At 43.3% G+C, this 111,490-nt stretch overlaps 5 protein-coding genes, 1 long non-coding RNA gene and 1 pseudogene across 7 annotated transcripts; 1 reads left to right on the top strand and 6 right to left on the bottom strand.

Moving 5' to 3' along the window:
- Nucleotides 1–9,237: 9,237 nt before the first annotated feature.
- On the bottom strand, nucleotides 9,238–23,763 carry LOC132363199 (zinc finger protein 77-like). Its single transcript, XM_059918778.1, is given in 5 exon segments — nucleotides 9,238–9,428; nucleotides 9,430–10,530; nucleotides 10,947–11,127; nucleotides 13,161–13,287; nucleotides 23,612–23,763. Coding segments are annotated over 5 exon segments (1,455 nt in total). The 5' UTR covers nucleotides 23,615–23,763; the 3' UTR covers nucleotides 9,238–9,385.
- A 1,288-nt stretch (nucleotides 23,764–25,051) lies between these two features.
- On the bottom strand, nucleotides 25,052–28,405 carry LOC132363203 (heterogeneous nuclear ribonucleoproteins A2/B1-like; annotated as a pseudogene).
- LOC132363202 (cytochrome c oxidase subunit 7B, mitochondrial) lies at nucleotides 27,412–27,866 on the bottom strand. Its single transcript, XM_059918780.1, has one exon. It carries the CDS (start codon nucleotides 27,790–27,792, stop codon nucleotides 27,550–27,552), a length of 243 nt encoding a protein of 80 aa, XP_059774763.1. The 5' UTR covers nucleotides 27,793–27,866; the 3' UTR covers nucleotides 27,412–27,549.
- A 91-nt stretch (nucleotides 28,406–28,496) lies between the features above and the next one.
- LOC132363198 (zinc finger protein 77-like) lies at nucleotides 28,497–69,767 on the bottom strand. 2 transcript variants are annotated; one of them, XR_009502568.1, is made up of 5 exons: nucleotides 69,654–69,767; nucleotides 40,026–40,152; nucleotides 38,803–38,980; nucleotides 37,025–38,397; nucleotides 28,497–29,119 (listed from the first exon to the last, which is right to left on the bottom strand). XR_009502568.1 is itself a non-coding variant. In XM_059918777.1 (4 exons), exons 1-4 carry the CDS (start codon nucleotides 69,654–69,656, stop codon nucleotides 37,206–37,208), a joined length of 1,500 nt encoding a protein of 499 aa, XP_059774760.1. In that variant the 5' UTR covers nucleotides 69,657–69,767; the 3' UTR covers nucleotides 30,415–37,205. The 2 variants fall into 2 exon arrangements, 1 of the variants encoding a protein (XP_059774760.1); XM_059918777.1 differs by lacking the exon at nucleotides 28,497–29,119 and having other exon boundaries at nucleotides 30,415–38,397.
- A 4,211-nt stretch (nucleotides 69,768–73,978) lies between these two features.
- Nucleotides 73,979–75,479, bottom strand: LOC132363205 (uncharacterized). The gene is made up of 2 exons (XR_009502570.1): nucleotides 75,078–75,479; nucleotides 73,979–74,199 (listed from the first exon to the last, which is right to left on the bottom strand). It is a non-coding gene; the product is annotated as an uncharacterized LOC132363205 (long non-coding RNA).
- Nucleotides 75,480–75,605: 126 nt separating this feature from the next.
- On the top strand, nucleotides 75,606–82,922 carry LOC132363200 (zinc finger protein 555-like). Its single transcript, XM_059918779.1, has 4 exons — nucleotides 75,606–75,768; nucleotides 80,361–80,487; nucleotides 81,346–81,406; nucleotides 81,797–82,922. The coding sequence occupies exons 1-4, from the start codon at nucleotides 75,766–75,768 to the stop codon at nucleotides 82,836–82,838; spliced, it is 1,233 nt and encodes a 410-aa protein (XP_059774762.1). The 5' UTR covers nucleotides 75,606–75,765; the 3' UTR covers nucleotides 82,839–82,922.
- A 9,406-nt stretch (nucleotides 82,923–92,328) lies between these two features.
- On the bottom strand, nucleotides 92,329–108,170 carry LOC132363197 (zinc finger protein 555). The gene is made up of 4 exons (XM_059918775.1): nucleotides 108,064–108,170; nucleotides 97,623–97,749; nucleotides 97,005–97,188; nucleotides 92,329–96,244 (listed from the first exon to the last, which is right to left on the bottom strand). Exons 1-4 carry the CDS (start codon nucleotides 108,064–108,066, stop codon nucleotides 94,678–94,680), a joined length of 1,881 nt encoding a protein of 626 aa, XP_059774758.1. The 5' UTR covers nucleotides 108,067–108,170; the 3' UTR covers nucleotides 92,329–94,677.
- Nucleotides 108,171–111,490: the final 3,320 nt, after the last annotated feature.

Genomic DNA, 111,490 nt, shown 5'->3' with positions numbered 1-111,490 from the left:
TGTGAAATATTGACATCGTGGTGACATGGCTCTCTCCTTTCCTAGAACCTTTTCCATCATTCCATTTATTTTAGTCTGCTTTGATGTCATTCAATATAATTAAAAATGTTTTGCATATGGTTCTCTCTATATGTTTCATTAATTAGACTTATTTTGATAATTGAATAATTTCATTTTTACCTTTGGACATGTCACTTTTTAAGTTATACACTCAGCTTCTTTTTGGTAATGATTAGAAAGGTATTGATGTTTATTTTTACATTGTTTGCATTCTGAAAACCTGTTAATCACTTTAGTTTTTATGGTTACCCTCATGTGGTTTTGAGGTTCTATATGCACAACTGTTTCAGCAACAAGATACTTTTTTTCTTCCCTTATAATTCAAATACCTATTTCTCCTGGCACCAGCTAGGCTATCTAGGAGACTGCTAAAGGGGTGATGAGTATGTAATTTTATTGAATAACTGACCTTTGACTACTTATATATAATTTCTATCATGAAAAAATTTTTTGAAGATGCCTTTCAAAAGATTATGAAAGTTCTCATCTATTCTTAAATTAGTAAGAAATTTGTCATGGATGTTAAATTGTATAAAACACTTTTTATCCATGCATTGAGATTATTTGAGATAGCTTTTTAAAAATGTGGGATTATGGTGAGTTATATTGATGATATCACAGCATTTTATATTTGAAAACACAATGCAGAAAAATGCATAAAATGTACACTCGACAGAAATATGACAAAATAAACATCATGACATCACAAACTGGACAAGAAAGAGAGGCTGCGGCTACACCTCACATCCCAGTGGTTATGATGACCTGTCAGGAGAGCCACCTGCCCGCTCACAGTCACCAATATCCTAAACTTTTAAAAGGTCATTTCCTTTTTCCCTCTAGTTTCATCAGCTAAGTATACAATAATTTTCCCTGTTTTATATTGCATGTAAATAGAATCAAAGAGTATGTATCATTTTATATCAAATATCTCTTGTTCAAAAATATTTACAATCTTCCTGCGCTTAGCCCTTCATTCACTTTACTAATCTATTATTATCCTTCTAGGACTATACCATTTTCATGTATTGATTCAACTGCCAGCAACTATTTTGGTGTTAACAAACCAATTTGTAAAAAAAAAAAAAAATTAAAAAAAACCCCAGTATCTGCAATGGGCTTAAAGCGATGTGCACTTTGGGCGCGGGGGTGGGAGGGGGAAAAAAAAAAAGCGACGTGCACTAAAAGGACGTCAGCCTATACCAAGTTGCAAAAGAAAAAACCCCCAAAACAAAACCGACTTATCATCCCTCGCGCCAAAAGACACTGTAATGGAAATGAGACGAGTTTTATATAACTACAATTATTTAAAGACCTAGATAACAAAATATATGCAGTACGGATGAAGGGGACATAGCGGGATAGTTAATGCCCAGTTTTTTTACGTTTTTAATGACATTTATTGTTTTCTTTCTAATTTTACAAGTAATCCATGTTCACTGCAGACAACTAGAAAAAAATAAATAAAATAAATTTAAAAAAATAAAATAAAATAAAGCTCTTAAATGAATAGAGTGCACCAGAAAGATGATGATGATTATGATGATTGTTATTATTATAAGCAGGAAAATGCCCAATGTTCGGAGTGCACTTCAGAGCCATGTTCCCCAAGATCCAAACCAATCAAAATCAAGTAAGTCAAAGAAAGACCCCACCGAAAGAGTCACCTCTTTCAGCCAAGGGGCTTGCTCAGTGAGCTCATGTAACTGAGTTTCAACTTTCCCAGGTGTTAATCCAGGTAGCAGGTGGTGTTGGCCACAGCACAGACACCTCCTTGCTCAGCTGTAAGATAACCGAGGCCTGTCCTATTATCAGGAAAAACTCTGGCTAGAGTGTCTAAGGTTCTTTGTTGGGCAGCTGTGGATTCTGTCATACTTTCAAAAGTTACGGGTCAGTTCCTGATCAAGCGTCATTCACCTTTATTCCTCACCAGGAAGTAGGGTCCTGCCAAAGGAAGCAAATCCTGAGTCATCGACGCCTCCTGGAAAATCCTTTCTAAATTAACAATGTAAATTTAGGGGAGTTGAGCAATAAGGTGTCTCAGTAAGTTTGTAAACAGGTGGCAGCACAGCTAGATAATGTGAGAGGCACTGCCCGCTATGCGGTAGCCATTCAAGCATTCATAGGCCCAAGGAGAACTGTTACCGAAACGCAAGTCCGTGTGCACAACTTGGCACAGTGAGGCTAAACAATACCAAAACATTGGAGTTTGGAACAAAGAAAGGTTTATTGCAGGGCCATGCAAGGAGATGAGTGGCTCATGCCTGAAAAACCCCAAACTCCCCGAAAGCTTTCAGCAAAGCCCTTTTATAGGAAAAGTGAGGGAGGGGTGTGGTTAGTTGTTAAAAACTTCTTGGTGTCTGATCCTTTGTTCTTGAGGTCAGGTCACGATATTCCTGTAAACCTCCACCAAACAAATGTTACTCTCTGTTCTGACAAGAAAAGGCAAGGTCCCAAGACACAACTTTCACCCTCCGAGGTCCAGGCTGGCTAAGAGGAGGCAGATCTCGGTTGGTGGCTCCCTCAGGGCCAGGTCCCCAGACCCTGCCCAGCTGTCATCGCTGAGGGAGCCAGGCACCCAGGACCCAACTGGCCCTCAGGCTCCTCAGGCCACCCAAACGGTGAGGGCCAGGTCCCACAGACGGTGTCCCACGCAGACTACCGTTGCCATGAGGTCGCAGAGGCGGGGATGGGGGAGAGGTTCACCGCCCCCTCAGGGCCTGGGCCCGGCCAGTGGGCGGTCCTGGTGAGGGCTCTGGAGCCCTGCAGGACACACCCCCAGCCTGTTCCCTGGGTCCGCCAGCTCACCCGCCAACCCAAGGCCAGGTGAGCTGGAGGGCCCCGGGGAGAAGGCCAGGATCTGCCTCTTACCCAACTCTCCACCTGAAGACCACCACTCCGGCGACCCTTGGCTCGATGCCCCTCCACCGGTTGCTCATTGACAGCTGCTCGCTTGGGGCGGGGCCCGCTGCAGCACCGACAAATGGCTGAATGGGCCCTCTAACGTTCGCCCATTGACAGCTGCTAGCTTGGGGCGGGGCCCACTGTGCCGACCAATGGCTGAGCATGACCTCTAACGAGGCTCTAACCTTCCCGCGTTAATGGTCTCCCGGTAACAGTTGCCTGGTAACAGCGTGCGGGGGTGGGGGGGGGGTAACTGCTCATAGCAACGGCCAAGCGCTAAGGGCTGCGCACTGCAGCGCTCTATTACAGTTCGGAGCAAACTTAGTTATTTAAATGAAGTCCCAGTTTTACGTAAGTACACTATCGATATTAAAGCTAACTTTAAAAATTCTTATATTTATTTATTGATCACACACAAAAATTTTCCCCGATTCCATTCTTACAAACTTTCTGTAATTTTCTATGTCCATTTTAGTTTATCCCTTGTTCTCTTTCTCTTGGAAATAACCAGCTTTACTTTAGGAGAAAATCACTTTCTCTTTTTTTTTAAATTGTTTTTCTCTTTTTTTTTGGCCGTGCCACACGGCATGCAGGATCTTAGTTCGCCCACCACGGATGGAACTCATGCCCCCTGCAGTGGAAGCAGGGAGTCTTAACCACTGGACCGCCAATGAAGTCCCCTAGGACAAAATCACTTTCATTTCCCTCATACCTCATACTGTTTCTAAACAAAAAACATATCTTACTTTCCTCGAAAATAGAATTATTCCCCTAATTATTTTCAGTAGTTTTAATTACATGTATTGAATTACATGTATTATTATGTATTAATTAGAATTCTTAACAATTAGAACTAAGAAGTAAGCAACTGTCTTTAGCATTTGGAGAATCGTCAGACTTACAAGAACTTTTTATACTTTCTAGAAACGTGCTGTTTCATAGAAAATTTCTCATTTTTACCAATGGAATATCGTTAATTCCTCCACAGAAGGAAGCAAAAAGTGGATAAACCTATGCTCAGTAACTAATGTTTCAATATTTTTTCTTATTTGGAAATGATCTGGATATTCCATGTATTTAACTTAAATCATCATTTAACTTAGGAAAACTTTAAGATTCTAGGTTACCAAAAGACTTGGGGAGTCTTTTGGAAAATTCACCTAAAACCTTTTTCTCTTGCAATTTATTTATTTGTTTTCAACTATTATGTTTCGATTAGTTTTGAAAATTTAATTAAATCAATTTATTTTTTTTCCTGACAAATTTTGTAAGAGATAAAGTGAAGTTATTTGACTTTCGGTAAACTTAAGTAAAAAAAAATTTTTTAACATCTTTATTGGAGTATAATTGCATTACGTTGTTGTGTTAGTTGCTGTTGTATAACAAAGTCAATCAGCTTACGTATACATTTATCCCCATATCCCCTCCCTCTTGCGTCTAAGTAAAATTTTTATATTTAATGCAGATAACTCTAAAGACATGCCTATTTTAATTAAACCAACAAATGCAAATTAGCTTCACTAGCGAATATTCTCCCAGATGACGTGAACCTGAAAAGCATTTTGGTTAGTTTCCACTACACTTCTGGGAATTTAATTTATATAAGTGCTTATTTTCTTTAAGGCAATTAAATAGAGCTCCTTTTAGAATATAAATTGATTTTGTCAATACCATCCAGAGGTAAAAAAACACCGTATCTTTAATGTACATTCAAAGACATACACAAACACACAGATCCAGAGACCTTAGAAGACACTTTAAGGGTTTCTTGTTTTTCTAAGTTGAAAATAACCTTTCCCCCTTTCCTTTTACTTCTCATTACAAATACATCCCTGAAGTTTGTACTTTAAACATATGGCCTAGATTAGGAGTTAACATTTTTTATCTCAAAGGCACAGGGAAAGGATATAAATTCCTCTAAGAAGGACTTTGGCTTCCTAAGACCAATAACTTAAAAGCTTTTTGAGATAAATAGGGAAGGTTTTAGGATTGGTAAAAAGAAATAGATATTGGATTGCCTCTACAGCTGTGTTTTTTTTTTTTTTTTTTTGTAAAGTAAGTACAGTTGCTCTCAGTTCCTCAAAGAATTGGGTTGTAGTGTAAATGATATCATGCGTTGCTCCACCTCTCCACCTTTGCTGGGATGTTCTTCTTTCCCTATGGGTACATTTAACTTAAGGTAAAAGGCCTAACGAAATTTTTTTCTTTCAGGCACTGCATATCAGCTTCTAATCTGGCCAAATTTCTGGTTTAAAGTTATTAAGCCCTATCAAATGTCGTGTTAGGTTTCAGCCAGGAGAAGCAGTGAATATTTCTGGCAATATGAACAACGTCTTGGATTCAAGAAGTGTCCCCAAGGAGGTACAAAATATATTATCCTCACGATATCTAGAGTCACTCACAAAAGAGCCAAAGAAAGCGCCATCAACTTGCATGTCCCAGGAAAGCAGAAAGCCCAGCCAAGTTCTTTTCCTTTTTCCTATTTGTTTACTTTTGGCTGCATTGGGTTTTCATTGCTGTGCGTGGGCTTTCTCTAGTTGTGGTGAGCAGGGGCCACTCTTCGTTGCAGTGCGTGGGCTTCTCATTATGGTGGCTTCTCTTGCTGTGGAGCACGGGCCCTAAGCACTTGGGCTTCAGTAGCTGTGGCATGTGGGCTCAGTAGTTGTGGCTCGTGGGCTCTAGAGCGCAGACTCAGTAGTTGTGGCGCACGGGCTTAGTTGCTTCGCGACATGTGGGGTCTTCCCGGACCAGGGCTTGAACCGTGTCCCCTTCATTGGCAGGCGGATTCTTAACCACTGTGCCACCAAGGGAAGTCCCAGCCAAGTTCCTAAGACATGCAAGGAAGCAAATCTATCCCTGGGAGAAAAAGGACCAATAACCAGTTGGTATGGATTTTAGAAAGGAACAGCCGTGAAGTGTTATTTCCCTCTCTTGACTGGGCAGTACAGACAGAGATTTGGGAGTGCTGACTATGATAAGAATTTTCACCCTTAGCCAATTTTGCCAGTTTTTCCAGGATCGCATCTGCAGGTTCTGAGTGGGGTAGAAAGTGGAGAGCGTAGCTCTGATTTTTACTAGAACTTGTCTAGGGTTTTAAATCAATTTTAATTTTAGTTTCCCCTAGGCTGTTAAAGAGAATAATGCAGCAGTTTACCAGAAAATCTCTGAGTCTCATCAACTCTGGGAGGGATCCTCCTTTCAAGGTAGGTATGAGGGTGTATATGAGGCTGTTAACTTGTTGGACTTTATGTTGCCTTTTATATCATTAATTTTTCATTACCTTTTTGCAAGGAAACTTTTAATGAAGGTATTTTTGGAATTTTGAAGTCTTTTGGGAGCTTCTGGGTGCCAATTAAAGTAAGTATCCCATTCTGTTTGTTTCATTTGGGAACTCTTGAGTGCACCTCTGAAATGATCTTATCCAATTAGAGAGGTTCTTCTAATGGGCATTGCAATTCCCCTGGGGGTTGACAGCAGTTATGTAGGACCCTAGTCTGTTAGGTTAGGTGCAACCCACATTTCAGTCTGGCCATATTTTGGGGCCCCCAACATGACAGTTACCAAGCCAAGTTCTCAGGAAACAAAACAAGCTTAGCAAGATTTTGCCATTATTACAAATACCTACAGCTTCTGGGACCACAGTTCTTAGATATTAAAAAAAAGCAAGGGTGCCAGAAGTGGATACACTTGACTCTTTAGCTTTTAAGGATCCCATTGTATTACTGTTTTTATATTTTTAGCTAAGCTTTTGGGTCTCTCGAGACAATCTGATACCTAAAAGGGACATAATGCTGGGTTGGAAGTTGTGTGATGTATTACGCTGTACCTCATTGCATGAAAATTAATCTTCTTGAGGTTTGAGGGTGACCCAGCATCAATCTAACCCATTTTGTAACCAACTTAACCTAACATGGGTGTCTGAGTTAGGTGGCAAGTGCTTTAACAGCATTGAAATTTGCATCCCTTGCCCAACTTTTGTGGCTATGGCTTCTGAAATTCCCATGTAGCAAATAGTCTTTATCTCATGTGCACATTAACAGCATCCAATGGTAACCAAGGAAATGGAGCTGTGGACACCAGTAGCAACCAAAGAACTAGAGACAGGGACAGAATTAAACCAGCAGACCTCACAGATGGGCACTGTGGACTCATTCCTAACAAATGGAGAACTGCAGTTGCCATCAGCAGGTCCCAATGTGGACTCTGGGGGAAAATTCCAATACATAGGGAACTATACACTAAACCACCAGCAGATCCCAGTAAGGAAACTGGGAACAGAACCAAGGGCTGGGGCTTAGAAATTACTGCAGACTTCCCAAGAAAAGGCCCTGCGTGCACCACCAGCAATTTCTGTGTAAACTTGGACTAGGGAAAGGGCTGACCCAGCAGACCTCAACAAATGGGGACTGTGGACTCAGGGCTCCACATGGTTGGGGAACTGCAAGCTGCCACTAACAGTCCCCATGTGGATCCCGGGACAGAAAAAAAGTTGGGATTTTCCAAACACCTGGAAATTACAAACTGAGAAGCCAAGTAGAGTGGGAAGCTCAATGTGAAGAGAGTGGAGATCTGAACCAGGAGGAACTTACCCATGGCCCTCAGAGACAATGAGAAATATATTGAACTCAAAAGCGTTCCCTCGTACCGTACCTGTGTTTCTCATTGTCCCCAAATGCCAAACATGTGTCTCGTTGGGGGCTGTTCCACATGGGCAGAGCCAGAAGTCAGAAAATGGTGCTGGAACTCAGGCCTACCAGGTTGCCATGCATCTCCATCTCCTAATGGTACAGAAGACGCGAGAATCATGGCTTCCTCACTTCTGCTTTCTGAACTTCACACATCTTTTTTATTTATTTATTTATTTTTGTTTGCGTTGGGTCTTCGTTGCTGCACGCGGACTTTCTCTAGTTGCGGCGAGTGGGGGCTACTCTTCCTTGCGGCGCGCGGGCTTCTCATTGCAGTGGCTTCTCTTGTTGCAGAGCACGGGCTCTAGGTGCGTGGGTTTCAGTAGGTGTGACACACAGGGTCAGTAGTTGTGGCTCATGGGCTCTAGAGCGCAGGCTCAGTAGTTGTGGCACACGGGCTTAGTTGCTCCACGGCATGTGGGTTCTTCCTGGACCAGGGCTTGAACCCGTGTTCCCTGCATTGGCAGGCGGATTCTTAACCACTGCACCACCAGGGAAGCCCTGGACCTCACGCATCTTTTTCTTCCCTACACTTTAACTCAGAACCACTAACAAAAGGACTCTGGGATATATCGCTTCCCACCTTGCCCAAGCTGACAACAAAATTCAGTAGAACCATCTGGATAGTAGCTTTCAACTTCACACCAACAAGTCGCTCTTCTTAACTCAATGTTTCATGTGCAATTTCCACCCAAGATCATGGACAATGAAGAGAGGCCAAATTAATAAACATAATCAGATAAGACAGAAGGTCTTCCAAGACCTTCCACAATTACTAATTTCTGTGAGGAACACAGATATGGTATCCACTAGCAACAAACATGGAAGACACACCTTTCAGTAATATAAACTAAGGGGAGCATAAATACTGAATCAGAAAATTCCAGTATCGTTCAGGAACCAGAAAAGACATTTCAACGACACAGGTCTCACATCATGATCACATATTAGGAACATAAAGCAAAGTAAGAATCAAAAATATTTTCATCTAGGGGCTTCCCTGGTGGCATAGTGCTTAAGAATTCTCTTGCCAATGCAGGGGACACAGGCTCGAGCCCTGGTCAGGGAAGATCCTACATGCCGTGGAGCAACTAAGCCTGTGTACCACAACTACTGAGCCTGCACTCTAGAGCCCATGAGCCACAACTACTGAAGCCCGTGCACCTAGAGCCTGTGCTGCGCAATAAGAGAAGCCACCGCAACGAGAAGCCCGCGCGCTGCAACGAAGAGTAGCCCCCACTTGCCGCAACTAGAGAAAGCCTGCGCGCAGCAATGAAGACCCAACACAGCCAAAAATATATAAAATAAATAAGTTCATTAAAAAAATGTTTTTTTCGTCTAAACTCATACCATGTTGCACATGAAAAAAACCACAAACCAAAAAGACTTTCACTCTGGGTTCAAAAGACACTGTAATGGAATTGAGACAAGTATTATATGACTGTATAACTATTTAAAGTCCAAGATAACAAAACATAAGTAGTAAAGATGATGGGAACATAGAGGCATGGTTATTATCTTAAGTGTTCAGATCAGTTAACATGAGCTAGAAATTAATACACTGGGATTCCTATTCAGGATGAGGCACTTAAAAGGAAAAATCATATTTATTTCCATTAAAAAAATTTCTCTCTACTCTGAGTTTTCAAGTATAAAATAAGTGAAGTGCTGAAGGTTTCCCCACATTCTTTCCGTTCATAATGTTTCTCTCCTGTGACTGCTCCATTTATAAGATTTTAAGGGAGAATGAAGGCTTTCCCATAGTTTTTATATTCAGAATTTTTCGCCAGTGTGTGTCTTCATGTGTCTTTGCAGGGATATGAGACACCTATAGGCTTTTTCACACTGCTGACATTCATATGGCTTCCCTTCACTGTGGGTTAGCATGTGTCCTTGCAGGGATCTGGGATACCTGAAGGCTTTCCCACACTGCTGACACTGATAGGGCTTCTCTTCACTGTGTGTTTTCATATGTTCTCGAAGGGATGAGGAAGTAATGAATGCTTTCCCACATTCTGTACATTCATAAGGTTTTACTCCACTGTGTGTTTTCACATGTTTTCTAAAGTATTTGGGACAACTGTAAGATTTCCCACATTCCTTACACACGTAAGGTTTCTCTCCAGTGTGGATCCTCACATGTCCTTGCAGGGATTTGAGATAGGGGAAGGCTTTGCCGCACTGCTTGCATTCATAGGGTTTTTCTCCACTGTGTGTTCTCATGTGTTCTCGAAGGTAAGTGCACCAACTGAAAGCTTTGCCACACTGCTTACATTCATAGGGTTTCTCTCCAGTGTGCATTCTCACATGTTCTCGGAAGTGTGAGATGCGAGTGAAAGCCTTCCCACATTCTTTACATTCATAGGGTTTCTCTCCAGTGTGAGTTCTCACATGCCGTGCAAGTTGGCAATAATAACTGAAGGATTTCCCACATACTTCACACATGTGGATTTTCTGTCCATAGTGACCTCTCTCATGTTCCTGAAAAGATGAGGGACAAGTGAGAGCTTTTCCAGACTTCTTACACTCTAAAGACTGTTTACTATTGTCACTCTTCACGCATCTCTTAGATGCTCTCCCAGCATCCTGATGTTTTTCGGGTTTCTCTACAATGTCTGTTTCCCTGGGAGGGCTTAGGCACGAGATACAGCTGCAGGCTTGCCCACATTCTTCACATGGATAATGTTTGTGTCCAGGGTGAGATCTTTGCTGATTCTTCTGGAAATAATGATCCCTGAAGGCTTTTCCACACTTAATGCATTGATGGGGCTGAATTCCAGTCCGGTAACTCTTATGCACAGTAAGATCTATAATCTGGTTCTGGGTTTCTAGACATTGATGACCTTCTTTACCTTCACAGAGACTCTCCACCAAATTATTTCTGTTCAAAATAGGAAGCACAGTATTACGGATTAATGATTATAAGTGATTTATTAATTAGTGATTTGTTGATGGTTATTCATTATTATTTTGACTACACATTTGCCATTTTCAATGAATGGGCATGTTTTCAGCCACTCTCTGCATTGTGACAAAGTGCAACAAGTTTAATGCTCCGGCTGACGGCTCAAGCAGAGCCGTAACTTTCAGTGTTTTTTACATACGAGGTTTCCTGACCAGTGTTTCCTACTGAATTAAGTTTTAGGTGCTCCGTATCTACATCACATTTATAAAAGTAGTTTTGTAAGAATTCTGTGAATAGACAATTGTTTAGCTAAGTTTACACTTTTTCTTTAATTTCAAGTGAGTCTAATACTCTGCCGAGATTCCCCTTCCCCTTGTGGGAGTGCCACTCACCTCAAATGCCTCTCCTGAGTTAGATGCTGATCTTGCATGTTATGAAATGCCCAGTTTTCTCCCAAAAAAGACCTGGAATCATTTCTTGTGACTCTTACTACTTTCTCTTCACTGCATAGTCCAGTCTCCAAAATATCCCAATGAGCACTTGATCTACTCGTTTTAACTTGAGAGCAAGAACCTGCAATAATTGGTAACATAATTAAATCCATGGGAAAGAAATGGTGGGATAAAGGAAAGAAAAGAGACCACATGTAGATTTCTTTCCATAGACTAATTCAAAAATGTAAAATAATTTTATAAAGGAAGGAAGAAGATGTGTGATATTGTGATTTATCAGAAATATATGTGTGTGTGTGTGTGTGTGTATATATATATATATATTTGGTCATTCAGATGACCAACATATATTTCTCAGATAAATCGGGTCCTTATCCACAGTTTCCTGCTCGGGGATCCTAAAACCCTTGGAATTTCCTGAGCAGTAAAAGCAATGGAATAATATGTGGTCTCTTGTGCTCATTTCCAGAAAACGCTTCAGGATCAGAAAGGTGAAATAGGTGTCTTGTTATTCATAAAAAGCCCTTTCCATCCCAATTGGGTTTATATTAATGAAAGAAATTGTTGGAAAGAACTGAAGTATGCGGGCTGGTTGCCAATGGAGACACCATGTGATTAAAGGGTTGAAACTTTCAGTCCCACCCACACCCCCAGACACCCCAACACCTCTGGGGATGGGGGAGGGGCTAGAGATCAAATCCACTGCCAATGGCCAATGATTTCATCAACCATGCCTATGTAATGAAGGCATGAAAAAAAAGTTCAGAGAGCTTCTGGGTTGATGAACACGTGGAGATGTGGGGAGACTGGCACCTGGAGAGGCACAGAAACTCCTTTTCAAAATCTTACCCTATGCATCTCTTACATCTGGTTGTTCCTGAATTATATCCTTTTAAAATGAACCTGTGATCTAGTAAGTAGTATGTTTCTCTGAGTTCTGTAAGCTACACTAATAAACTAGTTGAACCCAAGGAGAGGGTCATGGGAACCTCTGATTTATAGCCAGTTGGTCAGGAGGACAGGTAAAAGCCTGGACTTGAGATTGGCATCTGAAGTGGGGGAATATGGAGTAAGTCTTGAAGGACTGAACCCTTAAGCTGTGGAATCTGTGGCTATCACTGGGTAGACGGTGTCAGGATTGAGTTGAATTCTATGATGTGCTGCTGGTCCAATAATTGTTTGTTGGTGTGAGGTGCCTTAACACACGTGCACGCGCGCACACACACACATTGGAATTGGGTCCAAACCAAAATTAACACACACACAAAGAAAAACTCTGAGGACCTCAGCTATTTGGAACTTTAGCCATCATAGGGAAAATGAGTCACAATGGCAGACTGTTCACTAAGAAATACTTCAGAAGAGATACTTCACAGAAGCAAAGTAGGCAGGAACCGGGCAAAATGCACACTCCCAAATGCTCCCTTCGTAAGAGGAGCTACAAAAAGACTTCCCAAGTGGGCAAAGATGGATGAAAAGTCCAACAGGGAAGCCAGGTTAATGACAAACAAACATCACTTTCTCAAAGACCGAGTCATGTTTCTAACAGTTATGTCCAAATATCTCTCCCTGATCCAGAACCTGCTCCTCCCGAGAGGTGTGCCCTCCTGGTGATCGCAGGCACAGAGGCCCTAGAGGAAGCCTATCTCCACTGACCCAGCTGCCACTGGGAGATCGGATGGTGCCTGGCTGCTGTTCTGCTCGTGGAGAAAAGCTCCTCATGGGGAGGATGGAGGACAACAAGCCCTCCAGGAGATAGGCCGATTCTCTGGTCCTCATGTCATTGAGGATGGGTGAGTTTGGGTTTAACTGCAGCAAGATTATCAGGTCAAATGTGTACTGATCACAGTGTAACTTTCACAGGGTGAAAACCATAACGCCGCTCTCACTGCCCCAAAGTGACACTGGAGACCACGCTCACATTTATACAGTTAGGGAGCCTCAGGATTCTGATCAAGAGTAATAAAAATCAATTCAATATAGAAATATTTATGGTCATGGAAAAGCTATTTGACTCTAGGTAGGTTCTATAAAGGTGGGGACCACGTCTGCCTGTTTTTCAACATATTCCTATTCCTTGGTTCCAGTAAGAAAGAACATTGTAAGAAATATTTCTTCCCTAAAGACTAAGTGCAGGGAGGAAGCCATCCTCACCCACAGAGGCCAGGTTCCTGAAGGTCTCCAGCATCACGTCTCTGTAGAGCTTCCTCTGAGGCGGGTCCAGCAAAGCCCACTCCTCTGCGGTGAAGTTCACAGCCACGTCCTCAAAGACCACCGAGCCCTGAAACAGCCACAGGTTCCATGTCAGCAAGGCTCCCTTTTCACCCCCGTGTGTGGGAGGATGGGGAGGCCAACAGTCAGGAACCGGACTCAATTCCTAGGACTCCTGAGCTTACACTCTTGTGGAAAATGAACACACACAAGCCAGTCAAATGCATTTTACTCAGTGATGGTAAGTGCTGGAAACTGAAGCAACGTGTAACAGCAATACCTGATAAACACTCATGCACACATAATGAAAAAAAACGGTTTTTACTGAGATAGAGCAGACTGTGAGGTATGACACATATTGAAAATGAAATCATCATTCAGATGACATGGAAATGGACACTTGGCCTGCTCATAAGTTATTTCCTTGAACCTCCTAGAACCAGAGCAGACTGTCAGGAGGTCTTGAACACTGATTTTCCAGGGATGCTGAATCTGAACAACTCTCGCCTGGACTGAACAGCATGTAAAAGCCTGGGCCAGTCCCGTCATATCCGACAGAGGTAGAGATACGAACCCCCTGCCAGGATGAGGTGGACACCGAGGGCACAGACGCAGGCCAGGGCCCAGGGCCTGGGACACCTGTGGGGTAAAAGGAGGCCTGGTTCCGGAGGAATCTGTCAAGCCAGCAAGGCCTCTCAGATAAATAAGCAAGAAATCAAGAATAATGCCCCACGAAGAAGAGTCACAGAAGGATCTGATGGCATTAGAGCCAAAGATGACTTTAACACAGAGAAAAATCACCGAGTTAATGTTTTTAGGACAATATGGTATGACTCTACACCCTTGAAATATAAAGCAAACTATCTTTATCAATTAGAATTTTAATTAAAAATATATTCCGAAAATTGAAATGATAAAATATTCCAACTACATCAGCTACAAAGAAGGCAAGGCTACCTCACCCGGGGCTGCAACTGGGGTTTGCTAATCACACACCTGAAAATATGAGACATTAGTCATCAGGGAAATGCAATGAAAACTACAAGCAGATACCTCTTCCTACCCACTAGGAAGGCTATAAGACAGACAAGCAGATGCTGGCGAGGATGTGGGAAAGTTGGAACCTTACACACTGCTGGTGGGAAGGTAAAATGAAGCCACTTTGGAAGACAGTCCAGCAGATCCTCAAAATGATAAACACAGTGTCACCATATAACACAGCAATTCCACCCTAGGTATCTATCTACCCAAGAGAGGCGAAAGCAAACACCAACACAAAAACTAATACACAGGGACTTCCCTGGTGGTCCAGTGGTTAAGAATACGCCTTCCAATGCAGGGGACGCAGGCTCGATCCCTGGTCGGGGAACTAAGATCCCACACACCGTGGGGCAACTAAGTCCGTGCGCTGCAACGAAGAAGAGCCCACGTGCTGCAACTAAGACCTGATGCAGCCAAATAAATAAATAAATATTTTAAAAACCCCAAAAACTAATACACAGATGTTTACAGCAGCATGATTCATGACAGCCAAAAAATGGAAACAACTCAAAAGGTCATCAACTGATTTGGATAAGCAAACACAGTAATCTCAAAACGGAATATTATTTGCAACAAGAGGAATGAAGTACTAATCCACGGCACAAAATCAATGAACTTTAAAAACATTAACAGGATTCACAAAAGCCCACAGGCAGTATCATATCATTTATGTGAAATGTACAGAATGAACAAATCTATAGAGACAGAAATTAGATTAATAACCTGCCTAGACCAAGGGCGGGCGGAGGCTTGGAATGAGTGGTGACTGCCAGCAGGTACAAGTTCTTCTGGGTGATAAAAATATCTAAAATTAGAATATGAGGATGGTTGCACAATCCAGTAAACATTCTAACACTTTTGAATTTTACAGTTTAAACCAGGAAACCTCACGGTTCATAAATTATACCTCAATTAAAACTGTTTAAAAAATAGATTCAGACTAGCTAAAAACATGTTCTTCTTAATCTAATGGCAGTTTTACTCAAACGCACCAGAACTTCGGCAAATAAAAGAATATGAATTGCCTAAGGAACAAAATTACAAACGTTTCAGAGATCCAGCAGGTTGAGGAGATATCACAAACCAATTGTCAAGGATGCAACACGTGCCCAGAGATGGAACTTGACGCATGATGTTCTATTTCTACAGGAGACGAAAATTCAGTCTGGTTTTCTTTCAAGACTACAGGCTGAAAACGGTGATTCCCCAAACTGCCTTAACAGAGATTTCCTGGAGAGAAGTAACGTCGCACACTCCACCATGTGTGAGCTGAAAGCAGAGTGGGCCAGTCACGTTCAACTTGGAACCGCCGTCACCTACAGACTGTTTCCACCCACCAAGGAGAGCTCCTGGAGAAGAGTCCTCCCAATACCCTGCACCATCCATAAGCCTGATCATCCTTGTTGAAACTCCTAAAACGGCCCCATCAAGAAAGAAAAAACACAAAAAATAACCACTTTCAAAAGCCCAGAATGAAGAGCTGGCAGATAACACGGCTCGGCAAGAAGCAGCTCCTGAGGATGGGCTGAGTGGATGTGAAGCCTTTAAACATGACTGGCCCTAAAGGTGATGAATGATGCTCAGTCTTGGAGATGAGGAAAGACTGTCTTTTCAAAAAGGAACCGGGCTCAAAATCTTTCATAGTCTTTCCTAGTATGGAGGGAGGTTCCCATAAAGCACAATTTTTGATACCTTTCTTGAGGGGGAAATGTTGCAAGCTGACAGTTCATAAAAGATGTAGTTCTAGTACACTATTTCCACGCACCTGCCTTAACAACAAGTGAACAGGTCACTCTTCAGTATACTTTATGGAGCCTGTTGAGCTTTGAAAATGGACAAATATGGGAAATAATAAATAATTAGTATTAAGTTAAATGATCTTACTCTAGTAAACGTGATTTTTTTTAAGGCGTATGAAGTGCTTTTCAAACTCTTATCCCAATGGAGCAAAATACCGATGAACAATTATTCCCCCACAGGATCCATAATAATGGAATCTCATCTTTAGTTAAGTCTTCATCTCGTCTATCTCCTTATCACCGAAGCATAAATTTCTTGAGAGCAACTAATGTACCAGTCTTGGGACTTTATACATTACCCTCTTCTAATTCCTTCCTACTGTTCAACGGGGAACTGCTCCTCTCTAGTAAATAGATATCTGTGTACACCGTTGGGCTGCTATGGGTCAAGAAGTGCTTCATCATGAGAGCTTTCAGGGTGTATGGAATGGGGGAATATAAAAAACAAATCTGCCCAATGCATTTGAGCAGAAGTGCTGGTTCCCATTTAAAGCCTGTCTCTCTGCTGCATATACCAGGATGGGAGCAAAAGATGCCTTAATATGTCACGTGGCACGTGTCACGTGCTGGAGACAATGGCACATGCTTAGGGCCTGTTTATCTTCTGTTCTGTGTTTTTAGTATTGGATGACTGAGGTCTTCTGAATGGTTTATCATAAAACCACTTTTCAACTCTTGTTTCTGCTCAGAGAGTCTTTTCAAATATCCAAATATATTTCTCACCCTCATCTCTTGGTAATAATAGACATAGAAATCTCTCTAATGCTGACCTGCAGTACATGCTTGAGTTTTAAAATCATTAATAGAGAAAACTAATGGCGTCGTTTTACCAGGAAAAAAATACATGCAGGCCTTGGCAACACTGTGGGTTTAATTCCAGAGCACCACAATAAAGGAAATATTGCAATAAAGTGAATTACACAAATTTTTTGGCTTCCCTGTACAGGTAAAAGTCACATAGTCTTTTAAGTGTTCAATAGACTTATATCTAAAAAACCTTGTACATACATTAAAAAACACTATTGCTAAAAAATGCTGACCATCAGTGAGCAAACACTCTGAAAATGGCACCCACAGACTTGCTCAGATGCAGGGTTGCACAACACTTTCAATTTGCAAACAACGCAGTATCTCCTAAGTGCAACAAAAACTGAAATGCAAGGGACTTCACTGGTGGTCCAGTGGTAAAGAATCCGGCTTCCAATGCAGGGGACGCGGGTTGGATCCCTGGTGGGGGAACTAAGATCCCACATGCCGCAGGGCAAATAAGCCTGCGCGCCACAAGGAAGAGCCCACGCGCTGCAACGAAGATCCGTGTACCACAACTAAGACCCGACGCAGCCAAATAATAATAAAACAAACAAAAAATGACAATCAACAGACACCAACACCAAAATCACACATGGAATTATCTGACAAGGATTTTAAAGCCACTGAAAAATACTTAAGGGAGTAATTACAAACACACCTGAAACAAATAAAAAATTGAAAGTCTCAGCAAAGAAAGAAAAGATATAAAGAAGAAACAAATGGATATTTTAGAACTGAAAAATATAACAACTGAACTAAAAAACTGGATGGTTTCAATACAGAATGAATAAGACAGAGGAAAGAATCAGTCAACTTGAAGGTAGAACATCAGAATTTACCCAATCTGAACAACAGAGAGAAAACAGACCAAAAAAAAAGTGAAAGAGCCTTAGTGACCTGTGGGACAAACACAAAAGATAAAACATTAGTATCACTGGAGTCCCAGAAAGAGTTGAAAAAAGTATGCAATAGAAAATTACTAGAAGAGGGACTTCCCTGGTGGTGCAGTGGATAGGACTCCGTGCTCCCAATGCAGGGGGCCCGGGTTCAATCCCTGGTCAGGGAACTAGATCCCACATGCATGCTGCAAGTAAGAGTTTGCATGCCACAACTAAGGAGCCTGCCTGCTGCAACTAAGACCCAGTGCAACCAAATAAATATTTAAAAAATTACTAGAAGAATTATAGAAATGAAGAACAGATAAGTGGTTGTCAGAAGTTAGGGGTGAGGGGGAGAACGAAGTGGGGTTTGTGTGACTATAAAGGGATAGCAGGAACTATCTTTATAGTGATAGAATAGTGCTGTATCTTGATTGTGGTGATGGCTATACACATGTACACATGATAAAACTGTACACACACATACACATACATATAAAATTGGTGAAATCTATAAAAACCAAACAACCCTACACTTTCAAGTAATGGAACAAAAAAGTCTTACATGCTTGCACACTGAGTCACAGGGCAGAACACTGTATCAAGGAGGAAACGAAAGGGAAGAGCAGTCAAGTGTGAGCCACTCAGATCAGCAGCGTGCTGCCCACGGTGCACAAGGAAACCCCAAGTCAGAAGGTCAAAGCCATCCAAGCTGGATGGGTACCCGCAGGGCAGGGGGAAGGACTGAGCTCCACCTCAGTGTAGAAATGCCCCCTCCTCTGGGCCTCAATTCTCACCCAGGAGGAAACGTTCAAGTTGAAGTTCTGACCCAGAGAAACTCTCTAATTCATCGACCCTCTGAACAGCAGTTGAGCCCAAGGAGCCTTCCCCACATCTGACCTTCACAGACTCACTCAGGGTGCACACATCACACTCAATCCACCAACTCACTGAATGAGGCCAAAAGCAAAGGTCAAGAGACAGCCGAGGGCAGCACAACCTCAGAGGACAAACCGTCCCCAGCACTTCTGGAGCTGGATGCCCTGCCCCATGCTCGTGCCATCAACAGCTCCTTCTGTGGTGGTTCTACGGTCTGGAGGCCACCTGCAATGGGGGGGGGGGGTGGGGAGGAGGCGGGGCGGGGCAAGACCCCAGGGCACCTTCCTTCACCTCCCTCACAGGCTCAGCTTGTCCCCGCCCCAGATGATGCACCTGCTTCAAGCACCGTGGGTCATTTACAGGACACAAAGACCCCTGTCTCAGTGTGTAAATGAGAACCTGCAGGATCACTGCTTCCTCCTGTGTTCATGGATAACGTAGGAGAGGGAAATTCTAGGGCACTTTTATGGTTTGAGCAACTGGTTACTGCTCATCCCTTTCAGAAGACAGGCATCAGTTCACTAATAACCTCATGATGACAAGCTGTAACTCGTCTAATCAGAAGTAAGCAAGTCTCAATAGCCCTGGTCACATTGCACAGAATTTCCATTCATCTCTGTTGTCCAGGTAGTAACAGTTAGTGGACCAGATTCAGACAGTGTCAGAACTCTGCACCCTGCATGGAAGAGTCATTACAATTTCTCTGAATCTTTTAAATCCATCTCTCCACCCATTTCACATGAAGGGGTGGGACTGCCTGCATTTCCTGAAATTCTAATGGAAGAGAAAACATTTTCTTTACTGAGACACTTCTCCCCAGAGGCATCTCTGGTTAAGGCCCAAAGGCCCAGAATAATACAAGTCAGCAGGAAAGGGCAAAGACCTGAGATGCTTACTATCCTCACTAAGGAGAAGAAACCAGGCAGAAAGAATGCAGAATTTTACACTTGCTGAAACCGGAAGCTGGATTAGGGGAAGCTATTAGTGCCGAGCTGGACCCAGAGGAGGCAGCTCACAGGTGTCAGGGGACAATGCTGAACCCTCCCTGAGCCCTGTGCTCCTGGAAACTTCGATGGAAGCTGAAAGGACCCCCCACCCTTTGGTCTTCTGGAAAACGGCAGGCTGCAAGAAACCGCCCCTGTGCCCCACCTGACTCAGATAAGACTCACACGGAGGCCCCTTGTTTACCCAGGACAAGGCCAGACACAGTCCCCCGAAAGCCCCATCTCCACCTCATCAGTGATTAGCGGAACTGTTCCCCCCACTGACCAAGCAGAACAAATGCTTGTTGGCCAAACTTTGGTTCAGCTCCTCTCCTTCCCCCTGACCTGGCCTCACCGCAGCCAGCCGACAGACCCCTAAGGACAGGCTGGCCTCAGGGATCTGCTATCTGAGCATCACACCTGGTCCCTACTGGTGTTGTTTACTCCTCTGTATAAGAGAAAAACTCTCTTTGCCCAACTCTTGAGACACTTGCAGATCTTAGGTTCACATGTCTCCCTTCCTGCAGAGCCCCCTGTGCCTGGTGCAACAGACCCTTCTCCCCCTGCAGGAACTCATTTGAATAAAGGTCTCTTGTTGGAAAGTTTGTAATTTTTTTAATGCCACAGGGTTGACCTAGTGTTCTCAACGGCCCATGTGAAAATTTAAAAAGAGAAAACGCACTAAAAAGAAGTGTGGGTGGGTGCAGAAGGAAGCGCCTCACCCAGTACCACTTGACATCAATTACAGGAAGAAATGTCAATTACAGTCCCCAACAGAAAAATTGAAAACACAAAAGAATCAACAATTACGGGCCTCAACAGAAAAAGATGTACATACATTGCATCTTCTCAAGAAACTGGCTACCCCAGCAACTAGCCAATGAGAAACCAGCATCAACCTGAATTCTCCATGTCTCCACGGACTTTACATCAATACAACCCCTCCCAACTCCCTCCTTTTTCTCCAATAAATAAGTCTGTTGGACTTGCCTATGGCTTTTGCTATACCTTGTCTGTCCCGAATTGCAATTTTTTTCTGTTCCCAAATAAATCCATTTTTCCTAGTAAATAACTTATTTTTAAGCTCAACATCCATTTTTTACCTAAACTTTACTCAGGCTTCTCTTCCCAAATGCCCCTGACTCTGGGTCACTCCCCGCTACACCTCCCAAACTGAGCATCACTGAGCTGCAGAGCAAATCCCCTCTCACCTGGGCCGAGGACGCCCTGACCACAGGACCTCTGGTTCTGTCAATCCGCCTTCCTCTCACCCTCCTCTCACAGAAGAGAAAAGCCCTTTGCTGTGTGGTTGGAGACGCTGGCACATCCCTGAGATCCGAGCTTCGGCCCTATCGCAACATTAATTGCAAAACACTCTCCCTGACCAACCCTGGACTTGACATTATCTGTCAGGTCCAGGGCGGGACCCCAGCGCCTGACCGCCCGCTCCAGGGGCTCGCCCCGTCCTCGCTCAAACACCCACCGGGACAGGGACTGGGTCGGAACTCACGGGATCCCACGTTGCGGTCGAGGGCAGACACCCGAGTTGGGATCCGAGACCCCACTCGAGGACTGGACAGGACCCTGGGACCGCACGACGCGGTCGAGGGTGGAAACTAGGGTCCGGACCGGGGTCACGGAGTCCTATCCTGCTGCAGCTTCCGGCCAATTCGAACCAGCCCCAGACGGTCTCGGCGCCAGCCCCACGCACTCACCATTTCAGCCCCTCTCCGCGCATTCAGGTCGTCCTCCCCGCGGCCCTGCAGCTCAACAGCTCCGGCAGGTTAGAGCGACAGCGACGGGACACCTGAGGCCCCCTGAAGTAGTTGCGACAGAACACCAGGTCGGCTAAGAGCGACGTCACCACGTACACCAATGCGCCCGCCCCCTTCTCTGATTGGATGAGGCTCCAAGACTTCGCACCTTAATTGGACGGGTCTCTGGGCACACCCCCTTTTTGGGCCCTGATTGACAACGGGTGCAGGCCTGGATTCTGAGAGAAGGGCGGGCTGTAGGCCACGTGACGGAGCAGGGCGGAAGTGCGGGTGGGTGGCTTCAGCCGTTTACTGCCTGGCTTTCTATGGGGCGCCAGACCTGGCTGCCCTGGTGGACTCTAAGCCGAATATACTCCTGGTCAGACAGATACAGCATCAGCCCACAGCTTGCAGTCCCCTTCTCCTGAACAGAAAAGTGCCACTCAGTTCCCCTCAGTGCCCCCTGTCCAGGGCTGCCCCCCTAAGTCCGGGAGCCAGGACAGCAGGGGACAGGTGTGAAGGGAAAATCAAAATGGAGTCAGTATTGCTAAGAGAGCGCTCTAAAATGGAGCCAGGAGGCCACTGAGGAAGTGGAACTTATGCAGGTCTCAGCCCAGATGGAATCTGAACTTTTGACCACTTACTGCCTTAACGCAGGCATCCAGAACATCTGCCCAATGACCCAGAAAGTCAAGATACTTATTGGACCCTTCCCCTAAATAACTCGTGACAGCCTATTCCTTAAGGACAAATATTTCATTCCCTGTGTCAGTCTATCATAACTCATGCCAGGCAACTTTAACCACCCTGTGGCTTTTCCTTTAATAAGTCTGTTACTCTTTCTCCTCCCTACAACACTTTCAGTGTTACGCTGTTGATGAAAAATTAATGAATAGTCGATCTAAAAGAGAAAATAGAAAATTTTGTTTAAGCCTATGTGAGGATTATAACCCAGGAGACAGTCTCTCATAAAACTCAGAGGGCTGTTCCACTTACTAGAAGGCTAAGGCCATCATATACATTTTTGAGACAAAGGAGCATATATCAAAATGACACAATGACATCTCACATAAGGTTCACCAAAAATACATAGTCTAGATCTGCAGCAGATCAGCATGACCCCTGACAGGATTAGGAAAGGTATGTTATCTTGGAGTTACATTGCTGGTGGCAGAACGAGGAAAAAAATTTGATCTTTCCGGTGGAGCAGACATTCCTACCTTTGAGAAGGTCTGGTTAATGTATAATGCAGATGCACAATGCACATTAGGGAGGGCCCAATAAGGGCAGAGAGTAATGTTATGCTTAAATTTTCTTTCTTATGCCTCAAAACCATAAATTGTATTCCATCAACTCAAACCTGGGTCCCCCAAGTTGCAATTCCTAAGACCCCAAATAAAGCTCAATACTGATTACTGTTCCACATGAGAAAGGAGGGCCTGCGGACCTCCTGAGTCAGGGGTTGGCCTCGGGGCAAGGTCACTGTGAATCTGTTCCCAGAGTACAAAGACACTCTGTGATGCTCCCTGCATGTATTCAGGGGCCAGCCCCACTTTGACATTTTATCTTTGACACGAGGAGATCCGGCCCTCCTGCCCACACATTTGGGCTTGACCAAGTTCTCTGTGTCCTGTTTCTTAACCCACATCGTCAGCCTTCTCCCTGGACGGGGTGTCGCCCCCATGTCTGAGCAACACTGAGGTTCCGAACAAGCCCCTGGTCAGCTTCTCCAGACAACAGGTGACCGAGGGAGCCCTGTCCAGTCCAGCCACGCTGGCCCCGCACTCCGCGCACCGCTCTCACTCGCCCAACTTCCCTCCCGCTCGCCCTCCTCACACAGAAAAGCCCTTTGCTGTGCAGTTGGAGACGCTGGCACATCTCTGAGATCCGAGCCTCGGCGCTATCGCAACAGTATTTGCAATACAGTCTCCTTGACAAGTCCAGGCTTGACTTTATCTGTCAGGTCCAGGGCGGGTCCCCCACGCCCCAGCGCCTAACGGCCCGCGTCGAGAGTAGTCCTGTCCTCCCTCCGACCCCCACGGGGCCAAAGATTCGGTCCGGACGCCCCGGACCCCGAGCAGTGACGGAGCAACACGGCAGGTCCTCAGCCCGCGGCCAAGGGGGAGACTCGGGTCGGGACTCCGGGGTGGGTGGGACACGGGGAGACCCTGGCCCGTCCGTCGCTTTCGGCAAGTTCCGTACCGTTCGAACCAGCCTTTTCCCTGTTAGGGCCCTGAGCGGTGCACTCACCATCTCTGCCTCTTTCCGGGTTCTCCGAAGCGTCCTCGGGGCGACCCTCCGACCTGGGCAGGTGAGACCGACGGGGACGCGACACCTGAAGCCGCGCAGGACAAGTTCGCACAAGCGCAGAAAAACTTCCGCGGGCTGGGAACGCGCGCGCCGCCCGCCCTCTCCGGGGCCCGGGCTCTGATTGGACAGTAATCCTTGCCCCGCCCCTGCCCTGATGGACAGTCCTCCTAGTCCCCCTCTATCCTGATTGCTGTTTGTCCGGACCCCAGTCGCCGCTGATTGGACAGTTCAACCAGACCTCGCCCCTGCCTCCGAATGACAGGCCACAGGGACACGCGTGGCTGATCCGCCCGCCTGGGAATTGGGCTCCGTGCAGAACGAGCTCTGGGCGCGGCACACCCCTGTGGCATCTGGTCGGTGGCTCCCCTGTGTCCTCCTCCTGCACCTGGAAGTCCAGACTCAGTTTCCCCGGGGATCGCTCCATATCCGGAATGAGGATGAGAAAATACGGGTCATAGGGCCTTGTTGATGGAAATAAAAAATAAACGATCTATAATAGGAACAGAAAAGTCTTTTGAGCCAAACTGAAGACTAGAGCCCTTAAGACGGCCTCTCAGATAACTCAGAGGACCTGCTCAGGAGAAGCATGGTTTTTAGCACCGTTTTCTATCTTGTCAGAACTCTTAACAGCAAACAAGGCAGGGAAACATTCCTTCAAGTTTCCAAAAACGAACAGATCAGGGACTTCCCCGGTGGTCCACTGGTTAACACTTCGTGCTCCCAGTGCAGGGGGCGTGGGTTCAACCCTTGGTCAGGGAACTAGATCCCACACGCTGCAACTAAAGACCCCGCATGCCACAACGAAGATCTCGCGTGCTGCAACTAAGACCCGGTGCGGCCAAATAAGTAAATATTTTTTTAAAAAACGGCAAAAAACAAACAGATCAGCACATAGGCTGCAGCAAGAGGCAACGCGTAGCTATGGCCTTGGCACCTGGGAAGGGAGTCATCATCGAAGGAGGACCAGCATTGGTGTCCCAGGAAGGGAGACATCTAGTCTTTATTTTTAACACGGACATCTTTTGTTCTGGTCAATGCGCCCTTTAATAATTAAAGCAGGGCTTCCCTGGTGGCGCAGTGGTTAGGAATCTGCCTGCCAATGCAGGGGACACGGGTTAGAGCACTGGTCTGGGAGGATCCCACATGCCGCGGAGCAACTAAGCCCGTGAGCCACAACTACTGAGCCTGCGCGTCTGGAGCCTGTGCTCCGCAACGGGAGAGGCCGCGACAGTGAGAGGCCCGCGCTCCGCGATGAAGAGTGGCCCCCGCTCGCCGCAACTGGAGAAAGCCCTCGCACAGAAACGAAGACCCAACACAGCCAAAAATAAATAAATAAATTAATTAATTAAAAAACAACAACAACAAATAATTAAAGCAGACAATGTGTTTGATAGGCCACAAACAGGCCATTTTAGTTAGCATAAGATTCGAGTTAAATCATGTATAAGCCCGAATAACTTCCCCATACCTCAATAGGTGAAAATTTCTTTCATCAGCTTGGTCATCTACAGTGTCAAGGCGTGGCCCAGGGCAAGGTCATTGTGGAAACATGCCCTTTAAGAACAAAGACTCAAAGACACCACCATGTGCTACGCAGGGTCAGGCTTGGTCCATGTGTGACCTTTAACAGCAGGAGGCTCTGCCCTTAGTCCAAGCTCCCACCTTTGGGGCTTGAGGTCAGCTACCCAAGGCCCAGGGAGCTTTACCCCATGGGAAGTCAGACCCTGAGGTCCCAGTCTCCCTGCAGAACTGGTCTCAGCACAGCCACTGAGATGTCACAGTTCTCAGGTGTGCATTTTATACTGCAGGGAAATTTATGTCAGATCAGCTTTTAGTCAGTCTCTGTGAATTTTGAAATGTAAAAGTTATATTTCCTTTTTCACACTGTATAGTGATGGTTGGACAGCTGTGCAATGTACAAAAAGCCACTGAGTTTTACACTTAAAAGTGTGAACGTTATGGTATGTGAACTGTACACTCGTTTAAAAACAAATTATAAGGCCATTATAGCCATGATAACCCTACCTCTTGGTCACCACTAAAATACTTTCTGTCTGGGAATTCCCTGGCAGTCCAGTGGTTAGGACTCTGCAGTTTCACTGCTGAGGGCCTGGGTTCAATCCCTGGTGGGGGAACTAAGATCCCACAAGCTGCGAGGCATGGCCAAAAAAATTCTTAAAAAAAAATTTTTTTTTCTGTGTTTGGATTTACCTAGTCTGGACATTGTATATACCTAAATGAAATCATCCAATATTGGTCTTTTGTGTCTGGCTTTTTTCCTCAGCATATTTTCAAGGTTTCATTCATGTTGCAGCATGTGTCAGAGCTTTCCTTACTTTTTATGACTATTATTCTCATCCTATGTACAGGTTACACTTTGTTTATCCATTCAGCCACTGATGGACATTCGGGACATTTCCATCAGCCACTGATGGACATTCAGGACATTTCCACCTTTTGGCTATTGTGAATAGTGCTGCAACCAGCATTCACGTACACGTATTTGAGCATCTGTTTCAGTATAGGCAGGAGTGGAAATGTTGGCTCACAGGGTTAATTTCATGTTTAACTTTTTGAGGAACCACCAAGCTCTTACCCACAGTGCCTGCACCATTTTACATTCCCACCAGCAGTGTACAGGGTTCTAATTTCTCCATATCCTTGACAACATTTCTTTTTTTTTTCCTTTAGAATTATTTTATTAAATCATAAATGTACAACAGCTTCTTAACTCTACAGACGCACTTGAATTTTTTTAAAGGAAAAATGTTATGTCTTATTACACCATGATCCTGCCTAATAGCTTTTCAAAACTTTGAGAAAAATCTTAAAAAAGGTTTTACATGTCACCTGAAACTTACAAATTTAACATTATCAAACAAGGAATGCTTCTACACTTACAAAGACCGCTAGAAAGAAACAATAATTAAAAAGCTAAGAAACTGTCTCAAAGGCACATTTTTTTTTTTTTTACAATCCTTCCTCCACAGTAATGTTATTAAATAATCCAATCCATTCACAAAATGGCTCTCTGCATCTGCTCTGGTGTCTTCTGCCATATTACTGCATACTTATGCATGACTGAGATAAGAGTTTCCTTAACATCGTTATTTCAATCACCTGAAGCTGTTCTGTTACCTCTGGGCTCTCATCCTCTTGTATTTATACAGTGAAGCCCACGGTAAATAGGAAGAAGATCAATATCGGCTTCTCCCTCCATAACCCCCATTTCCTTCACTGCTTCCTGGACCATAGTTTCTTCCACCATATGGTCCCCCCATGTTCCTGCTACCACCAAAGTTTCCACTCTTCATTGGACCGTAGTTAGAAGGTTGCTGGTTATAATTTCCAAAATCATTGCCATTTCCACTTCCACAATTTCTTCCTCCATAGATACCACACCCACCCCAGGAGCTCCCACCCTGGTTGCCAGATCCAGAACCTCTACCACCATACTCTCCTCCTCCTCCTCCATAACCTGGGCCACCTCCAAAATTGCCACCTCCAGGTCTTCCTCCATACCCAGGATACCCATCCCTAAATCCAGGACCACTTCCATATCCATCAGGTCCTCCTCTTAAGTTACTTCCTGGTCCAAAATTGCCACCAGCACCGCGAGAATCTCCAAAACCAAAGTGGCCTCCACTTCCACTTCTAGGACTTTGGACTTCCTGCATTTCTTGTCTAGACAAAGCCTTTCTTACTTCTGCATTGCGACCATTGATGGTATGGTATTTCTGCAACACAGTCTTTTTTTTTTTTTTTTGAGGTTTTCAAATGTACTTTATTTCTTCAATCACGCCATATTTTAATGCTTTTACTTGGCATCAATTATGAGTTGATTTTGAAACAATTCAGTATTAAACCAGCTGGGATGATCATTGTTCTCTCCATTCCTTTGGGGTGACTCTGCCAACAGGGGACAGGTTCCATTCTATTCCAATTTGTGTTGCTGTATATGCCCATACAGCAACACAGAAAGTGGCTCCACTAGCTAATACAGCATTACCATATTTGTCATGGAAATTAGGTGCCCGCTTCTGGTGGCTCTGCCTTGCCATTGTTTGCGGAATGCTTCGAACTCGGAGATGACTTAGTGCGTTTTTGGCCAAGGGAAACATCGTGAAGCTGAAGACAGAACGGCGGCAACTGCAGTTGCTGACTTCTTTGCAACACAGTCTTACCCACAGGATCATACTTATCAAAAGTAACAAACCCAAAGCCTCTTTTCTTTCCAGACTGCCTATCAGTAATTATCTCAATGGTATCAATTTGTCCATATGCCTCCAAGTAATCTCTAAGATGATGTTCCTCAGTATCTTCTTTAATTCCACCTACAAACAGCTTCTTCACAGTGACATGAGCCTCTGGCTTTCCAGATTCCCCTCTTGCAAACAGCACGTTTTGGCTCAACCGCTCTCCCATCAGTTGAATGAGGTCTGGCAGTCATGGCAGCATCAGTCTCAGCCATGGACGAAAAAGTTACAAAACCAAATCCTCTTGATCTTTTGCTTGCAGGATCCCTCATTACCACACAATCTGTAAGTTTTCCCCATTGTTCGCAGTAGTTCTTCAAACTTTCTTCTGTAGTTTCAAAGCTCAGGCCACCAATAAAGTTTACGGATTTGTTCCTTTTCTCTCTCCATCGCGGACTCAGTCGCTTCAGCCCAATTTCCCGCGCCCGAGCGAGATGAGAGAGATCTCCGCGGACGAACACGAACCGGACTCGTCCCGGCGCTGTAGTCAGAACTGCCGCTGCTCTAGGAGCACCTCCACTCTCTGGACCCGGCGCTACTGCTACTGTCACTAGAGCCGCCGCCGCTGCTTTTCTCCTTGACAACACTTCTGGCCATGATTCTAGCCATCCTAGCAGGTGCAAAGTGGTTATCTCATGTGGTTTTGACGTGCATTTCCCTGATGATTAGCGATGTGGAGAAAATTTTCATCTGTTTATTGGCCATTTGTATATCACTCTTGGACAAAAGTCTATTCAACTTCTTTCCCATTTTTTAACTGGGTTGTTTGCATTTTTATTATTGATATGCATGGCTGTTTAATGTGTTCTGGATAATAAAACCTTATCACATATATGATTCCCAATATGTTCTCCCATTCTGTGGAGTGTCTTTTAACTCTCTTGATAGTGTCCTTGGATGCACAAAAGATTTTACTTTTGATAAGGTCCAGTTTATCTATTTGTTTCTTGTGTTGCTAGTGACTGTATTCCTGTCTTACTTGTTGTTTGGCCTGAGGCGTTCAGCACTGGAGTTTGCAGGCAGTTGGATACAGCCAGGTGTTGGTGCTAAGATGAGGACCTCCGGGAGGCCTCACTCCGATTAATATTGCCTGGGGTCTGAGGTTCTCTGTTAGTCCAGCGGTTTGGACTCGGAGCTCCCACCACAGGAGCTCGGGCCCGACCTCCGGCCTGGGGACCAAGGTCCCCGCAAACTGCGTGGTGTGGCAAAAAGAAAAAAAGAAAAAAGAAAAAAAAAGGGAGCGGTACAATAACAAAAAATAAAATTAGAAAGATAAAAAATATATTAGGAGAAATAAAAATATAATTGAAACAACCAGTCACTGGGGGTTCCTCCCATCCCCTTAGGTGTCTGTGGTCCCCCACTGGTGCCTGGTAGGTGCCCTAGTTGTGCGGAGACGCGAATTCCGCGTCCTCCTAGTCCACCATCTTCCCTATGTGAAGTTTTAAGTGATAATTGTTTTATGCTAGATCTATTTAGAATAGCTTACCAATTTTGAGGGGGTAATTTACACCCTTAGAGTTTGCTACGTTAAATTGAATGATGGGCATTCATTGAATGTCTATGTCATTTCTGAGTAAGATAAAATACTGAAACATTAGTTATTCAATACTAAACAAGTCTAAGTTTACCTACTTTTGCCTTATTATAGAAAACAAAAGATATTTGGATCTATTAGTAAGATACTTTTTACTGCATTGGAAAAGAAATATTGGTATAACAAACAGTTCACGATTGCTTACTTCTTAGTTTCACTATAAATTAAGGTTTCTAAAACTACTAAGATTAATAAGGAAGACATCCTTGTATGCAAAAAAATTAAAAGAGGGACTTCCCTGGTGGCGCAGTGGTTGAGAATCCGCCTGCCAGTGCCGGGGACATGGGTTTGAGCCCTGGTCCGGGAAGATCCCACATAACGTGAAGCAACTAAGCCCGTGCGCCACAACTACTGAAGCCTGCGCGCCTAGAGCCAGTGGTCTGCAACAAGAGAAGCCACCGCAATGAGAAGCCCGTGCACCACAACAAAGAGCAGCCCATGCTCGCCGCAACTAGAGTAAGCCCACGCACAGCAACGAAGACCCAACGCAGCCAATAAATAAATAAACAAATTTATAAAATAAAAAAAAAAGAAAATTAAAAGAAAAATGTATAAGGAATGGAAATGCATTTTGTTAAGGGAAAACGAAGTGACTTTGTCCTAAAGCCAGTTATTTCTAAATGGGAAAGAAAACAAAGGACAAGTAAAATGGACATAGAAAGTTGTAAAAGTTTTGTGAAAAAAAGGAATCTTTAGAAAGGATTATTTTGTGTCGTCAGGACTGGCTAAAATTGGAATAAATTTAGGTGAACAAGTTTTAATATGACAAGTTAGTGCAAAAGTAAAAATTGGTTTTTCTGTTAAAAGAACGAATATTTTTTCTAGTGGTCTGCTCGTGATAATAAGAGATTCTAAAAGGTAGACATTATGTTTTGTCAAAATAACCACTATGTTCAATGTTGTCTTTATGAGTTTTGTTTTAGGTACCTCTTATAGCTTTAATTTTCTATTAGCCTTTTGTAATGAATTTTTAAGAAATTTTTTTGACTTTTGGAGGCCCCTACATGCCAATTAAAATAGGTATCCCATTCTGTTTGTTTCACATGGAAGCCCTCACTTTTAAGTGCACTTTCTTTTTAATTCTTAAAAATTTTTATTATTTTAAAATTTTTTATTAAGTGCACTTCTTAAATGATCTTATCTAATTGGAATGTTCCTTATAACAGCCATTGTAACGCTAGGTTTTAATTTCCCTGAGGAATGGCAGCAGTTTGGTAGGACCCTAGCTGCAAATGGAGATTAATATACATTTCGGTTTGGCCATATTTTGGGGCTCCCAAGCCATGTTCTCAGGACACAAAATTTGTAGGTCGTTGTCAGTAAGATTTTGCCATTTTTACAGATATTTATAGCTTCTGGGACCACAGTTCCTAACAGGTGTACTGGAAGGCGGCATGCTTATTAACCATGTGGATTTAAGGATCTCATGTATGTATGTATGTATGTATGTATGTATGTATGTATGTATCTTTCCTCCCTCCCTCCCTCCTTCTACTTCTTTCTTATACTTTCGGTCACTTGGAGTCAAACTAATACCTAAAAGGGACAGGCCACTCAGTTGGAAACTGTGGTAGTTTACAATGTACCACACTGCATAGAAATTTTCTTGAGTTTGGCAAGGGACCTTGTACCATTCCAACCCGTTCTGTGACCAACTTCTCCCAACATGGGAGTCTTTGAGTTAGGTGGCAAGTGTTCTAACAGCTCTTAAATTCTTGATCTGTGACCACCAATTTTTGTGGCTTTTTGGTTTCTGAGATCCATGTTAGCAGTAGCCTTTATCTACACAAAACAAGATAAACATATTCACCAAAACAAACCAACAGCAACCAAGATACACTACTGCAGAAGTCTGTGTACACCACCAGCAATTCCCAGCATGGGGGACATCCCTGGCAGTCCAATGGTTAGGACTCTGCACTTTCACTGCAGGGGGCACAGGTCCAATCCCTGGTCGGGAACTAGGATCCAGCATGCCTCAGGGCATGGCCAAATTAAAAAAATCCCAGCATGGACTAAATAAGGAGATTCCAGCAAATGGGGTCAATAGACTGGAACTGGGGAAGGGACTGTATCAGCAACCCCAGTAAAGGGGAAATGCAGGGTGCAACTTGCGAAAGGGATTCCAAGCAAGCAGGAGAGTGCAGACTGAACTAAGGACTAGGGTTCTGGATGGAACCATCTTCCAGCTCAAGCTGACCCACTAACCCCGTGACTGGAAAGTCAATTCGATTGGGAGTACAGCAGAGAGCAGAGCTCAGAAAGGAGAGGAACTTATCCACAGCCCTCAGAAACGGTGAGAAAGACAGTGAACTCGAAAAAAGGTTTGCTGACAATTACTATTACCGTTAACCATTAACTATTACCGTTAAGACCCACTTTGAACTGAGAGAGTGTTAGTTCTATTTTCTCCTAGGAGTGGTGCTCTCTAGAAGATGAGAGCTACATCCATCCTCACCTCCTCTTTGGCTCTGGATCAAGGAGGACATCTGAGTTTGATACAAATGTTCCACAGTCTTTCTTTCCAGATGCAGCTCTAAAGGGTCCCCCCAAATTCTGAAGGGGATTAGCTGTGGATCAGTTTAGCTGTCACTAGAGGGCTCAGAATGGACCCTGACTGCCAGGAGCTGGTCTCTGGATGTGATGCCAAGAGATATACAAGCTAATGGGTAGCAGAAAGACCTAGAGGCTGTCTGATGACATGGGAGGCCCTAAAATATGATAGGGAACAGCTAGGAGAGAGCACTGAGAGAAGCTGGGGTCAGAGAGAGACTGTCTGGGGGATATTCTGTTGGTGTTAAGGAATCCTTCCTCACAACATTGGAGGGCGTTAGGCTCTTCGTAGAACTAACTGGGGATTAGGACTGGAGATCTATAAACTCCCAATACACACAGTTTCTCCTAAGCACATGGATTCAACCTTCCTAAAGAGGGTTTTAATTCTAGGGTAGGACACTTCTCCATGCTTCTGTATCCTTAGCCACGCCCCCCTCCCCCCACTTCACTTTCATTCACGTTTAAATTACTACCAGCTAGTGGAGCCAAAGATCCACATACAAATCCTTGAAGGAAAATGACATTTTTTCTTCTCAAGCTAGGACAGATAATGAGGACTAAGGTCATAGAGGATTTTTGCATGTGAACGTGCAGATTTTGTTTAACTCTGTATCTATTTAATACAAAGAATATGTTATACCTGAAAGAAGCATTGTGGTCTATTGTTATGTAATAAACTAACCTGTCAATTTTGATCTTTAAAAAATAAACTTTGATGGCAAAAAAAAAAGAAAAAAAAAAGAAAAAAGGTTTGCTGGTACCACGCCTGTGTGTGTGTGTATTTTTTTAATTAATTATTTTTTGGCCACGCCACATGGCACACGGCATGTGGGATCTCAGTTCCCTAACCAGGGATGAACCTTCGCCCCCTGCGGTGGAAGCGCAGAGTCTTAACCACTGGACCGCCAGGGAAGTCCCCCATGCCTCTGTTTCTGGTCATCTCTGAATACTGTTGGAAAGTCCTTTGATCCCACTGCTGCCACCAAATCTGTTAAATAGCAAAAATTCTCTGAGTAAATTTAAAGATCAAATTGGCTTTATTGAACAGTTGATGAACTGGGCAGGGTCCCATCTGGCAAGTAGAAAGGCGCATCATTGAGCTTTAGAAGAGGAAAGGTTTTCAAAAGTGGAAAGGAAATTATTAGCAAAGAATGCATGGTTTCAGGCAATGCCGCCCTCCTAAGGGGGATGGAGGGGGCCTATCAAGGGGATTACCTCCCTAGTGCTGAGCAGGAAAACCCAGATTGACTGGTTAAAGGTCACACTCCTGGGAAAGATTGAAAGTGCAATTTGGCTAGGTAGTAAGTTTTGGCTTGCTGACATGGGATTCAGCACAAGTGACTACATTTTGGGCCTGATGTCTCCTTTTTTTAAACATATGATGTCACAATCCATACAAGACAGGGAGGCTGCTGTCACACCCCCCACATCCCACTTGGGTTTATGCCCCATCAGAAGCCCCATCCCGCCCTCTCACAGTTACCAATACCCCAAACTTTTAAAAATCATTTCCTTTCATTTACTTTTAGTTTCATCAATAATTTTTCCTATTTTATATTGTATGTAAATAGAATCAAATGGTATGTATCATTTTATATCATGTTTTTTTTAAAATTAGCTTTAACAGTCCACTTTTTAAATTTTATTTATTTTTTATTTTAGCTGCGCTGGGTCTTCGTTACGGCGCGTGGGCTTCTCTAGTTGTGGCACTCGGGCTTAGCTGCCCCTCAGCATGTGGGATTAGTTCCCCAACCAGGGATCGAACCCGCGTCCCCTGCATTGGAAGGTGGATTCTTAACCACTGGACCACCAAGGAAGTCCCTATCAAGTGTCTTTTATTCAAAAATGTTTTGCTGTCCACAGCTTGGTAATTTATGCACTTTTATTAATGTATTTTTATGCTTGTACGACTATACCATTTTCTTGTACCGATTCAACTGTTAGCAGCTTTTTTTCCCACATTTTTGCCATTGGGACCAATGTTTGTAATAACATTCTCTTACAATATGTTTTTATTTTTTTAAATTTGTTTTTATTTTTATTTTTTGGTCACACCACGGGGCATGTGGGATCTTAGTTCCCAGACCAGGGATCGAACCTGCACACCCTGAAGTGGAAGCTCAGAATCTTAAGCACTGGACCGCCAGGGAAGTCCCTAAAATATTTTTTAAATTGTAATAAAATCTAATAAAATTCTCATATGTTTATCTTCTGCCTTAGTATGCCCTTATCTCATCTTCATCTCAGCACACTCCAAGTTCAACTGCTTACACTCCACCAATATTCTCCATTGCTCATGAGCTACATGTCAGTTGATGGCAATACCATCATGCCAGTTTTTCCTGCACAAAATAATAGAGCCACTCTTGACTCTTCCTCTCACCCCACCTTCAAGCCATCAAGAAATTCTGATGGCTCTAACTTCAAATTACATCCGGGCTCCAACCTGGCACATCATTGCCACTGCTACCAACCCCATCTGATCCACTACCTTAAGTGACAACATCCTAGAGTCTATTCTCAAGGTAACACAGGGACTTTGTAAAGCTGCCTCATCTGGCCACTTTTAGGCTCTATGTCACTCATGGCCAATGTCAGTGCACCACGGCAGGTCAGTGCATCAGGACATGATGTGCCTACCCACCGCCATTGCTCTCCTCTCACCTCTGCTGTTCTGGCCACCAGCTCATTCTGCTCCAGAAACACTGGTCTCTGGCTGTCCTTCAAATATCCAAGGCCCACTCCCTCTTTAGGAACTACATTAGTCTGCTTGGGCTGTCCTAACAAAGCACTGGAGACATGGTGGCTTAAACAACAGAAACTTACTTTCTCATGGTTTAGGAGGCTGGCTGTACGAAATGAAGTGGTCAGCAGGGCTGGCTACTTTTGGAGGCTCTGAGGAGGAACCTGTTCTAGGCATATCTTCTAGCTTCTGGAGGTTGCCAACAATCCTTTGCATGTCTTGGCTTGTACAGAGATCACACCAATCTCTGTTCTGTCTTTACATGGTGAAGACGTGTCTGTCTCCTGTGAAGGTCTCTGTGCCCAAATTTCCCTCTTTTTATAAGGATACACATCATTGGATTAGGACCTACACCAATCCAATATGACCACATCCTGATTACATCTGCAAAGACCTTATTCCAAATCAGGTTGTGTCAGTGATGCCAGGTGGACATGAAATCGGTGGTGGGGCAGGGGAGGACACACTACTGAAGTCAGTATATACGTATGTATTTTTTGGGGGGGGCTGCGCCATGTGGCATGCAGGATCTTAGTTCCCTGACCAGGGATCGAGCCCGTGGTCCTTGCATTGGGAGCGTGGAGTCTTAACCACTGGACCAGCAGGGTTAAGGGTTTGTATATATTTTAATAATACATTTAGGTATCAACTTCCAGTGTTATCTGAAATAGTTTACTCTTCTGCTATAATATTCCCTGGAATGAATGAATGAATGAATGAATGAAACTTCCATCTCCATATCCCTCTCATCCCCACTGTGCTACATTTCTTGGTACTACTGTGAAAAGTCAATGAAATCTAAAGGTAGATATGTTTCTGCTGAATTGTTGTTTCACTGAGGGTAAGGCCGGGAGGTATGTTTCCCAGGATCCCCGTCTTTATGATTCCAGGCTACAATTCACCAACAGCTTAACTCGTATGAGATCTGGAAGGCACAGTGAAGAAATCATTCCTCCCAGGGTTTGGTACCACCATATACAGACAGACCAGTGCACAGGGGCTTGTTGGGCAACCAGGTAGGAGCTCGTGATCACCAGCCAGGTCAGTCAAGTAAGTTATCAAACCAGACGCCAACATTTTCTCTTCCATTTTCTAGGGGTCCTGGCTTCCACACGTAACCTCTATAAACTCCCCTCATGGATCAGATTCTGTAATCAGAAATCCACAGGGTTGGGTTCATCAAACGTGTCTGATTGGGACTGTTTCACATGCGCAGAGCCAGAAGTCAGAAAACGGTGCTGGAACTCAGGCTCACCAGGTTGCCATGCATCTCTGTCTCCTGATGGTACAGAAGACCTGAGAATCATGGTTTCCACACTTCTGCTTTCCAGACCTCATGTTTCTTCCTAATCCTAAGAACTTTAACTCAGAACCACTAACAGAAGGACTCTGGATATACAGTTTCTCACCTTACCCAAGCTGACAACACAATTCAGTAGAACCGTCTGGACAGGAGCTTTCATCTTCATGCCAGAAAGTTGCTCTTCTTAACTCAATTATCATGTCCGATTTCCAGCCAAGATCATGGACATGAACAGAGGCCAAATTACAAACATAATCAGATGAGAATGTTATTTCCCAAGACCTTCCACAATTACTAATTTCTGTGAGAAACACAAATATGGTATCTGCTAGCAACAAACAACTTGGAAGACACACCTTTCAGTAATGAAGGTGCAAGGGGAGGGTAAATATTGAGTCAGATAATTCCAGTATCTGTAACAGTGGACCAGGAAAGACATTTCAACAATACAGACCTCATATCACGATCACATACTAGGAAGATAATGCAAAGTAAGAATCAAAAACTTTTCACCTAAAAATTATACCAAGTTACACATGAAAAAACCCAAAAACTGAAAAGCACTTATCACCCCTGGGTTCAAAAGACATCATAATGGGAATTCCCTGGCAGTCCAGTGGTTAGGACTCTGTGCTTCTACTACAGGGGGCATGGGTTCGATCCCTGGTCAGGGAACTAAGATCCCGCAAGCCGAGCAGGGCAGCCAAAAAAAAAGACACTGTAATGGAAATGAGGCAAGCTTTATATGACTGTATGATTATTTAAAGTTGGAGAAAAAAAATATAAGTAGTACAGATGAAGTAAACATAGAGGGATAGTTATTATCTTAAGTATTCAGATCAGCAACATGAGCTAGAAATTAATACACTGGGATCCCTATTCAGGATGAGGCACTTACCAAGGCAAAACCATATTTATCTCTGTTAAAAGATTTCTGTTGTGCTCTGAGTTTTCATGTACAAAATAAGTGAAGTGCTGAAGGTTTTCCCACATTTTCCCTTTCATAAGTTTCCTCTACAGTGTGCTGCTCACATTACAAGTTTGAAGAGAGAATGAAGTCTCTCCCACGGTCCCTGGATTCAGAGTTTCTCCCCAGCGTGTATCCTCATGTGTCCTCGCAGGTTTGCGGGGTACCAGAAGGCTTTCCCACATTGCTGACATCCGTAGGGCTTCTCCTCACTGTGCATTCTTACGTGCTTTCGTAACGACGAGGGCCAACAGAAAGCTTTCCCACACTGTGTACATCTGTAGGCTCTCTCCCCACTGTGCGTTCTCATGTGTCCTCGAAGGGAGGCGTGGCGAGTGAAGGCTTTCCCGCAGTGCTGGCATTCGAAGGGCCTCTCCCCAGTGTGCGTTCTCTCGTGTTCCCGGAGGGATGTGGAACAACTGTAGGCTTTCCCGCATTCCATACATTCATAGGGTTTCACTCCGCTGTGCATTCTCACATGCTTTTTAAAATATCGCTGATGCCTGAAGGCTTTCCCACAGTGCTGACATTCATAGGGTTTCTCTTCGCTGTGTGTTCGTGTGTGTTCTCGAAGGGATGAAGAGCAACTGTAGGCTTTGCCGCATTCCGTACATTCATAGGGTTTCATGCCACTGTGTGTTTTCACGTGTCTTCTGAAGTATTTGGGACAACTGAAGGTTTTCCCGCATTCCTTACACATGTAAGGTTTCTCTCCAGTGTGTATCGTCACATGTCCTCCCAGGGATGCAGGATATCGGAAGGTTTTCTCACATTCCTTACATTCATAGGGCTTCTCTCCAGTGTGAGTTCTCACATGCCGTGCAAGGTAGGAATAATACATAAAGGATTTCCCACATACTTTACACACATGGATTTTCTGTCCATGGTGACCTCTCTCACGTCCCTTAAAGGATGAGGGACAAGTGAGAGCTTTTCCAGATTTCTTACACTCTGAAAACTGTTTACTACTGCCACTCTTCACATATCTCTTAGATGCTCTCCCAGCATCCTGATGTTTTTCGGGTTTCTCTACAATGTCTGTTTCCCCAGGAGGATTTAGGCACGAGACACAGCTGCAGGCTTCCCCACATTCTTCACATGTATAATGTTTGTGTCCAGGGTGAGATCTTTGATGATTCTTCTGGAAAGAACGATCCCTGAAGGCTTTTCCACACTTAGTGCATTTATAGGGCTGAATTCTAGTCGGAAAACCCTTATGCACAGTAAGATGTGTAATCTGGTTCAGGGTTTCTCCACATTGATGACCTTCATTACCTTTGCAGAGATTCTCCACCAAACCATTTCTGTTCAAAATGGGAAGAACAGTATTAGGGATTAATGATTATAACTGATTTCTTCATTAATGATTTATTGATGGTTTTTCATTATTATTTTCACTATGTATTTGCCATTTTCAAGGAATGGGTATGTTGTAGGCACTATTTGCATTGTGACAACATGTAACAAGCTTAATGCTCTGGCTGAGGGCTCAGATAGAGGCATAACGTTCTGTGTTTCTTACATACAGGGTTTCCTGGTCGTTGTTTCCAACTGAATTATGTTTCAGATACCTCACATTTATGAAAGTATTCTCTTGTGAAAATTTTCTAAGTACAAAATTGTTTAGCTAGGTTTATACCTTTTCTTTAGTTTCAAGTTAGTCTAACAGTCTGCAGAAATCCGTCTTCCCCTGTAGCTGTGCCACTCACCTGAAATCCCTCTCCTGGGTTTGGTGACCTCGGATGTTATGAAATATCCAGTTTTCTCCAAAAACAGAACAGGAATCATTTCTTGTGCATCTTACTATTTTCTTTTCACTGCATAGTTCATTCTCCAAAATATCCCATTGAGGACTTGATCCACTGGTTTTAACTTGAGGGCAAGAACCTGCAACAGTTGGTAGCATAACTAAATCTTCAGGAACGAAATGGTGGAATAAAGGAAAGAAAAGAGACCATATGCAGATTTCTTTCCATATACTGACCCAAAAATGTAAACAAATTTTATAAGGAAAAATGGACATGGGAACAAAGAAAAACTCTGAGGACCCTGGCTATTTGGAACTTTGGCCATCGTACGAAAAATGAGTCAAAGTGGCAGCTTGTTCACTAAGAGATACTTCAAAAAGAATGGAGACTGATGTCGAGATCAATATTTTCAGAGAAGTAAAGTAGGACAGAACTGGGTAAAATGCACATTCCCAAATGCTCCCTTTGTAAGAGGAGCTACAGAAAGACTTCCCAAGTGGGCAAAGATGGATGAAAAGTCCAACAGGGAAGCCAGGTTAATGACAAAAGTCACCTCAAAGACAGAGTCATGTTTCTAACAGGTATGTCCAAATATCACCCCTTATCCAGAACCTGCTCCTCCTGAGAGGTGTGCCCTCCTGGTGATCACAGGCACAGAGGCCCTAGACGAAGCCTATCTCCACTGATCCAGCTGCCACTGGGAGATCGGATGGTGTGTGGCTGCTTTCCTGCTTGTGGAGAAAAGCTCCTCATGGGGAGGATGGAGGACAACAAACCATCCATGAGATGGGCCAATTCTCTGGTCCTCAAGTCACTGACAATGGGTAAGTGTGGGTTTAATTGCAGCAAAATTATCACGTCAAATGTATACTGATCACGGTGTAACTTTCACAGGGTGAAAACCATAATGCTGCTCCCACTGCCCTAGGTGACACTGCAGACTACACTCACATTTATAAAATTCGGGACCCTCAGGATTCTGATCAAGAGTAACAAAAAGTCAATCAATACAGTAAACTTTGTTTTCATGGAAAAGCTACCTGACCCTAGGTAGGTTTCATGAAAGGTTGGACTGTGTCTGTCTTTTTTCCAACATGTTCCCATCCTTGTCCCTAATAAGAAAGGACAATTGTAAGAAATATTTGTTCCCTAAAGACTAAGTGCAAGGAGGAAGCCATCCTCACCCACGGAGGCCAGGTTCCTGAAGGTCTCCAGCATCACGTCTCTGTAGAGCTTCCTCTGAGCCGGGTCCAGCAAAGCCCACTCCTCCATGGTGAAGTTCACAGCCACGTCCTCAAAGACCACTGAGTCCTGAAACAGCCACAGGTTCTATGTCAGCAAGGCTCCCTCTTCACCTCCGTGTGTGGAAGGATGGGGAGGCTGACAGTCGGGAACTGGACTCAATTCCTAGGACTCCTGAGCTTACACTCTTGTGGGAAATGAATACACACAAGCCAATCAAATGCATTTTACTCAGTGATGGTAAGTGCTGGAAACTGAAGCAAAGTGTAACAGCAATACTTGATAAATACACACACATAATTAGAAAGAATTGTTTTTACTGAAAGAGTATATCCTAAGATATGGTAAAGACTGAAAAATGAAATCATCATTCAGATAACATGGAAATGGATACCTGGCTTGGTCAAAAGTTATTACTACCTTGTCACCTCCAAGAACCAGAAACAGAACGTCAGTGCTGCTGGATCTGAATAACGCTTAACTTGAAGGCAACAGCAGCAGGGAGTCTGGTATAGCCCCCTCATATCCGACAGAGGCAGAGATACAACCCCCTACCAGGATAAGATGGACACTAGGGGTATACAGGCAGTCCAGGGCCCAGGGCCTGGCACATCCACTCGGTAAGAAAAGGCCTGGTTCCTCAGGAATCTGTCAAGCCAGCAAGGCCTCTCAAATAAATAACACAGTGCTCAGAATTCAAGGAAGAGGCCCCCCAAAACAAGAGCTGTTGAAGGATCTGATGGTAATGGAGTCAAGTTGACTTTAACAGGGAGAAAAAAGAACCTAATTATTATTTTTGGAGAAATACTGGGGACTTCCCAGGTGGCGCAGTGGTTAAGAATCTAAGTGTCAATGCAGGGCACACGGGTTTGAGCCCTGGTCCTGGAAGATCCCACATGCTGTGGAGCAACTAAGCCCATGCATCACAACTACTGCGCCACAACTACTGAGCCCACATGCCTCAGCTGCTGAAGCCTGAGTGCTCCAGGGCCCATGTGCCGCAACTAACCCTAACCTTATTTATGAGCCTACATGTTACAACCACTGAAGCCCACCTAGAGCCCATGCTCTGCAATGAGAAGCCACCACAATAAGAAGTCCACACACCTCAAAAAAGAGTAGCCCCTGCTCACCACGACTAGAGAAAGCCCGCCTGCAGCAACAAAGACCCAACACAGCCAAAAATAAATAAAATTTAAAAAAAAAAGAAATATGGGACCACACTGTGCTGATGATATAAAGAGACAATTACAAAATTAAAAATGAGAGATTTTTTAAAACAAAAAATATCGTCTCAAAATCTGAAGGAAAAAAAAATCCCCACAACATCAGCTACAGAGAAAGCAAGGTTACTTCAACTAGGGTTGCAACTGGGTTTGCTAATCACACACCTGATGAGAGGCTTGTATCAGAAATATATTTTAAGAACTCATATGACAACAATAAAAAAAAGATAAGAATATAAAAGACAAATAATACAGTTAAATAATGGGGCAATAAATGTGAATAGACAATTCTCCAAAGAAGATATACAAATGGCCAGTAACCATATGAAAAGATGCTCAATAGCATGAGTAATTGGTGATCCATATACAAAATTGAATTGTGGAGAGACATTTCCCAACCCCTTCTATGAGGCTTGTATTATCCTGATACCAAAACAAGAAAAAGACATCACATGTAAAGAAATCTACAGAGCAGTATTCCATATAAATATAGACAAAAACATTCCTCAACAAAATATCCACAATCCAAATCTAGAGGAATATAAAAAGTATTCAACACCATCACCAAGAGGGATTTATCACAGGAATAAAAAGTTTGGTTCAAAGAAACAAAGCATTGGTATCATATACCTTATTAATAAAGAACAAAAACCATATGATCACCTCAATAGACTCAGGAAAAGTATCTGTCAGAACATCACCTTTTCGTGATGTTCTCCTCTAAGTGGAAAAGACCACAACTAGAAATATAAAAACCAGAAAGGAAAAGTTTCACTGGTAAAGTCAAAGATAAAGTAAAGGTAGTAGATCAACCACTTACAAACCTAGTAGGAAAGTTAAAAGACAAAAGTAGTAAACTTATCTATATCCACAATAAGTAGTTAAGGGAAACAGAAAACAACATATGTAAAATATGATACAAAAAATATTAAAGGACTTCCATGGGGGCTCAGTGGTTAAGAATCCGCCTGCCAATGCAGGGGACACGGGTTCGTGCCCTGGTACCGGAAGATCCCACATGCTACGGAGCAACTAAGCCCGTGCACCACAACTATTGAGCCTGTGCTCTAGAGCCCGCGAGTGACAACTACTGAAGCCTGCGCACCTAGAGCCTGTGCTCTGAAACAAGAGAAACCATCTCAGTGAGAAGCCTGTGCACTGCAACAAAGACCCAACGCAGCCAAAAATAAATAAATAATTAATTAATTTTAAAAAATTAAACACAAGGGGGAAGACTAAAAATGCAGGGCTGTTAGAAATTAAGGTAATCATGTATATAGAGAGGTTGCTATGTATAAACCTCATGGTAACCACAAACTAAAAATCTATAATAGATACACACAAAAGAGAAAGTAATCCAGACATAACAGTAAAGATAGTCATAAAATCACAAGAGAGCAAAAGAAGAATAAAGGACAAAAATAAAAGCTATAAAAACAACCAGAAAGCAATTAACAAAATGGCAATAAGTACATACCTATCCATAATCACTTTAAAGTAAATGGACTAAATGCTCCAATCAAAAGACATAGAGTGGATCCACCACAGGGCAGACAGCAGAAGCAAGAAGAACTATAATCCTACAGTCTTTGGAGTGAAAACCACATTCACAGAAAGAATGGCAAAATTAAAAGGCTCAGGACTATGTACCAGATGAAGGAACAAGATAAAAGCCCAGGAAAACAACTAAATGAAGTGGAAATAGGCAACCTTCCAGAAAAAGAATTCAGAATGATAGTGAAGATGATCCAGGACCTCGGAAAAAGAATGGAGGCAAAGATCAAGAAGATGCAAGAAATGTTTAACAAAGACCTAGAAGAATTAAAGAACAAACAAACAGAGGTGAACAATACAATAACTGAAATGAAAAATACACTAGAACGAATCAATAGCAGAATAACCAAGGCAGAAGAATGGATAAGTGACCTGGAAGACAGAATGGTGGAATCACTACTGAGGAACAAATTAAAGAAAAGAGAAATGAAGCCAGAGACCTCTAGGACAACATTAAATGCACCAACATTTGCATTAAAGGGGTCCCAGGAGGAAAAGAGAGAGAGAAAGGACCCAAGAAAATATCTGAAGAGATTATAGTCAAGAACTTCCCTAACATGGGAAAGGAAATAGCCACCCACATCCAGGAAGCACAGAGAGTCCCAGGCAGGATAAACCCAAGGAGAAACACGATGAGACACATAGTAATCAAACTGACAAAAATTAAGGACAAAGAAAAATTATTAAAAGCAACAAGGGAAAAAGGACAAACAGCATACAAGGGAACTCCTGTAAGGTTAACAGCTGATTTCTCAGCAGAAACTCTACAAGCCAGAAGGGAGTGGCATGACATATTTAAAGTGATGAAAGGGAATAACCTACAACCAAGATTACTCTACCCGGCAAGGATCTCATTCAGATTTGACAGAGAAATCAAAAGCTTTACAGACAAGCAAAAGCTAATAGAATTCAGCACCACCAAACCAGCTCTACAACAAATGCTAAAGGAACTTCTCTAAGTGGGAAACACAAGAGAAGAAAAGGACCTACAAAACAAACCCAAAATAATTAAGAAAATGGTAATAGGAACATACATATCGATAAGTACCTTAAATGTGAATAGATTAAATGCTCCAACCAAAAGACACAGACTAGCTGAACAGATACAAAAACAACACCCATATATATGCTGCCTATAAGAGACACACTTCAGACCTAGGGACACATACAGACTGAGAGTGAGGGGATGGAAAAAGATATTCCATGCAAATGGAAATCAAAAGAAAGCTGGAGTAGCAATACTCATAGCAGATAATATAGACTTTAAAATAAACACTGTTACAAGAGACAAGGAAGGACACTACATAATGATCAAGGGATCAATCCAAGAAGATATAACAATTATAAACATATATGCACCCAACATAGGAGCACCTCAGTACATAAGGCAAATGCTAACAGCTATAAAAGAGGAAATCGACAGTAACATAAAAATAGTGGGGGACGTTAACACCTCACTTACACCAATGGACAAATCATGCAGACAGAAAATTAATAAGGAAACACAAGCTTTAAATGACACAACAGACCAGATAGATTTCATTGATATTATAGGACATTCCATCTGAAAACAGCAGATTACACTTTCTTCTCAAGTGCACACGGAATATTCTCCAGGATAGATCACATCTTGGGCCACAAATCACGCCTTGGTAAATTTAAGAAAACTGAAGTCGTTATCAAGCATCATTTCCGACGACGATGCTATGAGATTAGAAATAAATTACAGGAAAAAAAATGTAGAAAAACACAAACACATGGAAGCTAAACAATACACTACTAAATAACCAAGAGATCACTGAAGAAATCAAAGAGGAAGTCAAAAAATAGGTAGAGTCAAATGACAATGAAAAAACGATAATCCAAAACCTATGGGATGCAGCAAAAGCAATTCTAAGAAGGAAGTTTACAGCAATACAATCCTACCTCAAGAAACAAGAAAAATCTCAAATAAACAATCTAACCTTACACCTAAAGGAACTAGAGAAAGAAGAACAAACAAAACACAAAGTGAATACAAGGAAAGAAATCATAAAGATCAGAGCAGAAATAAATGAAGTAGAAACAAAGAAAACAATAGCAAAGATCAACAGAACTAAAAGCTGGTTCTTTGAGAAGATAAACAAAATTGATAAACCTTTAGCCAGACTCATGAAGAAAAAGAGGGAGAGGACTCATATCAATAAAATTAGAAATGAAAAACAAGTTACAACAGACACTGCAGAAACACAAAGCATCAAAATAGACTACTACAAGCAATTCTATGCCAATAAAATGGACAACCTGGAAGAAATGGACAAATTCTTAGAAAGAGGGGCTTCCTTAGTGGTGCAGTGGTTGAGAATCCACCTGCCAATGCACGGGACACGGGTTTGAGCCCCGGTCCAGGAAGATCCCACATGCCGCAGAGCAACTAAGCCCATGCACCACAACTACTGAGCCTGTGCTCTAGAGCCCGTGAGCCACAACTACTGAGCCCGCATGCCACAACTACTGAAGCCCGCGGGCCTAGAGCCTGTGCTCCACGAGAGAAGCCACTGCAATGACAAGTCCGCGCACCACAACGAAGAGTAGTCCCTGCTCGCTCCAACTAGAGAAAGGCCACGCGCAGCAACGAAGCCCCAACACAGCCAAAAAAAAAGCAAAAAATTCTTAGAAAGATATAACCTTCCAAGACTGAACCAGGAAGAAGTAGAAAATATAAACAGACCAATCAGAAGTAATGAAATTGAAACTGTGATTAAATATCTTCCAACAAACAAAAGTCCAGCACCATCGTTCTCAAAATCTTCCAAAAAACTGCAGAGGAAGGAACACTCCCAAATTCATTCTACAAGGCCACCATCACCCTGATACCAAAATCAGGCAGAGATACTACAAAAAAAGAAAATTACAGACCAACATCACTGATGAATACAGATGCAAAAATCCTCAACAAAATACTAGCAAACAGAGTCCAACAACACATTAAAAGAATCACACACCATGATCAAGTGGGATTTATCCCAGGGATGCAAGGATTCTTCAATATATGCAAATCAATCAATGTGATACACTATATTAACAAATTTTTTTTATATTAACAAATTGAAGAAGAAAAACCATATGATCATCTCAATAAATGCAGAAAAAGCTTCTGACAAAATTCAACACCCATTTATGATAAGAACTCTCCAGAAAATGGGCATAGAGGGAACCTATCTCAACAAAATAAAGCCCATATATGACAAACCCACAGCAAACATCATCCTCAATGGTGAAAAACTGAAAGCATTTCCTCTAAGATCAGGAACAAGACAAGTTTGCCCACTCTCACCACTATTATTCAACACAGTTTTGGAAGTCCTAGCCATGGCAATGAGAGAAGAAAAAGGAATAAAAGGAATACAAATTGGAAAAGAAGAAGTACAAGTGTCACGGTTCACAGATCACATGATACTATACATAGAAAATCCTAAAGATGCCTCCAGCAAACTACCAGAGCTAATCAGTGAATTTGGTAAAGTTGCAGGAAAATTAATGCACAGAAATCTTTTGCTTTTCTATATGCTAACAACGAAAGATCAGAAAGAGAAGTTAAGGAAACAATCCCATTCACCACTGCAACAAAAAGAAAAAATAACTAGAAATAAACCTACCTAAGAAGGTAAAAGACCTGTACTCAGAAAACTATAAAACACTGATGAAAGAAATCAAAGATGACACAAACAGATGGAGAGATATACCATGTTCTTGGATTGGGAGAATCAATATTGTGAAAATGACTATACGACTCAAAGCAATCTACAGATTCAATGTAATCCCTATCAAATTACCAATGGCATATTTTACAGAACCGGAACAAAAAATCTTAAGATTTGTATGCAGACACAAAAGACCCCGAATAGACAAAGCAAACTTGAAGGGAAAAAACGGAGCTGGAGGAATCAGACTCCCTGACTTCAGACTATACTACAAAGCTACAGTAATCAAGACAATATGGTATTGGCACAAAAACAGAAATACAAATCAATGGAACAGGATAGAAAGCCCAGAGATAAACCCATGCACATATGGTAACCTTATCTTTGATAAAGAAGGCACAAATATACAATGGAAAAAAGACAGCCTCTTCAATAAGTGGTGCTGGCAAAACTGAACAGCTACACGTAAAAGAATGAAATTAGAACACTCCCTAACTCCAAACACAAAAATAAACTCAAAATGGGATTAGAGACCTAAATGTAAGGCCAGACACCGTAAAACTCCTAGAGGAAAACATAGGAAGAACACTCTATGACATAAATCACAGCAAGATCCTTTTTGACCCACCTCCTAGAGAAATGGAAATAAAAACAAAAATAAACAAATGGGACCTAATGAAACTTAAAAGCTTTTGCACAGCAAAGGAAACCATAAACAAGACGAAAAGACAACCCTCAGAATGGGAGAAAATATTTGTAAATGAAGCAACTGACAAAGGATTAATCTCCAAAATATACAAGCAGATCATGCAGCTCAATATCAAAAGAACAAACAACCCAATCCAAAAATGGGTAGAAGACCTAAATAGACATTTCTCCAAAGAAGATATACAGATTGCCAACAAACACATGAAAGGATGCTCAACATCACTAATCATTAGAGAAATGCAAATCAAAACTACAATGAGGTATCACCTCACACCGGTTAGTATGGACATCATCAGAAAATCTACAAACAACAAATGCTGGAGAGAGTGTGGAGAAAAGGGAACCTTCTTGCACTGTTGGTGGGATACAGCCACTATGGAGAACAGTATGGAGGTTCCTTAAAAAACTGAAAAAAACTGAAAAAAGAATTACCATATGACACAGCAATCCCACTACTGGGCATATACATGCACCACAATGTCCATTGCAGCACTATTTACAATAGCCAGGTCATGGAAGCACCTTAAATGCCCACTGACAGACGAATGAATAAAGAAGATATGGTACATATATACAGTGGAATATTATTCAGCCATAAAAAGGAACGAAATTGAGTCATCTGTGGAGACGTGGATAGACCTAGAGACTGTCATACAGAGTGAAGTAAGTCAGAAAGAGAAAAACAAATAGTGTATATTAACACATATATGTCGAATCTAGAAAAATGGTACAGATGAACCCGTTTGCAAGGCAGAAATAGAGACACAGATGTAGGGAACAAACGTATGGACACCAAGGGGGGAAAGTGGTGGGGGGGGATGGTGGGATGAACTGGGAGATTGGGATTGACATATATACACTGATTTGTATAAAATAGATAACTAATAAGAACCTGCTGTATAAAAAATAAAATTTAAAAAAATTAACAAAATGAACAAAAAAGAATGACTCACATTCTGGTGAGATTTTTAAAAATTTTTTTAAATGAAGAAATATCAGTTAGAGAGAAAAAAATCATTAAAAAAAGAAAAGACATAGAGTGGCTGAATGGATACAAAACCAAGACCCATATATATGCTGCCCATAGGGACTCACTTCAGATCTAAAGATACACAGATTAAAAGTGAGGAGATGGAAAAAGGGATTCCACACAAATGGAAACAAAAAGAAAGCTGGAATAGCAATAATTAGACAAAACAAACTTTAAAACAAAGATTGTAACAAGAGACAAAGAAGGACATTATTTAATGATAAAAGTATTCATCCAACAAGAAGATATAACATTTGTAAATATATATGCACCCAACATAGGACCACCTAAATATATGATGCAAATATTAACAAACATAAAGAATGAAATTGACAGTAACACAATAGCAGGGGACTTCAACACCCCACATACATCAATGGACAGATCATCCAGACAGAAAATCAGTACTGAAACACCAGCTTTAAACAACACATTAGGTCAGATGGACTTTAAATTATACACACACACACACACACACACACACTATAGTTTTTATATATAAAACATTCCATCCAAGAGCAGCAGAATACACATTCTTTTCAAGTATACATGGTACATTCTCCAGGATGCATCACATGCTAGACCACAAGTCTCAATATATTTAAGAAGAATGAAATCATATCAAGCATCTTTCTCAACCACAACAGTATGAGAAATATATTCTTATATATATACATATAAGAAAAGAACAGCAAAAACCCCACAAAAACGTGGAGGCTAAACAACATGCTATTAAACAACTAATGGTTTATTGAAAAAATCAAAGAGGAAGTAAAAAGATACCTGGAGATAAGTGAAAATAGAAACACAATGTTCCAAAAATCTATGGGATGCAGCAAAAGCAGTTCTAAGAGAGAAGTTCATGGTGATACATCCTATCTCAGGAAACAAGAAAAACCTCAAATAAACAATCTAACCTTACACCTAAAGAAACTAGAAAAAGAATAACAAGCAAAACCCAAAGTTAGTAAAAGGAAAGATGTAATAAAGATCAGGGCAGAAATAAATGAAATAGAAACTAAAAAAAACAATGAAAAAGATCAATGAAATGAAGAGCTGCTTCTTTTAAAAGATAAACAAAATTGATGAACCTTTGGCCCACTCATTAAGAAAAAAAAAAGAGAGCCCAAATAAATAAAATCGAAAAAGAAAGAGGAAAAGTTATAACCAAAACTACAGCAATACTAAGGATCATAAGAGATTATGACAAACAATTACACACTAATAAAAAAAATGGATAAATTCCTAGATGTGCAATCTCTCAAGACTGAATCAGAAAGAAATATAAGAGGGACTTCCGATTTAACCAAGATGGCGGAGTAGAAGGACGTGCTGTCACTCCCTCTTGCGAGAGCACCAGAATCACAACTGACTGCTGGACCATCATTGACAGGAAGACCCTGGACTTCACCAAGGAGGATACCCCACGTCCAAGGACAGAGGAGAAGCCACAGTGAGACGGTAGGAGGGGCGCAAGCAGAGTAAAATCAAACCCCGTAACTGCTGGGTGGGTGACTCACAGACTGGCGAACACTTATACCACAGAAGTCCACCCACTGGAGTAAAGGTTCTGAGCCCCACGTCAGGCTTCCCAACCTGGGGGTCAGGCAACGGGAGGAGGAATTCCTAGAGAATCAGACTTTGAAGCCTAGTGGGAATTGGATTGCAGGACTTTGACGGGACTGGGGGAAACAGAGACCCCACTCTTGGAGGGCACACACAAAGTAATGTGTGCATCAGGACCCAGGGGAAGGAGCAGTGAGCCAGGGGGAGACTGAACCAGACCTACCTGCTGGTGTTGGGGGGTCTCCTGCAGAGGCGAGTGGTGGCTCTGTTTCACCGTGGGGATAAGGACACTGGCAGCAGAGGTTCTGGGAAGTTCTCCTTGGCGTGAGCCCTCCCAGAGTCTGCCATTAACCCCACCAAAGAGCACGGGTAGGCTCCAGTGTTGGGTTGCCTCAGGCGAAACAGCCAACAGGGAGGGAACCCAGCCCCACCCATCAACAGTCAAGTGGATTAAGGTTTTACTGAGCTCTGACCACCACAGCAACAGTCAGCTCTACCCACCACCAGAGCCTCCCATCAAGCCTCTTAGATAGCCTCAACCACCAGAGGGCAGACAACAGAAGCAAGAAAAACTATAATCCTGCAGCCTGTGGACCAAAAACCACAGTTACAGAAAGATAGAGAAGATGAAAAGGCAGAGGGCTATGTACCAGATGAAGGAACAAGAAAAAACCCCAGAAAAACAACTAAATGAAGTGGAGATAGGCAACCTTCCAGAAAAAGAATTCAGAATAATGATAGTGAAGATGATCCAGGACCTTGGAATAAGAATGGAGGCAAAGATTGAGAAGATGCAAGAAATGATTAACAAAGACCTAGAAGAATTAAAGAACAAACAAACAGAGATGACCAATACAATAACTGAAATGAAAACTACACTAGAAGGAATCAATAGCAGAATAACTGAGGCAGAAGAACGGATAAGTGACCTGGAAGACAGAATGATGGAATTCACTGCTGCGGAACAGACTAAAGAAAAAAGAATGAAAAGAAATGAAGACAGCCTAAGAGACCTCTGGGACAACATTAAACGCAACAACATTCGCATTATAGGGGTCCCAGAAGGAGAAGAGAGAGAGAAAGGACCAGAGAAAATATTTGAAGAGATTATAGTCGAAAACTTCCCTAACATGGGAAAGGAAATAGCCACCCAAGTCCAGGAAGCGCAGAGAGTCCCATACAGGATAAACCCAAGGAGAAACACGCCGAGACACATAGTAATCAAAGTGGCAAAAATTAAAGACAAAGAAAAATTATTGAAAGCAGCAAGGGAAAAACGACAAATAACATACAAGGGAACTCCCATAAGGTTAACAGCTGATTTCTCAGCAGAAACTCTGCAAGCCAGAAGGGAGTGGCATGATATACTTAAAGTGATGAAAGGGAAGAACCTACAACCAAGATTACTCTACCCGGCAAGGATCTCATTTAGATTTGATGGAGAAATCAAAAGCTTTACAGACAAGCAAAAGCTAAGAGAATTCAGCACCACCAAACCAGCTCTACAACAAATGCTAAAGGAACTTCTCTAAGTGGGAAACACAAGAGAAGAAAAGGACCTACAAAAACAAACCCAAAACAATTAAGAAAATGGTCATAGGAACATACATATCGATAATTACCTTAAACGTGAATGGATTAAATGCCCCAACCAAAAGACATAGACTGGCTGAATGGATACAAAAACAAGACCCATATATATGCTGTCTACAAGAGACCCACTTTAGACCTAGGGACACATACAGACTGAAAGTGATGGGATGGAAAAAGATATTCCATGCAAATGGAAATCAAAAGAAAGCTGGAGTAGCTATACTCATATCAGATAAAATAGACTTTAAATTAAAGAATGTTACAAGAGACAAGGAAGGACACTACATAATGATCCAGGGATCAATCCAAGAAGAAGATATAACAATTATAAATATATATGCACCCAACATAGGAGCACCTCAATACATAAGGCAACTGCTAACAGCTATAAAAGAGGAAATCGACAGTAACACAGTAATAGTGGGGGACTTTAACACCTCACTTACACCAATGGACAGATCATCCAAAATGAAAATAAATAAGGAAACAGAAGCTTTAAATGACACAATAGACCAGATAGATTTAATTGATATATATCGGACATTCCATCCAAAAACAGCAGATTACACGTTCTTCTCAAGTGCGCACGGAACATTCTCCAAGATAGATCACATCTTGGATCACAAATCAAGCCTCAGTAAATTTAAGAAAATTGAAATCATATCAAGCATCTTTTCTGACCACAACGCTATGAGATTAGAAATGAATTACAGGGAAAAAAACGTAAAAAGGACAAACACATGGAGGCTAAACAATACGTTACTAAATAACCAAGAGATCACTGAAGAAATCAAAGAGGAAATCAAAAAATACCTAGAGACAAATGACAATGAAAACACGACGACCCAAAACCTATGGGATGCAGCAAAAGCAGTTCTAAGAGGGAAGTTTATAGCTATACAAGCCTACCTAAAGAAACAAGAAAAAGCTCAAGTAAACAATCTAACCTTACACTTAAAGAAACTAGAGAAAGAAGAACAAACAAAACCCAAAGTTAGCAGAAGGAAAGAAATCATAAAGATCAGAGCAGAAATAAATGAAATAGAAACAAAGAAAACAATAGCAAAGATCAATAAAACTAAAAGTTGGTTCTTTGAGAAGATAAACAAAATTGATAAGCCATTAGCCAGACTCATCAAGAAAAAGAGGGAGAGGACTCAAATCAATAAAATCAGAAATGAAAAAGGAGAAGTTACAAGAGACACTGCAGAAATACAAAGCATCCTAAGAGACTACTACAAGCAACTTTATGCCAATAAAATGGACAACCTGGAAGAAATGGACAAATTCTTAGAAAGGTATAACCTTCCAAGACTGAACCAGGAAGAAATAGAAAATATGAACAGACCAATCACAAGTAATGAAATTGAAACTGTGATTAAAAATCTTCCAACAAACAAAAGTCCAGGACCAGATGGCTTCACAGGTGAATTCTATCAAACATTTAGAGAAGAGCTAACACCCATCCTTCTCAAACTCTTCCAAAAAATTGCAGAGGAAGGAACACTCCCAAACTCATTCTATGAGGCCACCATCACCCTGATACCAAAACCAGACAAAGACACTACAAAAAAAGAAAATTACAGACCAATATCACTGATGAATATAGATGCAAAAATCCTCAACAAAATACTAGCAAACAGAATCCAACAACACATTAAAAGGATCATACACCACGATCAAGTGGGATTTATCCCAGGGATGCAAGGATTCTTCAATATACGCAAATCAATCAATGTGATACACCATATTAACAAATTGAGGAATAAAAACCATATGATCATCTCAATAGATGCAGAAAAAGCTTTTGACAAAATTCAACACCCATTTCTGATAAAAACTCTCCAGAAAGTGGGCATAGAGGGAACCTACCTCAACATAATAAAGGCCATATATGACAAACCCACAGCAAACATCATTCTCAATGGTGAAAAACTGAAAGCATTTCCTCTAAGATCAGGAACGAGACAAGGATGTCCACTCTCACCACTATTATTCAACATAGTTTTGGAAGTCCTAGCCACGGCAATCAGAGAAGAAAAAGAAATAAAAGGAATACAAATTGGAAAAGAAGAAGTAAAACTGTCACTGTTTGCGGATGACATGATACTATACATAGAGAATCCTAAAACTGCCACCAGAAAACTGCTAGAGCTAATTAATGAATATGGTAAAGTTGCAGGATACAAAATTAATGCACAGAAATCTCTTGCATTCCTATACACTAATGATGAAAAATCTGAAAGAGAAATTATGGAAACACTCCCATTTACCATTGCAACAAAAAGAATAAAATACCTAGGAATAAACCTACCTAGGGAGACAAAAGACCTGTATGCAGAAAACTATAAGACACTGATGAAAGAAATTAAAGATGATACCAACAGATGGAGAGATATACCATGTTCTTGGATTGGAAGAATCAACATTGTGAAAATGAGTATACTACCCAAAGCAATCTACAGATTCAATGCAATCCCTATCAAATTACCAATGGCATTTTTTACGGAGCTAGAACAAATCATCTTAAAATTTGTATGGAGACACAAAAGACCCCGAATAGCCAAAGCAGTCTTGAGGCAAAAAAATGGAGCTGGAGGAATCAGACTCCCTGACTTCAGACTATACTACAAAGCTACAGTAATCAAGACAATATGGTACTGGCACAAAAACAGAAACATACATCAATGGAACAAGATAGAAAGCCCAGAGATTAACCCACGCACCTATGGTCAACTAATCTATGACAAAGGAGGCAAAGATATACAATGGAGAAAAGACAGTCTCTTCAATAAGTGGTGCTGGGAAAACTGGACAGCTACATGTAAAAGAATGAAATTAGAATACTCCCTAACACCATACACAAAAATAAACTCAAAATGGATTAGAGACCTAAATATAAGACTGGACACTATAAAACTCTTAGAGGAAAACATAGGAAGAACACTCTTTGACATAAATCACAGCAAGATCTTTTTTGATCCGCCTCCTAGAGTAATGGAAATAAAAACAAAAATAAACAAATGGGACCTAATGAAACTTCAAAGCTTTTGCACAGCAAAGGAAACCATAAACAAGACGAAAAGACAACCCTCAGAATGGGAGAAAATATTTGCAAATGAATCAACGGACAAAGGATTAATCTCCAAAATATATAAACAGCTCATTCAGCTCAATATCAAAGAAACAAACACCCCAATCCAAAAATGGGCAGAAGACCTAAATAGACATTTCTCCAAAGAAGACATACAGATGGCCACGAAGCACATGAAAAGATGCTCAACATCACTAATTATTAGAGAAATGCAAATCAAAACTACAATGAGGTATCACCTCACTCCTGTTAGAATGGGCATCATCAGAAAATCTACAAACAACAAATGCTGGAGGGCTTCCCTGGTGGCGCAGTGGTTGAGAATCTGCCTGCTAATGCAGGGGACACGGGTTCGAGCCCTGGTCTGGGAAGATCCCACATGCCACGGAGCAGCTGGACCCGTGAGCCACAACTACTGAGCCTGCGCGTCTGGAGCCTGTGCCCCGCAACGGGAGGGGCCGCGATAGTGAAAAGGCCCGCGCACCGCAATGAAGAGCGGTCCCCGCACCGCGATGAAGAGTGGCCCCCGCTTGCCGCAACTAGAGAAAGCCCTCGCACGAACCGAAGACCCAAACACAAACAAAAATAAATAAATAAATAATAAAGTAGCTATTAAAAAAAAAAAAAAAATCATCCCCTTGAAAAATAGTCTTTAAAAAAAAAAAAAAAAAAAAAAAAAAAAAACAAATGCTGGAGAGGGTGTGGTGAAAAGGGAACCCTCTTGCACTGTTGGTGGGAATGTAAATTGATACAGCCACTATGGAGAACAATATGGAGGTTCCTTAAAAAACTAAAAATAGAATTACCATATGACCCAGCAATCCCACTACTGGGCATATACCCAGAGAAAACCGTAATTCAAAAAGACACATGCACCCGAATGTTCATTGCAGCACTATTTACAATAGCCAGGTCATGGAAGCAACCTAAATGCCCATCAACAGACGAATGGATAAAGAAGATGTGGTACATATATACAATGGAATATTACTCAGCCATAAAAAGGAACGAAATTGAGTCATTTGTTGAGACGTGGATGGATCTAGAGACTGTCATACAGAGTGAAGTAAGTCAGAAAGAGAAAAACAAATATCGTCTATTAATGCATGTATGCGGAACCTAGAAAAATGGTACAGATGAGCCAGTTTGCAGGGCAGAAGTTGAGACACAGATGTAGAGAATGGACATATGGACACCAAGGGGGGAAAACTGCGGTGAGGTGGGGATGGTGGTGTGCTGAATTGGGCGATTGGGATTGACATGTATACACTGATGTGTATAAAACTGATGCCTAATAAGAACCTGCAGTATAAAAAAACAAACAACTAAAAAAAAAAAAAAAAAAAAAAAAAAAAAGAGGGACTTCCCTGGTGGTCCAGTGGCTAAGACTCCGTGCTCCCAATGCAGGGGGCCTGGATTCGATCCCTGGTCAGGGAAATAGATCCCACGTGTTGCAACTAGAGACCCTGCATGCCGCAACTAAAGATCCCACATGCCACAACAAAGATCCTGCATTCTGCAACTAAGACCCAGCACAGCCAAATAAATAAATAAATATTTTTTTTAAAAAAAAGAAAGAAAAAAATATCAGACATGAGTGGACCAGTTACTAGTAATGAAATTGAATCAGTAATTTAAAAACAAAAACCAACAAAAAAAAACCTCCTGACAAACAGAAGTCCAGGACCAGATACCTTCACAGATGAATTCTACCAAACATTTAAAGAAGAGTTAATCCCTATCTTTTTCAAACTATACCAACAAATTGAAGAGGAAGGAATGCTTCCCAGATCGTTATATGAGGCCAGCATCACCCTAATACCAAAATCAGACAGACACTAAACACAAAAAGAAAACTACATGCCAATATCACTAATAACATAGACACAAAAATCCTCAACAAAACACTAGCAAACCAAAATCAACAATACGTTAAAAGGATCATTCAGGGCTTCCCTGGTGGTGCAGTGGTTGAGAATCTGCCTGCTAATGCAGGGGACACGGGTTCGAGCCCTAGTCTGGGAAGATCCCACATGCCGTGGAGCAACTAGGCCCGTGAGCCACAACTACTGAGCCTGCGCGTCTGGAGCCTGTGCTCTGCAACGAGAGGTCACGATAGTGAGAGGCCCGCGCACCGCGACGAAGAGTGGCCCCTGCTTGCCACAACTAGAGAAAGCCCTCACAGAAACGAAGACCCAACACAGCCAAAAATAAATAAATAAATTTAAAAATATGGAACTCACCATCTTAAAAAAAAAAAAAAAAAAAGGGATCATTCACCATGATCAAGTGGGGTTTATCCCAAAGATGCTAGGATAGTTCCATATCTGCAAATCAGTCAATGTGATAGAACTCATTAACAAACTGAAGATAAAAATCATATGATCACCTCAGTAGATTCAGAAAAAGCTTTTGACAAAATTCAACATGTGTGTATGATAAAAACTCTCAACAAAGTGGGTATAGAGGGAACATACCTCAACATAATAAAGGTATATATGACAAACCTAGAGCCAATATCATATTCAATGGTGAAAAGCTGAAAACATTTCCTCTAAGATCAGGAACAAGACAAGGATGCCCACTCTCACCACTTTTAATCAACATAGTATTGGAAGTCATAGCCCCAGCGATCAGACAATAAAAAGAAATAAACAGAATCCAAATTGGAAAGAAAGAAGTAAAACTGTCACTGTTTGCAGGTGACCTGATACTATACGAAGAAAATCCTAAAGATGCCACACACACAAAAAAACTATTAGATTAAATGAATTCAGTAAAGTTGCAGGATATAAAATGAGTATACAGAAATCTGTTCAGTATCTAAACACCAACAACAAACTATCAGAAAGAGAAATTAAGAATAATTCCACTTACAATTGCAACAAAAAATAAAATACCTGGGAATAAATCTGAGGAGGTAAAAGAACAGTACATAGAAAACTATAAGACACTGATGAAACGGAAGATGACACAAACAAATGGAAAGATTTATTGTTCTCTTTGATTAGAAGAATAAATATTGTTAAAATGACCATACTACTGAAAGCAATCTACAGAGTCAAGGCAATCCCTACTAAAATACAAATGGCATTTTCCACAGAACTAGAACAAACACTTCCAAAATTTGTATGGGGACACAAAAAACCTCAAATAGCCAAAACAATTTTCAGAATGAAGAATGAAGCTGGAGGTATCATATGCTCTGATTTCAAACTATACAACAAAGCTACAGGAATCAAAACAGTATGGCAGTGGCACAAAAACAGACACATACATCAAAGGAACAGAATAGAAAGCCCAGAAAGTAACACACATTTATTTGGTCAATTAATATATGACAAAGGAGGCAAGACTATACAACGGGGTGGTGGGGGGGAAGATAGCTTCTTTAATAAGTAGAAAACTGGACAGCTACATGCAAAAAAAAAAACAAAAAATAAAACCAGACTACTTTCTCACACCATACACAAAAGCAAACTCAAAATGGACTAAAGTCTTAAATATAAGACCTGAAGTCATAAAACTTCTAGAAGAAAACATAGGCTGGATGCTCTTGGACATGTCTTAGCAATATTTTTTGGATATGTCTCCTCAGGCAAGGGAAACAAAAGCAAAAATAAACAAATGGGACTACATCAAGCTAAAAAGCTTTTGCACAGTGAAGGAAACCACCAATAAAATGAAAAGGCAACCTACTGACTGGAAAAATGACATATCATTTGCAAATGATATGTCTAGTAAGGGGTTGATATCTAAAACATATAAAGAACTCATACAACAACAAACAACTCAATTGAAAAATAAGCAGAGGACCTTAACAGCCATTTTTCCAAAGAAGACACACAGAAGGCCCAAAGGCACATGAAAAGGTGCTCAACATCACTAATCATCAGAGAAATGCTCAACAAAACCACAATGAGATATCACCTCACATCTGTCAGAATGGCTATTATCAAAAAGAAAACAAGTAACAAGTGTTGGTGAAGATGTGGAGAAAAGGGAACCCTTGTGCACTATTGGTGGGAATGTAAATTCATGTAGCTGCTATGGAAAACAGTATGGAGTTTCCTCAAAAAATTAAAAATATACTCTATAGCACAGGGAACTCTACTCAATACTCTGTAATGGCCTATATGGGAAAAGAACTTTTTTAAAAAGTGGACATATGTATATGTATAACTGATTCACTTTGCTGTACACCTGAAACTAACAGAATATTGCAAATCAACTATACTCCAATAAAAAAAAATGTTTTTTAATTAAAAATAGAACTACCTCACAATCCAGCAATTCCACTTCTGGGTATTTTTCCAAAGAAAACAAAAAACACTAATTGGAAAAGATACAGGTACCTCTATGTTCACTGAAGCATTATTTAGAATAGCCAAGATATGGAAGCCACCTAAGTGTCCACCGATAGATGAATGGATATGGATATATATATATATATAATGGAATATTACTCAGCCATAAAAAATAATGAAATCTTGCCATTTGTGACATAAACCATATGATTTCACTTATATGTGGAATCTAAAAAACAAAACAAATGCACAAAGATAACAAAACAGAGTCATAGATGCACAGACAAATAGCAGTTGCCAGAGGGGAAGGGGTTGAGAGGATGACTGAAATAGTTGAGGGAGATTAAGAAGTAACAGCTTCCAGGCTTCCCTGGTGGCACAGTGGTTAAGAATCTGCCCCAATGTAAGGGACACGGGTTTGAGCCCTGGTCCGGGAAGATCCCACATGCCGCGGAGCAACTAAGCCCATGCGCCACAACTACTGAGCCTGCACTCTAGAGCCCGCGAGCCACAACTACTGAAGCCCATGAGCCTAGAGTTCGTGCTCCGCAACAAGAGAAGCCACTGCAGTGAGAAGCCTGCGCACCGCAACGAAGAGTAGCCCCTGCTCACCACAACTAGAGAAAGCCCGTGCACAGCAACGAAGACACAACGCAGCCAAAAATAAATAAATAAATAAATATAATTTTAAAAAGGTAACAACTTCCAGTTATAAAATAAATAAGTCACTGGGATAAAATGTACAGTGTAGGGAATATAATCAATAATAATATTATATCTTTGCATGGTGACAGTTGGTAACTAGACTTACAGTGGTGATCATTTTGTAATGTACAGAAATAGTGAATCACTATTTCGTGCACTGGAACTAACAAAGTGCTGTAGGTCCATTATACTTCAAGAAACAAAGAAACTCATAGAAAAAGAGATCAGATTTGTGGTTACCAGAGGCAAGGGGCTGGGGGAGTGGAAAGTGGATAAGGTGGTCAAAAGGTACAAACTTCCAGTTACAAGTTAAATAAGCACTAGGATGTAATGTACAACATGATTAATATAATTAACACTGCTGTATGTTATACATGAAAGCTAAGAGAATAAATCCTGAGAGTTCTCATCACAAGGAAAAAAAATTTTTTTTCTTTTTTAAATTTTGATTGGAGTATAGTTGATTTACACTGTTGTGTTAGTTTCAGGTGTACAGCAAAGTGAATCAGTTATACATATATATATATCCACTCTTTTTTTAGATTCTTTTCCCATATAGGCCATTACAGAGGATTGAGTAGAGTTCCCTGTGCTATACAGTAGGTCTTTATTAGTTATCTATTTTATCTATAGTAATGTGTATATGTCAATCCCAATCTCCCAATTTATCCCTCCCTCCCCTTACCTCCTGGTAACCATAAGTTTGTTTTCTACACCTGTAACTCTGTTTGTTTTTTTTTAAATAAATTTATTTATTTTATTTATTTATTCTTGGCTGCGTTGGGTCTTCGTTGCTGCGTGTGGGCTTCCTCTAGTTGCGGCGAGCGGGGGCTACTCTTCGTTGCGGTACGCGGGCTTCTCACTGCAGTGGCTTCTCTTGTTGCGGAGCACAGGTTCTAGGCGTGTGGGCTTCAGTAGTTGTGGCATGTGGGCTCAGCAGCTGTGGCTCGCAGGCTCTAGAGCGCAGGCTCAGTAGTTGTGGCCCACAGGCTTAGTTGCTCCACGGTATGTGGAATCTTCCCGGACCAGGGCTCGAACCCGTGTCCCCTGCATTGGCAGGTGGATTCTTAACCACTGTGCCAACCAGGGAAGTCCCTGGTCTCCTTTCAATACAACAGAGTGAAAATGGTGATCCCAAAGCCACCTTAATACTGGAGGTTTCCTGAATAGAAACATGGCCCCAGACTCCTCCACGTGCCAGCCTAAAGCAGAGCAGGTCAGCCAGGCTCATTTAGGAACCGCCACTACCTAGGTATTGTCTGTATCCGCCAAGGACAGTTTCTGGAGAAGAGTCTGCCCATTACCCTGCACCATCCATAAGCCTTATCATCCTTGTTGAAACTCCTATCACAGCCCCATCAAGTAAGAAAAAAGACAAAAAGAACCACTTTCAAAAGCCCAGAATCGAGAGCTGGCAGATACACGGAGTCAGCAAGGAGAACCTCCCCGGGGATGGGCTGGGTTGATGATGTGGTGAAGCCTCGTAGAGGGAAAACTAGTTTTTCCTTCTTCTGTGCTGGGAAATAAAACAGTTTTCCCTACTGTGTGTTTCTTCCCTGTGTGTCTCTTTACCTTCATAGAGAACACTTCACTTCAGACACTTCTGGTCTCCAGTGTGTGGCGGTTTCTCCCCACACCAGGCAATTCTCTGTGACTCCAACTGGGTTTCCCATGCTTTCACTCAGTTCTGACACACTCTACCTGGAGAGATCCCACAGGTTAAGGGCTCAGTCCCTCAAGACTGATCCCAACCCCCGAACACACACACACTTCAGACGCCAGTCTCAAGACCAGGCTGTCACCTGTGCTTCTTCTGACCTACGAGCTATAGATCACAGGTTCCTACGACCCCTTCCCTGGGGTTCCATTAATTTGCCAGAGTGGCTCACAAAACTCAGGGAAGCGCTTACCCACGTTTACCAGTTTAATAAAGGATGCGATAAAGGATACAGACGAACATCCTGATGAAGGGAGGAGTAGGGTGAGGAATGTGGGAAGTGGCACGGAGCTTCCATGCCCTCTCTAGGCGTCACCCTCCCCACACCTCCCCCTGGTCACCAACCCGAAAGCTCTCTGAACTCCATACAACTGGGATTTTGTGGAGGTTTCATCACAGAGGCAGGAATGGTCATTAACTCCATTTTCAGCCCTTCCCCCTTAAGAGAATGGGGGGTGGGGCTGACAGTTCCAAGCTTCTTATTGTGGCTTGTCTTTCCAGTGACCTGACCTCATCCAGGAGGCATCCATGAGCCCAGAGTCACCGCATTAGAACAAAAGGCACTTCTATCACCCAGGAGATTAGAGGGGTGTCAGGAGCCAGGGGCAGAGACCAACATATATCTTCTATCATCTCTTAAGTCTTTAAACACAAATGGCCCTAAATGTGATGATTTGCCCTCAGACTTGAAAGCAAGGAAAGAGTGTCCTATCAAAAGGAAACGGGGGATCTTCCCTGGTGGTCCAGTGATAAAGACTCCACCTTACAATGCAGGGGACGCGGGTTCGATCTCTGGCGGGGAACTAAGATCCCACATGCCGCGAGCAACTAAGCCCACACGGCACAACTACTGAGCCTGCGTCCTAGAGCCCACGAGCCACAACTACTAAGTTCATGCGCCTCAACTAGAGCCCACGTGCCACAAACTACAGAGCTCATGCGCCCTAGAGCCTGTGTGTCACAACTAGAGAGGAGCCCGAGCACCACAACGAAGAGCCCGAGAGCCGCAACGAAAGATCCCGCATGCCGCAACTAAGACCTGACGCAGCCAAAAATAAATAAAATAACTAAATAAGTAATAAATAAATCTTTAAAAAAAAAAAAAACAAGGAAACTGGGCTCAAAATGCTTCATGAGGGACTTCCCTGGTGGCGCAGTGCTTAAGAATCCGCTTGCCAAAGCAGGGGACATGGGTTCAAGCCCTGGTCCGGGAAGATCCCACATGCTGTGGAGCAGCTAAGCCCGTGTTCCACGACTACTGAGCCTGCTCTCTAGAGCCTGCGAGTCACAACTGCTGAGCCCGTGCACCACAACTACTGAAGCCCGCGCGCCTAGAGCCCGTGCTCCACAACAAGAGAAGCCACCGCAATGAGAAGCCCGCACACCGCAACGAAGAGTAGCCCCTGCTCGCCGCAACTAGAGAAAGCCCACGTGCAGCAACAAAGACCCAACGCAGCCAAAAATAAATAAATTAATTAATTTATTTATTAAAAAAACAAAAACAAAAAACCCCAAAATGCTTCATGACTCTTTTGTGGTATGGAGGGGCTTTTTGCAAAATACAATTTTAGGTATGTTTCTTGGGTTAAAAAATGTTGCAAGGGACTTCCCTGGTGGCGCAGTGTTTAAGAATCCACCTGCCAATGCAGGCGACACGGGTTTGAGCCCTGCTCCGGGAAGATCCTACATGCCACGGAGCAACTAAGCCCGTGTGCCACAACTACTGAGCCTGCGCTCTAGAGCCTGTGAGCCACAACTACTGAAGCCCACGTGCCTAGAGCCCATGCTCCGCAACAAGAGAAGCCACTGCAGTGAGAAGCCCACACACTGCAATGAAGAGTAGCCCCTGCTCGCCGCAACTAGAGAAAGCCTGCATGCAGCAACGAAGATCCAATGCAGCCATAAATAAATAAATAAATAAATAAATAAATAAATAAATAAATGTTGCAAGCTGACAGTTCATGAAAGATGTAGTTCTAGTACACTATTTTCACACACCTGCCTTAATAGCACGTGAGTAGGTCACTCTTCTATGTACTTTATGGAGCCTGTTGAGCTTTGAAAATGGACAAATATGGGAAATAATAAATAATCAGTACTAAGTTAAATGATCTTATTCTAGTGGATTTGATTTTTTTTTTTAAGGCATATGAAGTGCTTTTCAAACTCTCATCCCAATGGAGCAAAATACCGATGAACAATTCTTCCCCTGCAGGATCCATGTTAATGGAATCTCATCGTCAATCAAGTCTTCATCTCATCTATCTCCCTATCACTGAAGCATAAATTTCTTGAGAGCAACTGAAATACCAGTCTTGGAACTTTTTTACATAATCTTCTTGTCATTCCTTCCTACTGTTCAACAAGGAACTGCTCCTCTTTACTAAACAGATATCTGTGTACACCACTGGGTTGCTCTGGGTCAAGATGTGCTTCATCATGAGAGCTTTCAGGGTGTGGGGAATGGGAGAATATAAAAAACAAATCTGCCCAATGCATTTGAGCAGAAGTGCTGGTTCCTATTTAAAGCCTGTCTCTTAACCTGCATATACCAGGATGGGAGCAAAAGATGCCTTAATATGTCACATGTCACGTGCTGAAGACAATAAGGTTGGTAAATGCCTGTTTATCTTCTGTTCTGTGTTTTTATTATTTTTTTAACTTTTAATTAATTTATTTATTTTGCCTTCACTGCGTGGCATGTGGGATCTTAGTTCTCCGACCAGGGATTGAACCCGCGTCCCCAGCATTGGAAGCATGGAGTGTTAACTGCTGGACCACCAGGGAAATCTGTGTTCTGTGTTTTTAGTTGTTTAATAACTGAGGTTTTCTAAATGGTTTGTCATAAAACCACATTTCAAGTTTTGTTTCTTTTCAGAGAATCTTTTCAAGTATTCAAATGTATTTATCACCCTGATCTCTCAATAATAATAGACACAGAAATCTCTCTAATGCTGATCTGTAGTAGATGCATGATTTAAAAAACTTGTTAATAGGGGAAACTAATAGAGTAAGTTTCACCAGGAAAAAAATATTGTAATAGAAGAAAACATTTACCTTTATTCATTGCTCAAATGTTTGTGTACGTCACGCCCCAAAAGAATACGAAAATAAACAAAGAATCAGATTTTTAGTAAGTTTCCAGTATACAAACTCATAAAAATAAATCTTGGTGTATTCTGAATCACTAGAAACAAGCAATTGAAAAGTAAAATTTTCAGGACTTCCCTGGCAGTCCAGTGATTAAGACTCCATGCTTCCAATGCAGGGGATGAGGGTTCGATCCCTGGTTGGGGAACTAAGATCCCACGTGTTGCAAGGTGCAGCCAAAAAAAAACAGTAAAAAATTTAAATATTAGACCTTTAAAACTAATTGCTACAAAAACTAATTTTCTTTAAGTCCTAAATTATGTCTAATTAAGGATATAAACTGATTTGTGGATAAAGTCCAAAATGTTATCAAACGACACCACAGTAAAATGAAATAAATGGAGAGATGGTCACATTCTCAGTAAGGAGACTTGATGTCACAGGACGTCAGCTTCTCCCAAACAGGTCAAGAGTTTAAGAAAATTCCATTGACTCTTCAATTCCATTGAAGGTTTGCTTTGGGTTTTGTTCTGGGGGTTGTTTCTGTTTTGTGTGAACTTAAGAAAATCTACTTTTAAAAACTGAAATGGAAGACAAACTTCTAAAATAGCCAAGACTTTCTACAGAACAAGGTGGTGGGATTTTCCCTAACAGACATTGAAACTTCTTAAACTGCAGTGATTAGGACAGGATGGTGTTAACAGAGGGATGGACAAATACACCAATGGAAAAAAACCACAACGCACTGAAACAGACCCACATGTTTTCAGCATGTGGATCTACGCCAGAGCACTTGATGCTGGGCAGGGGCCAGATGATGACACTTTGATGGGGCAGTGATCACTGGATATCTAAAGGGGAATAAGAAATCTTTTTCCTTATAACTGCATGTACAATAACCAATTCACTGTGGGCTTAACTATGAGAGACGAAAGTAGAACACATTGAGAAGTTACAGGAAAATGCATTATGTCTCGACAATTGGGGGAGTTTTCTTATAGAGGAAAAATAGAGTAAGCTACAAAGGAAGATGAAGAATGTCAAGTCTATTAAAGTTAAGATGTGTCCATCAAATAGAATAGAGAGAACTGATGAACCACAATCTGAGAGAACATATTTGGCATACCGAGAAATGAAAAAGGTTGAATGTCCAGGGTATGTAAAGAAAGTATAATAAATCAGGAAATATACAAATGAATTACAGGTGAGGAAATGACTGAAAACTATTTCACAGAAGATGAACACCACTTATAAGAAGTGCTCAACCCCAATGGTTATCAGTAAAAACCAATATACAATCACAAGGAGATCCCACTTCACATATTACGATGGACAAAATTAAGCTGGATACTCTTGAGCCAGGCTGGAACCTGGGACCCTTTGCTGCAGTGCCTGCAACTGGACAACCATCTCCTCCAGCAGCAAAATACAAAGAAACTATAAGGGACTAAAAATAACTGCACACAGGCTTGGGGCAAATTAGGAATAACAAGATACAAAAAGACCAAAAATCCAACTGCCACTTCTGAGGAGTCCGGAGCAAAAGCAGGGTATTGCCCATGCGCCTGGCACACAGCACCACCAAGCGGGTGGGCACACCACCCAAGCCACCCCTCCGGCCCAACTGCTGGACTAGACCCCCCCACATCCAATATAAGAGAACCCAGCTCACCCCCACCCGCTCCTCAGAGAGTGAGCAAGGAAACCTGTTACTTGTTTTCGCTCCCTAGTGCTGCAGCAGGAGCCCCAGTAAAGCCTTGATTGGAATTTCTTGTCTGGCCTCATCAATTTCTGTTGATTCAAGTCCAAGAACCCTGGTCAGTAATACTCCAAGTGCTGGAAATGGCGTAGAATCAACGCTAGACTCCAGCCCTCCATCCACACTTCCTAGTATTTTGAAAATATCCATCATCTACAATCCTACAATGTTCCTTCCACATGTAAAAAATTTATATTGCATTGGCATTTGGAGACAAAAATCAAGGAGTATAAATAATAGCACTGCTGATAAATCAAAACTAACCATGAGACAACCCAAGCCCCACAGGACTGTATGGAGGATACCACCTGGTGACTCCCCTCCTCTGAAACCAGCACGTGTGAAACAGACTGGGGCCAAGAACCACGTAGAAGCATTCTGTGTGCCATTACTGGTGTGGTACGGGTCATATTCACTTATTGCAGATTCAGCAGAAGCAAAATCAAAACGCTGCTTGGTGATGAGGGACAGGTGTAAAGCTGCAAAGAATACCAAAAAGACCAGGACGATCGGCACCCTGGGGGTCGCTCACTGGGAAGTGCTACCAACCGACCAAGGGAATAAAAATCTACACCTTCAAGTAATGGAACAAAAGTCTTCAGTAGTCACACACTGAGTCACAGGGCACAAGGTTCCATCAAGGAAACAAAAGGGAAGAGCAGCCAAGTGTGAGCCGCTCAGATCAGCAGCCTGCTGCCCATGGTGCACAAGGAAACCCCAAGTCAGAAGGTCAAAGCCATCCGAGCTGGGGGGCTGGGATCCCCCTGCCGACACACAGCCTGGCTGGGTGCCCCCAGGGCAGGGGGAGGGACCGAGCGCCAGAGCTCAGTGTGGAAATGCCGCCTCCTGTGGACCTCAATTCTCACCCAAGAGAAAACACTCAAGTTGAAGTTCTGACCCAGAGAAGCTCTCCAATTCATCAACCCTCTCAGCAGCAGTTGAGACCAAGGAGCCTTCCCTAAGTCTGACCTTCACAGACTCACTCAGGGTGCACACATCACACTCAATTCACCAACTCCTTGGATGAGGCCAAAAGCAAAGATCAGCAAACAGGTGAGGGCAACACAACCTCAGCTGACAAACCACCCCCAGCCCTTCTGCAGGTGGATCCCCTACCCCATGCTCGTGCCATAAACACCTCCTTCTGTGGTGGTTCTACGGTCTGGAGGCCACATGTGTGGGGAGGGGTGGCCGCAAGGGCCCAGAGCACCTTCCTTCACCTCCCTCACAGGCTCAGCTTGTCCCCGCCCCAGATGATGCACCTGCTTCAAGCACCGTGGGTCATTTACAGGACACAAAGACCCCTGTCTCAGTGTGTAAATGAGAACCTGCAGGATCACTGCTTCCTCCTGTGTTCATGGATAACGTAGGAGAGGGAAATTCTAGGGCACTTTTATGGTTTGAGCAACTGGTTACTGCTCATCCCTTTCAGAAGACAGGCACCAGTTCACTAATAACCTCATGATGACAAGCTGTAACTCGTCTAATCAGAAGTAAGCAAGTCTCAATAGCCCTGGTCACATTGCACAGAATTTCCATTCATCTCTGTTGTCCAGGTAGTAACAGTTAGTGGACCAGATTCAGACAGTGTCAGAACTCTGCACCCTGCATGGAAGAGTCATTACAATTTCTCTGAATCTTTTTAATCCATCTCTCCACCCATTTCACATGAAGGGGTGGGACTGCCTGCATTTCCTGAAATTCTAATGGAAGAGAAAACATTTTCTTTACTGAGACACTTCTCCCCAGAGGCATCTCTGGTTAAGGCCCAAAAGCCTGGAATAATACAAGTCAGCAGGAAAGGGCAAAGACCTGAGATGCTTACTACCCTCACTAAGGAGAAGAAACCAGGCAGAAAGAATGCAGAATTTTACACTTGCTGAAACTGGAAGCTGGATTAGGGGAAGCTATTAGTGCCGAGCTGGACCCAGAGGAGGCAGCTCACAGGTGTCAGGGGACAATGCTGAACCCTCCCTGAGCCCTGTGCTCCTGGAAACTTCGATGGAAGCTGAAAGGACCCCCCACCCTTTGGTGTTCTGGAAAACAGCAGCCTGCAAGAAACCGCCCCCGTGCCCCACCTGACTCAGATAAGACTCACACGGAGGCCCCTTGTTTATCCAGGACAAGGCCAGACGCAGTCCCCCCAAAGCCCCATCTCCACCTCATCAGTGATTAGCGGAACTGTTCCCCCCACTGACCAAGCAGAACAAATGCTTGTTGGCCAAACTTTGGTTCAGCTCCTCTCCTTCCCCCTGACCTGGCCTCACCGCAGCCAGCTGACAGACCCCTAAGGACAGGCTGGCCTCAGGGATCTGCTAGCTGAGCATCTCACCTGGTCCTTCCTGGTGTTGTTTAAGCCTCTGTGTAAAAGAAACTCTCTTTGCCCAACTCTTGAGACGCTTGCAGATCTTGGGGTCAGATGTCCCCCTTCCTGCAGAGCCCCCTGTGCCTCATGCAGCAGACCCTTCTCCCCCTGCAGGTACTCATTTGAATGAAAGTCTGCCTTTAGGAAGTTTGGAGTTTTATTTGACACTGGCTTGACCCAGTGTTCACAATTGCCCATTTCTTACCCAAATTTTACTTAGGCTCCTGTCTACCCACAGGCCCCTGACTTTGGGTCACCACTCCCTTCCCCCGACCCCACTGAGAAGCACTGAGTTGCAGAGCAAACTCTCCCCCCGGCCCCCCTCCCCGACCCCGGGCTGAGAATGCGCTGACCACAGGAACGCCCCATTCTGTCAAACAGCCTTGCTCTCACCCTCCTCACCCACAGCCCTTTTCTGTTTAGTCTGAGACCCTGGCACATTTGTGGGATCCGAGCCCTGTTCCTATTCCAAGTCTTTGGAATATTAAAAACAAGACCACAGCCCCAAACGGAATCGGTTATGCTAAGTCCCAAATCACCAGAGACTTAATTACAGTTTCAGCCTCTCCCAGAAACGGAATCTGAAACCAGTCAGTCAGGAATTACCTGGTCAGCACAGTGAAGTGATCTGCCTGACAGACCCCTGCGCTCCGTAGAGTAACCTGGCCACAGACAATCAACTTTCGCTACTTTCTTTGTCCCGCTCCCTCTGCCTATGGAAGACTTTCATTCCGTGCACCTCCTGGCAGCGCCCTTATAGATACGCTGGATGGGAAGCTGCCAGATTCATGAATTGTTGAATACAGCCAGCAAGAGCTTCAAAATGTACTCAGTTGAATTTTGTTTTTTAATGGGAATAAAGTCTCTCCTTACCCAATAAGGGTTTGACTTTATCTGTCAGGTCACGGCGGGTTCCCTCACCTCCGCCCCTGACCACTGCCCGGGTCACCCGGTCCTCCCTGGGACCCCCAAGGGACGCATACTCAGGTCGGGACTCCCCCGCACCACCACGAGAGGACGGGAAAGACAGGACGCCGGGACCACACCCCGCGGCCGAGAGGGAGACTCGGGTCAGAATCCAGGGGAGCGGGCGCGGAAGACCCGGGCCTGCCTCAGCTCCCAGCCGGTCCTAATCAGCCCCTCCCGGTCTCTGGCCCCGGCCCGCGCACTCACCATCTCCGCGCAGGTCCTGGGTGTCCAGGGCGTCCTCCCGCGGCCCCGCGATCTGGGCCGGTGAGAGCCACAGAGACTGGACAATTGGGTCCGCGCTCCGCAGGTGCGCAGGCGCGCCGAGATCCGCCGAGAGCGACGCCTGCGCGGGCTGGGAGGGCTGGGAGGGCTGGGAGGGCTGGGAGGGCTGGGAGGGCTGGGAGGGCTGGGAGGGCACCCACCCCGACCCTGATTGGACAGAGCTCCGGGCCTCCGCCCTCTGATTGGACGGTGCTCCAAGCACTCCCCCACCGGGGCTTCTGAGTGTACGCTACTCAGTGACCCGCCCCCGGCGCCCTTTAGTAAAGGACTCCAGAACCGGCCCCCGTAATCCTTGATTGGATTGTTCTCCGGGAACCGGCGCTCTGATTGGGCGATATTCCAGGCACTCACCCTATTGAGGACTCTGAATGTATAGTGCTCGGACAAGCTTCCGGGGTCTGATTGGACAGTTGTTCAGACCCTCCCCGTCCCTCCGCCCAGTTTCACGGGCACCATCCTAGCGCTTCTGATTATTTCCCGGGCCCCGCCCCCGTCTCCCTTGATTGGACAGTGTTATAGTCCCTAAGGCCTCAGTGATAAGCTGGGACGTTGGTCAGGTCCCTAAGCCGGGCGGAAGTGCGGTTTTCGAGCCCGGGACGTGGGCTCCCAGCAGGACTTGTTCCCGGGCAGGCGAACCCGGATCGGGACGTCCTGACTCAGTTTCCCCGCGGAGAGACCCCTGTCCAGAGTCGGGACTGGACAAGATGGGCCGGGAGAGCCTGGTGACCTCCAGGGTCAATGGTCGACCCGGGGTCAAAGGTCACCATGGGTCTGTGCCCTTTCTTTAAGAAGAAAGAAACGTCCGCCTGTAAGGCAGGATTCGGCCGGGTTTGACGTGTGACCTTTGACACCTACCGCCCTCCTGACCCGCCCGTATATCTGGGCTTGACCAAGTTCTCTGTGTCCCATTTCTTACCCCACAGCATCAGGCTCCCTCCCCACAAGAGGGGGGTACCGTTGGGTCTCCCCACGTCTGAGCAACCCTGAGGTTCAGAGCAAGCCCTTGGTCAGCTTCTCCAGAGAATAGGCCACCCAGGGAGCCCTGTCCAGTCCAGCCACACTGACCCGCAGTCCACGCACCGCCCTCACTCGCCCAACTTCCCTCCTCCCCTCCTCACACAGACGAGAAAAGCCCTTTTCTGTGTGGCTGGAGAGGCTGACACATCGCTGAGATCCGAGCCTCGGCCCTGTTGCAACAATCTTTGTGAATAAAGTTTCTCTTTATCTAAGTCTAGATTAGTTTTTTATTAGACATACTTTTATTTTTTTGGCCGCGTCATGGGGCATGTGGGATATTAGTTCCCCTACCAGGGATCAAACCCGTGCCACCTGCAGTGGAAGCACGGAGCCCTAACCACTGGACCGCCAGAGAATTCCCATAAACATACTTTTAAAATGATGACTCCTGCAGCTTCCTGAGAGCTTGGTTCTAGGGCCACGTTGCCCAGGGTGATATGGCACTGGGATGTCCTTTCCCAGTGGATACCCATTTGGGTTGATGTGCATCCAATTTTTGTGGCTCTATGGTAGAGCCATGGAGGCCGAGCCACTTGCAGAATTCGATGGCAACTGTGGGCCTGGGAGCTTGACTTGCAAATACCTTTCAAATACCTGTGCTAGGTGCACAGCTAGCAAAGGTGATGGCAGCCTCTCTGAAACTGCCATCACTGGACTTAACTGGCACAATTAAAGCCTCAGTTATGGGTGGCTGAATCTAGAAGCTCCCAACAGTCCAAGGTGTTGCCCAGAAGAATGATGAGATGGTTCTGTTGCAAATAGGTTTTAAATCATATGACCAGATTTGGGTGTATGTGGTTCATAGGGTTATCAGGTTGTTTGCCAATTAAAATACATGTGGCTGAGGTTGGAACTCCAGCACTAGCCTGCAAGGACTTTGGTCAATAATAATGTATCAGTGATAAAATAAACAAGGTCCTATTGTCTAGCACAGGGAACTGTATTCAGCATCCTGTGATGAACCGTAATGGAAAAGAATATGAAAAAGAATGTGTGTATATATATATATATATCTGAATCACTTTGTTGTACAGCAGAAATTAACATAACATTGTAAATCAACTCTACTTCAATAAAATTAAAAACCTTAAAAAAAAAGATTGTGATATTCCAAACCCAACCTCCATAGCTTTTATAACAACCATTCAAATTAAAGAAAAGGTAGTTAAAAAAAAAAAGTCCCTGCATCTCTCAGTATATTGATGGCAATACTAATTTCTGAAATTCCTCCATGAGTCAGGTGTTGCTTCAGGCTTACTATCTTAAGGAACAGCTCTAGGAAGCATCTCTTTGACCTTTCCCCAACAATATACCTCAAGGAAACCAAAATGGTAATTTTAGTGGTTAGTAAGTGTATCTATTCCTACAATCCATCCTGGGCCTAAGGAACTAATCTATTTTCGTTATCTTTACAGGGCATTTTGTAATTTATGATTTTGTAAGTTTCTGTGTACAGCCTTTGCACATTTTTCTTGGACTTTAACATTTTGCTTCTGATTTATAAGCGCTTTTAAAACTATTAATTAGGGTTTCCCTGGTGGCGCAGTGGTTAAGAGTCCACCTGCCAATGCAGGGGACACGGGTTCGAGCCCTGGCCCAGGAGGATCCTACATGCCGCGGAGCAACTAAGCCCGTGCGCCACGACTACTGAGCCTGCGCTCTAGAGCCCGCCAGCCACAACTGCTGAGGCCCGTGCGCCTAGAGCCCGTGCTCCGCAACAAAAGCCACTGCAATGAGAGGCCCGCGCACCACAAGAAGAGTGGCCCACACTCGCCCCAACTGCAAAGAGCCCCCCGCGCAGCAACGAAGACCCAATGCAGACAAAAAAAAAAAAAACTATTAATGATACTGCATTTTTTGCTATGACAGCATTGAAAACATTTCCAAGTTAGTATGTCTTTCATCTTATCATTTATGACGTTTGTACTTTTTTTTCAAATCTTGTCATCATTCTATTTATAGTTTTTCTTTGGATGTCGTGACTTTCACTCCCTAAGTATACAGAAATACTTACTGATGTTTTCTTTTTTTTTTTTTTATTTTTATTTTTTTATTTTTAAACATCTTTATTGAAGTATAATTGCCTTACAATAGTGTGTTAGCTTCTGCTTTATAACAAAGTGAATCAGTTATACATATACAATATGTTCCCATTTCTCTTCCCTCTTGCTGATGTTTTCTTTTAGTTTTTTTTTTTAGCTGCATTGGGTCTTTGTTGCGGCACGTGGGATCTTCCTTGTGGCATGTGGGATCTTTCACTGCAGCGCCCAGGCTCTTTGTTGCGGAATGGGCTTCTCTCTAGTTGTGGCACGTGGGCTCCAGAGCAAGCAGGCTCAGTACTTGCGGCACACAAGCTCTCTAGTTGCGGCGCATGGGCTTTAGAACACGAAGCTTAGATGTCCTGCAGCATGTGGGATCTTAGTTCCCCAACCAGGGATAGAACCCGTGCCCCTGCAGAGGAAGCGTGGAGTCTTAACCACTGGACTTCCAGAGAAGTCCCTCTTTTTTTAAGTTTAAATCTATATCCCATCTGGAATTTATCTGGATGTAGTAGAAAGAGGGCTGAGATTGAATCATCTCTTGACATAAATCATCACATACAGTATTTTATTATATTCTTGTGTATGTTTATAGACTCTCAAGGGCATATATGTTCATTCCAAGATTTCTCAACAATGGCACTATTGTTATTTTGAGTCAGATAATTCCTTGTTTCTGAGGGCCATTTCAATTATTTGTACTCATTCGTTATTTTAACTGGTGATCTGATCAGAAGTTCTTCCTCATTCTTCATTTACATTTGCCTACCTACTCCTTGCACTACTTTCAGAAATTCTTTTACAATTATCTTATTATGAGGCATACAGTACTTCTTGATGCAAATTTGGTTGGAAATTTCTCTAAATTTTATGGCTGGGTTTAGAGAGGTCTGCATCTTTGAACTGAGGAGTCTTCAATCCAACAATGTTGTTTATATATCCATGAAGGTGACACCTTTGTCACTTCATCAGGAAACACTTTAAAATGTTCTTATATGGATCCTGCACATGGCATTAAGCCTATCCTGCAATATCTAATATAGAGTTTCCCAGAAAATGCAATTTTAGTCCAATAATGTATTTTATTATGTAAATCGTATATATTTTATCAGTAACTAGTAAATTGCCAATAGTTCTAACAGTTTTATAGTTGTTTCATCTTTAGTTTCTCAAGAAAGCAATGCTATCACCTCCAATCACAATATTTATTCTTATACTTTATAGGGCTCAGTGTCTATTCTGACTTGATCTTATAACAGATTAAAGCAATGATAAATAATTGAGGGGGAAATAGACATATTTGTTTGGTTTGGTTGTTCCTTAAGGTCGGAAGTCCTACTGATATCAGTTCCTCTTCACTTAGTGCTCTCAAACACCTTCAATGAGTAGCAGCCTGGCCCGGCAGTCATTGCCTAAAATCGATCAGAGAAAATTTAATAATAATAATAATAATAATGGCAGTGTGTCTAGCAGCTAAGATTGTGAAATAAGGCCATAGACTTCTTTCCAATAGTGCTGAAATTACGTCGGGTAGACAGACAATAAGCACCAAATAAACTCACAGAAAATGAGGAGTATAAATGCAAGATTCCTATTAGAGCAATTAACAAAAGGAGAGATAATGCTTCCGGGGGGGCTTCCCAAAAGGTCACGTGAGAGAGAGACTTTTACACTGAGACCAAGGAGTAGAACACGAGGTGCCCGACTGTGGGGAGAGGGAGGAGGGGATGTTTTCTTACAGGGAAAATGTCACTGATTTTTTAATTGATGGATTATACCTGCAGAATGGAGAGAGGGTGGTGTTGGACCCCTGCAGACCTATGGCAACAGAAGCTGGGGGAGGAGGGGTGCCTCCGCACAGATTTTAAACAAAATAACGGAGGGAAGGGAATTCCCTGGCAGTCCAGTGGTTAGGACAGGGCGCTTCCACTGCAGGGGACATGGGTTCCATCCCTGGTCCAGGAACTAAGATCCTGCAAGCCGCGCGGCCAAACGAAAAAAAATAGAGAAAATAACGGAGGGAAGGACAAAGAATATAAATGGGAACACTGACAAGAAAAATTCTGATCATAACGCTAAAATGATAGAAATGAAATCTTATAGAAGCAAACCAGAATCAGATCTAAGTGCATTAAAAAAAAAAAAAAAATCAGATTTTGAGACCAAAGTGGAAAAAATACGGTTTCCCTGAAAACTCAGACACAATGATATCAATTTTCAGTGTAGGTGCTGATATACTAGAGGTCGTGGTCCCTAACGCCCCAGGTCCACCCCTGACCCTGGAAGTCACCAGCCTCCCGCGTCCTGTCCAGTCCCGCCTCCAGACACGGGGTGCTCCGCGTGGAAACTGAGTCAGGACATCCGAGACCAGAAAGGAGGACGAAGAGGGACCGTGGAGCTGCGGGCTGACGCCAAGTCCGACCAGCCGGGAGCGAGTTCCGCTCGGAGGCCACATCCAGCGCAGGCAGTTTCGCGTCCAGGGTAGAAGGCCGGACAAGGACAGGGCAGAAGCTGAGAATCCACGTTTCCACCCGGCTCTTCCACGTGATCCCTGCCCCCGCCCATCTCCCAAGCAGGGTCAGTGCAGACACTCAAATTGCCCAATCAGGGGCACCGGGGTCTGTAGCACTATCCTCAGAGGCTCCAAAGGAGGTGCCCGAAGCGCTGTGCAATCAGGGTGAGCGCCTCGGGAAACTACCCAATCAGAGTCCCATGGGGAAGGAGTACCTGGAGAACCGTCCAATCAGAGGGCGGAGATCCCAATTCTATCCAATCCGGGAGCGGGGCCCGGAACACCGTCCAATCAGGGCCGGGGGGCGGGCACGCTCCCAGCCCATGTCGGGGTCGTTCTCGGCCGGCAGTGGTGCTGGTGCGCCCCTACCCCGCGCGGCCCGAGGTTAATCTTCCTCATCGCTCTCAGCTGCTCAGATCGCGAGGCCGCGGGAAGGACTTCCGGCAGAGTCCGGAGCGGGGCGGAGATGGTGAGTGCGCTGACCGGCTCGGAGACTGGGAGGGGCTGGTTCGAACCGGCAGGAACCAGCTGGAAGCTGACGCAGGCCGGGGTCTCCACGCCCCTCCCCCAGGGTCCCGGCCAGAGTCCCCGCCCTTGGTCGCGGGGTGGGGGTGGGGTGTCCCCGGGGGGGGTCCCCCTGTATCCCCTGCTTTTTCTTTACTGACTCACCAAGCTTTCTAAACTATGAGGCTTTAAACGAAGGGATCTTTTAATTTCTCATTCGTTTATCGCAACCACAGGGGGGAGGGTATAGCACTTTAGACATTCAAGGTATTTTTCATGAAATGGATGGATTCTGGTGCCCATGGGATTGAGCTTCTCGCATGTAAAAAACTAGGATTAGAATCAGCATTTCAAGTACAAAGAATGAGTTGCAATTACATTGAACCTGTAGATGAATTCGAGGGTGGATCTACATCCTTTACAGTATTGAACTTCGCGATCCACGGTCTTGGTATGTCTCTCCATTAATTTCCTTTAATAATGTTTTACTGTTTTCGTCATGTTTTACAAAACCTTTGTTAGACTTGTTCTGCATGTAATGTTGATGCTAATTTAAATGCTATCTTTAAAACAAAAAATACTGTTCCTGGTACATAGAAGTAAACTCATTTTTGAGCATTTTTCTTAGTGTCTTTGTTAGGTGCAAGCATAGATTATAATTATTGATCTGTAAAATCTTTGAATCTTTACTTACAAAATCTTACCTGCAAATAATGATACTTCAGCTTTTTTCTTGTCCTGTTATTTTACCTTTTTCTTTTCTTTTTAAATGATTCACCAGGACCTCCAGTCCAGTGTAGAATAAGGTACTCTGTGTGTCTTGTCTTCTTGACAAGAGAGCTGTTTTACTATTTCAGATTTTTCATTTAACACTGCAGTGTTTTTATGCACCATCTTCCCTAGTTAGCCGTGTTCCTTCTAGTTCTGATGTATTAAATTTTTATGTCCATTAATGCTAGTCATTGTTTTGGATTTGAGGACAACGAATTATGATTTTTCTGCATTTCTATTAATATAGTAAAATGGATTAACTTTTGTATACTGAAAACTACAAAAAAATCTATTTATTTTTAATTTTTATTGGAGTATAGTTGCTTTACAATGTTGTGTTAGTTCCTGCTGTATAGCACAGTGAATCAGTTATACGTGTATATATATCCCCTCTTTTTTAGATTTCCTTCCCATTAAGGTCACCACGGAGCACTGAGTAGAGTTCCTGGTGTTATAAAATGGATTAATTTTTAAACATTATTGCATTCCTAGAATAAAATGAGCTTGGTTGTAGGACTTCCCTGGCGGTCCAGTGGTTAGGACTCCGTGCTTCCACTGCAGGGGGCACGGGTTCGATCTCTGGTCGGGGAACTAAGATCCCACATGCCCATGGCTCGGCAAAAAAAAAAAAGCTTGGTTGTGCTTGATTATGCACATTACTCATTATTTAGGGAACTAACTTTTAATAGAATTTTGCACCTGTGTTTGTTAATGATAGTTTTTTTCATTTGTACTCTTCTGCTCCTGGCATGTCTCTGAAAAAGGAATTGTTTTCTGCACATAGAATTATTGATCTCGTTAATATTTAATAAAACTAGCCTGTAAAACAATTTGGGATTTTTGTTTCCTTTTTGTGAATGTTTGAAAACACCCTTTTATTATCTTTAAATTACTTTCGACTACTGAGTAGTATGGAAGTACTCAGATTTTAAAATTTTTAGACCATTCCCCTCCTCTCGTGTTTAATCCCTAGAACACCCCTAATTATGCCTGCTTTTTCATTTGTAACTTTATTTGCCCATGCTTTGTTTTTCTTGAAAAAAATTGTCAGAGGTTGCAATCTGATTAGTTCTAAGAGATGTGGTTTGTACGGTTTTTTTGTTTTGGACTCACCACACAGCTTGTGGGATCTTGGTTCCCCAACGAGGAGTTGAACCCAGGCTCTTGGCAGTGAAACCACAGAGTCCTAACCACTGGCCCGCCAGGGAATTCCCAAGAGATGTGTTTTTAGCCTCCCTTTTATATCGTTCATTTTGCCCTTCACATTTCATTCTGTGCTTTCTTCTTTTATTCTACTTCTCTTTTTCCAGATTCTTGAGTTCATTTTTAGCCCATTGGTACTGTTCTTTCTTTCTTTTTCTGGGAGTAGATGGTGCTTCTGCTCTTGGCTGGGGACACTTTGATTCTAGTGTCTCTCCAGTGGGACATGGTGAAGTTAACAAGCACTTGAAACCTTTCCAGAGATTTTGTGAAATCATGACATTCTGTTTCTAATCCTTATAGTTTAAAAATGCAGTGGCATTAAAAACAAACAAACAAAAAACCAAGCCACAGTATCCATTTCCAATGTTACCCAGATGGTTATGTCACTGTTATGATTTCACCCTGCCCCAGTCCCTTTGCTCATGTTCCTAGTTCCAGATGCCTTCACTGTCCTGTATTTTACCTACAGCACTTACCCCTTCATCTAGATAATATTCAACTTACTTATTGTCTTCCACCGTGAGATTTTAAGATCCATGTGGTTCAGATTTTTTCTCAAGTGCTGTATCTCTATAACTGCATGTAGTAGGAATTATCACCTAAATAGATTTTCAGCAAATGAATGAGTCAGAGCTACAGGTGTATAGAGAAGCAACTTGCCTGAGACAGAGGGCTTTGCCAGGAGAAGGAGCCCAAGGATGTCTGATGTGAAGAGAATGTTCCATTTTTCTAGTCTCCACTGTCCTCTCCAGGAGACAGGCAGAGTCTAGATCTGCACTGTCCACTAGAGAACCCCTGGCCACACATGGCTGTTGAGCTCTTGTACAGCTATCAAAATTGAGTTGGGTGCATGTGTGAGATCCATACATTTCTAGCATTAAGTATGACAAAAATAATATAGACTATCTCAGTAATTATGTTGGTTATGTACTGAAACGATCTGTGTACTTTTATTTAGTGGGCAAAATGAAAATTATTAAAATTTCAATACGGGGACTTCTCTGGTGGTCCAGTGGTTAAGACTCCATGCTCCCAATGCAGGGGGCCCTGGTTAGGGTTAGGGTTAGGGTTGTCACCTGATACACAGTAGTGGAAGAGTTAGTTGAATTTTATCTGTGGATAAAAGTTTGTCTCGAGACAGTGCTAGATACCAGAGTACCTTGGTAATTAGTAATTAGGGATGCCCAAAGCAGCTGACTTTACTTACCAGCCTCATAAGAGAGTGTTCCCGTTCTGGAGCATTCTAGTTCTGCTGCTGTTTATTGAACAGGTGAATCATATCCCCTGCATTGGCGTGTGGCAACCTATGTTCACACCTCTGCGTGTGGAAGCCGATGGAGTGATGCACTTCCTCAAAAGCCAGGCTGTTGGGGGACCGTGGGAGCCATCAGATTCCATGCTCAGGGGTTGGGCAGTTATGCCTGTCTGCATGCCACAGGGTGCAGAAATGACTGCTGTGTGTAGTGCCCCTAGGAGGCTGGTGTATAAGTCAGTGCCTCTGGCTTTTCAGTGGGAGCAGATGTCCTTCTGGAGGAAGGTGCCACCTGATCCCTTTATACCTTTTATGATCTGGGCAGATTCACAGCCAAACCCTTCTGGACTTCAATTAATTCATTTCTACGGTGGGCTCAGAACTGCCTCTTCACAGGCAGGAAGGACCAGGGCACTCTTTTCTGGGGAAGGCAAGGCTGTTCTGGTGTCTTGTGACATCAGTGACATCAGTTGAGGAAGAGCCACCACCCATAATTTTGACATCACTCATAATTATCAGCACTCAGGCCCCTGAATGCAGGCACTGTAGTGAGGTCTTAAGTCTTAGGCTTCCCTTCTCTTGGCTGGGCTCCAACTTGTCAATACACTGACTGCCTCCTGGAGAGCATGGAGAGAAAGGAAAAGGTGCTGTTTTATAAAAGAACAGGAGACAGATAAGTAAATATTAATGCTTCGCATAAAGGTGGCCCTGCTAGTTTATGATGGATTGGAATTTTCCAAGGAAATATATCCATCTCAGGGCCTGGGTTGAAGGTTGGGCATAATCAGTCCTCTTGAGAATCAAATTGTTGGTGAGGGGGCAAGCAAGAAATGCCCACGGACCCTCACTGTGTTTTAATTCATTAAAACCTCATCCAGGCCTGACTTTGTTTCATATCGTGCTTTGGCCTGTATTGGACCACGAAGAAGGAGATGAAATTATTTTCATTACAAGGAACTGATGTTTTTAAAGACAAAATAATTGTTTTATTTGTACAGTATTTCTTCCATATCTCCAATGTATTGTGGACTGTTCTGGACCCTTCAGATGGAGGGGAAGAGTGGAAGGAGCCAGAGTCAAACTAGAGAGATGGGTTCATTAGAGACGCTGTTAAATCTATGAGGCAGGCTGGCATCTCTGAGGAAGTCAGCGCTGAAGAGTGGGGAAGAGATGATGACAAAGCCCTAGAGTTGATGGGAGACCACAGAACCATGGATGAACTTGCTGTGAATTTAGTCCCGGTTCCCCAGTGCTGTCAGCCTCCCCCTTCCTTCTGCACACACAGGTGGAGAGTGGTACCTTGTTAAACCAGAATTTGTTGGATGTTTTAGGAGTCAGTGGTCTTTGAGGATGTGGCTGTGGACTTCACCCCAGAAGAGTGGGCTTTGTTGGATCTGGCTCAGAGGAACCTCTACAGAGATGTGATGCTGGAGACCTTCAGGAACCTGGCCTCAGTGGGTAAGGATGACATCATTCCTTTACTGACTCTCTAGAGGACAGGTATCCCCAAGCTATTGAGCTTGCTCTAGAACTTGGGCTGAACAGTGGGAATTTATTGCTAAGTAAGACAGACATGGTCACATTACTATGGAGCATACAGTCTAACAGCTTTCTCATGTATGTATGAAACCTACTACTTTCTCATTAATGTTTTTAGCCTCTGTAAGGGTTATAACTGTTCCTTAAGAGGAACAGCCCTTGTTGGGGAACATTACATTTGGAAATATTAATTAGAAAAAGAAATTACTCTTCTTTCTGTGGAAGTTGAATTTTGCAGATATGTTAGCTTCCCTTTTTTTGACTTTTCATTCATCCTCACGAATGGCCTTGCCCACATTGAAAGACCTTCCATATTTCCTCTTTTAAAGTTTATATTTGGGCATATGCATTTTGTCCAATTCCGTCCTATGTTGCTTCCTGACAATAGGACATTTATGTCACCAGAAGTCTCAATCTTCATGGAAGTATTTCCAGTAAATTGCCCACCATTTTGCCTTCTTATCCTTATTATTGTCAAAGTCCTGAAGTAGCCAAAACTCCTCCAATTCTTTTTTTACTCAAAAGTGCATTTTTCCTTATAAAATTTATCTCTTGGGTTGCTCTTGGAAAGAAATGTACATGTTTCCTACTTACTTTCTTGCCTTAATCCCACCAGTTTGTTCCAAAGAAAGTAAACTTGTTACTATTTTTCATATTATGGCACTCAAATTAAAATCAATGGGTTAAGTCCTTTACAGTGAATGTTTGGGGAAGAAATATGAAATGAACAGAATATAGTAAGTTTCAGAAGAAATGATTCCTGGTTCTTCATTTTAGGAGAAAACTGGAAATGCCATAGCATTGAAGATCAGCATAAGAACCAGAAAACACATTTGAGGTGAGTGACACATACATTAGAGAAAGTAGGTCTCAGGAGAGAGTGCCATGATATTAATATGTGTGTAAATATATGTCAGATCTTAAGAGTTCACAGAGAATTTTCACAAGACAATTTTATAAACATGATACAGATGTTGGTTGATTGAGACATAGTTCAGTCGTAAACAATTGTCAGGAAACAAAATCCCATATTTAAAAAACAGTGAAAATGGTACCTCAGGTTGAGCCCTCTGTCAGAGCACTCAGCTTATATCACTTTGAAACAATTCTAACAGGGCAAGAAACATACACACTCACTGAAAATGGTAAAAGTGTAATCATATTAATCGTTAAAAGCCATAATGAATTGTTAACAAATCATTAGTAATATGATTCCTATTTTTAACAGATGGTGTGTGGTGGAGATACCCTCAGAAAATAATGAAAGTAATCAATGTGGAGAAACCAACCAGATTTCCAATCTTGTTGTACATAAGAGACTTTCTACTGGAGTAAAATCCTATGAATACAATAAGTTTGAAAAACCCATCATGGATTCTTCATCCCTCAAGAGTCCCATAGCATCATCTCAACATGGACAAAAACCCTATCGATGTAAGGAATGTGGGAGAACTTTTATTTCTTACTCAGCCTTTGGGGCACACATAAGAGCTCACACTGAAGAGAAACCCTATGCATGTAAAGAATGTGGAAAAGCCTTTATATATTTCTCCAAACTTAGAGTCCATATAAGAACTCACACTGGAGAGAAGCCTTATGAATGTGAAAAATGTGGGAAAACCTTCAGATCTCCCTCAAACCTTTGGACACATAGAGAAACTCATACTGTTGAGAAACCCTACGCTTGTAAAGAATGTGAGAAATCCTTCTCTTCTCCTTCTTCCCTTAGAAAACATGTGAAGGTTCACAGTGCAGAAAAAGCCTATGAATGTAAGGAATGTGGAAAAGCCTTCCTTCATTCTTTTTACCTGATCATACATGCAAGGATGCACACTGGAGAGAAAGCCTATAGATGTGTGGAATGTGGGAAAGCCTACAGCTGGCCCTCAGACCTTAGGATTCACATGAGGACACACACTGGAGAAAAGCCTTATGAATGTAAACAGTGTGGAAAATCTTTCAGTTCACCTTCATCCTTTAAGGGACATTTGCGAACTCACACTGGAGAGAAACCTTACGCGTGTAACAAATGTGAGAAAGCCTTCAGTAGTCCTTCATACTTTAGAACACATGTGCGAATTCACACTGGAGAGAAACCCTATGTGTGTAAGCAATGTGGGAAAGCTTTCAGTTGGTCGTCATCTTTTCGAGGACATTTGAGAACTCACAGTAGAGAGAAACCCTATGAATGTAAGGAATGTGGTAAAGCCTTCAGTAGGCTTTCATCCTTACAAAGACATGTGAGAATTCACACTGGGGAGAAACTCTGAATGTCAGCAGTGTGGGAAAGCCTTCTATACTCCCCTATCCTTAAAAAAACGCATGGAAACTCAGGAGGGAAACTCCATGCCAGTTCCAATGATGGAAGGCCTGCATGCAGTTTACATGTATTGTGCGCAACAAATTGCATAGCATTGGAAAATACTTACAAAGGTCTTGGATACACTGTTGGCTTTATTAGTGCCTTATTCTTAAAGTAGATCCCTATCACATTATTTCCAGTTCTTTCTGAGAATAACATCTAGGAGATAATAATTCTTTAAGTATTACTTTGCCAGGGCTGCTCTAACAGATTGCCACAAAGTTGGTGGCTTAAAGAAACAAATGTATTCTCTTCCAGTTCTGGGTACTAGAAATTGGAAATCAAGGTGTTATTAGGGTTGCTTCCTCATGAGCGTTCTGAAGAAGAATCAGATCCATGTGCTCTACAAACTTCCCGTGGCTACAGCAGTCCCTGGTGTCTTGGCTTGTGGATGCCATCATTTATTTATTTATTTATTTTTTGGGCCACACTTTGAGACATGCAGGATCTTAGTTCCCTGACCAGGGATTGAAACTGCACCCCCTGCAGTGGAAGCACAGAGTCCCAACCACTGGACTGCCAGGAAGTCCCAGTAGACACAAGCATGCATCATTCCAATTTCTGTCTTAATTTTTTTAAATTAATCTAATTTTGGCTGCATTGGGTCTTCGTTGCTATGCACAGGCCTTCCCTAGTTGCGGCAAGCAGGGGGCACTCCTCGTTGAGTGGGAAGGCCTACAGTGGTGGCCTCTCTTGTTGTGGAGCACGGGCTCTAAGTGTATGGGCTTCAGTAGTTGTGGCTCGCAGGCTCAGTAGTTGTGGTGCATGGGCCCAGCTGCTCCACGGCATGTGGGATCCTCCTGGACCAGGGCTTGAACCCGTGTCCCCTGCATTGGCAGGCGGATTCCCAACCACTGTGTCACCAGGGAAGCCCAATTTCTGTCTTAATCTTAACATCACCTTCTCCTCCAAGTGTTTTATCCCCTTCTCTTGTAAGGACACCTGTCACTGGATTCAGGGCGCACTCTAGGATGATCTCATCTTGAGATCCTTATTACATTTACAAAGACTCTTTTTCCAAAAAGGTCACATTCACAGGTTCTAAGTGGACATATCTTTGGCGGGGGGTGGGGAAGGCACCATTCTACCCACTACATACCCTGTCAGCCAAATTACATACCTTTTGGTATATAGTGTTTTCATCATGAATTGCTTATATAAAGGTTATTTACACTATGAAATCTTTTGGACCCATAGATCTTTTGAAGTGTGTGTGTGTGTGTGTGTGTGTGTATATATATATATATATATATATATATATATATATTTTTTTTTTTTTTTTTTTTTTTTTTTTTTTTTTGCCACACTGCATGGCATGCGGGATCTTAATTTCCCCAACCAGGGATCAAACCCGCACCCCCTGCAGTAGAAGTGTGAAGTCTTAACCACTGGACCGCCAGAGAAGTCCCCCTGAGTGTATTTTAAAACATGTAACTAGTGGAATGTTAGTTTTGTTTCTAATTATTATTATGTTCCAGTCCACAATTTGGATCTTCCTGCAAACTCCAACATGTCCACCCACACCATTGATTTTATACTTTCTTGGTTGATGACCTTCTCTGACATTCTCTCTTTTCTCCAGTTCTTACCATATTTGTGTTGGGTCTAATTTGTGTAGTGAACATCTTCTTATATCTTGTGGCCCTGTGTTCCTGACTCTATCCTGAAAGTTACAGTTGTGATGTCAGAAAACACATAGGACTTTACTTCCTGATTGCATTGTTGAGTGGTTGCATTTACCCTGTACTTTTTGTTTCCAGACAGTTCCACATGAGAGATGGGCACTGTACAGATACATGAAGCACATTGTGTGAGTTTTCTGTTATTCACAGCTGAATGCAGTCTCTAAACAATGAACTTAATATGTGGTCAATAATTAAAATTTTCATGCATGCAAAATAAGATACATATTTTTTAAGTCTGACACAAGGTTCTGTACATATTTCTTAGAAAAATCCAAGTAAAACTGTCTTTATGTTTGCTGTATACTTAAAACATTATCTTTCATGTACTGAGAGAGGATATGTTAAAATAGTCCAATACAGTTATGTATTATCGAATCAGTAATGTAATTTTTGTCTTTTCAAACATGTTCTGAGATTATAGTACATAACTATCTTAAATTTTTTTCATGTGAGTTTTCTTATAATAGTTTCCCATTAAAGCAACTTATTCATTCATAAGAATAAAAGCTTATATATTGGCTATGTCAATGCCCACCAGAACCCAAGAGAAACACACCTGCAGTTGAACAAAATTGGGTTTGCTGACTTATATGCAGTGGGGTGACCACATAGCATGAAGAACAACAGGACATCTCAGAAATTCTGTTAGAAAGAACATATGGGAATCAGACTTATTTCAGATGATTTGGGGGGACACTTCAAAGAAGCTTTGCACCAGGTTGGCTGTTGCCAGGAAGTGTGCAGTAAAGTATTAACTCAGCAGGCTTTGGTTGCTCAATCTCCACACTTTTCAAAGAACGCACTGGTCCTTGACCAGCTCCTGGGAAATAAGTTCTGAGTCCTTGGACTATTCTGTCCGATAAGACTGTTTTGTCTGCCTGAGGCCTTGGGCCACACTTTTTATCAGTTTGACTAGATAGTTTATGCTAACAGTGTGACTTAAGGTGAATGCCTGTTTTGTATGCATAAGGCCATAGGTGAAGCTGTATCCATTTGACCTCTGAGGAAAACAGCTGGAGACTGATTGGCTAAGCTCAGTTACGTGGGTTCTACATGACCCCCCAATAAAAATCTGGAGACCAAAGCTCAGGTGAGCTTCTGCGATTGGCAGCAGTTCACATGTCACTATCACTGCTGGGTGCTGTCCACGTGACTGTACTGAGAGAAGACAACTGGAAGCTTGCTCCTGATTTCTCCTCCACTTCACCATATATATGCCTTTTCCCTTTGCTGCTTTTAATCTTATCCTTTCACCATAATCATGATATAATGGCTTTTCTGAATCCTATCAGCCCTAATGAATCATCAAGTCTGAGACAGCTCTTGGGGACTTTTTTTTTTTTTAATAAAATTTATTTATTTTATTATTTATTTTTGGCTGCATTGGGTCTTCGTTGCTGTGCGTGGGCTTTCTCTAGTTGCAGTGAGCGGGGGCTACTCTTTGTTGCAGTGAGCGGGCTTCTCATTGCAGTGGCTTCTCTTGTTGCAGAGCACGGGCTCTAGGTGCGTGGGCTCAGTAGTTGTGGCGCACGGGCTTAGTTGCTCCGTGGCATGTGGGATCTTCCTGGACCAGGGCTCGAACCCGTGTCCCCTGCATTGGCAGGCGGATTCTTAACCACTGCGCCACCAGGGAAGTCCCTGACTGGGAATTTTAATATTTCTTGTTTAGAAGGCAAAAAGAAGGGAATGGGGCTAAAATTAACTTGTAAGGAAACAAGTCAGTTTTGTTAGCTAGACTAGGAGAAAATTTCATCATTTTTGTGATTTGCATAATTCTTTTGATCCTGTGTGATGACATGATCACAGAGTGCTCTTGCTTGTGCCTTACTCCATAACACCCAGTGGCCTTGTCTGATGACAGTGTTGTTTAAAATGGTTTCTGTTTAAGGGACCTGCCTGGTGGTCCAGTGGTTAAGACTGCACTTCCACTGTAGGGGGCACAGTTTCGATCCCTGGTCGGGGAACTAGGATCCTGTACGCCACCACGTGGCACAGCCAAGAAATTAAAAAAAAAAAAAAAAAAAAAGGTTTCTGTTCAGCAAAACACCACAGCCTAGGAGTGAAGACCAGGCCAGGTAGATCCCCGTTCTCAAGGGCTGATTCTTTTTTCTCACTATGTGAACATTTTAGTATGTTTACTATATATCTGCCACTGTTTTGTTTCCCATAAATTAGTTCAGTTAATGTAAATTGAGGTAATCCTCCAAAACTATAATGTAGATATTCTAATCTCCTTTTGTGAGTTAACTGGGGCCTACAGATTACAAAGCTAGCAAGTGGTAAAGACAGGATCAGGATTCAAAACAAAACCTTCTAGCCCTGAGACCATGCTCTTCACTGCATGTTAGTCTTTGAACCTCCTTAATACACCAGCCATTCTAAGCTCAAAACAAAATTAGGCCCAATCATGGCACACATGGTAGACTCTCAATGCAGAAGCAGGAAACAAGTCCTTGCAGTTCTCATTTGGCATCAAAGATGGAAATATGTGTCTTGGTAGAAAATAATCCATGATAAGAGAGATAATAGGGAAAGCAGGAGGGTGTAGTCTGTATTTTCTTTTTCCTCTGAAAGGCAGGGGCATCAGTGAGTGAGGATGTGTTCATTAACTTATAATTCCATCATCTAGTGTCTTAAGTAAACACTACTAAAGGAAATACTCAAGGGAAGTAGAATAATGAGTCTCCATAAAAATAAAATCCTACAGACTTGTGGTTGCCAAGGGGGAAGGGGTGGGGAAGGGAAGGATGAGGAGTTTGGGATTAGCAAGTGCAAACTATTATATATAGGATGGATAAACAAGGTCCTACTGTATAGTACAGAGAACTATATTCAATATCCTGTGATAAATCACAATAGAAAAGAATATGAAGAATATATATATATGACTGAATCACTGCTGTACAGCAGTAATACAACATTGTAAACCAAGTATACTTCAATAAAATTTGAAAAATAAAATAAAATCCTACTCATGGTTCAATTTGCAATAATTAAAAGCTTTAGCTCATGTGACATGTACTTAGGAATTGGAAAGGGTTTCTGTCATCAGTGTCCCATCATTTATTTGGGACACAGAGTGTGGCTGTTTATACTTCTTTTGAAAGAACTGTAAATTGGATTATATATTTGGCATTATCATTTTTCTATTATAGTCCAATGAGAGTTTTGTATCCCGGAAATCAGAGTTGCCCCCTAGTTTGCAAAAGAAATATGGTCATTTGCACAGCTATACCCTAGCATGTGGCTTTCTCTATGAGCAGAATGATACCTATACAAGCTCTCGGAAATCTCCCGGTAGATGCAAGGAAAACTGCGGTCAGTGACGGGATTTTTCTGCATCATAAGTCCATTTCAGCTCTCAAATTCCTTTCCCAAGCCCATTTCTGTGTCCTTTTGCTGAGAGACTTCATTAAGGGATCCACACCTGTCTCCATTTTGGGACTATTTCCCCTAAGCAGTGCCATGTGGCAGTGACTGGGAACAGAAAACAAGGGCAACCAGGGCCCAGGACAGTTACTAACAAACTTTGGGCCAAGGGCAGAGGAACCGGCTCTCGATCATCTTCAGCTCAGCAGCAAGTCAGGGTCACCACGCCTACCACAGTCTCACCACCGCCTCGACGCTGGGCCCACAGACGCCGCATGCGCAATCACAGCCCCTGTGTCGCTGTCGACCACCACGGGTCAGGAGCAATCGGGGCTGGGGCTCAGGGCTGCACATGCGCAGTCCACGCCTAGAGCCAGCTGGACTCTGGCTCCTTAGTCATTCGCAGGCTCCAGGCCGGCTTTGAAGAGCCCTCCCCTTTGTCCTCCAAGTTCACTCACTTCCTGGGACACCACCCCAGGGAACCTGAGCCCCTTGAAAAATGCAGTTGGAAGAAAGACAGCCCGCAGAGACTAGATTCCAGGCCCTCATTGCTTCCAGCACACAACGCGGCCTCCACGCCCCACCAGCTGCCCCCAGAGGCTGCTGGCCATTCTGACCTTTGTCGACTGCCCAGGTTCAAGTAGATTATCCTTCCCGTGTTGGAAGCTGCGGCCTCTGGTTTTCCGGAAAAGCCCGAAAGGACGCCAGGCAGGGCCGAAGGTAGCGGAAATCTCTGCCTTCTAGTCCGGCCTCCCTGGACCTCACTTCCGCTTCCAGCCGGTAACCATGTACTGAGGCCAGGCGAGGGGTTGGGAGGTTTCCCGAGGCTTCAACCTCCCTTCCTTCCCCGACCATGGCTGCCACTGGGAAGGCAGCTAGGTGCTAAGGAAACCACAGCGAATGCTGAGAGACTTAGTAGAGAATATGACAGCTAAAGAGGGATTGCACACCTTGGCAGCCCCAATGCAGTTCCTCCCTGAAAACAAACGGACAACCAAAACCCTCTGTATCGTCAGGTAGTGAGGGGCCTGTTCTTGGAAGAGACCTAAAGCAGAGTGGCTGGCTGGAGCATCCTTGACAAGGGATGTTGGTCCTTGACTCTCAGGGCCTCAGGCTCTTATCATGTGGTGGCGATGTCCCCTTGGCAGTTTCTTATGGTGAGTGCCTTTGAATGTTATGCACGGTGAGGGCTCATCATTGTGAGGTCCCTTCCCTCACCAGGTCGGCTGAAAGACCCTCCTTTGGGATTTGTTTTGAGTGCCAAGGGACATCACTCTGCCACATGGGAAGGGGGTGAGAACTGTATGGGTCTGTTATGAGCTTTGAACAAAACCCTCATTGTTTGTGTGTAAGTATGTAAGTATCTGAACCTGGTCATTCAACAAGCGTTTACTGACCACCTATGTACCAGGTCCTGTTCTACATGATGGAGATGCAGCAATGAATAGACACACACACACACACGCACACACACAAAGTCATGGGGATGTAATGAACAGCAAGGTGACTATAGTTAATAATACTGTACTGTGTATTTAAAAGTTGCTAAGAGAGTAGATCTCAAAAGTTTCAGTACACATACTGGGGAAAACCCAGAGACAGAGAAACACTACAGTCATCCATGCAGTGAGATGCACAGACAATCGGCACTCCTGTCAGGACACAGGAACCACCACTCAAACACCTTAACCTTCCCAGACAAATGCATGTGGTGGCGTGACAAAATCACACAAACTTTGTCACTGGGACATACACGTGGACACACTCAGACACAGACACACAAATTCAGACACACTGGCAAAGATGATGTCTCCAGAGAAACTAATACACTCCCAGAGATACACAGCCTACGGCCTCTGCGACTCCCCCACTCCCCAACAGCTCTCTTTACTTAGGACTAACCAACACCTGATACGTCATCTATTTCACTTGTTATCTCTCCTCCTGGTACAGGGACTACACGCTTCCTGAACCTGCACAGTACAAAACGCCTCTCTCCCTAAGAACCACAAGAACCCAACCTGTGGGAGAAGTGTCAGGGGCCCGATGTGGCTTGGGTTATGATGTTCCAGCCCCCCACACTGCTGAGGATTCTACCAGCAACACACTCATCACTACCTTTACCCTTTGTCACTTTGCTTTCCAACTGGAAACTCAATGCGGGCAGCAATGGTGTCTATCTTGTCGACTGGCAGCCATGTGTCCTGCACTGTCGTCCCCTCGGCAGCGCTCTCTGCTGGCCTCATGTGCCCGTAGACTCCACTCTGTCCGCCCTGGATGGCCCCAATGTCCTTCCGGAGACTCCGAGGACGGGTGCTTAGGGAGCGCGGACTACACATCTCCAGGCCACAGAGATAAGTCTTGCTGATGCGCAAGAAGTGGTGACCCGACTTCCATCTTTCCCTGGGCGGCCTGTCAGTCGCCCCACCCACGAGCACCTGCGCACTTCTGCGAAGTCTGCGATCCCGGGTGTCTCCAGCAGCGTTTAAGAGGCGGTTGCGTTGCATGCCGGGAGGAGTCTGGGAGCGGGGCTCTGGGCGTCTGCGGCGTCTTTTTCTGAGATCTCCATTTCCCACAGGCCACAGCGGCTGAGACTACGCTGAGCGCAGGCATTGGTAGAAGTGCGCATGCGAGGCGGCGGGGCGCGACCCAGAGGGGAGGTGGGGGGGAGGCGCGACCGGAAGTAAGAAGTTTGAGCGGGATTGGCGCACCTGCAACCTAAATCCTCCGGTGGTGGATGATCATGGGGCAGTGGGTGTATGCACGTGCGCGCCAACGGGCAGGCCATGGCTGGAGGTCCCTTTGACGTTCCTGGAGGTTTTGAGATTGGTGTGCACCTTGGAGCTTGTGGGCGCTGAGCTGATACTCCTGAGGAAGCGGGGGTTGCTGTGGCCACAGGCCATCTGTCGCTTTGTCGCAGGTTCTGCTACTGCTGTGTTTCTGTCATCTCCCAGCCCCATGCGGCTGCCGCAACGTTCCACGAGCGGGAGTGTAGAACCCTCATGATGTCTCCCAGCAAGAAGTCACAGGACCCGGCCTGATGCAACTTTAGAGCTGGATGGCCTCCAGACAGGCCCAGGAAAGACATGACGCTGATGCCCAAGGATTAAGAGGCCCCCAGGCGGGTCTGTTGGGGAGAACTGTAGGGGCACTTTTATGGTTCCGACCAGAGCATTCCCAGAGATCTCACTGGAGGAACCTGGCATAAACTCGGAGAAAGATTCCAGGAGCCCTTTCACTTCTCTCCTGTTGTGCAAGGCTAAGGACAGACGTGGTCCTTGCGGGTGTTCCATAACTTTAGACCGAGTTCCAAGAATCTGTTTGGCCCCAAGTCCTTCTCCCCGCCCCTTCCAGGTCCTTCAGCATTTACTGAGGATTCCAAGATGGGGGTGAGGTGGGTGTCAAGGTTCAGGAGTTTTAAAATTTCCTTAGCAAATGAAGGCTTTTTTTTTCTATTATTTTTAATATACATGCAGTAAAATTCACTATTTTAAGTGAAGTGCCATGAGTTCTTATAAGTGCAGAGATACACCAACACAGTCAAAATGAACACGCCATCACCCTGAAAAGAACACAGGTGCCCATCTGTTTTCAAATGCCCCACCCATAATCACTAACCTGTTTGTTTCCTGTACTCTTGTCCTATCCACATCTCATAAAAGGAAAGCCTTCCTTTGTTAGGAGTCTTTTTGTAAAACTTGATGCCATTTTTCTAAAATTCAGAAATCACACTTGCCTTCCAGTGTTCTAAATGTCCAACACTTCCCAATAAAGATTAAGCAGAACTAAAACCTTCAAACCTGACATTCCATTTTTATGAGCTACATGAGTTTGGGCAACTCTGTGCTCCCCGTGCTTGTCATCATCTGAATGATAGGAGGGAAGGAGGTACAGATGATTGTCAAATCACATCAAACTATGGAGTGCTATGAAAACCTAAGTTAGCATGGAAAAAAAATTAGAGGTTAGACATCAACTGCTCTTTAATAAAAATAACTGACTGCTTCTGTTCTACCAATTAGTTTTAGCCAACCTCAATTACTTACGCTTTCTACACTCACCAAACACCAGCCCAAATCGGAAAATATATTCTTTCAAACAACCTCTGACTGGTACATCCCACTGTCTATGCATTCATTCAAATTGCTTTAACTCAATACATTCAGTTTTCTTTGATCAAACCAATGTGGTCCTGGTGGCTTTTGGCTAGAGACCATTGACAAAACCATTATTTAAGCTTTTATTATTAACAATGAATAAGCAGTCCATTTAATGACAGATGTTGAAGTATGTAACAATAAAAATGTTTATATGACAAAACACCTTAACTTGTATATGCCAGCTAATACTGTCTCAGACTGTATAATGCTTAAATTAACAATATTAGTTGATTTAAAATCCATAATTGCAATGGAATACTTTAACATATTCTCAGTACGTGAAAAATAATAACATTTGTTAGTATTACGGGTTGAACTGTGTTCCCCCCAAAATTCGTATGTTAAAAGTTCCAGTATCTCAGAACATGACCTTATTTGAAAATATGGTTGTTGCAGATATAATTAGTTAAGATGAGGTCATACTAGAATAGGATGGGCCCTAACCCAATATGTATGGTGTCCTTATAAAAAGAATGCCATATGAAGAGACAGGCATGCACAAGTAGAATGCCATGAGAAGATTTTTTTTTTGAGGGGCTGCTGCATTGGGTCTTCGTTGCTGAGCGTGGGCTCTTGTTGCAGTGTGCGGGCTTCTCTTGTTGCGGAGAACGGACTCTAGGCACGCAGGCTCCAGTAGCTCTGGCATGTGGGCTCAGTAGTTGTGGCGCACAGGCTTAGTTGCTCCGCGGCATGGGGGATCTTCCCAGACCAGGGCTCGAACCCGTGTCCCCTCCATTGGCAGGCGGATTCTTAACCACTGCACCACCAGGGAAGCCCCCATGAGAAAACTAGTTACGTTTGTTGCAAGCCAATGAGCTAACAGAAGCTAGGAGAGTGCTGGAACATCCTTCCTTAGCACTTTCAGAGGAAGCATGGTCCTCCCAACATCTTAACTTTGGACTTCTGCTTCCAGAACCATGAGACAAAAATTTCTGTTGCCCTAGCCACCCAGCTGTGTGGTGCTTTGTTACAGAAGCCCTAGGAAACTAATACAGTTAGTATACAAATGATTTGGAAACATAGTAAACAAGATATTTCTAAGACATACCTACAAAAGATTTTTCTTGAAAATAAAACACTGTTTTTAGTGACTTAGAATCAAACATAATAATTAAACCCATATCAAGGAACTGCATTCAGCTCTAACAGACATCTCCCCAAACTTACGAGGAAGATGTTTGTTCTCACGTAGGACTGAGTCAGTGCATTTAAAAATACAGTAAGGCTTCCCTGGTGGTACAGTGGTTAAGACTCTGCACTTCCACTGCAGAGGGCACAGGTTTGATCCCTGGTCGGGGAAGTTCTGCATGCCACATGGTGCAGCCAGGAAAAAAGAAAAAAAGAAAAAAGAAAAAGAAATACAATACCTTAACAAAGTCCCATGCATTGTTTTGTTTTCCTGCAACATTGTAGCTTTTGTGGTAGAATCACGATCAGAGAGTCACTAAAAGTTTTGAGAACAAAGAGTTTGCTATACAAATGAGACCTTGTAAAATATGTTAACATCTAGAGAAGAGTGGAATCACAGCATCAGAGATCACTAAACATGAGTCTGAATTAGTGGTCTGCAGGACATGTTAGGGTTTGTAGGAAAATCCAAATTGTGAGTGCCTGACCACATGACTGAATCCCTGACACCAAGCTCTTGGAGGTATTTATGGAAGCCTATAACTCTGAGAAAAATAGAAATCAAGTACTTGGCATTTCTTTTGATGATACTCTTGATTGGTAAGGCCAACAATCAGGAAAACAGGCTGAAAGCTGGTTTCCAAGTAGCCCCTATGCATCTCTCTCTGATACTTTAATGTGGCTGCAAAAACTTAGTAATGGCTTCATTTCTGCCTTCCAAATCTCATGCCAATAGGCTACTGGTAAATTCCAACACAGAATCATAAAGGGAAGGGATTCTGGGAACTGTAGCTCCTAACATTACCCATGCTGACATAACACAATCCAGAACTCTGTATCTCATGGTCACATCACAAGCATCTCTTAAGTAAAAACCCACTGTTTAATTCGCTATCACAAGCAAGGACAAAGCAAAGGGCAAAAGCTGAAAGTAACAATTCACATGAGACTGTACACTTGGAAGAACTCTGCATAATTACAAATTTCTGCCAACTATTTAGAAGAAAAACAGAATAAGGCTCCACTGGCCTACATAAACAAAGATTCTCTCAATCCATGGTGGAAAACATATAATGGTTGACAATCCAGAATCTGCCACACTAAGCCAGTAGGAAAATCCAAACAAATACCACAGTGTCATGGTTCCAATAACCTCTTAAAAGACAATTTAAAGAACTAACGTATTAAAACTACTTATATATTAAAAATACACTTCAAATCACCCATGAGTCCAACAAACTGTAAAGATAAATGTTTTATTTCCTAAAACATAAGAAAAACACTTCCTGCAAAATTTACGTACTGTAGCCAAAAGAGTACTTCAGCAGTTAATTTTCATCTAAATGTTTATTTGCAAAAGAACTGGAAATACACTCTCTATGGGTCCACTTTAGTGATGAAGGACTCATAAAGGCAATACCAGGTTTACAACTTTTGTAAGACTTCTCTCCTGATGTGAATTTTCTGAAGCACTGTGCATGAATTCATTTGCAGGAGGATTTCCCGAGTTACATACATAGTGTTTCTTGGTAGTATGTATCCTCACATGTCTTCTTAAGGATGAGGAACAACTGAAGGCCTTTCCACACTGCTTACATTCATATGGTTTCTCTCCAGTGTGCATTCTCATATGTATTGGTAAAGATGAGGGCCATTTGAAGACTTTACCACATTCCTTACATCCGTAAGGTTTCTCTACAGTGTGTGTCCTCACGTGCTGTTGCAAAAGTTCAGGCCAGCTGAAGGCTTTCCCACATTGCTTGCATTCATAAAGCTTCTCGGCAGTGTGCCTTCTCATGTGTCTTTGTAAGGAGATGTGGCAACTGAAAGCTTTCCCACAGAGCTTGCATTCATATGATTTGTCTCCAGGATGCATTCTCACGTGCTCTCGACAGCAAGCAGACAAACTGAAGGCTTTCCCACATTGCTTACATTCGTAGGGTTTCTCTTTAGTGTGTGTTCTCGTATGTTTTCGCAAGGATATGGGCCAGTTGAAAGTTTTTCCACACTGCCTGCACTCATAAGGTTTCTCTCCAGTGTGCACTCTCATGTGTCCTCGAAAGGATGAGGGGTGGCTGAATGCCTTACCACACTGGTTACATTCATAGGGTTTTTCTCCACCATGCGTCCTTTCATGCCTTCGAAATGACTGGGGATAAATGAAGGCTTTTCCACATTGCTTGCATTCATAGGGTTTCTCTCCAGTGTGAATCCTTTCATGCCTTCGAAAGGATTGGAGATAAATGAAGGTTTTCCCACACTGTTTACATTCATAGGGCTTCGCCCCCGTGTGTGTTATCATGTGCCTTCGAAAAGCCGAGGAATAACTGAAGGCTTCCCCACATTCCTTACATTTATGTGGTGTCTCCCCAGTGTGCGATATCATGTGTCTTCGAAAAGTTGAGGAATAACTGAAGGCTTCCCCACATTCCATACATTTATAGGGCTTCTCTCCAGTGTGTGTTATCATGTGTCTTCGAAAAGTTGAGGAATAACTGAAAGCTTTCCCACATTCCTTACATTTATATGGCTTCTCTCCAGTGTGAGTTCTCACATGACTAGTAAGACTTGAAAAATCAATGAAGGCTTTCCCACATTGCTGACATTCATAGCTTTTCTCCGCAGTATGAATCCTTATATGCCGGTTGAGGGAAGAAGTACGAGGAAAAGTTTTTCCACATAATTTACACACATAGGGTCTCTCTCCACTGTGGGTTCTCACATGCGTCCTTAGGTGTGAACGACAACTGTAGGCCTGCCCACATTCCTGACATTGATACGGTTTGTGTCCAGTGCAAACAGCGATGTGACTCTTGAGGGATGAATGATGCGTGAAGACTTTTCCATCTGTACTGCATTCATACCTTTTTACTCCAGTAAGAGTTTTCTGGTACAGGTTAAGATTTGGAGTCTGACTGAAGCCTTCCCCACATTGATCATTACTTTCATGGAGTCTCTCCACCACATGATTTCTGTTAAAAATGAGAAGCATGTTATCAATGATTTGATTAATAGTGATTTATTAGTAAGTACGAGAATTACGTTTTCACCTATTTCAGTGGATGGATAGATTTTCTCCCTGACTTCTTTTTTTAAAAATAAATTTATTTATTTATTTTTGGCTGGGTTGGGTCTTCATTGCTGCGCGAGGGCTTTTTTCTAGTTGCGGTGAGCGTGGGCTACTCTTCGTTGCGGTGCACGGGCTTCTCATTGCGGTGGCTTCTCTTGCTGCGGAGCACAGGCTCTAGGCGCACGGGCTTCAGTAGTTGTGGCACACGGGCTCAGTAGTTGTGGCTCGCAGGCTCTAGAGCGCAGGCTCAGTAGTTGTGGTGCACGGGCTTAGTTGCTCCACAGCATATGGGATCTTCCCCGACCAGGGCTCGAACCCATGTCCCCTGCACTGGCAGGCGGATTCCCAACCGCTGCGCCACCAGGGAAGCCCTATCTGAATTCTTTTAAAGTGGAATGAACTCAATGCCACAGAAGGGGGCTCAACCACAACTATTACAAAAACAATGTTTCTTAAACATGGGCTCTTCTGTTGATTGTTTCCAGCTGTTTCTATCATTCAACATCAATGTCGCATTTAAGAAAAAAAATCATCGTGAAAATCTCTATGAATAAACAAATTTGATCTAGGCTTACATGTGTTTTGTTTGTTTGCTTTTTAAACTTTATGACATACTAAGATTCCCTCCTGGAATACTGCTTTCTCTCATGAGTGCGACTCACCTCAGATGTCTCCCTTGATCTGTGTGCTGATCTTCAAGGCTGAGTTCTTCCCAAATTTTTCCTAAGACGGAGGCCAAGGAATTATTTCCAGTGAACTTTGATATTTTATGCTCCTTGGATATTTTATTCCCATAAATATCCTGCTGAGAAACTGAACCATTGGCCTTAAATTGAGTCTCATCATCTGAAAGCAAAAAGGGAACAAATCTTACAAGAAAGGAGGTACCTGTTAGCCAAAAAGGACACTGAGGAGTTTAGCTATGTCAAGACTTCATCAATAACAAGTATGAGGGGTCAAAATGCTAAGCACTTTAATAAACACAGTAAAATTCTCATAAGGTTCAAAAACAGACCTCACTGGGCCCCCAAAGGCCCCATGAAATCTATATCCACCAATGATGCTAAGGGAGCTTTCTTAACAGAAAGAAAAACTCAGTTTAATACATAGATTCTCAGTCTCATGGGGAGAAACTATTAGATTCTAGCTCTATGATGGTTATGACCATGTCTGTCTTATTAGTTAACGTATTCCCTTTCCACAGTCCAATTCTTGGAACAGTGATGTGCCAGAAATGCTTGTCTCTAAATGACTAAGTGAAGGAATGATGTCATTCTTACCCACTGAGGCCAGGTTTCTGAAGTTTTCCAGCATCACATCTCTGTAGAGCTCCCTCTGAGCAGAATCCAGCAAAGCCCACTCCTCCAGAGTGAAGTCCACGGCCACATCCTCAAAGACCACCGAGTTCTGAAACACCCAAGGTATGTGCAGGAGCATGGGTGAGACTCACAGCATTGAGCAACTGGACGCAAGTCACAGGAAGTTCAAACAAGATTCCATGGTCACCTAACATCTACTCTGTGATCCAGTCATCACACCTCCTACTTTATGTCCACACTCATAGATTATCCTCATAGATTTAACAGCACTAACACACTGAACTTATCTCTACACTTTTACTGTGACCATTCAAGTCTTATTCTTCTCTAACCAAAGGGTTTAGACCACATTGGAGAAACGAAAAAAATGCTATACAAATGAAATAATATTTGCATTTTAAGACCCATCAATCCCTTGTGACACAAGCGACTTTAGCTCCTTCTTACTGTACAACATCCATAAGCACGTGAAGCCCAAGGTCAACCTGCATGAGGTTTAAGGAATACAAACACAATGAAGGACTGGGAACTTTTCCTTCTCTTTCCGCCACCAAATATGAGAGGCCCATGGGTCTGTGGGAACCCAACTTGCTGCAAGGGCCTGCTAGCCATATTGCCTTTTTTTTTTTTTTTAACATCTTTATTGGAGTATAATTGCTTTACAATGGTGTGTTAGTTTCTGCTGTATAACAAAGTGAATCGGCTATACGTATACATATATCCCCATATCTCCTCCCTCTTGCGTCTCCCTCTTACCCTCCCTAACCCACCCCTCTAGGTGGTCACAAAGCACCGAGCTGATCTCCCTGTGCTATGCAGCTGCTTCCCACTAGCTATCTATTTTACATTCAATAGTGTATATAAGTCCATGCTACTCTCTCACTTCGTCCCAGCTTACCATTCCCCCTCCCCGTATCCTCAAGTCCATTCTCTACGTCTGTGTCTTTATTCCTGTCCTGCCCCTAGGTTCTTCAGAACCTTTTTTTTTTCCAGATTCCATATATATATGTGTCAGCGTATGGTATTTGTTTTTCTCTTTCTGACCTACTTCACTATGTATGACAGACTCTAGGTCCATCCAAGCCATACTGTCTTAAAGAACTCCAGGCCATCAGGACAATCCAACTGGCTGAATGAAATATTTCTTTTGAAGAAGTATTAATTTTAACATTTTTGTGTAATAGTTATCACCAGCTCAGTTTCTACTCTTTTCCTCTGTGTATTTTCATGAAAATAGGAAGTTAGAACTGCATACGTTCCCTACACTCCTGAGCCAGTGCTGCTGCCCACCAGTTCTGAGGTCACACACACACACACACACACACACACACACACACAGTTACATGATGCCAAAACAGCTCTTCTACCAGACCCATAAAAGAGTACTCTTGCTGACCTTGAGGATAAGGTTAAGAGTCCTACTTTGCAAAGGACCTTAACATCAAAAACATCTGACAGTGGGCTTCCCTGGTGGCGCAGTGGTTGAGAATCCGCCTGCCAATGCAAGGGACACGGGTTCGAGCCCTGGTCCAGGAAGATCCCACATGCTGCAGAGCAACTAAGCCCATGCACCACAGCTACTGAGCCCATGCGCCTAGAGCCCGTAAGCCACAACTACTGAGGCGTGCGTGCCTAGAGCCCGTGCTCCACAACAAGAGAAGCCACTGCAATGAGAAGCCCGCGCACCGCAACAAAGAGTAGCCCCCACTCGCCGCAGCCAGAGAAATCCCGTGCGCATCAACAAAGACCAAATGCAGACAAAAAGAAATTAATTAATTAATTTAAAAAAGAAAACATCTGACAGCAAATTTAGCCTTGAGTATAAAATACATAGAGCATTCAGCAGTGCTTTCCTACGAAGGAAACACTCCCTTGCCTCGAATTCCAGGAGACAGTGATTCCACACAAACCATCCTAGAGGCTGCACTCTCAATTTCTCTCACGTCCACGTCCCTCCCCTGGTGGGCACATAAGCGTGTCAGGCCAACCCCTAAGCACAGGGACCACTGAGCTGCATGCCTCCCTTAAGCCATGGTTTTTTAAAAAGTTCATCAACCCACTGACATCCATGAGCGGGGGAAAGAAAACACTCTCATGTAATAATCCTGATGCCAGTACTTAGTATATATTCAACAGAGTAGCAGCATAACAGGAATATCCCTACTGTACAGGGAACAACAGGAGCTTCTGGAGCTTCTGGAGGTGAGATGCTCTCCATACAGTTATCTGTAGTGTTTCCTCTACGTAGTGTGCAGGAAAGGAGTTGACATTGCAAACCTTAACTTTATCATTGGCAATGACTGCTGGCAAGGTTGGCCTTGGCCAGTGTGTGGGAACTTTAATTTCTGAAGGTTTCACATCACCCTTATTATTACTCCCTGTCTCCGACTGTGCAGACAACACCGTTAGTGCTGAGCAACTGCTTTTTGCCTGGGAGTCTGGGCTTTGGGTCCATGTTGGGCAGAGGATGCTCACATGATCAGCTGTGAGCTGATAAAAACCCCCGGGGAACTGAGTCCCCAATAAGCCTCGGGTAGACGGTATTTCACATGCTGTCACAATTCATCGCTGGGGCTATCAGGTGTGTTATGTGTGACTCCACTGGGAAAGGACTCTTAAAAGCCTGCATCTGGTTTCCTTCAGATTTCTCCTCATGTGCCTTTTCCCTTTGCTGATTTTGCTGTGTTCTTTTGCTCTAACAAATCATAGTCATGACTCCAACTATATGCTGTCACGTGAGTCTTATCTGCAGGACCTAGGGGTGGCCTTGGGGACACCAGACACATTAGAACTGGGATTTGCTAGAGCAACCCCGATTCACTAAAATATGACAAAAGCACTGTCTGGGAAGTGGGAGGGTGAAGGGGGAGGGGATGGCAAACCTTTGGGGCAGGGTGGCTATGGAGTCATCCAGGGTATGAAAGGGCAGCTGAACTGTCTGGTGTGAGGCTAAAAGTTGATTGAGGTATGGGAATTCCCTGGCTGTCCAGTGGTTAGGACTCGGCGCTTTCACTGCTGGGGCCTGGGTTCCATCCCTGGTCGGGGAACTAAAATACCACAAGCCGTGCCGGGGCCCAAAAAAAAAAAAAATGTTGACTGAGGTAAAAATAAGCAATCCAACTCCAGGAGGGCTGGCTCACTGGATATACCAGCTGCCTGTGGACATGCAGGCCAAGTGAGAAGAAAATCAAAGTTCAGCACAGGTAACACCTTTGATTTTTGCTCTCTCTTCCAGGCAGGAGGAGAAAGGGCCCCCAAGTTCCCAAAAGTGAGCTTTGGATAGGCAAAAAATGTTAAAAGATTGTACTGCATCAGGAGAAAAAAAGTTAAATCAGTTCCTAGAGCTGAAGCAAAATTTTAGACAAACCAAAGGGGAGGGGATAGCCAGCCTTTCTTCAGCCTAGCTGCTGGGCCTCCTGGCCCACCCACATGTGCCAGCCAGGATCTTCCCAGCTATAACGCTATCCCTGTAAACGCTAAATACGTTTATAGGGATAGGCTGAAATCCTAACCCCTGATACCTATAAATGTGACCTTACTTGGAAATAAGGTCTTTGAAGATGTAATCAAACTAAGATGAGGTCATTAGGATGTGCCCTAATCCAATGACTGGTGTCCATAGGAGACGGGGAAAATGCCATGTGAAGACAGAGCCACACAGAGAAGGCAGCAGAGGAACAAGATGGACGCAGAGACTGGAATCATGCTGCCACAAGCAATGGAACGCCTGGGGATACAGAAGCTATAAGAGACAGGAAATGACCCCAGGACCCTAGAGAATTCTGAGGGAGCATGATCCTGCCAACACCTTCATTTCGGACTTCAGCCTCCAGAAATGTGAGAGAACACCCACATTGTGGTAATTTGTTATGGCGGCCCTCGGAAATGAACACAAGGTTTGATTGCAATGAGGGAAAAAAAGGGGGGAAGGGATTTTTTTTTTTTCTTTACTTAAAATGGTTTTGTTTTGTGGCTACTGCACCTGCTTGGATGGTAAAAACTGGATACTAATGGTATCTGCTTGTAATATTATAAATGCTAGAGAGATCATCCTCATCAGTGCAAAGAAAAATAAGACACAGCTTCCTTGCTGTTTCCAACTGGTGCCTGGGTTGGAATTTGAACCCTAAGTATTAGAAACAAGATCAGGTCTCCATAAATGATTTTTTACTATGACTTACCCACTGGAGGTTCAAAAAGAGGTAAACAGGGACTTCCCCGGTGGCACAGCGGTTAAGAATCTGCCTGCCAATGCAGGGGATATGGGTTCAAGCCCTGATCCAGGAAAGTCCCACATGCCGTGGAGCAAATAAGCCCATGCGCCACAACTACCAAGCCTGCACTCTAGAGCTCACGAGCCACAACTACTGAGCCCACATGCATAGAGCCTGTGCTCTGCAACAAGAGAAGCCACCGCAATGAGAAGCCCGCGCACCGCTACGAAGAGCAGCCCCTGCTCGCCGCAACTAGAGAAAACTCGCGCGAAGTGACGAAGACCCAACGCAGCCAAAAATAAATACATAAATAAATAAATAAATAAAATTTTTTTAAAAAGTGGTAAACAAAATGAAAAGACAGGCAATCTTTAAGTAAAGATACACTTTTGGAATTTTAGGTAGAAGTTTTCAGTTTGCTAAAAAGCTCTTTTGAAAACCTATTTCAGATGACCTTCAGAGGCTGATTGCCCAGCAGGGACTTAGCTGGGACTCTAAGGCAGACAAGACAAAAAGGGCTTAGGACAGTCTCAATGCAGGGAGAAAGGTACCCAGTCCTGTTGACTTTGCTTTATTCTTGCAGTCAGAAATCACAGCCATGAGAAGACTATACACCAAAGCCTGGGAGGCCTCCTAGTGAATCTCTGAACCTAGGGTGGTCATGGGGACTGCTACAGACTGAAGGTTTGTGTCCCCCCGAAATTCAGGTCAAAACCTAATCCCCAATGTGATGGTGTTTGGAGGTGGGCCTTTTGGAGGTGGCCAGAAATGGGATTCGCCCTTATAAAAAGGACCCCAGAGAGCTCCCTGGACCCTTCTGCCGTGTGAGGACACAGTGAGAAGACGGCCACCTACGGACCAGGAAGCACTCACCAGACACCGAATCTGCTGGTGCCTTGATCTTGGACTTCCAGCCTCCAGAACTGTGAGAAACAAAGGTCTGCTGTGTATAAGCCACCCAGCTTACAGGTGCCCCAGCTGACTAAGACAGGGACTCCCAACACACCTAGCTTGAAACCATCAAATATTTAACACTTTACAATATTAATTTTTTATCTTATTTTTTTGTTTTTGTGGGATTTTTTCACTCCTTTTGTAAAAATTTTTTGTTATATTACAATATTAATTTTTTAAATGTGCCATTGAGCACACATTATATGAGAAAGACAAAGAGCTTTGCACACATTAGCTCATATATACTTATAATAACTCTGTAAAGCAGACATGATTAAAACGAGTTCACAGCAGAGGAAACGCAGAACAATGAATTAATAACATCGTGTCAGCTTGGCACACTTGTCCTTCTTTCACACACACCTCACAGTTGTTTTGCTAGTGTGACTGTTACTTCCCACTGTGATGAGGAGATAAGCTAGCTTCTGCCGGGCGCTGTGGAGAGCAGCCAACAGAAACATCCTATTCCATCCTTACATCTCACACTGCTTCTCCTGCCAAAGCCCCGTGCCCATGCAAAAACGTTTTGTTTGAAGACCTGACCTCTGGCTCTTTCATTTAGTAAAATTTATTTAGGTTACAGTACTTGCAGGCACTAGGGCTACAGCACTAACAAAACAAAAATTCTGAACCACGTGGATCTTAAATTCTTTTGGAGGAAAGCAGTAAATAAGCAAATCAAATATAATTACTAAGGAAAATGTGGCAGAGCAAGGGGATTTGGAGGGGTAGATAGATAGATAGATAGATATAGATATAGATATAGATATATACATATATAGAGAGAGAGAAAGAGGGGGCAGAGATTTTCACGTGTGTGTATATACACGTTGATATCGATATACATATATATGAATGAATGGCTGTAGGGCAAAGTAAGGGAGAACAGTAAAATAACCATTTGAGATAAGACTGCAAACTGGCACCTAAAAATCAAAAACACAAATATATACATATACATACACACATAATTATATATAATTATATATATCTTCACGTAATTCAACATACTCAACATGTTGGTCATATTTGGAGAGTGGCAGAGGGGCCTGCCACTGGGGTTCATTTCAAGTCTTTTAAGAAAGCTTGTTCTACATTTAGGGCTGAGTTTCATTTAACAAAGGATTACTTTTTTTTACATATTTCTGTCAACTGTACGTATGTCACATGCATTTTCCTGCACTGATGTTATATGATACAACAGAAAACTCTAAAATCAATTCACGGGATTTACCTGTAATCATCTTAGAGTTGCTGAAAGCCATTTGATAATATTCAACAGTCATACATAAAAAAACACTCTTACCAGTGGGGAATAGATGGTAATGTGGACGACTGGATAAAGGAAAATGGACAAAAGAATATTCAAATGAGACCAAAGAACATATAAATGGTATGAAGTTCACTGTTTTCTCCAAGACAATTAGGTACAAATGAAGTGTGGACAGCTGACCTGACTCTTAGTCAACATTACATTAGCAATCCAATCTGGAAAATGCGCAAATGTGCAATGCCAGGAGACACTTGTCTTAATGCCTAACTCAACAGCTGCACATGTATGACACTAACAGAACACAAAGATAATCGTACAATAAGATTCTGAACAAGATCTCAGGATAAAAATTCAACATAAAAATAAATTTCATTACCTTTCTAATTAATAGCAACAGCAAGTTGGAAAGTTCACTTTAAAAAGATAACACATACATAAACAAATGGGACGTAATGAAATTTAAAAGCTTTTGCACAGCAAAGGAACCCATAAACAAGATGAAAAGACAATCCTCAGAATGGGAGAAAATATTTGCAAATGAAGCAACGGACAAAAGATTAATCTCCAAAATATACAAACAGCTCATGCAGTTCAATATCAAAAAAACAAACATCGCAATCAAAAAACAAACATCGCAATCAAAAAATGGGCAGAAGACCTAAACAGACATTTCTCCAAAGAAGACATACAGATGGCCAACAAACACATGAAAAGATGCTCAACATCAATAATTATCAGAGAAATGCAAATCAAAACTACAATGAGGTATCACTTGACACCGGTCAGAATGGCCATCATCAAAAAATCTACAAACAGGGTTTCCCTGGTGGCGCAGGGGTTAAGAATCCGCCTGCCAATGCAGGGGACACAGATTCGAACCCTGGTCTGGGAAGATCCCACATGCCGCGGAGCAACTAAGCGCATGTGCCACAACTACTGAGCCTGTGCTCTAGGGCCCGAGAGCCACAACTACTGAGCCTGCAAGCCACAACTACTGAAGCCCATGCGCCTAGAGCCCGTGCTATGCAACAAGAGAAGCAACCACAATGAGAAGCCCGCACACCGCAACGAAGAGTAGCCCCCGCTCACCGCAACTAAAGAAAGTCTGTGCGCAGCAACGAAGATCCAGTGCAGCCAAAAATAAATTAATTAATTTAAAAAATAAATCTACAAACAGGACTTACCTGGTGGCGCAGTGGTTAAGAATCGCCTGCCAATTCAGGGGACACAGATTCGAACCCTGGTCTGGGAAGATCCCACATGCCGTGGACCAACTAAGCCCATGCGCCACAACTACTGAGCCTGCCCTCTAGAGCCTGCGAGCCACAACTACTGAAGCCCACATGCCTAGAGCCTGCGCTCTGCAACAAGAGAAGCCACCGCAATGAGAAGCATGCACCGCAACGAAGAGTAGCCCCTGCTCGCCACAACTAGAGAAAGCCCACGCACAGCAACGAAGACCCAACGCAGCCAAAAAAAATTAATTAATTAATTTTAAAAACACTTAACTTAAAAAAAATCTACAAACAATAAATGTGGAGAAAAGGGAATCCTCATGCACTGTTGGTGGGAATGTAAATTGATACAGCCACTATTCAGAACAGTATGGAGGTTCCTTACAAAACTAAAAACAGAAGTACCATATGACCCAGCAATCCCATTACTGGGCATATACCCAGAGAAAATCATAATTCAAAAACACACATGCACCCCAATGTTCACTGCAGCACTATTTACAATAGCCGGGACATGGAAGCAACCTAAATGTAGAACATGTGGTACATATATACAATGGAATATTACTCAGCCACAAAAAGGAACAAAATTGGGTCATTTGTAGAGATGTGGATGGACCTAGAGACTGTCATACAAAGTGAAGTTAAGTCAGAAAGAGAAAAATAAATATTGTATATTCACGCATATATACTTGGAATCTAGAAAAATGGTATAGATGATCTTATTTGCAAAGCAGAAGTAGAGACACAGACAAAGAGAAAAAACATATGGATACCAAGGGAGAGGTGGGGGTAAGGAACTGGGAGAATGGGATTGACATATATACACTATTGATACTATGTATAAAATAGATAACTAATGAGAACCTACTGTATAGCACAGGGAACTCTACTCAGTGCTCTGAGGTGACCTAAATGGGAAGGAAATCCAAAAAAGAGGGGATATATGTATATGTATAGCTGATTCACTTTGCTGTACAGTAGAAACTAACACAACATTATAAAGCAACTATACTCCAATAAAAATTAATTTTAAAAAAAGGAAAAGATAACACATACAGCAGAAACTAACACAACATTGTTAATCAACTATACTCCAATAAAAATTATTACTCAAAAAAAAAAAAAGATAAGACATACCATGGTAAAAACCAAATTGAAGTAGTACAAAATCAGTTTAATGAAGGCTATAAAAAGAACCTAACAAAAATTTTAAAACATGAAGGATAATAACACAGCAAAATGAAATAAATGACAAGATGGCACATGTTCCTAAAAAGAAATCAGTGTTACCAAGATATCAACCCTCCCAAGACAGTCTTTATAAAATTCCATAAAATTGCCAAACCAGATGTTTTTTAGGATTTGACAAATACCAACTTTACACACAAATGCCCCCAAACAGGCAAAATACTCTGAAGAACCAGGCAGGAATCCGTCTATCACACTGCAAGGGTTATAAAGCAGCAGGAACTCCTGACAGGATGGAATTGGCAAAGGAATGGACGACTAAATCTACAGAAAGGAACAGAGCCCGAAGCAGGCCTGTGTCTACGGGGCGGGGGAGACCTGATTCACCACAGGGTACCCACGGGGAGCCAAGCAGAAATGATAGACACTTCCACACATGGGACAGGACAAACTGGTATCTAAGTAACATTCGTGTATTCCCACCTCTTCCATGGACAATACCCAATTTACTGCAGATTTAAGCAAAGTGTATCGCAGATAATAAAAAACAACAGTATCATCTACTGTCACAAACTAAATAACTGGTATTTTTGGTGAATCTTTAAAATTCACCAATTTCACCTACCACGCTATGTGGTACTGTATTCACTTCTCTGCAGCTGTACAGGAAGGGACAGGCCTGAGAAACTTACTACAGACTGGAGGAGATTTTAAAAGAATGTTTAACAAACGTAATGTATGACATTTTTTTTTTTTCCTGAAACTCACTCCTTTGAAAATACTTTATCTTATGTTTCCTGCTGTACTAATTCAATGTATTTTACACTTGCTGAAAATCTGAGGTTCCAGTAAGTGAATACATCTTTTCAAGGTGAAAAACCCAGGGAGGGGCTGTGTTGAACTGGTACCCAGACACAGATGACTCAGGGTCAAGTGCAGCCACGCTACCACGAGGGGCACCCCTCCCCCACTGCTCACTAACGTGCTCCCTGAACAAAGGACACTGGCTGTGTCCCCGCTGTGTCGCCAGTGCATTTGGCTTGGGGGGTGGGAGGGGGTGAGGGGTACTGCCCCACCTCACGGTGGGCTTTCCTTGACCTTTGCGTTAGTTTTTCTCCCTTCACTTGTGAGAACCCAGGGAGCAGGAATCATTTCCGTCTTTTCCCCTCAGGCGTCCGGTCAGCTGACAAGTAGTGTCCCTCCAGGGAATGAGAACTGGGGCTGGGGTCATTTAGGACGGAGGACCTACCAGGAGACGCCCTCCCAGCCCCGGGCCCCCAAGCAGGTCTCCCCAGGCTCCCCGCCCGCCCCCGCAGGCTGTCGGCTGGGAGGAGACGACCAGGGGCTGATGTTCCCAGACCCCCGGGAGGAGGGCAGTTGTGCACATCTAGGTCACCCAGATAGTCCTGAGACACCGGTCCCACAAGCGGGGACCGGACAGGACGTCGGGACCCCACCCCGCGACCGCTTCCAGCCGGTTCCGGACGGTTCGTAAAAGCCCCTCCCGGTCTCGGGCCCCGGTCCCGCGGACTCACCATCTCCGCCGGGCTCCCGGCTCTCCCGGGCGTCCTTGCCGCGGCCCGCGCAGGTGAGAGGTACGGGGACCGGACACCTGGGCCCGCACGACGCAGGTGCGCACGAGCGCCACGACTGGCCGAGAACTACCCGCTCACGGGCTGGGAGCGTGCTCTGACTGGACGGTGCTCCTGGCACTCTCTTCCACCTGGCTCTTGATTGGGAGATGCTTCGTGCCTCACCGTTCTGATTGGACAGTGCTTCGGGCATTGCTACTGCCCGGGCCCCTGAATGGACGGTTTCCCGAGACCCGCCCCTGGAGCCCCTGATTGGACAGTTCTCTGGGCCCCGCCTGTGAGCGCCTGATTGTTCCCCGGGCACCGCCCCGTCGCATCTGATTGGACATTCCTCCCAGGCCCGCCCTCTGGTTATTGAGGCCTTCGTGACACATTGCGGACCGACCCGCCCGCGCGGGACGTGGGCTCCGAGCAGAGCCCGCTCTCGGGCGGTCGAACCCGGCGTCCTCCCACAGTTCGGCGGCCCCTCCTTGTCCTCCTCCTGGACCTGGAAGTCCTGATTCAGTTTCCACGCCCCTTGTCCGGAGCCGGGACTGGACAGGATGGGACGGGGGAAGGAGCGGGTCTAGTGGCCTCCGGGGTCAGGAGTCGGCCCGGCAGCGAGGTCACCGCGGAAACATATATTTGTTTGAGAACGAAGACGCTCAGTGACGTCACATTCTGCCTGTCAGCGTTTGGCTTGATTTTAACGTGTGACCCTCGACACGGGGAGGCCCCGCCCTTCGTCCCCGCCCCCACCACTGGGGCTTGAGATCAGCAACCAAAGGCCCCAGGGACCTTTCCCCCATGGGAAGTCAGACCCGGAGGCCACAGCCCCGCGCAGGATTGGTATCAGCACATCCACAGGTGTGAGATGCCACAGTTCTCAGGTGTACATTTTACACTACAAGGAAGTTTATGTCTGATCAAGTTTTTAGTGCATCCCCAGGGAATTTTGAAAACGACAAGGGTCTGGTATTTCATAACAGTACGAAGGTACTTAATACCACTTTTTTTTTTTTTAATAATTAGAAACACTTTAAATTCCTAGCCTCTTGGCGACCCTTAAGTATCAGAGCCATCCAAGCACGTTGGCCTTCGAATCTTCTCAGCAAGAGTGGATGATCACACAACTCTTAAGTAGATCAAAATTAGATGAAGGTTATTTTTGGTGCAACTTTTTCTGTCGTGAGCTTCCTTTACACAGCAATGGTGTAAATAGCATCAAATTGAATGAAAAGTTTGTTAAATGCAGCCATAAATAATTATAATAAATATATATCAAGTAACTTTACAGCACACATTTTTTAGGGCCAAGGTTTGGATCTGTCTGGACCTCAGTGTGCTCTCTGGGAGAAGCAGTCCTGTTACAAGCTGTACATTTAAAAATGGGTAAGATGGGGGAATTACCTGGTGGTCCAGTGGTTAGGATTCAGGGCTTCCAAAGCAGGGGGCACCGGTTCTATCCCTGGTTGGGGAGCTAAGATCCCTAAAGCTGTGCGGTGCGGCCAAAATTAAAATAGTTAAGATGGTAAAAATATAAATAAATAAGTACGTGGTAAATTTCATGTTATGTGTATTTTTTTAAACTTTTTTTTTTTTTTTAAGGCTGTGATATCCTTGAGACAACTGAATTCCTACTTTTTTTTTTTTGGCTGCGTTGGGTCTTTGTTGCTGCGCGCAGGCTTTCTCTAGTTGCGGCGAGCAGGGGCTACTCTTCGTTGCGGTGCGTGGGCTTCTCATTGCAGTGACTTCTCTTGTTGGGGAGCACGGGCTCTAGAGCACATGCTCAGTAGTTGTGGTGCGTGGGCTTAGTTGCTCCGCGGCCTGTGGGATCTCCCCCCTGCAGTGATGGAACCCGTGTCCCCTGCATTGGCAGGGGGATTCTCAACCACTGCGCCACCAGGAAAGTCCCTGAATTCCTACTTTAACTTATATAAAACAACAACAAAAAAAGCTTATATAAATTTAGGATGGACCTAAGAACTCTTAATACACTTACTAGATGGGGGCTAAACACCTACTGCATTTAATATGCCTGCTACTTTTAGAAAACATTCGCTCATTTGACATTAAGTGGATGCCCAAACTCTGATATCGTTTGTCATTTTATTTACAGGCAGAACTTTAAAAATTCCTTTTTTAGGAATTCCCTGGCAGTCCAGTGGCTAGGACTCTGAGCTCTCACTGCCGAGGGCCCGGGTTCAATCCCCGGTCGGAGAACTAAAAATCCCACAAACCGTGGGGCATGGCCAAATAAATAAATAAATAAAATAAAAATTTCTTTTTTACGGTTTTCAAAAAGGTTTTAGATGCTTTCATAAAAATGAGTGTTTAGAGAATTAACATATAAAAAAGCTTCAAGGCAAAAATAAGTTACTCATTGGATTTATAAACTATTAAAAATGAAATATATACTTTTAAAAATATGGGTTAATAATGCATACCGAGTTTCAATAAATCAGCATGGAATTTAGAAGTCTGCCTTAAGATCGGGTCCTGGCATGGCCCTCAAGCACTCCTGTCTGTTTGCCATAATGTGTTCAGAGATCTAGCCTGTGAGCCTCACACATAAAGAACACGTCATTTCATGTATTAAGGTGAAAAATGAGGCTGGTTTCTGAATTCTTCACCAAACACCCATTGCCACAAGAGAGGAGAGTAACACGTGTGGCCATCTGAGGGAAAGGAGGGGTGATGCAAGATATTTAGGCCACGCTGGGATATTATTCATGCACAGAGGTAACAAAGACATCCTAAACCACGCAAGCAATGAGGGGCCAATCCCTCTCCCTCCTCCAGATTCCATCCCCCCTCCAGTTGGCAGAAGCTTCTGGCAAAGCAGAAATGCGGTTTGCAGTGTTTTCACCCACATCACAAAGCAAAGGGTTTGTGGGTTGGTTCAGTCCATAGAATTAAAGGTCCCCAAAGATGTCCACATCCTAATCACTGGAACTTGTGACTGTCACCTTAGGTGGCAAAAGGGACATTGCAGGTGGGATTAAGGCCCCTGAGACAGGGATAACCCTGGATTCCCTGGGGGGCCCAGTGCCATCACAGGGTTCTTATAAGAGGGAGGCGGGAGGGTCAGAGGCAGAGACGGGAGATGCCGCGCTGCTGGCTGTGAGGATGCAGGAGGGGCCGCGAGCCAGGGATGCGGCGCCTCTAGAAGCTGGAAAAGGCGGGAACTGCTCCTGCCCTGGAGCCTCCGGAAGGACCCGCCCTGCCCACACCTTGAATTTGGACTTCTGCCCTGCAGAGCTGTGATAAGAATAAACTGGCTACAGGCGTTCCCTGTGGCGCAGTGGTTGGAACTCAGCGCTTTCACTGCCAAGGGCCTGGGTTCGATCCCTGGTCGGGGAACTGAGATCCCGCATGGCCAAAAGGAAAA

The sequence above is a fragment of the Balaenoptera ricei genome, chromosome 3 (genome assembly GCF_028023285.1).
Source record: "Balaenoptera ricei isolate mBalRic1 chromosome 3, mBalRic1.hap2, whole genome shotgun sequence".
Classification (NCBI taxonomy): domain Eukaryota; kingdom Metazoa; phylum Chordata; class Mammalia; order Artiodactyla; family Balaenopteridae; genus Balaenoptera; species Balaenoptera ricei.
Note: the sequence above shows the minus strand (reverse complement) of the source record. Positions and strands in the feature narration are given on the sequence as shown.

Coding starts and splice junctions, on each gene's coding strand:
- LOC132363197 (XM_059918775.1), bottom strand. Junction 97,189..97,622: donor CAGAAACCTGGCCTCAGTGG/GTAAGAATGACA, acceptor TTTTGCTTTCAG/ATGATGAGACTCAATTTAAG. Junction 96,245..97,004: donor GATCAAGGGAGACATCTGAG/GTGAGTCGCACT, acceptor CATTTTTAACAG/AAATCATGTGGTGGAGAGAC.
- LOC132363198 (XM_059918777.1), bottom strand. Junction 38,981..40,025: donor CAGGAACCTGGCCTCCGTGG/GTGAGGATGGCT, acceptor CAACTGTTGCAG/GTTCTTGCCCTCAAGTTAAA. Junction 38,398..38,802: donor ACCCAGGAGAGGGATTTCAG/GTGAGTGGCACA, acceptor CATTTTGAACAG/AAATGGTTTGGTGGAGAATC.
- LOC132363200 (XM_059918779.1), top strand. Junction 80,488..81,345: donor CAGGAACCTGGCCTCAGTGG/GTAAGGATGACA, acceptor TCTTCATTTTAG/GAGAAAACTGGAAATGCCAT. Junction 81,407..81,796: donor AACCAGAAAACACATTTGAG/GTGAGTGACACA, acceptor TATTTTTAACAG/ATGGTGTGTGGTGGAGATAC.
- LOC132363202 (XM_059918780.1), bottom strand. CDS start 27,792: ATGTTTCCCTTGGCCAAAAACGCACTAAGTCATCTCCGAGTTCGAAGC.